A 118116-nucleotide genomic window follows, 5' to 3' on the forward strand; every position below is an offset into this window, starting at 1 on the left:
CACCAGATGTCACCAGAGAGGACTGTGTTGAAAAGCTTCGAGTAATGAACCGTTTTTCAATTCAAGCTTCAATGCTTCAGAAAGCTTCATTTGGCCATCACTAGCACGCGTTCTTCAGAATATCCACTCACACGATCACAGGCTCACACTCCGACACTGCCACACGGGAATCACACGGGGGAAAATCCAGGAAGCTCTGTAGACAGGGTTAAGAACGACGCACAAAGGAAAACACTCTTAACTAAAGTTGCTGTAGCTTGACTTCACTAACGCGTAGTCGACAACGATCCAGCGATGAACAGCAGTCACCTCCTGGCTTAAATGCTGCTCTATGGGCTCAAAATGTGGTCATAAATATTTTGTACTTGTAAAAAAGATTTGTGATTTATTTATTTATTTATTTATTAACTGTATATTTGATGATGTTGGTGTTTGGCTTGATTGTCAGCACAGAGAGGGAGAGAGAGAGAGAGAGAGAGAGAGGAACAGAGAGAGAGAGAGAGAGAGGAACAGAGAGAGAGAGAGAGAGAGGAACAGAGAGAGAGAGAGAGAGAGGAACAGAGAGAGAGAGAGAGAGAGAGAGAGAGAGAGAGAGGAACAGAGAGAGAGAGAGGAACAGAGGGAGAGAGAGAGAGGAACACACACAGAGAGAGAGAGAGAGAGAGAGAGGAACACAGAGAGAGAGAGAGAGAGAGAGAGAGAGAGAGAGAGAGGAACAGAGAGAGAGAGAGAGAGAGAGAGAGAGGAACAGAGAGAGAGAGAGAGAGAGAGAGGAACAGAGAGAGAGAGAGAGAGGGGGGGAACACACACACAGAGAGAGAGAGAGAGAGGAACAGAGAGAGAGAGAGAGAGAGAGAGAGGAACAGAGAGAGAGAGAGAGAGGGGGGAACACACACACAGAGAGAGAGAGAGAGAGGAACAGAGAGAGAGAGAGAGAGAGAGAGAGAGGAACAGAGAGAGAGAGAGAGAGGAACAGAGAGAGAGAGAGAGAGAGAGGAGAGAGAGAGAGAGAGAGAGAGAGAGAGAGAGAGAGAGAGAGAGAGAGAGAGAGAGGGAACAGAGAGAGAGAGAGAGAGAGAGAGAGAGAGAGAGGAACAGAGAGAGAGAGACAGAGAGAGAGAGAGAGAGAGAGAGAGAGAGAGAGAGAGAGAGAGAGAGGAACAGAGAGAGAGAGGAACAGAGAGAGAGAGGAACAGAGAGAGAGAGGAACAGAGAGAGAGAGAGAGAGAGAGAGAGAGAGAGAGAGAGAGGAACAGAGAGAGAGAGAGAGAGAGAGGAACAGAGAGAGAGGGGAACAGAGAGAGAGAGAGAGAGAAAGAGAGGGAGAGGAACAGAGAGAGAGAGAGAGAGAGGAGAGGAACAGAGAGAGAGAGAGAGGAACAGAGAGAGAGAGAGAAAGAGAGAGAGAGAGAGAGAGAGAGAGAGAGAGGAGAGAGAGAGAGAGAGAGAGAGAGAGAGAGGGAGAGGAACAGAGAGAGAGAGAGAGAGAGAGAGAGGGAGAGGAACAGAGAGAGAGAGAGAGAGAGAGAGGGAGAGGAACAGAGAGAGAGGGGAGAGGAGAGGAGAGAGAGAGAGAGAGAGAGAGAGAGAGAGGAACAGAGAGAGAGAGAGAGAGAGAGAGAGGAACAGAGAGAGAGAGGAACAGAGAGAGAGAGAGAGAGAGGAGAGAGGAACAGAGAGAGAGAGAGAGAGAGAGAGGAACAGAGAGAGAGAGAGGAACAGAGAGAGAGAGAGAGAGAGAGAGGACAGAGAGAGAGAGAGAGAGAGAGAGGGAGAGGAACAGAGAGAGAGAGAGAGAGAGGGAGAGGAACAGAGAGAGAGAGAGAGAGAGAGAGAGAGAGAGGGAGAGGAACAGAGAGAGAGAGAGAGAGAGAGAGAGAGGAACAGAGAGAGAGAGGAACAGAGAGAGAGAGAGAGAGAGAGAGAGAGGAACAGAGAGAGAGAGAGAGAGAGAGAGAGAGGAACAGAGAGAGAGAGGAACAGAGAGAGAGAGAGAGAGAGGGAGAGAGGAACAGAGAAGAGAGAGAGAGAGAGAGAGAGAGAGAGAGGACAGAGAGAGAGAGAGAGAGAGAGAGAGGAACAGAGAGAGAGAGGAACAGAGAGAGAGAGGAACAGAGAGAGAGAGAGAGAGAGAGAGAGAGAGGAACAGAGAGAGAGAGAGGAACAGAGAGAGAGAGAGGAACAGAGAGAGAGAGGAACAGAGAGAGAGAGGAACAGAGAGAGAGAGAGAGGAACAGAGAGAGAGAGAGGAACAGAGAGAGAGAGAGGAACAGAGAGAGAGAGGAACAGAGAGAGAGAGGAACAGAGAGAGGGAGAGAGGAACAGAGAGAGAGAGAGAGAGAGAGAGAGGAACAGAGAGAGAGAGGAACAGAGAGAGAGAGAGAGAGAGAGAGGAACAGAGAGAGGGAGAGAGGAACAGAGAGAGAGAGAGAGAGAGAGAGAGGAACAGAGAGAGAGAGGAGAGAGAGAGAGAGGACAGAGAGAGAGAGAGGAACAGAGAGAGAGAGAGAGAGAACAGAGAGAGAGAGGAACAGAGAGAGAGAGAGGAACAGAGAGAGAGAGAGGAACAGAGAGAGAGAGAGGAACAGAGAGAGAGAGAGAGAGAGAGAGAGAGAGAGAGAGAGGAACAGAGAGAGAGAGAGAGAGAGAGAGAGAGAGAGAGGAACAGAGAGAGAGAGAGAGAGAGAGAGAGAGAGAGAGAGGAACAGAGAGAGAGAGAGAGAGAGAGAGAGAGGAACAGAGAGAGAGAGGAACAGAGAGAGAGAGAGAGAGAGAGAGAGAGGAACAGAGAGAGAGAGAGAGAGAGAGAGAGAGGAACAGAGAGAGAGAGGAACAGAGAGAGAGAGAGAGAGAGAGAGAGGAACAGAGAGAGAGAGGAACAGAGAGAGAGAGGAACAGAGAGAGAGAGAGAGAGAGAGAGAGAGAGAGGAACAGAGAGAGAGAGAGAGAGAGAGAGGAACAGAGAGAGAGAGAGAGGAACAGAGAGAGAGAGAGAGAGAGAGAGAGGAACAGAGAGAGAGAGGAACAGAGAGAGAGAGAGAGGGAGAGAGGAACAGAGAGAGGGAGAGAGGAACAGAGAGAGAGAGAGAGAGAGAGAGAGGAACAGAGAGAGAGAGAGAGAGAGAGAGAGAGAGGAACAGAGAGAGAGAGAGAGAGAGAGGAACAGAGAGAGAGAGAGGAACAGAGAGAGAGAGAGAGAGAGAGGAACAGAGAGAGAGAGAGGAACAGAGAGAGAGAGAGGAACAGAGAGAGAGAGAGAGAGAGAGAGAGGAACAGAGAGAGAGAGAGAGAGAGAGAGAGGAACAGAGAGAGAGAGAGGAACAGAGAGAGAGAGAGAGGACAGAACAGAGATGAACAAGAGCAGGTGAGACACACATGTTAGTCAAATGGTTATTTACCAAAAGTATCACCGTATCATAGGTCCTCATGTATCTCGTAGTGTTTCTTTTTAGGTTTGTTATTTTTCAAATTCTATATTTATTAAGTTTTGCAGCTTGTTTGTACAACAAGGATAAATAATTATATAAACTTTTCTCAATCTAAATAGTGGACTTTGGTAGAATTAAAAATAAGTGTTGTGCAGGTCTATGATGATTTTAGTGCTACTATCATCTAGTTCTGATTCTGGTTCTGTTTTGGTTAAATCCTCAGTAGTCCTGATTTTGAACTGTTGTATCCTGTTTTAATTCCGGATCAGTTCTGGGTCTGGTTGAATTGGGGTTTAGTCCCTGTGTCTTGATGCAGCCCCGACTTTGTTCTGCCTTACTGCTTAATTAAAAAACTAGTTTAAGGTGTCCTGCACATGTGATATATATATTTTTCCCTATATGAAGTCTTTTTTTTAAACAAAACTCAAAACACAGCCTATTAATCTTTCAGTCATATCTGACCCCCCATGATGAACTGAAACTCAGTTCATCGTGTGCCATATGATTAATGCCTTTTCACTGCAGCGCTGTTTGGACTGTGCTTGTGACTCGCCTCCGAACAACCCAGTCAAATGTGCAACATAAAGCCCGCCACTGCCCACCATCCACTTCCTGTTCGCACAGTTTAAACTAGCTGACAAATGTGCATCACATCAGTAGAATAAATATATAATTAGAAATGATTTAGTCTTCAGTAGTGTTAACAACGCCTTTTTCTATTTCCCCCTTTGATGCTAAATTAATCCTAAAATCAATTCTAAACATTGAAACTTTTAAAGGAAAAAAGAAAACAAGAACACTGACAATCGTGTCGCATTGGACAGTTACACCTCCACTGTCTTGGACTACATCTGTTTCTGTGTGGACAATGTAACAACTTGGAAACGATTCCGTGTGTTCCCTAATAATCCACCCTGGATGACACACGGAGTTCAACAACTTATTCGAACAAGGAACAACGCTTTCAAATCCGGGGACCAGGAGGCATACAGTGCTGCCAGGGCCAACCTGAGAAGAGGCATCAAGACTGCCAAGCAGCAGCACAGGAGGCGTATCGAGGCCAGGTTTGAGAACAACACAAACCCAAGGCAGGTCTGGGAGGGCATCAGGGCTATCACGGACTACAAAAGAAGAACACCATCACCCTCAGCCGACAGTTCTACTCTGGCTGAGGATCTAAATCTCTTTTATGCCCGTTTTGATAGGGAGAACACCGACCCTGTCCTGTCCCCTCTCCCCTCAACCGACCCTGCTCCGGTCCTGAGCACTCATGAGCTGAGGCGTGTGTTCCGGAGCATTAACACCAGGAAGGCGGCCGGGCCGGATGGAGTGCTGGGCCGGGTGCTAAAAGACTGTGCTGCGGGACCTGGCGGACGTCTTCACCTCTATATATAACACCTCGTTGTCCTGTTCACTGGTACCATCCTGTTTCAAAGCAGCAACCATCGTTCCCATCCCAAAACAGTCAAATGTCACATGTCTGAACGATTTCAGACCTGTGGCACTCACCCCCATTCCCGCCAAATGCCTGGAGAGACTGGTCATTAAACACATCAGAGCTGCTTTTCCACCATCCCTGGACTCGCACCAGTTTGCATACAGGGAGAACCGGTCAACCGAGGATGCGATCGCCACAGTGCTGCACACATTACTGAAGCACTTGGAACACAGGAACACCTATGCACGGCTCCTCTTTGTAGACTACAGCTCGGCTTTTAATACCATCCGGCCATACAAACTCCGTCCCAAACTCCACCAACTGGGACTTAACTCCTCTCTGTGCAACTGGATTGTGGACTTCCTCACTAACCGTAGACAGAGTGTCAGAGTGGGTAAGAACACCTCTTCCACCCTTGTGGTCAACACCGGTGCCCCTCAGGGGTGTGTTCTGAGCCCTCTGCTATACACTCTCTTCACCCATGACTGTATTTCCTCCTGCGCGTCCAATCTCATTGTTAAGTTTGCAGATGACACTACAGTGCTCGGACTTATATCCAACAATGATGAGACAAACTACAGGACAGAGGTGCAACAACTAGAGTCATGGTGCCACGACAATAACTTGGTCTTAAACACCAAAAAGACCAAGGAGATCAGAATCAGAATCAGAATACTTTATTCATCCCGAGGGAAATTAGGGGTTACAGCAGGCAGCACGCTAATGGCGCATGCGCACTCACAAAGGAACCTTCTGACCAACTTTACACAAACATCACATTGGGGAGACATGTCAGAAAGGTAGGCTGATAGGAAAAACAACGAAAATACACTACATGAGGTAAGAGGAGGAGAAAAAAAACTCCACTCAGACTGAGCTCCTGGTGGGAGAACAGTTTGATAACAGAAAAAACACCTCAGCACAAAAGCACATGACTATCAACACACCATAGAAACACGAGACAAGCAACAGGGGCGGGTAAAGGGTAAGAGAGAGCCGGCGTAGACAGCGCATCCGGTCCTGCAGCATCTGCGCTGGTCCAGTTGACTGCTATCATCCCCGGTAGGGCACAAGCATCGAAGGCGTTGGAAAGGGAGGGGGATGAGTGAGTGCTTGTCAGTGTAAGTGTGTGTGTGTGTGTGTGTCCAGAGTTCAGCGGAGACAGTGTCCTTCGCACTATCAGGCTAAGTAAACAGTCTGCCAGCCAACCCAGGTGGCCTTCATGGGACGGGAAGAATAGTCATCACACAGTCGTTATCAGGGAGTTGTTTTGGTGGGCTCCAGATCATTGTAGATTTCCGGAAGAGGGGTCATAACAACCATCTGCCTCTCTTCATTGGCAGTGAGGCGGTGGAGAGGGTGAGCAGTTTTAAATTCTTGGGGGTAACTGTGACCGAGGACCTGTCCTGGGGCAACCATATCACCTCAGTTGTACGGAAGGCCCAACAGCGCCTCTACTACCTGAGGAGACTGCGGAGCGCACACATTCCCAGATCTCTGATGTTGAACTTCTACAACTGTGCCATCAGCAGCGTTCTGACGTATGGATTTCTAGTATGGTTCCCCAGCTGCACCAAGGCCGATCAGCAAGCACTCCAGCGGGTGGTGAAAGAAGCTGGCAGAATTATTGGAACAAGTCTGCCAGAGATCAGTAATATCTTCCCCACTCGCTGTCTGAGGAGGGTGCACAGTATCCTGCGGGACCAACATCACCCTGCGCGCCACCTTTTCCATCTGCTGCCCTCAGGGAGAAGGTACAGGTCTATACAGGCCAGAACATCCAGACTGGCCAACAGCCTGTATCCACAGGCTGTGAGGCTCCTGAACTCTCTGCCCCCCTCTCACGGACAATAACCATATCCAACTTCTTAATAGCAATGAACTGGTCTGCATTGGTGCATCATATCTTTATTCTCTTCCCCCCCCTGCCCCCCCCCCCCCCTTTCTTAAATAGATAACTATCATATCTGATATCATATCTCACAGTACAATAATATTGAATGGGTTGCATTGTTGTATTTTGTCATGTTTCTCAGGTCTTTGTCTGAATTTCTACGAACATTATTGCTAAAGATTGTCTTATTGCATTGGAGTCACACTGGGTTAAATATGTACACTTGGGTTTTAAGGGGTATTTATTATTTTCTTCTTTTTTTGGGGTTGTATGGAAGCCCCAAACGCAATTTCATTGTTCTTGACAATGACAATAAATAAATAAATACTAAAAAAAAATACTAAATAAATTAATCCTAAAATCAATTCTAAACATTGAAACTTTTAAAGGAAAAAAGAAAACAAGAAGTACAGATTCACATTATGATTTTATTTACACAGTAAAATTAACAGCGGTGCATTTCTATAAGCAGTGATGAGGCGATAGAACTTGTGTGAAAAACAAACAAGCATGTAATTCCCAATTCTACCACAGGAGGGCGACAGAAACACACGTGTCATGCAAAGAAAACTCTCAGGTAAAGTAATGTGTAATGTTTCGTCATATGTGACCCTCAAGTATTTCCAGTGAGCGGCTGATTATTTACAGATTCTAGATGTAAAGCCACGGTGAAACGAAACCTTTATTAATGAAACAACTATGTTACATCTCTATATTGCTGGGATAAATACAGTGTGATTATACTACTGCTAGTCTGAGTTTTAAGGCTATGTTGGGCTTTGCAGCAAGATTTCACAGTGGTTATCCTCCTCTCGCATCCGTCTCAAACGCAGTACTTCCAGAAGCAGGCTACAGGCAAAAAGACAGCATTTTGTACAATGGGCTCATATTAAGTATATTTATAGTGTAATGATTGTAAATGTTAGAGCTTACGTTCTCCGCGTTTCCTTGTTATGGATTTGCCTTCTACCATATTAGCTGTAATCTTCCTCTCCAGCTCCAGGTCCTCCCTCAGCACTCTCAGCTAGAAATACAGATCAAAGTGATTATAACACATCGAGAGAGGTTTTCCAATGTTTTTGTGAATTACTGTAACAACTTTTGAGAATGTGTAACAAAAAATGAGTGCGCCATTTATACACGAGCAGCTTGTTCACATTATAATAACATCGAAATCACATTTTATTAGTGCCAGTTAAAATAAGCCTTACCTCCTCGATCTCAGCTAATTTATTAGCCAGCTCAACACCTGCAGAAAGGAGACCCAGTTAACCAAAGCAGAAATGTACCTGTGCATGTTATCACAGGCATTTGTTTGTAGGTCTCACCCAGAGGATCATCCTTTTCCACTGGGACCAAGCTTTTGTGCAGTAATAGTGCCAGAATCTTGCTCTGGGAATCTGTGTCTTCTTTCTGACTGAAAGCAGGGTTTCCTGGATGTACCAAAGCAAACACACAGTGAGTTATATGCTTATTATCTCTCAATATGTTGAAATTTGATAAAACTGTAGTGATAGACAAAGCATTTAATTAGCAGTTGCATGCATTTGGCATTCTAATTCAAATAAAATGTGCTGTTTTGCACACTCACCTGGATTAAATAGGCTCCTCCCGTCTACATTGAGCAGTAGAAACAAACTCAGGAGTCCTAAACAGTAGCTCACAGCTGTAACCCTGTCCATGGCATTCAATGTAATGTTTCAAGCGGATTTCGCACTGTGAGCACTCCTTCGAGCAAGGCTAGATGTCCACTTGCTTAAAACCATCCCGTCAATATATTTATACTTCTCCGAGCTGGGAGGAGGGGCCTGTCGGCCCCTTGATTACTAAATTCACTTCTCGTCACTGTGGACTTCGTCACTGAGCCACCTTCTCACGGGGCCCGTGAATCGTCTGAATGAAATACAGCGATCTGACGCGGACGTGCGGCCCAGAAACCCTACATCACTCTGACACGGGTAAATCAAAAAGAGAGGATGCTATTAATCAACCTGTTGGTTGTGAACCAGGATCAGATGTTCTTGGCACTCGCAAGTCTTTTTCTTTTACTTTAATTGCTTCCTAAAATAGGTACGCAGGAGTGGGTTGGCCTAGGGAAAGAGTGGCAAGTAAATTGATTCGGTCCTTAAGTGCACCATAACCAGAGACGGGCTCTTCAATCTTGGCTTCAGGACTGCTTTGGAGGTGAAGAAGCATCCATCACTGAGGCAACGCCAAACATCCCACACCTCCCATTTTACCGTATCCTATTCTATGAATCAAGGAAATCACATTTCATACGTCAGCCAGAGGAGCGCACACAGCGTTTGTGCAGGCTAAGGGAAATGAACTGCTTGAACCTGCTAAATTTGGCTGTTATTATAAGAGTCCTTTGAAATGAGACTTGCATACAGGGGGTTTCCACAAGCTCGCTCCTTTAGCCACTCATCTTCTAAATACACAAATAAAGAGACTACAAACACGAAAGCTAAAGAATCAGGAAAGACTGTGCTGAGGGGATCTTCAGGGTCTGTAAATGAAAACCAAATGTACCGATAAAGAACTGAAACTAGGCTACTGAGTCTGCAGGAGGCAGTCACTGTTCACGCCAACTAAATATCATTTGGATGCACTTAAAGACCTTACGATGCATTCGTAACTCTGTAACAGCATAACCCAAGCAGTTTAAGCACTCCTCAGAGCCCCACAGCCTCCAGTCCAGCTTCTGTTCTATTTCATCTTTAACATCAGAGGTCAGGCCTTTGTTGACCTCATTGTATTTCACTGAAAAACTAAACAGTAAAACTGCTTTGCTTAAGCATCACTTAAGGAAGCCGTCTGTGCACGCGACCACAAACAATCCCATTGATTTATCTGCAAATGGACCGCTACCATCGACTTATTTTAGGGATGTTATCTCAATTGGAAGCGGTTGTGGTAGAGCTGAACACCAGAGGGAGCAATTAGATTATCATAATCAAAAGAGCAGCTGCAGTGAGCGTGTATTTTATAGAAGGCATGACGCGTGTAAATGCGGATCCATTCACTCAGTCTGCCTTGACGGTTCCCACACATGAATCGTTGCTCGCGTGCACCGTAGTGATGACCCACGGTTGCTTCGTGGTGAAGACTTTCCGAAGCTGCACATGCAGCACACGTCTACAGCAGCTGAACCTCGAGAAGAGGGCTGCGTCAATTCAAAGCCTCTCGTAAGTCAGCCGCAAGTAGTTAGAAACCAACCGGAAGTGTGTTCACTCACTTTTCAGCTTAAAGCAGACGTTAATAGCAGCAGTGCATTCTTATGTCCCTGAATTTATAAACGGAGCAGTTGTATCATATGCTGCTGACTTGTAATGATCACTATGAAAATATACACTTAAAACTGCAGCACTTTCGTGTACTAATCATGCCAAGTTTAGAAAATCCACAATTATTACTAGCTTATTTTGGTGATGTATTTCAGCTATTTATAATGTAAGGGTTTAAATTCAAATAGTCTCATTTTCCGAAACATAAGTGTATTCTTAGACAATTTTTTACCTCAATGGAGAGCTTCGTTAAACGTTTCTTTTAGTTTAATAATATATTCAATAAATGTTTGGGAAGCTGGCTGATAAAGGTACATTTCAAAAAACCTAAAGTATAAAGCTAAATCTAAATGTTGGCTTTTGCACAGTCAAAGGTTAAAGTTATACTGGCTGGGCTAAGTTCGTAAGCATGTAGGTCTGGTGTAGTCAGTAGCATGGTTCAGTTGTATTTCTTTATTTATTGTGTCACGAATATATAAATATTTTTAATTAATATTTATAAATAAATAAGGGAACTCTTGAACAATCTTCACTTTGATTTTCTTTTCTTTTTATTCGAGTGTGTGTGTGAGTCGCCTTGAGGCGACTGTTGTTGTGATTTGGCGCTATATAAATAAAATTGAATTGAATTAAATTGAATTGATTTATTTTTCCTGCACAAGTCTTGCGAACGCTGGTATTTTATTCTGAAAAATCTAGACAGGAAATATCCTCTTACTCCGTTGGCCGGGTGTAGGAGGGAGGGAGGGACGCTAGCAATCTGACAGGCAGCTAGCTACAGCAGAGTAACAGCCTGGCAATTACAGCGGCGACGTATCAGGAGAGGGTGGTTACCGAAACTAATCAAAGGGTCGTCCAGCACCTGAACCATCAATCGGGTTTATGAGTTAAGGCGATCAATCAGGCTGCCGTTAACCTTCGGAAAAAACGCTGAAGTGTAATTCACCGTCAACGGGTTTTTTTCTTTTCTTTTTCTTGTTTTTACTTATTATCCGTGACAACATGGCTGAATGTAACGTTAGCATCGACCAGAATAAACTACCTGGAGTGAAAGAGGGTAATGTCCACATAACATGTTTCCTGGAAAAATATAAAGCAAGCTAGCTCTTAAACAGCCAGCCTGTTAGGTTAGGATAACTCTAGCGAGGCTAATGTTAACCGAGTAAACGCAGGTGTTTATTTGTTTGTCTCATGCACTACGGCTAATGTGGCTCTTAGCACACGCTGCTAGTGGATGCTAGCACACTTACTGGTCTTTTCAGGCTGGAGTTAGATGGTCAGTCTGGGTGCAGGTGTCATCCAGGCAGGTTTACAGTGGGAAACACCGTTTTATGTGTTGTGTACATGTTGACACAGTGAGAGCCGCCTCATATTAAACACAGTGCTGGGCTGGTGAAATGTGCTGTGTTTACATGACTTGTAACTTTGTCACCTGAGTTGTTTTCCTGTTTTAAGGTATGTGGTCCAGCCAGAGTTTTGAACACAAGCTCTGTTTGAGTTTTGTTTGTTGTTTTGCCCCCGGTCTCATATTCTCTGGTGCCATTTCCTCCTGCTTCTTATGACTGTTCAGAATATGAATCCCACGAGCTCTTTGCCACATAGACACCCAGAACTAGGTCTGCTATTGTTTGTGGATTTGAAAAGCAGAATGGAAACGGGGGTGTTTATATGGAAAAGCATTATGGATGGGATGCTTTGCTGGTGGGAAGCACCTGTTAGTGTGAAGCAGCTGCTGGGCAGGATGTTTGTTATTCTGGTCAGAGAGAGAAGAATCCTGCACTGCTTGTCTAGTCTGCATTGGGAAGGGATGGACTCTACAAAACTGCTGGAAAAGTTAGAAAACAGTAAAAACAACGAGGTGCAGAAATGAACTTGAAATATTTACTTATATTTAGATGTTCTTGTGGTTTATTAAACGCAGAAGTGTCCATCTATTTGCATAGTGCACACATGTTAGACCTATTTTCTATTTCAGGTCCTGAAGTGAATGATGGTGTGAAAACCTAAACCGTGAGTGCAGCTGTAACCCGTCTTTCACTTGTGCTGAATTCTTCTGAAGTCTGTTTAAAAGCAACTGTTAAAGTACTGTTGACGTATAAAGCAGCAGCAGCCACGATACAGTCTCTTTGCTAAGAAGATTAAGCATATGGTTGAGAAAATGCTCGGTGGAGGTGTCATCCTCCTTCAAAGCATCTGTCATTAGCCATCGTGCACAACGAGGCAGTCTGGATGATTTATCAAGTGTGTTTGCCTAATGGTGGTCGATTCCCTCCCAGCGATCTCTACAGTCACACAGTCACAGGCAGTTACTGGTTATTAATATTTCATGTGGATGAAGTAATCTTTGGACTGTAAGCTTAACAGGGGTGAGGAGACAGTGTGAGCTCCACAAACTGATCGACACTGGTGAATATGTATGATGCCAGATTGCTTTTGCTTTGTTGAAGCGATCTGGTGCCAGCTCCACACTTCTGAAGGCTTTTTGTTTGATGAAGCCATGACAGAGTATTCTGTTTATATGATGCTATGGTAAGTTGCTAAGTAGGGGGAGTTAAGCTACGCTGACAGAACTTTTAAGTCCACATTCATGTTTAGCTGAGGTTGTGAGAAAGGCCTAAAACCGCCTCCTTAGTTCTTCTTAACAGGAAACCGTCTGCTGTTAAAGATCTGGAGCAAACGTGAAGAGACACTAGCTGTGTGCGTCGTTGAGAAGGATCAGGTGGATGTGTCGGGATGACGTTTGGTGCTGGGGGGTTTCGGAGGAAAAAATCCCCACCTACTCCATCAGCCGAAACTGTTGTTTTCAGGATGACTCTTTTGGCAGCACCAGTGATACCGAAACCAAGCCTGGAAAGTTTGCTCTCGGGTTATCTGTAGATATGGAAAATGAGCAGTTCATATTTTTTTCTTTAAGAAAACATTTTTATTCTCTTCCTACAGAGCTGAGATTGTGGCTGGTGGACTTTTAGTCTTTGGCCAGGCCTGAAAACGACAGGAAAAAAGTCCTGCGTCATAAAAACTCAGCTTAGATAGAAAATTCAGGTTAATCTTACTTTACTTACTGTAGCTTATTTGGCTATACACAAACACGTTTCGTTTTACTGCCTTTGGGATGTGTTTTCTGCTAGATGAGCAACTAAATGTTGCCTTTTGAATTGCACTTTAGGGCAGCAACAAAACGTTTTCTCACTTCTTCTCACCTTAAAATAACTTGTCAAGATAAAAAACCCTGAGCGCTTTTTTAGTCTGAGTGCAGAGCGCTTCCTCTTTCACTTTCAGTTCATCTCAGATCCAAAAACAAATTCCAGAAGGTCAGACAGGATCTAAAATCACTTTGTGTAGCTAAGAATGATGTGCTCATTGTGCAGCGAGGCACTCTGCTCAGCTTATCAGATTAAAAACAGTTTTAGGAGTAGTTTCTCAGTATCGTGACACATTTGATTCCCTGTTGGTGGAATCCTGACACTTTGCCTTCCGTCATGACTTTAAATTCATTTTTATTGATTAAGCACATGAGGGAAGACGTGCCAGATGTTAAACGGGGAAACCGTGAGAAGTCTGATTCAAATTGACGTCTCTTCTTCCTCAAGCTTGTGTTTAACTGGGAGCATAGCTCTGTGTTTGAATACATGGGGCTGTTTGAATGATTGTAACGTTTGCTACACTTTCCAGCACTCGTTTTTAAATGAAGCCTGTTTTTCTTCCTTTCTTTAGTGTGCCGAGACTTTGCCGTGCTGGAGGACCACTCCCTGGCCTATAACCTCCAGGAACAAGAAAGTAAGCATCTACACATTAGTCATGTTTGGGGTTTTTCTTCATCCTAAGGCAGTGGTTCTCATTCATTCTCACATTCAGCTTGACTCTTGATAAAATGAGTTTCTACTCCTGAGGAGTGTCACGGGTAAAACAAGCGTTTGACAAACAGTGCTGCCTTCTCCCTCCTTCAGACGTTTGCTTTCCCTGACTGTGTTCAGGCAGACGAAAGTGTGGCTGCGTTATTCACGTGACAGAAATCCAAGTTTATACAGAGAGGTCTGTATGTGGAGAGTCTGTTTAAACACTTGGTGCCATTTATTATTGCACTGTTTTCTGCATTGGGATTTTTCTGTAACTGCAGATTGTTTCTTTCCTAAATCATTTGGTATCACTTTGCTAAAAATCAAGCTTTGAATTATGTTTTATTTGTAGCAGTAAAAGCATGCATGCAGCCCACGATGCTCCACTTTGCTATTTGCAGGGCAGAGCGCGGCGTCAGTGGCTGCAGTCTGATTAAGCCCGTATAAACCCTGGTACACAATTAGTCGAGCCATGTTGCGGGACGCCACAAAGCTCTGCATCAGAGCAGTGAGGTGGCTTTTTTGTGTGCAGCAGCTGTAGCACAGAAAGCTCTGATTGTAGAGCTGAACACACTGCATCTGTGTCTCCTTTTACGCTAGCTGGTACTTTAATGTGAGCACATATGCAGGTAATTAGAGTCATTATAGAGGGCTCCGTTCCCTCGCATCAAGATAAGTTGTTGAAATCTCACATCAACATCTTTTTCAGGTTCTTTCCGTGCATCAGAGACGGGCTGCTGCTGTATTATTATCGAGTCTGGTGAACCTCTGCACTAAGTTTAGAGTGTGAACCGAGAGAACGCGCTGCTGTAGAGGACACTAGTTTGTCTTTCCGTTTCCTCCATTGTAAAACCATATAAAGGTAAATTATGCCACGAGCTCTGCTAAATAAGAGGAAGGCAGATGTCATCCAGCCACACTCTCAGTGCAGATTAGCTGTAATGAATGTGATTGTGCCCTTTTAAAGCTGTAGGGATCTACCACCAAGGCTCATTTCCATTTGCTCCTTTGTTGCCACAGTAACTGATCAGGTTTGTGTTGGCAGAGTGTTCTTTCAACTTTGACCCTGGAAGTCAAAAGGGAGGATGCCATTTAATATATTTCAGTAGTTCTCTAAATATGCAGTGCCCCCCCCCCCTGTTTTGTTTTTCTTCATGGATCACATCAGCAGATGGCGTCCAAAAGAAGATTTTAAGCACATTGAGTTTGTGTTCATGTGCAGATACAGCTGGCTTTTGTTCCCATTCAAAATGTTGAGCATGCAGAACAGCAAAGTGTCCAAATGTCACATGGAAACATTTCTGCAAGGCCGTGTCAGCACTTGGCATCTTCCGTTTCTGTGTTTGCTTCTTTTCACCGTGCAGATTTCCACTCGTGTCTGTTCTCACAGCTCAGCGTTGTTTCTTTTCCTGAATGGCCCGAGGCCTCTTCAGAGGATGTGTTTTATGAACAGATTTCACAATGTCCATTTTGTTTCCTTGAAAGATGAATCCAGATTGCTGTTGACACGGCAAACATGGCAGTGGATAAATGTCCTTCATTTTACGGTGTGACTTCAGTTATACCTTCAGACTTTTTTTTTTTTTCATGGGCTGTCAGCACATGAAAAATTAATCCCAGCGTCATTCAAGAGAACCCCCCAAAAATCGATGTCAGTCCCTCGACTCTTTATCATGATGGCACAGCTGTGACATGGTTTCCTGTTTCCATCCCACCGATCACAGACACAGACCTTATGGAGCTCCTCGCGTACAAATTGCCAAATGTAATTTTGTCCCGGATCAATAACAAAGTGAACAGAACTGAGCGAGTGAGTGATGCGCTGCTTACAAAGTGCTAGAAGTGCGTCAGCAAGCAGGATTTCTCATCTGTTATGGTCGACTGCATGCCGTCACACAACCTTGGAACGACGCCTCAGCCGCCAACATTCATTCCTCAGCGACTGAGAGCGCAGTCTGTTGAATAGCAGAGGCTGAAACGGCCGCGGCGTTTCTCTTGTCCTCAGACGCTGACGTGTAGACCTGCAAATAACCTCTGCTGCTGCTAACATTTATGTTATCTCACTGATAGTCAAGCCTGTGTGTGTGTGTGTGTCTCTGTGTGTGTGTCAACAGTTGAGAGCCACTTGGCCTCCAATGTCTATAAGAGCCGTCTGGTGCAGAACGACCTGCAGGTGGCCAAGAAGCTCCAAGAGGAGGAGGATGAGAGGGCCAAGATCAAGACTCAGAAAGAGAACGTTGCCATGTAGGTGTCCCTCACACGTCAGCCTCATACACACCTGTTAAATGTAAGAAGAGCAGGAATTCCTGGAGATGTGGCTGATGGCTCAGATAAAGTCCAAATCAATAATGCCATGGAGCACATTTATTCATTGAGCTTTGTGCTAATGAAAAGTCATACTAGAGTCAGCAGTTGCATAAAAGCATGCGCCTGGTTATAGTTGTGCATATGAGCAACATTTGTCCAAGTAGAAAAATAAGGATCTGCTGGTTGGATGTTTGGTTTTTGAAATGAAGCACTCGATGCACCTCGAGGACTTTTAAAGCCATCAGATTACTCAGCAGTACTCGCTGTGAGCGTTATTAGTTACTTTGATGATGGCATCTGTTTCCAATTAGTCTAATCTCATGTAATTACTCCCAAACCCCGTCCTCGGACAGATTTGTGCTTCAGCAGCGAGGTCAGCCAGCGCAGCGCTCTAGGTGACTCCTGCTGAGTGATTGTTCAGAGTAGGTTTAACACTGTTATTGTTATAAATAGAAGATCCTGTCATTCAGTATGCTTTCAATCTTGTTTTTGCCAAGGAGCAATCATGAGGTTTGGAGCTGGTTCTGCTGACCAGCTGGTTTTCAGATTATTTAAGAGCAGATGTTGCTGAGCCATGCGTCAATTAGGCGTAGGATGTAACAGACTTCCTAACAGGTCTGTGCTAAAGACATGTTATATCTGTGTTAGGAGACTCATAGACTCAAGCTAACCTACAAAATGCTTTCAGTCTTTATCCTGCTTTAGAAACATGCAGAAACAAACGGCATAAGCAGATCTTCTTCAGTTGTTATGGAGTCTGTGTGGTGTCTTTGTCACCGCTGATGTATAATTATATTCCCCGAGGGGTTTGGGTTGCTTCCAACTGCATGTCCAAAGCAATGCAGCGTGTACACTTACTAACCACAGTGGCCTGATGCAGAAACATAAATCTGGCTCCGCTGAACATAGCAGAGAGCTCTGTTGTCTCTGTTTCAGCCCAAAGCAGCAGTTGCATCCCAAGTGTGCAAAAAGGCACTTGGAGTCTTTCTGTGCTCTGCAGTTTTAATCAACATAAAAGCGCTGACTCGCCGAACCCACTTATTTTAAACACACATAAACATGCAGGGCTCGAGTAGAGGGATTGCACTCCCTGGGTGCCAGATGCCTCACCGACGCATGCAGGCCGGTGCTGCCGGTCTTGTTCCAAGCTCACCGTCTATCCCACACTCGCCACTTAGACACCGGACTAAACAGCATCACTTCTTTCTCAGCACGTACTGTTTCAAGACGCTCAGGTGCAGCAGTTTGTTTACATGTGCCACTTTAATTCATCCTAAGCCGTTAACCACTCGGGTCAAATCCAGGTACGGCGTGGGTTGTATAAGCTCCTCCTTCTGTTAGTAAGATTTCACACTCAGGTGCGTCTGCACACACTGTAAGGATTTTCACACACCAGCCCTGCAGGCAGATGGTGTTTTTAACTAAATCGTGCAGCTTCAAAGATGAGCGTGAGCCAAGGCGCTAGTGAGATCAACCCTGCAGTGAGCTAAGATCCTCCTGCTCCTGCCTGAGGCGCGCTGACCATCATTCACAACATGCTGGATGACTTCAAAGCTGAGGGTTCGGGTGTTGACTCCCCTTATGAAACAGAATTACTGAAAACTGTAAGTGACAAAAAAGTGCATCATTTTCACAGTGTTGAAGTCAGTGAGGCTTTTAAACCTTTATATACACAACAATCTAACGTGTGTAGTACCAGAGCCGGTTTCAGCACCACTGTGTGAGTTTGTCATCAGAATAATTGAGACTTGAAAAGTGTAATAAGGCTTATTTAACAAATGTGTCAGTGTAAATATGCATCTTTAAGCAAAGCTGTGAATTTAAAAATGTCCTTCCATTACATCCCTGCTGTAACATTTTCCCGCTTCTTCTCTTCGTACATGCTTGCAACACATGTGAACCCCAGCGAGCAGCAAGATAACGAGATCGCCCAGGAGATTCAGGAGGAACTGGTCCGACAGGCAGAGCGACAGCGACAGCAAGAAGAGAAAGATGCGGTAGGAAGTGGACCTGAGGCAGTGCTGCTTGTTTCTACCCCTCAGTTGTTTCTAGTCTTCCTGTTTTGGGCGGGTCATTCTTTTCCAATCATTGCGCCTTTGTTTCCACTTTTATTTAATTTTATTTTATTTTTAAGTAATTGGGACCTTTTTTTTTTTTCTTTTTTTTTTTAAACATTACAATGACATTGTTGATAAATGGGAAAGCTGAGAAATCCTAGATTCTGTTTCCCAATCAGCAACACTGTTTGTGTTAGATTAGTCAGAGTGAGCTAACTTGGGTCAGATCGCCTCCTACGTGCTCCATAAGGTGTACGAAGCATGTGCTAATTGGCCTGAGAAGCGAGCTACTGTACGTGCACCCAAAGAAATATGACCTTTGTCTAAGTGGGACATTTCTATATTGATGCGGGACGACGTGCTTACTGTTGCGTTGTTTTGTTGCAGGCCATCGCTCGTAAGCTGCAGGAGAAGGAGATGAAAGAGGACAGGAGGAGACATAAGCAGCTGGAAACGCGCTTTGATGAAGATCATGGAGGTGAGGAGAGCACCGCTGACTTATGTAAATGCCTCATTTATGTTGACTTATGGCTGTCGGAGCAAAGCTAGTTTTCTATCTGTAAAACGGCTGACCGTTGTATGAGCGGCCCTTTGGCGACAGTGGGAAGGAAAAACTCCCTTTGAACAGGAAGAAACCTCCAACAGAACCAGGCTCAGGGAGGGGCGGGGCCATCTGCTGTGATTGGTTGGGGTGAGAGAAGGAAGACAGGATAAAGACATGCTGTGGAAGAGAGACAGAGATTAATAGCAGATATGATTCAATGCATCATGGGAATCCCCGGCAGCCTACGTCTATTGCAGCATAACTAAGGGAGGATTCAGGGTCACCTGGTCCAGCCCTAACTATATGCTTTAGCAAAAAGGAAAGTTTGAAGCCTAATCTTGAAAGTAGAGATAGTGTCTGTCTCCTGAATCCAAACTGGAAGCTGGTTCCACAGAAGAGGGGCCTGAAAACTGAAGGCTCTGCCTCCCATTCTACTTTTAAATACTCTAGGAACAACAAGTAGGCCTGCAGAGCGAGAGCGAAGTGCTCTAATAGGGTGATATGGTACTACAAGGTCATTAAGATAAGATGGGGCCTGATTATTTAAGACCTTGTATGTGAGGAGCAGGATTTTGAATTCTGGATTTAACAGGAAGCCAAAACAGGAGAAATCTGCTCTCTCTTTCTAGTCCCTGTCAGGACTCTTGCTGCAGCATTTTGGATTAGCTGAAGGCTTTTCAGGGAGTTTTTAGGACTTCCTGATAATAATGAATTACAGTCGTCCAGCCTGGAAGTAATAAATGCATGAACTAGTTTTTCAGCGTCACTCTGAGACAGGATATTTCTAACTTTAGAGATGTTGCACAAATGGAAGAAAGCAGTCTTACATATTTGTTTAATATGTGCGTTGAAGGACATGTCCTGGTCAAAAATGACTCCAAGGTTCCTCACAGCGTTACTGGAGGCCAAGGTAATGCCATCCAGAGTAAGAATCTGGTTAGATACCATATTTCTAAGCTTTTCAGGGCCGAGTACAATAACCTCAGTTTGATCTGAATTAAGAAGCAGAAAGTTAGCGGCCATCCAGGTCTTTATGTCTTTAAGACATTCCTGCAGTTTAACTCATTGGTGTGTGTTATCTGGCTTCATGGACAGATAGAGCTGGGTGTCATCTGCATAGCAGTGTAAATGTATGCTATGTCTTCTAATGATGCTGCCTAAGGGAAGCATGTATAATGTAAACAGAATTGGTCCTAGCACTGAACCCTGTGGAACTCCATAATTAACCTCAGTGTGTGAAGAGGACTCTCCATTTACATGCACAAACTGGAGTCTATGAGATAGATATGATACAAACCACTGCAGTGCAGTACCTGTAATACCTACAGCATGTTCTAATCGCTCTAATAGGATATTATGGTCGACAGTATCGAACGTTGCACTGAGGTCTAGCAGGACAAGCACAGAGATGAGTCCACTGTCAGAGGCCATAAGAAGATCATTTGTAACCTTCACTAAAGCTGTTTCTGTGCTGTGATGAGCTCTGAAACCTGACTGAAACTCTTCAAATAAGCCTCTGCAGATGATCTGTTAGCTGTTTGACAACTACTCTTTCAAGGATTAAAGAATAATTCTCACAGCTTTTCACAGAAGAATATAAAGTCATGAGTAAGGCCACGGGAGGTGATCGGTCTCTGTTTCTGTGCCGGATTTGGTTTTGTCTCCAGCTTTGAGTGCGGTGGGCGTGTCTCTAACACTCATGGCGATTGTTGCTGACTTGAAGATTGTGGAATGCATTTATAAGCACATAATTAACCCTGAAGGAAGGCTTGCGTGTTCCTGCAGAGAAATAACTCGTCCTTTTACTCCCAGTGCAGAGCGCTGATTGAGCCTTTTGTACCAGAGTTGGCATTTAGTGAATTAGGAGCAATTTTAGATTTACTTCTGATGTATTTAAAAAAACAACAACATGTTTTTAGTGTTTTTTGGGGCTTCTAAAACGTGTTAGCAGCTCAGTGTCACAATTTTATGTTTCATGTTGAAAAATTGAAGCTTTGCTGCAAGTCCTAATCCAAAATGTCATCACGATTGCTTCTGTACCTGAAGCGCTGCGGCCGTTTCTTATTGCGTCTTGTTGAGGCATGAGTGCGGTCGCAGGTCTTGAACCACAGTTGTGAGTGTGAGTGTGGGAGGAAGTAAATTTCCTGTTCCTAATAAAAGCTCAGCTTTTCTCTCTGCAGCTGCTAAATCTAATGTGACATGCTGACTACCAGCTTTGCCATTTCAACCCTTTTGGGTGTTTTGTTTCTGAGATTGACTCAGAACACTAAACCTCTACAGTGGTGTCGCTCCCACACAGGAAGCACAGAGGAAAATCTCTTTTTTTCCTTTTAGTCAACAGAAGAAAAATCAGTCTGGTTTTCTAGCAATTTGGTGCTCTGCAAAAATTCAACACACACACAGTTTCTACTTAAAGTGCTCGTGAGTGATTTTTATCTTGTGCTTGTTTGTTCATTTAAACTGTCACGGAAGCTGATTTGAATAGTTTCCGTGTTGGTGTTTGTCGGCGCAGACGGGGACGGGCGAGCCTCTCGCTGTCAGTCCACCTGCTTGTTCTCTGTATCGACTGCAGACTGTGAGAACTTATGTAACTGCTCACCTGTAACGTCACCACTGGGCGTTTGCACCTGTGACTGTGATGATGTCACAGTCTCTCTCTCTGACGTACAAAAACATGTCGCTTCCCGTCACTGAACAGCTGTCAGGGTAGAATAAAAGGTTAAAAATAGGAGAATATTTTATTTTTTTAAAGTGAGACGAGGTGAGCAAACAGCGAATGCCCGTGGGCGTCTGAGCAGGTGTCAGGCTCTGCTCGTACCTCCCTGCTGCTGGTTGGATAACTGGAATGCCATTGCACTGACTGGCAGTGCGGCGAGGACTGGCCTGAGCTTTGTTCCTCGCTGTGCGTTTCCTTTCATTTGTATTCATTCAAACATTTCTCAGCCACATGTCGACTCCCAACAAACAGGTTTCCTTAAAGGTGAAGTGCTCAGATCAACAGTTTGCTCTGTTGGTGTGTCTGCAGCGTCTGTATTTACAAAAGCAGTGGCATGTGGAGTGCAATGGAGGAGCAGACCATTTGTAACCATTTAAAAACATCATATACTGGTTGATGTCCCATCATGAGTCCTGAGTGCCTTTATATCCAGTCAGACTGTCTGATAGCGGCTAACACTCGCTGTTGCTGTCTTTGCAACATTTTAATTTTCCAACCGTAACAACTGCCGGGACGTTTTGGGTCATTTAATGTCATCTTCTGCATTTCCTCTTTCTTCTAACCACTGCTCTCCTCACAGGTGCTGTATCTAACCCGGTGCTCACTGTCTTGACTTATATTACACCTGTCTGTTGTTGTTAACTTTCCCTGTTTTCATCAACCACCACCATCATCATCATCGTGCCTTCTCACTCTGCTTTGCTCAGCTGCAAGAAGACCTCTAGACTTGGACAAACCCAGACATCACACACCGACGTCCCCCAGGCGATACGATGCTCCGGTGAGCTCACGTCGAGATTACTCTCCAGATTATAGTTCAACAGAACCTAAAAGGAGCAGACACCCAAAACTGGATGCTGCAGCACCCCGTGGTCGCTCCAGATACCCAGAAGGCTATCTGCTGGGAGAAGGAGGCCGTAGCAGGCACGCAGATCCTTTTCCTGAGCACCTGATGCACAACAGAGGCAAACACGGGGACAGGTATCCAGAGCACGAGCCCTCACAGACTGGCAGAGCCAGGGATTTAGGATACGAGGACACAGAGAGAGTGGTGAGGAGGAAAGAGAGGCCAGCTAGACCACCTCCAGTACAAATTCCTAAAGAGAGGGACAAAACGTGGGTCAGAGAGCAGAACAGGCAGTACGACCGAGACGGAGGCAGAGAACCGGAATATGAGAGGTATACTGCAAGAGACCAGAGGAGGGACAGAGATCGGAGGAGGGACAGAGACCAGGACCTCAGGTGGGGAAGAGCAGAGGGGCGGGACGGAGAAAGATCCAGAGACAGAGGACGAAGTTTGGACAGAGAGCTAGAGGGACACGGACATCGAGATAAAGGAAGACAAAGAGCGAGAACCCGGAGCAGGGAGAGAGGACTCGAAGAGGCCTTTGTGGAGCCAGCACACAGCCGGGACCGGCTGAGGGAAGGGAGGGCTTCCTGGGAGGGGGAAGAGGAGGATTTTGAGAGGACCAGGGGACGGCACCGTGTCCAGTCCAGCCCCAATGAGCTGTTTGGAGATCATAGGGGCGATGAAGGCAGAGGAGACAGCAGGGAGTTCTGGGACCTCCAGCAGGGGGAGGGTCGTGGCAGGGAACGCAGTCATAGTCAACCCAGCGGAGAGACAGGTATCACCCCGAGCTCCCTCTGGGCTCTGCGGGGGGGCTGTGTGGTGTGCTAAACCTTTCTGTGGCAGTCTGAGGTGGTGGGTCAGTCTAACAGCGATCGCTAACACACACGTTAGATTCACTGTTTTCAGGATCAGCGATCTTGTGATTTCAGGTTTGAGGCCAATGATTTATTTCGCCTAGTGTGGAGTTTTCTTGTCTCTGTGCTTGGAGTGAGGCGTGTGCTGTGTGCTTTCTTATGGCTTGATGAGCTTTGTAAGCTCAAATGTTTCCTTGATAAAGGGCTTCAGAGCTGGTTGTGTGTTCTTGTCAATTGAACAAGCTAAACTTTACCATTTCATGGTTTTAACTGATCTGAGATCTGCCACAGGTTTAAATGACCCAAACACAGCGAACAACACCAGTGGAGATGCACTGCAGCCCTTTAAAGGTGCATTGGCTTTGATCAAACTGCTGCTGAATGTATTTTTGTGTGAATGTGGCATCAAATTATTGATCATTCAACAGACAAATGATTTTGATCCATAAATCATTTTAATTTATCAAGAAAAATGATACAAACTTTACTTTATTCTGTAATTGTGTAAATTGCACCTTTAAGATGAGATTTCCTTTTGCTGAAGCGAATCCTAATAAATAATCATCGCAGCCCTGCTCTGTTAGTCATGATTTGCCTTTTGCAGGTCGTATTGCGCACCGTGGCGGCGGGTCAGTAATGCCAGAGACTGAGTACGGACTGAGTGAGGCCACCAAGGGTTTGACCAAGCTCGATCTGCGCGAGCAAGAGCTGAAGGACCTGGAGGTGGCCAGGAAACTGCAAGAGGAGGAAATTAAGGTCAGGAAGGAAACCAGAAGAGAAGTACGTGTTGTCCATATGTGCACGCACACCGTGACGTACAGGGAACAATCACATTAGCTTATAGTTAGCAAACAGTGTGCGCAAAGAGCAAAGTTAAAGGTCTGTCGGTCTGTGTGTGGTTGAGTTTCTTCTTCTTTGTTTAGAAATCAGTTTTGTAAAGAAATGAAAATGTTTTAATAGCTCTGCCCATAAATGTATTTTTGTTGTGCATTATTTGATTTGACATGATGAAACGTGATTGGCTCCAGAGCAGCCAATGACAGTAAAGCATTTGACTCTGTTATCAAAGCTGTAAAGAACTTGAAGCCTTGATGTCAAAAACCAAACTGAAAGTGTTTTTCTTGTGTGTTTCCAACATCACGTAACATCTGTGTGAGAACGTAACCTTTTCTCTGGTTTCAGGCGAGCCAGATGCACGTGCGTGCAGCCCAAGTGGCACAAGACGAGGTGAGTGTGTGGAAACTCCTCCTCCAACATGGATAAATGTTACGTGCAAAGATGCTCTGCAGCACTGGAGGTGTCGCTTTGGCTGCTTCGTGTGAACCAGGTGTTCTCTGATGACATCTGGGACGCTTGTGTAGAGTTATGTCATGTGACATGTAGGACGTATTCTGGGGTAAATGACCTAGTCGCCTCGCTTTGCCAGGAAATCGCCCGACTGCTGATGGAGCAGGAGAAAAAGGAGTACAGGAAGAATCGCGAATGGGAGAAAGAGAAGGAGCGGGAGAGGCTGGCCATGGAAAGGATGGCAGTGGAGAGGAGGCGGCAAGAGGGAGACTACAGGGTAATTTTCCATGACCGTGCATATTTTTAACATGCGTGCTTTTTCCATATAAGACTGTATTTCCTCTGTGGGACGAGAACCATAATTTCTGTTGGTTTCCAGCCAAACTCCGAGGACGTTGTCCGGCCCAGGACACGAGAGGAGTACGAGTACCAAAGGCAGAAGAACTACAAGCCTCCGAGGTACACGGCTCTCACCAGAAGAAATGTCCAGTCTGTAAAGAAGCAGAAATGTATTAATGTTTTGCACGTGTTTCAGGCCTCCACAGCCGCGCACACATGACTATGAGAATGTCAGTCCTGGCTACGTCTACCCAGATCACCCTGCTGCCCCTCGCGCTCCAGCCAGACCTGATCCAACTTACAGAGGTAAATGAAAACCTAAACAAGGCAGCTGCTGCCCTTTTTCAACACTGTGGTGTTTTTGCACTTTAGTCTGCTTGATGCTAATAGCCGTGTCTCTCCCAGCGTTCCTGGCTGCGTGTGTTCTGCAAAGAAAGAGTTAACTTTGAATCTGCAGATAGAAATACATCAGGCTGTCAGACTCAACACTGGCTCAGAAGTTTAATTAACTAAATATACTAGTAATACTACAGTATTTAACTAAGAAGTTTTTGTTTTTTTATTTGTTTTATTTATATAGCACATTTCAAAACCAGGGGTGTGCCAAAGTGCTTCACAGAATCGATTAAGTGCAGTTACAGATACAAATATACTGACAGGTGGGAGACATAACTATGCAATATACAGTAGGCACAAGCCAAAGGCTGAAGGTTAAACACGATAAGCTTTAATCAGAGCAAAACGATAAAACACAGTGCCATTACGAACACGCAGATATAGGTTGAGATTATTCCAGAGGTAGGGTGCAAGAGAGGCGAATGCTCGGTCACCTCTGGTGTTGAGCCGAGATGTAGGTCACACCAGGAGCATTTGGCCTGCTGATCTAAGCGCTCCCCCGGGGGTGTAAAAGCTGAGGAGATCAGTAAGATAGCTGGGTGTGGTATTATTTATGATTTTAAACGTGAACAATAAGATTTTAAAATCAATGTGATTTTAATGGGAAGCCAGTGCAGGTCAGAAAGAACCGGAGTAATAGACTCAAACCTACCAGTCCCATTTTGAACGACGGCAGAATGGAGACCAGCATAAAGGGAATTACAGTAAACTAATCTGGATGTAACAAAGGCATGGATACGTTTTTCAAGGTGCTTACGTGGTATGTAGGGCTTGGCCTTGGAGATTAGACGTGATTGATAGAAACTGGATTCAACTACCGAGGACACGTGTTTGTCCAGCTTAGAGGAACTGTCCAAGACAACACCCGGGTATCAGAAAGAGTCAGCAAAGGGCCCAAATACATCACTGAGTTCAGCCTGACTATCGACGATTATGATTTCCATCTTCTTATCATTGAGAATGAGGGAATTGCTCAGCAGCCAATTTTTAACTTCATTCATACAATTGAAGAAGTGTTGCAACGATGACGTGACATCCTCAGCCAGTTCAAAATGGATTTGAATGTCATCCACATAAAAGTGGAAAGAAATATTGTATTTTTCAAGGATTCGGCCCAAGGATAACAAGTATTAAGAGAACAGCATAGGACCCAGTACAGACCCCAGGGGGACACCAGAGGTGACCGGGGCAATGGAGGAGGAGCAGGTACCCATGGTGACAGAAAAGGACCTTTCTGATAGGATTTAAACCAGCTAAGGGCACTGCCCGTGATGCCCACCTTAAGCCTCATTAAAAGGACATTATGGTCCACCAAATCAAAAGCAGAGGACAAATCGAGCAAAGCTAAGACCACAGGGCGCCCCGAGTCAGCGATTGAGAGAAGATCATTAAAGACTAGCAGTAATGCAGTTTCCGTGCTAAAGCTTAGACCCGACTGTATTTTCCCCGATGTTGTTTGCATCCAAATAAGCTTGAAGTTGGGAATGAACAAACAAAAAGTTTACTTGATTACTTTGGTCATTTATCAGTAGGAAAAAAACCAGTTAAAAGTCTAAAGTTTACATTTTTCATTGCTGTCCAGATGTCCAGTCTTCTGGTCCCCAGGCCTCATCTTTGACATCATCAATGTTAAAATGAACATCTTCATTTCTTTCAAGTGGTTTGTTTTGGCCAAATGTCTAAATAGGAACGTCTCCCTTTATTTTCTTAGCACTGCCTACATGAACACGTGAGAGTGCTGAAGGCGTTTAGTTCGACCAGAGCTGGTTTCTCGTCACTCAGATTAATAAACTCCTGAACGCTACCTTGGAAAACTTGAGTTCATAAACACTGCAGCATAAATTGCACTGCAGCAGGGCCACGATTAGTCAACTAGTCACGATTACGTCGACTATCAATCGTTTGTGGCAGCGCTACACTGCAGTATATGGAGCTCATTTTCTGTCTCTTCCATCTTTTTCAGGTGCCCATCACAAGCGGTGACTCAGGCTCTCGCCCGTGCGCACACATGCTGTCAGTCCTCCTGTGTGTGTGTGTTTATCTTTTATTTTCACCCATTCACACTCTGTTGGCCAGAATCCTTCGGACAGTCATGAGTTGGCAGTGGGATTTTTTTTTTTTTTTTTTTAATATCCTCCAAAGTTGAGGAAGTGGATGTGTGAGTGCTAGAAATACTCATCTTTTTTTTAATGATCTGTAAAATGTGATTGCATATTTCTTTGAACTGATGTGACATTAAGCCTAGCCAAAAGAAATCTCCCATGATTCTTTGCTGTGTAAATGAAGGAACTGCCCCCCTGCTGTGGTCATTGTGTGCCATCAAAGGGCTTAAAGCCTCTGCTGGATGTAACAGTTCCTCGAGACTCTTCATGGGACATGCCTGTCTGGTCCACTGTGGCTGTTACAGTGTCTTAGATACCAACGTGGCAGCTTCTTTGTTACAGCGTGCTGCGCCTCTGTTCTCGCCGTGCTGTGCAGCGAGGCCCTGTGAGGGCTGCCCATGTGCCACACAGCCTTTGACTCTGAAGGGGATGCATTATATTTTGTTTTATTTGCTGTAATTATAAAACAAAGCCTTGATTTCGGTGCTGGTAGCTCTGGCTTTCATATGTTTCCCACCTTGTTCCAGCGCAGAAGAGGTGGAGCTTAGCGGCGATCCGTGGACATCGATCAGCTCGATGTGTTTGCGGTTTTTTTGCTTGTGAGGGGAACTTTTTTTTTTTTCCACTTAACCCTGTCTTTCTTAAACTGTAGTGGTATGACTGTATATGACTCACTGTTTCTATGTGCATGCTTACTGAGAGTGTACAGATGTGTACATGCATCTCAGCTCTGTATCAATATTAACTGGCTCCCTCTTTATTATCAGAAAGGGCTAAAGCTGCAAACAGCCAATAATAATCTCTCTGTAGAAACTAAATATGTGCTCACATATACTGCTGTACAGTATTTCAGTCTTCTGCCAATATTTCATATGAGCTTGTCATTTCCAGCTGGCCCATAAAAGAACCAGTACCAAATGAAATGCATGTGTTGCCTGTGTCAAACCTGAGTTCATGCTCAGACGCTGTGTGTAAATCTGCGTTCTTGTTTTTTACATTCGACCAAATCATGTGGAAACTGTTCGGTTCTCCCTCCATGAAACTTGTATCCTGCTCGTTGTCTTTATTGAGAAAGGGAGCTTTATATTTATTTTTGTAAATTTCTTTTTTCCTCACATTGTTTCCTCAGTTTTCATTGGCCAAGCTTCCCCGCTGTCACTTCCAGGACTGTCCGGTCTCATACTTCCTGCTTGCAGAAAGGAGAAATTCTAGTGTTTTGTTTTATATTTCTTCAGGTCCTGATATTTTTGGCTATGAGAGGAAAAAACGGATAATGAAGAGCACATTGCTGAAATGTTTGTGATTGCCACACAATGACTCACTCATTGAGCATTTGGTGCTGCGTAGTTTTTGCTTTGTAATAAATGTTGCTGAAATTATAAATCTGCGTGGAGAACAAGCCCCTGTGCTGTACGCAGAAACTCTTCTCTCGTAGTGCGTTGAACAAACATGCAACTGTCATTGAACTACAGTGTGTGCTACTTGCTGTTGACAGAATGAGATGTGCCATATACGTGTTGTTTTTCAGGGACTTTACAAATTGGAGCGATTAAAAGTTGTGGTTGTAGCGGAGCTAGCGCACCCACTGTGGTGGGTCTCCCTAATTTATTCTTTGATGAGAACGCCACCTAGTGGACGTGCTTCCAGTTGGTGAGGGTACAGATCACAGTGATGTGTATTTGTGTATGTTGTGCTTCAGATATGACTTTACTTTCATGTGTTGTCTGTTTTCTTTGATTTAGGGCTTTATGCAATCTACCAATCATGAATCAACATGTTGGACTTTTAAAGTAAAATGAATTTAAGTTGCTTTTACTTGTAGCATCTCAAAATGTAATAAATTGCATCAGCATTTACACCATGAATACAACGTGTTTGTGAAGCTGTAGGCCACTCAGCACATCTCACCTGACATGCCCGCTTCATCCCACAGCTTTAGTTGATAAGAATACAGGGGGGGGGGGGGGGTTAGTGTTAAAGGTCACATTAGTTTATTGGTCAAGATATTCAGTGACCTTAGTTTCACTCCTCTGCTCATGACGACCTGCAGTCACCCCCTCTGGGGCCCGCTTGATGTGGGAGAACCCGTAATGCAGAACGTTTGAAGCCTTCAGTGACCTCTGACCCTGGCACATGTAACCACAGAGTTACCTGTAGTACAGGTTTTGAGTTTCCAAAGGCAGAAACTGCTCAAAGCCTCTGGGTTTGAGTCCTCTTGAAAACCTTAGACTTCAAGAAACTACACCTACTACTTAAAAGTCAGTTTGAACTGAGACTGTTCGTATCACTCCTCCTCTTCAGTTTTTAGTGTCACTTAGGTGATTTCAGCCATGCTAAATGAAAGGAAGACACAGTATAGCAGGAAGTGCTGCTTTATTTGTATTGCTGCATAGGGAAACAAGCAATCATTTTTCCTTTCATTATGCTAAAGTCATGTACTCAGTGTGCGATAACATCCTTATGTGAAGTGTTTAGTGCCAGCAGCAGGTAGCCTTTTATTGTCAGTTTTAATTCAATTCTGCCACTCTAAAGTACAGTCACACCCTTCCTCTGAGAACAGAGCTGGTTCACCAACATACCTGAAATACTGAAGGTTTGTCTGCAAGTGGTAACACCACTGCCATGCCCTCCATGGGATATGTCACAACTGAACTACTGGAAGTACACCTGAACAGCCAGAAAAGCAGCTGCTGCTGTGAACCTGTGATCGGCTTCAGTTTGGGCAGTCTTAAAGGAAACGCTACAATCCTCTGGAGATCAGACTCTGCTGGGACAGCAGATGCATGAGGAGGTCAGGCCCACCAGCATGCAGCTGTTGGGTTGTAGTGCTGCTAAATCAAATGATACAGTGGCGACACTGATGTTGACTCTGCTCGTGTAACAGTCAGTGACGCTGGAATAGTTCAATTATGCAGCCCAGATTTAAAACATGATTTACAGAAATCCCTCCAAACCATGTGGCAGGCAGCCCTGCGCTAAAGGCCGGGATGGGAAGTTACACACACGACCAGAAACAATGACTGAAATTTGAGCACAGAAATTCCCAGGCAAAGTTTCCAGCTGTGCGGATAACACAAGTTCTGCAGGCGGGAATCTCTCTGCGGACAGAGGCAGGCGTTTGGTGCTCTTCCTGTACCTGCCGGAGCTCACAACTGCGGGCCTACCGAGGTGTTGGTACCCGGTTAATGATACTGAGCACTGCGGGTCGCGCTGATAATCGCAGGTCAGCCGGACGCAACAGGTGTTTTTGATTGTCTGGGGTTTTTTTACCTGGAAACTGGGGAGGGGAAAAACACGATTACATACATCCTGATCAGCAAGGCAGTTGGTTAAATGGTTAGCATAACTGCGCAAACAAAACAGCAGCACGGTGTGTGTCTACAGGTAAATGAGCTCACCTGTCCGGCGTGCAGGGTCAGCGGACCACTCGCGTTCAGCTCCTCTCAGAATGGTGAAGAAGCGGGTTTACTGCGAGGACTTGACTGTCTTTTCCGTGTCTCACCTGGCAGGTAGAAAGGTGAATGCAGCTGTCTATCTACTGGAGCACGCCGTGTTCAGACACGAAGACACACCCACTCATGAGAGAGAGCGAGAGTCACCGCCTTCTTACATTTCTGTCAATCCAGATTAGAGACGTTATTAAAGAGTAAATCATCTCGGGAGAGAGAGAACAAACATCGTTTCCTCTCGTTGATGTGAGTCTGCAAAGAAAAAAAAGTGTCCGTCATCTTTAATCTAATTCACTGCATGTTTTAGTTTGTGTGCTCGTCCCCGTGAAGCCTGGGGCGCATCTGCAGGAAAAACCGGTAGAGGTTGTCAGAGAACTATTCTGTTAAGCCTTCCCGAGCCAACCCTCAGAGAGACAAAGAAAACCCCAGCTCTGCTTTTATGAGAGTTCAGGCCAGAAGTTACAAAATGTGAAGTGAAAAAAAAGAAAGAAAGGTTGTCATTATTATTATCGTTACTTCTACACCCTTTGGCTTGGTGTATATAAGCATGTTGGAGATTGTAGGCCGGCTGGATAAGGGCTACATTTAATGTGAACACTTTAAACAGTAATAATATTTTTCATGCCAACAATCACTCCTACGGCAGCCTTGCATCAGCTGAGTTGCTTCTAGGGCCCCACCCTCAGCTAGAAACGAAGAAAAATCATTAACCATTTACGATCAGGATCATCAAATCTGCCACTTGAAGAACAAAGCTCATCATCTATCGCGACTTTTTCCAGAAACGCAGTTCTTAATCTGTAACGGGAGCGACATGTTTAGCCTAGATTTGGACTGATGGATAATGTTTATCTTTTTCAAACAACCCTGACTCAGAATTATCACAGTCCCACTGGCGGTTATGTCAAAGCTGTAGAAAGTGCTCAGCGCCTAAATGCTGACAAAAGTAAACCTTCTCATCTCATCTAAAATAAAAAAAATTAGCAGGCCGTTTGGCCCGAGGCGCTCTGTGCTGTGCCTGATGCAGGAATGACACCCGACTGGTTTGAAGCAGCAGCTAGGCCCATCTACGGAGGGAGTCTCTGCTGAATGCATGCCAAGGCAGTCCTCCAAGTGTTGTTAAAGCAGGCACTGAAGAACATAAACGTACTGAATTTGTTTTGCCACACTGACCAGCCAGTGCAGTTACAGGACGCTGAATAATTGGATATGCGCAGAAAAACAAAAAGCGTGTCATATTTATGGAAGTCATGCTAAAAACCGAGTGAACCAATATAGCAACTGCACATGTAAGAAGAAGTCACCTACGAATCTGCAGCCTGAGCGGATATCAGCAACATGGTGTGTGTGTGTGTGTGTGTGTGTGTGTGTGTGTGTGTGTGTGTGTGTGTGTGTGTGTAGGGGGGGGGGATTTCTGGCAGGTTGTTCCACGTTGTCCGTGTGTGAAACAGTCACTGCGTAAAAGAGGCCTTCTCTTCGTTTCTAAACATTTCCTACTAGCTGGGGGATCTGCTCTGTTCAAATAAAAGCTATTGTCTGCATGGTATGAGAGGACCCCGAGGAATTAAACTAACAATGGAAATGAATGGCACATTTATAAGGGGGGAAGCCTGGACCATCTTTAAGGGAAACCATGTGTCCCTCTGAATTACATCGGTGCTACAGCTGGTGGACATGAGAAGATTCACTGTCGCCATTCGTTTGTTGAACGGTTTTATGAAGCTTTCTAAAATAACCAATAAGCACTGAGAGCATGTGCGCACATAACGTTAATGTTTCAAGCCAGAGACAAGTTAGGAGCAATGAATTATTTGTGGGCCAAATAAAGTTTTGATCAATTCATTTTTGTCGTTTGGCTTTATTGCGCAAATATTCTTTTGATTGAACAAAGAAAAACTTGGTTCATGGACTGGAGCCAGCGTGTGCCACGCCAAACTTTAGCACTGAATCAGCCAGTGGAATGTGCGCATAATGAACGTGGTTAGCTCCGGTGTGTGGGGGTATACATAAATACGTACGGACATGTCCGGTGATTTTGCCGGGTCCCCCTGTAAACCTCAGTCTCACTGTGTTCTCGGTGCCTCCTGCACCTCGTCTTGCTCAGTGATGCCACTAGATGGCGTCTCACTCACATACTGTGGCCTGATTTTGAGCGTGGCACTGATCTTCATGTGTCTGACTGTGGCTGTGGAAAAAAGGCTGGTTTAGTCACCCATCTTCTTGGAACAGGTGTTGGCTTCTTTAAGAATTCCCCTGTAGTGCACTGCTACTTCACATTCTTAATGAATCAGGGAACGAGTTCAACTTTCTCCCACAGTTCCTGCTCCTCTCTCCCAGCAGCTCACGTTGAAAACATTTGGCTGTCATGTTGTTGGTGGCTCACTGCTTTTCTCAGAAACGAGTTTACAGCGTAGCTCCTCCCAGATGCCCGCTTCCTCCCTTTGTGTGATAAAGGCCTGCATTATTCAGTATTTGCAAGGAAATCCTTGAATCTTTCCATTAAATCAAAAGTTATAACCTATGTTTACTGATATTTGGCAGGTGCTTTGCGTTTTCACGGGAAGCGAAGCCTGCAGTATTTCTGATCAGCTGCGCTAATTACCGACTGAACTCTTTAATCTGGCAGTTTAGTCCACTCAGGGTTCAGGGACTTTTCTGTTCACTGCACCAGTTTACTTTGAAGCATGCTCCTGTCAGCTTTTCACGTTTTGGGCTCACACATCTCACCGTGTGCTTGATACAGAATAGAAAACTCAAGAGTGAAAACTGGTTTGGCCAGCTCGGGCACAAACGGCAAATCAGATTATAAAGAATCGCATTAAAGACACAATGGTGCTTAAAAGAAGTATAGATATATATTTAAATTAAAGAAAGATATAGCAGCTTTAAAAACTTACTATCATGTTACACAGAGCACTAATGCCCCAACACTGCTCAACAACAAGGTGCTGGAAATGAGGTCATTAACAGAAAACTGATCTCAGAGGATTTTGTTATCCCAAGAAAAACAGCCTAAAGTGTGCCGGTGAAACACAGCATTTCTGCTTCTGAGACTTTTCCCATCCAAACAAACACTTTTACTTGTTAGAGGAAACAATCACAGCCTGCTGGAATTCGATAACAATCAAAATAAGTGCTGCTTTCTTTGTTTGGGAAGTAATTCCAGGGAATGTCGCTGTGTGATAAAATCGAGCTTTTTTCCCTCAGTGACAGTGAATTTTTATTTGCCTTTTATGTAAGCTCGACCTTTTGTAAAGGTTACTGTTTATCACTGTTCAAGTTGAAAAGCTCGCCTGTAAGAGTGAGAAAAGACCATGTTTAGATTTCATTCCAGAAGCTTAAGTTTGCCGCTTTATCCAAAAACTGGTGTTATGACCCAAGATCACGTAGGCCATGTGTGTGTGACTCCTCCCACCAGAGGATGGCTGTGGGCTTTTTCTCTCCTCTCTCTCAGGTGTGGACACCTGGATGTGTCTTACTGGAGTCCAGTGCCGGCTGAGTGGAATTATTCCTGCTCTGCGATTGGATAATTGGCTGATCACGCAGTATTTAACAACAGCCATGCGCCAAGCCACCACCCAATAAACCACTTGTGGGTCTGATTACTTAGACGGTCTTTGCCTAAAACCTTTTATCAGTTGGTATCAAATTGGTATCTGTGTGTGTGTGTGTGTGTGTGTGTGTGTGTGTGTGTGTGTGTGTGTGTGTGTGTGTGTGTGTGTGTGTGTGTGTGTGTGTGTGTGTGTGTGTGTTCATTGCTGTTGTAAATAGATTTGTAAAGTAGCGTTTGTGTCCCTCTGTCACTGTGTCTATATTGCAGCAGCCTGGTACGGGTCAGTTTTCTCCTGTTTGGGTAAAGTTGTCTTTTGGTTGTTGTTTTCACAGGGAAGCTTCGGGCCCTTCAGGGATCTTTTGTTTGTTATTCTTTTTGTTTGCTCGCTGCCAATGTAAATGGCTGCATAGCACTTTGGAAGGTAGTCTGTTTTTGCTCTTGGGTGGTGTGTGTGAGTAGGAGGTCACTTTTCTTGTTGCGTTCACTCCAAGAACATAACACTAGTTTGGATGTGTGTTTGGGACCATTGTCCTATTGGGACACCCAGTTGTCCCCAAGTTTCTGCCGTCTAGCTGTTGATTAGAGGTGAAGTTGAATTTGGAGTTGGTCCTCCTCCATCATCCACTTTGTGCAACACCAGCGTTACTGGCAGCAAAACAGCCCCAGAGCACGATGCTGCTCTGGGGCTGCACCACTGTTTGTACGGTGTTCTCAGGCTTGAAAGCCTCACTTTTACTCCTCCAAACATACTTTTTAAGCCTGGAGCCAAATAACTCAGTCTTTGTCTCATCTGAGCATAAAACATGTCTCCACATGGCAGCCTCTCAGTTATTAGCATCCCCTCATTGTTTCCTGAGGTCAGTTTCTTGATCATTAATAAGCAGTCAGTCATTTCAGTCGTTATGCAAATGCACTGTTTAAAGGGTTGGGAAACCTGCAGTCAGCTGAGACTGAAGAAGTTAGTTTTGAATTAGTTTCTTTGTAGTTTTGATACGTATTTGTATAGTCCTACTTTCCTGCTTTCTGCAACCCTGCACTGTCCTCACAGAGCCTGTTTTTGAATCAGCTAAACCAGGCTTGTTAACCAGTCGGATGCAGGAGTCAATAAAAAAAAAAAAAATACAATTCTCCAAATAGTTGCAGCCCCATCTGTGTGGGTGTCGGCAGACATTTACATAACCAACAGAGGCTGAAGGCAGCATGTTAGTCTTGAAAGTCTGTGCTGGTACGAAAGCTGAAAAACTGAGTGGAGTAAAGATGAGCGACTGCAGGGTCCAGATGTCTGAATCCAGCCGCTGGATCTGGTGGGCTGATTGAAACAGATGCTTACTCTATTTTCACAAACACAAAAATAAACGATGATCTGCAACGTTCTGCAGAGAAACATTAGTTACTGACAATCACGTGGAAAAAGGTTATGATACCCAAACAAAGTCACAGACCACTGTTCCCATGGCAACAGCGGAGGACAGTGAGTCACATCCCAGCACAAACTTCTCAGGAAGGGTCCAAACAACATTACAGAAGCTCAAAGCTCTTTGGGATTCAAATGTTCCCCTAATTGTCTGTTTTTAGTGCTACTTACTTTTCCAGCCTTTGATGCTCCTGTTTGAACTTTTTCAAGACATTTTGCACCACCTTAGTTAGAATTGGGCAAATATTTAAACTGTACAAATGATGGAGGAGGATCCAGACAAACCAGAGGATGGGGGCATGGCTCTGACATAGCCAGGATTTCTTTGTGTTCGCTGGATCAATAAAACCTAAATCCCAAAAATTGTTTATCTTGTGACTTTATAAGTTCATAAATCTTTTTTTTCATTCAGTACACTCTCAGTGCTGGCCTTTAATTTCCAGTGTGACAGATGCATATTAGACCTCTGAAACACAGAAGCTGCTACATTTGAGCATTGAGATCTGGCCACAAACACTTATTTTCAGACTCAGTGAATCTATGCAAAGTCCTGTGACCATGCAGGGATTTCGCATTGATGTCAAGATGTTTTAAACTTTAACCAGCTGGACTCAAAGGGTCTGCTGCCAACTGCACAGGCACCACAGGACACTCCTGAAGGCCTTCTGACAGTGCGCCAAACAGTCAGAGCTTTTCTGACAAGTAAGCATGGACCTGTACGTTTCTTACTTTTAGGGACACTTGTTGCACACACAGCACACACTGGAACCTGCTACTGTTGCTGAATGGCACATATTTAACTGCACAGTTACAAACCATCAGCTTTAGACTGCATTCCTTATTAAACCCTGCTCGTATGGAGTAAGGCTGACAAACACAGTATTATTATAGTGGGAATAACGTGTGCTTAGATGAAAGATGACATATTATTCTTCAGGCTGGCATATGCTTTCAACTTGCTGTGAGAATAGAAGGAAGCCGGCTTCTCATCAGACAGTTTCACTTCAGGCTTCTGTGTTGTGCTGAAGCCAATTCAGATACTTGACGGGTACAAAAAAGCGGGTTTCCTGATATTGTCACCAACCATCTGCTCCCTGCAGGCTCATAACGCGACCCCCAGTGACCTTTATTTCCTTGTAAATAAACAATGACCTAAGCAGACTTTAAATAAGTTAATTAATAAATAACCCAAGTGCTAAAGGAAGGACAGACGTGATGTAATTAAGGCAAAGTCAGATGAAATCTGGGACTTGAATTGCAGCAAAATGTTTTGATGAAGCCATATTTCAGGAAAGGGCGGAGCCTGAGCTAATCTAGCAGGCGATGCAGGCGACGTGTTTACAAACACGTATCCTGTGAACCAAATATGCTCGAATAATTTAGTAACTGTCAAAGGAAAAATAAAGAGTTTGTTCACGTAAGCACGAGCCTGCTGCTGTGCATCACAAAGGAAGAGTCACAATGAGGATGCTGACCGTCAGCGTTTGCTTCAAAGACCTTTAACGGATGTTTGGGACTCAAGAACAGCGCTGTGCAAAGACCTTGAGACATCCTTCATTCCTGTATATTTGGCTGCCAAAGACGCATTCTTGCAATTTCTTAAAGTGATCTGGAGCAAAGTTTCTCCCGACTTAGCAAACAAGCAATTTTCAATTGTGCCTCTAAGTTAGTATCGTCTCTTTAAAGAAAACAAATCATTTGTCTGTTTTTAGTTAAATCCATAAAAAAATGTCAAAGGAAACAGTTTGACATCCCCAAAGAGCTTTTAGGGGAACACCGGCCAAAATGTCAGCTTGGTGAGGTGTGCCCTTAAAAAACAAGTAGAGGACAAATCACAAGCCTCAACAGAGATCAGCAGCATCTGAAAGTCACATCCTTACAAAACATGGAAAAGTCCAGTGATCCAGTGATTACAGGCTAGCAGGCTTTCAATGCAAATACATGTTACAAACCCAAAAAGAGAAACAACACTATTGTGACTCTCTGAGCGGCTGCAATGAGAATTAGCCAAAGCTTTTCCTGTCAACATGACTAATCGGCCAATTCATCCGTGACAGCTCAGAAACTGCGTCCAGCAACCTGACCTGCAGACTGTTCGGCTCAGGGCTGATCATACGGCGCTAACTGTGTCTGCGTAGATTAAACTGGATCAGAGAGTCAGTGCCCTGATGTCCAGAGTAGTGGCACATGCAGGGTACATATTAGGTGATCGTCATCACAACAAATTAGGGGATCATGTAGGCTAATATTACATTTCTGCAGATTTGTAGGCTCAAAAGTTAAGACAGACATCAGGAGGTGTCTTCCAAAGACCGTTTTTATTGTTTGTTTGAAAAAGAAACAACTGAACTATTAAAAAGGGACTTTCTGAATTATTTGAAAGAAGATAATAAAGAAATCGTGAACTGATTTCCCATTTGGCTTATTTTGATAGGAGCCTAAGCAAAGAACTGCAAAGGCCACGTGATGTTGAAGCGACTCTTCTTTAGAATAGTCGGTGTGATCCAGTCATCACTTAATTAGCCCGATACCACTTCCAGGAAAACGTTCTTCCCATCAGAGGCTGCGGAAGGAAAAAGGGGGCCTCACCCTTACACTTTAAAAACAGGAGGCAGCAGCGCGCTCGCACAAAGGTCTGAGCAACTACGAGGGAGGGACTCCTTTAAATCAGCAACTACTGACTTCAGCGGCTGCTCATCACTGTTCTCCATCTCACAACAAGTCTCAGGACTTATTAATCTGCTGGATAACATGGCCGCGTCCGGACTGCAGCTCCTCGGCTTTTTTCTCTCTCTGGTCGGAGTCGCTGCCACTGTTGCCGCCACTGTTATGGTGGACTGGAAGAAGCTGGTCCAGGGCAAGCACCGCTCCTATGAGGGCTTATGGATGTCCTGCGCTGGTGTTCAAGACAGAATGACCTGTGAAATTTATCAGTCCATCCTGAAAATGCCGAGTAAGTTTGCATCGCACCTACAATCATCTCAAAGCAAGACGCTGCTTTTTGGGTAAAGTAAATGTAGTTACAGTTACTTCTTTGGATTTTAGCCACCGAGCCATCAGAGAACAAACCAAATCTCTTTCTCTCACCGGTGTAATAAAGCTACGATTTCTTACCGATATTTGTGCTTCTGTTCGCCGCAGCTGAGATTCAGGTTACCAGGGCAGTGCTGCCGGTCAGCCTCCTCCTCTCTGCTCTGGCTGTACTCATCTCCACAGTGGGGATGAAGTGCACCCACTTCATGGACGGTGTGCCAAAGAGCAAATCCATGATAGCGATGATCGGAGGAATCACGTTCATACTTTCAGGTGTGTCCAAAGCCTGTGCTCAGACTGAAGACAGAAGTCATAATGAAGTTAGCAGCTGAGAGCGGCTGTTATTGTAGTGAACAGGTGGGTCAGGATCCATGAGTGCTGCAATGATCAAAGATGTTTTCTTTCATTAGGCGTGTTGACCATCATCATCACCTCCTGGTTTGTCAACATGGTTCTTTCTTACAGTGGACACAAGCTGTTTAGGTACTGTCATCAAGACACACACACACACACGTATGCATACACATTGTAAATAAACACGCAGTGTGCTACATTAATGTTGCTCTGCTCTTTTTGGCAGACCTGAGTTTGGTAATGCCGTGTTTGTGAGCTGGGTTGGTGGACTCCTCACTGCGGCCGGTGGTGCTTTCCTGAGCTGTCGGAGATGCTGGAGGACCAACCCTCCAGTGTCCATGAGCTCCAGCCACTTTCTTTCTACCAATCACTCCAAGTCCAACTACGTCTAGTTGAAAAGGCCACAAGAACCTGAAGAAGGAGCCGGGTTCCCTTTGTGGATTATTTAAAGAATACGTCCATTCACTGAGAGGTCTTTGAGATCGGAGTGAGGATCGCTCAGAAGAAACTCCTTTGAATCTCCTTTGTCCTGGGTTTAAATGCCACCACAGCTCTGGTTTCTCCTGCTGTAAAGATGTCAGGGTTCAAAGTTTAAAGTCTGAAAAAGTCCACAATTCGATAAATATACAAGTGAGCATGTCAGGTGGAGTTTCTTCATAGTAGCACTGAAGACAAACAGTTTTTAATAGTTTGAAGTGTGGCCGCATGTAAAGTGGAGACAGCGTCATTTCTGATACTTTTCCGATATACGGATTTGTTTGTGTGTGTTTTATGTGTTTATTTGTATCTGTGATGCTTCCCCTGATCAGATAACATTTTGTATATTTTGAGAAGAAAAATAAAATAATGTTGTTTTTTATAATCTGTGTTTTCCTGTTTTTAATTAGCCGCACAGGCTAAGTTTCTGCAGAGTACCTGACAGGTTACATGAAATCAACAAATCAGAAGCAAGTGGGCAGAACTGAAAGACAGAAACACGTGCAACAAAACATCTACACATATGAAACATTAATGCAGTTAAATCATCTATAGAAACTCACAAAGACAAAAAGACATCATCGATTTGATAGATAATAACCACCAACCAAGATTCTTCTTATTATTATTATTAACTGATAAGGCTCAGATCATTGAAATACATTTTTAAACATCATCCTAATGTGAAGCTATGTTACTGTGGCGAGGTGATGTGGCTGGAGAAGCGAGCTCAGACCTGACCAGCAGTCCCGTTCCCACAGCACCAAAGGATCGTTCACTGTGGATATCAGCTGCTGTCAGTCAGATGTGACGCCATAATGTCAGCACAAAACTGCATAAACATTCATAAGACTTGTTTACTGTAACCAGGCAGTACTTATCTTAAGCGCCGCCGTGTACGAGTAATGATGTCATACTTTCCTTCCTTTCACAGATACTGTCATTAAGCCCATTACTCCAGACCATTAGGACCATATAAGAGTTGCCAAGGTCGCTCTCAGAGAAACCTACTTGCTGCATTCAGTCAGCATTTAGTGGGTTTAAGATAAGCACTGCCATTGTTTAGGAAGTAAGTGATAACTGATGAGATTTGACTATAAGCTGCATTTTCAGGAGGCAAATACACAAAAACAGAAGCTGTTTACCGACTTTGGTTCATGTTCATGTCATGAGACTGGGCTGCGTCCCGAGTGTGAGGGATACGCGAATGCCTCGTTCGATTAAATAATTAGCAAGAGTGAGAAGATTAACACAGGTGAGAGTTCGTTTGCTTCCGAGTTTCTGAGTCACAGTGGGGAGAAATTCGCTCACTCTTCACTCGAAACATAACAAAGAGCGGATGTGGACGTGAGTGGATGCAGGCCGTGTCTGGGAGCGACTGTGTGCCGCTGCGATGCTGATTGTGACAAAGCAAAATGGGATAAAATAAAGCAGTTAATGGATATTTGATGTTACTGTGCTCGTTTGTTCATGTCTAACTCGACTGCTGAGAACAACAATTTGAATCAGATAAATAGTTTTATTCTATAGAGGATCCAGCACTGGACAGCTTGCTGTTACTTGTCGTTGCTCCAATAAATAAATAAATGTCCTCCACCCAAATTTCTCTACAGGAACACCGATAAGTAATGCTTAACTGCCCCTTGTTCAACACTAGCAGAGCTGACGGATCATATGACTAATTCTGTGGCCACTTTGGAGGTGCCACCTTGTTGGATTTGTATTGTGTAGCATTCCTGTTTCACAACTGCACTGTGGCGAGGTGTGGTTTGTGGCTCAGCTGCAGGGGAGGGGTGGAGCAGCGGGTTTGGGTGTGGCCCCCACAGATGACCCTCCATCATTCCTTTCCTATTTGAGTAGCTGCTGGGGCCCAGAGGAGGGTGGAGAGCAGGGCGGAGCTGTGAGCTGGGAACCGTAAATAAACACTCACCAATCCTGCAGAGCTGCGTGTCCCTGTTTGTGATTAACGAGGCTACCAACCTCTTTCAGTGAGTCATCTGTAGATAATTACATCTGATCTAACTGATGAATCATTACGTGAACGCGTTCTCTGCATATACTATTATATATTGTATTATATATTATATATTGTACATATATTTATTAGTTTCAGATGTAGCCATTCTTGTATTTTGCTTGTTTACATTATTGTATTTTGCACAACTCTGTTGCTTGTGAAGCTCGCACACAAGAATTTCACTCACATGTGCTGTACCAATGTACCTGCACATGTGATGTGACAATAAAAGTGATTTGATTTGATTTGATCCAGGAACACTTTAGTAATTATGTATCGAGATTCTTCATTTGTAGGAACCCAGAGATTCTTAAATAAGGGACATATATGCATGTGTGTGTGTAGGTCAGACATATAAGCAGAAGCTGCAGTGGTGAAGGACCTTCATGTACATCTGCTATATACAGTTTCACTTAGCTTCAGAAGTTTTATTGTAATTATTTGTTTTCAAACAAGTATTTAATAGTGGGTAAAGTGGATCTTTGAGCCAGTTGTGTCCCTGCCCAGAGTGGGACCCCCACACTTGTAAACCCATGAAAAAGTGAATTTTCAGTTTCTTAATGAGTCGTTGAAACCCAGCAAACCCTTTCAGATATTCAGAAACCTCAAGCTGCTCCTACAGGTCACTGCCCAGGTGTGCTGTGTCTGTTTCTGTGCAGAGGGGTCATTAGGGTAACATGTGGATGCTAATGGTGTGATAAAAGGTTTCAGGGTGTGCTCTGATGATCACTGATGTTTACATGCTCACACCAACATTTGTTTTTCCAGCTGTGTCATGTACATATCACACATATGCACAACCAGTGTATGGCAGCTTATATGACTGGTGCCCCTCAACACTTACTGGCATGTCTACAGCTGGTTATTTAAATTCATTGGACTGAATGTCAGAAAGACAAACATCTGTCTATATGAAGTGAAAACGAAACTGTGGAACTGAGAACATCATCTGATCAGACAGGAGAGATGGAGCTCCTCAATATTTCCTCCTGAGGATCCGGGAACAAAGAGTTTAACTTTTGTGTGATTTTCTTCCTGTTTACCACCCAAACACACCAGATGTCAGTGGTAAGCCCAGGATGTCGTCTGCTAAGTGCATCGGACTTGGATATAGACCAAAAACAAATTTCCATTACAGAGGACAGAAATGTCCTTGTTCTCAGGAGGATATTCTCTTCAGCTGCAGGTGAGTGAGCTCTGTGGTTTTAGCGCCATCTACTGATGCAATCCAAACATAAATTCATCCACACATAAGGACGAACTTTCCTTCCGGCTGCTTAAAGGCAATTGAAACATTTTCCAATAAGGTATAAATATCAACCAAACAGACACATAGAAAGTGTCCACACACACACACACACACACACACACAGACACACACACACACACACACACACACACACACACAGACACACACACACACACAGAGACACACAGACACACACAGACACAGACACACACACACACAGACACACACACACACACAGACACACACACACACACACACAGACACACACAGACACAGACACACACAGACACACACACACACACACAGACACACACACACAGACACAGACACACACAGACACACACAGACACAGACACACACACACACAGACACACACACACAGACACACACACACACACAGACACACACACACACACACACACACAGACACACACAGACACAGACACACACAGACACACACAGACACAGACACACACAGACACACACAGACACACACACACAGACACACACACACACACACACACACACACACACACACACAGACACACACAGACACAGACACACACACACACACACACACACACACACACAGACACACACACACACAGACACACACAGACACACACACACACACACACACACACACACACACACACACACACACACACACACAACAAAGCTCATCTGCACCTGTGAAATACAGAACTGTTCCCTTTAAAAAGTTATTGTTTTCAAAAGCTTTTGGTGCCACATCCTGCCAAAACGTCACTGAGGTCAGCCTCCCAGCAGCTTCCTGCTTCACACTGGGAACGTTTTGTTGAAGCTCTTTTTTTTCTACTTTTGCTTATTTATCAGACTCATTTGTTAATCCTTGTTTTTGCTGTTTTATTCATTCATAAAACTTTCTCATTATTGAAATGTTTTGCTTTTCATTTCCATCATGTTAACGTGTCTCTTTGTTTCCCTTCTTTTTTGAGACCTGCATGACTTTTATTCATAATAAGCAGGCTTATTATAAGCAATCTGAATATCCACACACAGTGAATTCTTTGCCTGAGAGGTGCATCACAGTCAGGGCAGACGTGGGCCAGACGTCCCAGCTCTCCGTGGAGGGAGGGACTGAATCGAGCCTGGAATGAAATCTTTGTTTCACTTTGTCATTTTTTTATTTTATAAATGTCATAACCTACTCAACCAAGGTGATGTCATTTTAGTGTTACAGTTTGATCAACACAAATACCGTAGTTTTCGGGTCATAAGCCGCTACTTTCCCCCCACACTGTGAACACTGCAGCTTGTACTTGTACTTGTTACCATGTTTATGTTACCTTACGGATTAAATTAAACGTTAAAAATCCTCACGTGTAATATTTCTGTGTAGATATCTCATATTACAGGTGAAACGCATACGGTGCGGCCTGTACAAGTACAAAATTGATTTTCTTCCTACAATTAGAGCATGCAGCTTTTAATCAGGTGCGCTCTGTAGTCCAGGATTTACGGTAAGTTCATACACTCTGTTACCAGGATTATTAGTGTAGCCTGGTCTCAAATATCTATTTTAGACCCTACAGGTTAAAAGGATATAAACATTGTCATGTAAAGACTTTATTGTAAATATTTCACATGTGTTTAAAAAACAAAAAAAGAATTCAAATGCATTAAAAACGTGTTTAAAATCACAATAAATAGAAGTCAATCATAATTTAAGTGTTCACGGAGTTAAAAGTTACAAGAAAACCAAAGGTTTGTTTTCTAATGTGAAACAAGGAAAACTTTGTATTTGCTGCAAGTTGTTTTACGAGTTCATTTTGGCTTGTCAATCTTGTATTTTCGTCTATCCCATTGGGTGATGTAAACCTATTGTCCAATCAGACGTAAGGAAGGCGGGATCTAAGCGAGGCGAAAGAAAAATAAGCACTAACTAAACTGGTGAGAGTCGGCAGCTGCACGTTACCGGAGGAGGATGGCGAGCTAACGGGAGAATAGTCAAAAACAATAGCCGTGGATGCAGAGTCTACCGGCGATCGTGGCTCAAGAGTTGGGAGTTCGCCTTGTAATCGGACGGTTGCCGGTTCGAGCCTCGGCTCGGACAGTCTCGGTCGTTGTGTCCTTGGGCGAGACACTTCACCCGTTGCTGCCTACTGGTGGCGCCAGTGTCCGGCAGCCTCGCCTCTGTCAGTGCGCCCCACGGTGGCTGTGGCTGCAATGTAGCTGCCATCACCAGTGTGTGAATGTGTAAAGCGCTCACAGGCTATTTACCTTCCTGCTATGCGCTGTTTACCCTGTGATGAGTGAGTACTGAATGTAGTATTGAGCTTAAACAGAATGTAGAAGAACTTAAAATGTATCATGTTAGCATTTTAGAGCCAGCAATAGCTATGTATGCCGAGTAGTAGGCTACAGATTACTCTATGAAACTAAATAGTAATCTCTAACGCACAGTGGAGGAATCCTCTGGACCCTTCTGCTGTGGATAGGATTTCCGTGGGTTTGTCCCAGTGTACTCAGCAGCGTTGCCGGTTGCCTGCCCCTCAGCTCGCCCTCGCATTTAGCCCAACGGATTTGGGAGTAGACCTGAGCACGTGCGTTTTGTTTTTCTGCTTGTTTAACAAGTGAAGCGGCCGTTTGTGTGTTTTCTGGCCCATCGAGCCCGAGCAACGACCAGGCCTGCAACGGTTTCAGTACATGAGCTCGCAAAGGTTACAAATCTGGACTGAACTTAAAAGGATTGTGGGATAAATGTGTTTTCTAAAACATTGACTGTGAGCGTGAAGAGAAAACATCCAATTGAATTGTAAGGAAACGCTTCAGAACTTGGAATATTGTATGTTTTTTTAAATCATACTTTATTTTGACTAAATACATTTTGAATTTAAAGTTTTGTGTCATAATTATTATTTACAGAGTTTGTAAGTGGTAACGGTTACTACAAAGTAACAACGGGTTAACATGTTAGATAAATTCATGATTCTTAGTGAAGATTAAACAGAACTCATTATTTTCACTGAGTGGAGGCACCGCCAATATCAAGACTTCTAAGTACAAAGGTTAAAACTGGTTAATTGTTTCTGCTGTTTACCAGTAAAATTAAGTAACGTACCAGGGCCCCGCTCATAGTACTATCATCACCTTAACCGAGAGTTAATCCTGAGCTATAAAATAATATATAAAAAAATAAAATATAAAAATTAAAGTTAAAAATGAAATAACTTCATTCTAATTTGTGTTGTACAGTTATTTCATTTTTAACTTAAATTTTCATATTTTGTTTTATTCCTTCCTAGTTAAATTTACCCTTTTTAATTTTCATATTTATTTCCTATCTTATTCATAGCCTTTTCTTCTTTTCTTTTTTTTAGGTCACGAGCAGTTGTCTAAGCATTTCACTGCATATCGTACTGTGTATGACTGTGTACGTGACAAATAAAATTTGAATTTGAGCTACGTGAGTTGGGTGCTACATTAGTGATGATGCAGCGCCCCGATGATGGTTTGACCTCTGAGGCACCAAAAAATAGAAAACAGTATGAGGCTATAAACAGGTTAAAAAGCTAATACCAGTCCTGTGTACTTTATCATAGTGGAGGGTCTGTCTGCGTACAGGATCGTTAGCACGAAGACAGATTTTGAAAGATGGTAAAAACAATGAAATCTCCAGCTTGATGCTCCAAGCAAAACTCGACTGACTACAGTGTGGAGTTAAAGAAAGGTTAAAAAGTGTCAAACTGTGCGGACCGTTGTGTCGACTTCTTGGTGCAATCATTTGTTAAAAATAAGTAATTTAAAAAGTCATGTGGCACAAAAACATCCTTCCTGCTGCTGTCACCAACATCTTCTGCCTGCAGGCAACAACAAAAGAAACTTCCTTGGAAATAAGATTTGACTCAAGCAGACCTTGCAAGTCAAACTTAACAATGCTGGAAAGAAAAAAAGAATAATAAATAAGTTAAGTGGCACATTCAGATGGGATCTGTAACTTTAATTGCTGCAAAATGTTTGTGCTTATTTCAGGAAAGGCTGGACCCTGATCCAATCTAACAGGCAATGCAAATGTTAACAAACAGGCATCTTGTGAACCAAATATGGTCAGATAATTTGGTAACTGCTGAAGTAAATGAAGAGTTTGTTCACGTAAGCGCGAGCTTGCTACGTTAAATGGAGGAAAGGAATGACAATGAGGACGCTGACGTTCAAATGTTTGGTTCAAAGATCATCTTTAATGGATCTCGTGGGACTCAGAATGTACAGTACTGTGCATTGTAAATTGTGCTTGTGCAATAGTTTATCAGTTGAAGCATGCAACACAGAAGTTACAGAATAAATTCAACAAATGTTTGCATGTGTAAGATGTGCTGCCTTAAAGTAACTCTGCTTATTTTCTTCATTCACTGTAAAATTATACTTAAAAATGTAGATCTCAGCACAGTTTGAATCATGCAAAGCTTAAAGTTTAAAGTATGTTTTGTATCGTACATCAACCCAAAGATGCATCCAATAAATACATATTGAAACCCGTTAGATAATCAGGCCATTGTTGTGTGATGGGCTCACAGTTTAGTTCCCTGCACGTAGCCTGTTGCAGTCTCATATAGGTGCAGGTTAAATGCACTAGGCATGCGCCACACCTGAAGCACATGTTTGATGCAAAGTGAAACTGCAGAAAAATCAGATTTGCACCGATCTTGAAATCCATTCTTGTGTCTGTGCACTTTGAGACCCAGTTTGATCATCAGGCCAGATTTGCAGAAACGTATTAAATGCTAAATATTAAACTTCTACTCATGGAGGTCATCAGGAGGACTCATCCAAAGAAGAGGAATCTTTTTCGTATTTGTTCAAACATGTTATGGCGGTCTTTCCTTAGGATGTCAGTGTAATCTATGTTATCATCATTAGTTAATTAGCAAGATAAGACTTCCTGGAACATTTTCTTCCCATCAACGGCTGCAGGAGGAAAAAGGGATCTAGAGCGTGACGCATCTTGGACTTTAAAAACAGGAGGCAGCAGCGCTCACGCATAACTGTGAGCAACTACGAGCGACTACTGACTTCAGCGGCACTCATCAGCATTTCAGATCATTTGGACATTCCCAAAGACGTTTCAGGACTCGTCGATTAAGTTAACTCCTCTGCTGAATAAGATGGCCGCATCTGGATTACAGCTGCTTGGATTTTTTCTCTCCCTGGTCGGAGTCGGTGCCACTGCTGCCGCCACTGTTATGGTGGACTGGAAGAAGCTGGTCCAGGGCAAGCACCGCTCCTATGAGGGCTTATGGATGTCCTGTGGTGGAGTCCAAGACAGAGCCACCTGTGAAATTTACCATTCCTTTATCAAACTGCCAGGTAGGTTTGGATTGCACCCCAGCTTACAACAGGGGCTGTAATTAGTCAGAAATGTCTCTTTTTGACAAAGTAAAAATGTTTGTGTGGAATTACTTCCAGCTTTTTGTTGAGCTTTTGCAAGCAAAAATGTTCTAAATCTGATATTTAATGTATAATCTACATTTACAGTTTAGCAAACGTTCCCATATTTGTGCTTCTGTTTCCTTTAGATGAGATTCAAGCAACCAGGATAGCGTTGCCACTCAGCCTCTTCCTCTCTGCTCTGGCAATGCTCGTCTCCACAGTGGGGATGAAGTGCACCCACTTCATGGACGGTGCCTCGCAGAGCAAATCTGTGACAGCGATGATCGGGGGAATCATGTTCATGCTCTCAGGTGCGTTCAGATCTAAACTAACACATGAAACCAAAATTAAATGAGTGGAGAGACGACTAATGTATTCACAACAATGGGCTGCAGTGATGGACAATATCATGTGCTGTCTGTGATTAGGTTTATTGACCATCATCATCACCTCCTGGTTTGTCAAAGTTGTTCTTCAGAACTTTTATCATTCGCCTCCTCTAATCAGGTACAGCTGACACATATCGTCACACATGAACCCTGTGAGCAAACATGCAGCACGCTAAGTTAGTGTTTATTTGCTCTCTCCGGCAGATCTGAGTTTGGTAATGCCGTGTTTGTGAGCTGGGCCGGTGGACTGCTCACTCTGACTGGTGGTGCTTTCCTGAGCTGTCGGAGATGCACGACCATGTCCTCGGTGTCCATAAGCTCCAGCCGTCTGCTTCCCACCAGTGATCCAAAGTCCAACTACGTCTAGTTGAAAGCAAAGAAGAAGAAAAAACTTTCTACATTCACTGAATAATGAGGTCACATCAGGATCGGTCGTCGTGTGTTGTTTCCCACAGTAAAGATGTGAAGGTTCAACATTGAAATTTCTTCTGTAATTACAGATTTATGTTAGTGAAGGACCCTGTCGTCCTCCTGCACTCTTATAAAATCATCACGTTTATAATAAGCTTTAAATAAGATTTGCTTTCATAATTTAAAGTGTGGCCATAAAGTGCAGTACTTTCTGTTGTACTTTGATCTGTTTGTGTCTAAAGTGTGTGATTCATTTCGTAACTTGTCAGTTTTTTTATTGTTTGCATAATTAAATAAAATTGTTTTGTTTTTGTTTTTTTTCTCGTCTGGGTTTTCCTGTGTTTGATCAATGATATTTAAAGCTTGAACATTTTAAAAAGGTGCCTTTGTGAAGACAAACTTTATATGAAGTTATTTAAGTTTGTTATTTATTATTAGATGCTGACAAAAACAAAAACCCACAACCATGAAGCCACTGCACTTTTTAATGGAGGGAGAATTTGGAGGTTGTGCCATACGTGCAACAATACAAAAGCATCATGTATCAGCTGCATACTCTTCAGTAGTCTAGCCAGCGTCATCCTCTACGCTGTTGCATGCTGGGGCAGCAGGTTAAGTGTCGCAGGTGGCAACAAACTCAATAAACTGATTTGCACGGCCAGGAATGCTGAGTGGACGGAGCTAAGGTGGTGTCAGAGAGGCGGATGTTGTCCAAGATAAGGACAACGCTCCATGATGTGCTGGCCAATCACAGGAGCACGCTCAGCGAGAGACTGAGATTACCCAAATGCGCCACTGAGCCACACAGGAAATGATTCCTGACCGTGGCCGTCTGGCTGTACAGCTCCTCCATCTAATGAACAGTCACACGGCAGTAGTCGTACACATCCTTCATCGTGCACATCCTTCATCGTGCACATCCTTCATCGTGCACACCCTTCATCGTGCACAAGCTTCATCGTGCACGTCCTCTGCAGAGAAAATAACAAGCTTTACAGTTTGGTAAGAGGGCGCCTCAGTTTCCACCATATAAATTGAACTTGTGTTATCTGCAGGGATATTTATAACTGTTTTGTTACATTTTGTAACTTTGTAATATTTGTCGTTATTGATTCAGTTTTGTCAGTCGCTGTTCTTACTGTCTGGGAGCAACTGTGGTCGCATAATTTAAAATATTATTCAGATTCCAGTTTTCAGTAATACTCTGCTTGCTAACCACCACAGCTGTAAAATAAACACAGTGCCATAAGTTTAACATGTGTTCAGACTTTGCTTTAACACACAAACTGCATTTGGTTGAATATAAAAAGTCCATAAGAGTTTGTTGTTTGCTGTATCCAGGCAGCAGTTATCTTAAACGCCACAGTGTACAAGTAATGAGTGTGTTTTCTCCAGTGTATTCGTTTCCTTCCTTTCATACACTGTCATTAAATCCATTACTGTACACCAGAAGCGTTGACAGGGTTGCTCTCAGACTAGACAAACTATGGAACGACAGTAAGAAACCTACTTTTGTTCAGTCTGCATTTCATAGTCATCAGTGTGTAAAACCAACCATTTAAGATAAGCACCATGTGAACATTTGTGTGGGCAAATATACAAGAGGAAGATCGAAGGATAAATACATGCTTTGATTTGATCATTTGCTCGGAGAGAACAGTGAAATTAATTATTGGCAAATACACATTTGCTCCATTAGTGCGTTTCTAATTTGTGGAAACAAATGATCTCGCTCCTCACTCGAAACATAACAAGACGTGGGTGTGGATTTAAGTGGATGCAGACTCTGGAGGGAGTGGCCGTGTGCCGCACAGATTCCTTCCTGAACTGCCAGCAAAAGACTAACAGAAAGAAAGCAGTCGTCATATCTAATCACGGCCCTAATTCTCTCTGGCTAAAATTTAACGAGGTGCTGAAAACATTTTGGTTCGTAGTAGCACGATGCCATCGCACAGCTGCCGTACAGCCATGATGCAAATGGCTGCATCCTGGAAGATGATCAGGAAGAGGAGTACAGAAGTCTGGTGAGGAACTTCCTCACATGGAGTCACACAAACCACCTGCAACTCAACACCTCAAAGACCAAGGAACTGGTTGTGGGAGGTCCAGAGAAGGTCCACTGCCGGTTCAGATAGAGGAGGTGGAGGTGGTCAACAAGTACAAGTACAAGTACCTCGGGCTGTGGGTGGACAACAAACTGGACTGGTCATGCAACACAGAGCACCTGTATAAAAAAGGCCAAAGCCGACTGTACGTCCTCAGGAGGCTGAGGTCTTTTAACATCTGCAGGAAGCTCCTGAGGATGTTTTTCTGGTCGGTGGTTGCTGGAGTACTTTTCTATGCTGTGGTGTGCTGGGGGAGCAGCACAGCAAAGAAGGACTCATGCAGGCTGGAGAAACTGATCAGGAAGGCTGGCTCTGTGGTCGGCATGAAGCTGGACACTCTGGTGACAGTGGCAGAGAAAAGGACACTAAAGAAACTGATGGACATTATGGACAATGCTGGGCATCCTCTGCACACGGCCATAAACAACCAGAAGAGTCTGTTCAGTGACAGGTTGCTTCTCCCCAAGACAAGAACTAACAGACTTAAAAACTCCTTTGTCCCACACGCCATCAGACTGTTTAACTCCTCTCTGGAGGGGAGAGGGAGGGGAGACAGGAGGACAAAGGAGGGGGGAACAACTAAGCTGTAGTGCCTCTTCACTGTGCAATGCTTTTTGTTAATAGTCAACGGTGCAAAACACTTCAATACTTGAAATGTGCAATTCCCTTGTATTCTTATTCCTATTTATTCTATTTATCCCTTTCATATATTTTATTCATATATGTCTCTGTATTTATATATGTGTGTATATATAAAATATTCTGCTCACGTTCTGTAACTTCTGTCGGTGCTGTGCTTTTGGAAACCAAATTTCCCAGAGGAACCCACCCGAGGGATTAATAAAGGAAACAGGAAACTGCAGGATCTAGGACTGAGCAGCTCCCTCTGCAGCTGGATCCTTAGCTTCCTGTCTGACAGACGCCAAGTGGTCAGACTGGGCAGCATCACCTCATCCCCCGTCACACTGAACACTGGTGCTCCACAGGGGTGTGTACTGAGCCCTCTCCTGTACTCACTCTACACCTACAACTGCACAGCCACTAACAACTCCAACATCATTGTGAAGTTTGCGGACGACACTACAGTGGTGGGTCTTATCACCAACGGTGATGAGACTGCTTACAGGGAGGAGGTCAGCGCCCTGACCCACTGGTGTCAAGACAACCATCTCACCCTCAACGTCGCAAAGACAAAGGAGTTGATAGTGGACTTCCGGAGGTGCAGAGAAGTACACACCCCCATCACCATCAACGGCGCTGCTGTGGAGAGAGTGAGCAGCTTCCGGTTCCTTGGCGTACATCTGGCTGAGGATCTTACGTGGTCAGTACACACAAACAAAACAGTGAAGAAGGCGCAGCAGCGCCTCTTCTTTCTCAGGAGACTGAAAAGATTCGGCATGAGCCCCGCATCCTCAGGACCTTCTATCACTGTGCCATTGAGAGCATCCTCACTGGATGCATCACCACCTGGTATGGCAACAGCACCGCCTACAACTGCAAAGCTCTCCAGCGAGTAGTGCGGTGCTCTGAACGGATAATTGGAGGTGAGCTTCCCTCCCTCCAAGACATCTACAGGAAGCGCTGCCTGAGGAAAGCGGGGAGGATCATCAAGGACTCCAGTCACCCCAGCCATAAACTGTTCAGACTGCTTCCATCAGGAAGGAGGTTCTGCAGCATCCGGTCCCGTACCAGCAGACTGAGAGACAGCTTCTTCCACCAGGCCATCAGACTGCTGAACACGTCATAGACACCTCAGCTTCACTACTGGAACTTCAACATTATGCACTCCATACTGTACAGTAATGCCACTGTTTTGCACATGTCTCACTCTGTATATTTTATTTTATATATTTTATATATTCTATTCATTGTTTACTCTATTTAATTTGTAAAATATGTGTACACACACACACACACACACACGTAGAAAAATATTTAGTATACACATCCAGAAATGCATATACTATTATATATTGTACATATATTTATTAGTTTCAGATGTAGCCATTCTTGTATTTTGCTTGTTTACATTATTGTATTTTGCACAACTCTGTTGCTTGTGAAGCTCGCACACAAGAATTTCACTCACATGTGCTGTACCAATGTACCTGCACATGTGATGTGACAATAAAAGTGATTTGATTTGATTTAAAGTTTAATCTTATCTTATCTTATCTTATTGTTGGTTTGAGCCCCGCTGATAGGAGAGGCCATTACAGTACAGTGAACTCACAGGCAGCATAGATACATGCTTTATGGTTGTTTACACCAAAAAGTCTCATTAGAACAGGCAACATTTTTACAGTCTTCTCTTGTCCAGTTTATAAAGTCCACGTCAAGTCTAACCTCAGTTTCCTGTTCTTAGCTGACAGGAGTGACACCTGCTGTAGCTCATGTGCTTCAAGGTTCAACTTGTGTGCATTCAGAGATGCATGGCTTCGCTGTTAGAAGTGGTTATTAGAACTACTGTTTCCTTCTTATTGACTCACAGCAGACCAGCCTTTGACCTCAAATGGCATCAACAAGGCATTTCCACCCAGAGAACTGTTCACACTGACAACCCTAGAGATCGTTGTGTTGGAAAATCCCCCATCAGCAGTTTCTGAAATACTCAGAGCAGCATGTTGGGCACCAACAACCACCTTTCTTCCCCATTCTGATGCTCGGTTTGACCTTCAGCAGCCCATCTTAGCTATGCCTGTATGCCTTAATGCATTGAGTGCATTGCTGCCATGTGATCAGTTGATTAGATTTGATTCAATCTGATCTGACGTCCTTTGAACAAGCACTTGGCAACAACGGGAAGAAAAAACTCCTTTTTATCAGGAAGGAAGCTGAACCAGGCTCAGGGAGGGCGGAGCTTTAAATGCTCTGCCACCGCCAGCATAGACTGTCATCTACATTTCTTCCATTGAAATAAGATAAGATAAGACTTTATTGATCCCACAACGGGGAAATTTTTGCGTCACCTCAGCTCAGGTACAGATATATGAAGGAAATACAAAAATACAAATAAGTACAATCAATGAAAAAAGTAAGATTATACACTATATACAATGGTAGCATACACACAAATAATTGACTTACTTTCAAAGATCATCTCAATATTAGAATATTGTATTCACAGCATATAGTAAACATGTATACAGCTCTATTTTAGCTCATTGGTGTGTCTAAAACGTGTTGCACTGCGGTGTATTACATTCATTGGGCTCTTGCTTGTGGTTCTTCATATTATGAGTGATCGGTGTAAATCTCCTTGGTTTGACTGCCACCTAGTGGTGCAATCCACATACAGTGGCTTAATTAAATTAAGTAATCACATATTTCAGTTTGGCTTAATTGGTAATTAGATCAATAACAGATGAAATAACATTTAAAAAACAGACTCACAAAAAACTGTCCAACTAAAGACAGTTGGACAGTTTTCTTACAGCTCTTTTATTTCGACTCTTCTTTCTGAAATTATATGTTTTATTTATATTCACCTTACTTCTCCATTTATTATTTATTAGACTTTCCCCCCTATTTTATCGATTCATCACATTTTTATTATCACTGAAATATCTGCTTTGTGTGCTTTTTATTTCTGTCACGTTTGGTTTCTTGCTTCTTTATAATTTACTTGTTTGGAGACCAGGAATAAAAGCTATGTAAATAAGTGACTTGACTTATCAAAGAAGTCTATGCAAGTGCTTTGACCTGGACTCTACTTTCATGTCGTTTTGTGGTGTTTTTAAAAAAGTGTTTGTACATCGAAAACCTGAAGAGGGAGACAGTGTCCACTGATGTGGGAAAAGCTGTGGGTCTGCGTCTGGCGGGGACTCGGAGCGAGCGCGTTTTTCTTTTGTTGACAAAGAATTTTCTAGTTGTTTCCTGCGCTCGCAGTATAACTGAATTTATTCTTAAACAGCGTAGCTGAGTTAACATGAGAGTTATTGAAGTTGCCCAAACAGCGTGGAAACGAAGTTTCGTTGATGTGCATGAGCTGAAGAGTTTGTTGTTTAGGACTCCCAGAAAGTTGATTCTGTTCATTTGGAAGGAGTGAGCGACGAAAACGTTTCTCCCTGTGAAGGCGACACATCCAGTGAACAGAACCAGCTTTGGGGGATTTGCTTACCTGTTTGAATGTCTCTCGGTTACTTTTGGAAACTCTTTAGGTCTGAGAAGTCAAATGTCTCCTTTTCAGTGTTTCTTTATGACTGAAAACATCTTCAGGTTTGTCTCAGTGAGCTCAAATTGTCTAAAACTGGAGATTTTGTTTTTTATCTCAATGAACCCAAACAGTTTAAACGGTGCATTCCTCCTTTAAACGCAGCGTTTCGTGTTTTCAACGTTGAATAAACGGGACCCACGGGACTGCCCGTGCTTCCCCGTGGGGGCTGTTTCCCTGTTACGAAAACGAGCTTTGAGTGTACCCTGGCCATTCATCTCGGAGGGGAGGAGTTAAAGGAGCGAGAGGGGGTCGTAACAAGTGCGTCCTCGATAAGTAATTATTCCATTTCCGCCTCGCTCGGCTGATCCCTCTGAGAGGAGCGCTTGGATGAACTGGAAAAGGAGGCTGAGCTGATTTTTGTGTGCTCTCCGCCTGCAGCTCCTCGCAGCCTGAAGAGAAGAGGATGGATGGAAACTTGTTTCCGACTCTTATCTTCCTCCCGGTCCTGCTCTCAGCCGTGTTGCCATCTTCCGCCGGTGTGCTGGAGCCGTACGACCTTTTATATGATAACGCGGTGGAAGCGTTTTACAGTGCCGATTATGAGAGCGTGGTGCGCTACATGGAGGGAGCGCTCAGCAGCCACAGACAGGTCCGGGCCACCAGAGTCCGATGCCGGCTGAGGTGCCAGGACCAGCATCCGTTAGATGAAAGCTTCTCGGATCTGCGCTTTTTCGACTCGGTCCTGCGGAGAGCAGCGTGTATGAACAAATGCATCGAGGAGAAAGTTGGCACGCAGTCTCTGCACAAAGTCAGCGAGGATGTGGTGCAGGACTTCAACAGGAGGATCCCGTACAACTACCTCCAGCAGGCGTATCAGAAGGTAAGGAGGGGGAGAAGGAGTGAACTGCTGGAGCTGAATGAGCACTATTGTTGTGGACTCGGCGGGGGAAGGTTTGTCTGGCTGGTCTGCTCAGCGCTACCTGCTGCATTCCTCATCAAAAAGGAAAAAGTTTCTGCTGCCTGACAACAAGAAGCAGAGAGACGAGAGAACAGCAGAGTTTTGCTTGTGCCAGTGTTGCGCAATGTACCCCACGTACACGGTGCGTGCAGTAGGTGTGTTATTGTTGCAAGACACGTTAATACACATCAAAGGGAAATGAAAGTATTTAGAAAAACACTTGCCAGTTTTCTTTTACTGAAAACTTGGCAACCATCACTTTAAGAGTCAAGATACGCTTTATGATCCCCGAGGGGCAATTTGATACCCCACGAAACACACCCACCCAGAAGACTCTACACGGAGCGCTGCTGCTTTGCGACAGTTTCACAAAGTGCTTCAATCCATCGTTGTTCTTCAGGCTGAGAGACCCAGACCAGCAAATATTAGAAGACTTGGTAAAACACAAATACAGCATTTTCATAAATACATTATACAGTAGATACACTGCTGAGCCAAAGTGACACTTTGTAATCAAGTACAAATACTTGGATTTTTCCACCAGCTCAGTTACCTGTAGATCAATCATGCTTGTCACGATAATGCAGCTCTATACATCTGTAGGCTGACAGCGATGCTCTCAGTCTCCATCCACAACAATGTGCTGTAACATAAAACTGTGTTGCTGTGAATGCTGTCGTGCTGATCTGTGCACTTTGTTTTACAGCAGTGCTTTGCTTTGTTTGGCTTTGTGGCTTCTTAGCGTGCACTGTTGGTTTTTCAACACGTTTGTGGGTTTTCGATCTCTCTCTTCCCACATCCACAGTGTTACAAAGCTGCTTGTTTGTATGAAGCGGATACATCAAGGTCCACTTGAAGTGCGCTGAACTAACAAATTCAGCCTGTCCTTTGACTTTTTTTCTTTGGACAGCTTCAGGTCTATAAGAGGCACAAATTAAGATGACGTCTGCATTATCACAGACTTTCTAAATGGAACTTCCCATGAGGCTCATCATTTGGTGAGTGCAAAGCAAAGCGTGGGAACAATCTGAGAGAGAGATAAAGCAGGAGAGTTGGGAACAAAGTGTAATGGCTTATTCAGGCTCCGTGTGCTGCTTTTTGTCCCCCAAGGAGGAGTAGGTTTGTGTCCCTGGCAGTCTGTGAATATTTGTGGGTTGTCTGTGCACGGTTTCACCAAACTGTAAACACTGCTGGTCATTCTCATTAAAGGATGTTTAGAGAAAAGTTGGAAAGCCCCGTGTTGGTTTAGTCAGCCCAGTCACTGTTCTTCTTAGTTTGTGTGGGAGGGGGGAGAAAAGGTGAGGGAAGCGTCTCCTGGAGTTTTGGATGGATCGTGAGGACCAGAACTCTTCAACATGGCTACAGCTGTGACACGACTTCTTCATGTGTCCCTCAGCAGTAAACGCGTTAGCTTGGACGCTTTAATTCTTAGTGCAACTATCACGCGGCATGTGATTGTGCCAATCAAGCTAGGGCTGCCACGATTAGTCGACTAGTCACGATTACGTCGACTATCAAAATCGTCGACGACTGATTTAATAGTCGACGCGTCGTTTGAAGCTTTGTAAGATCACAAAAGACGCAGGAATAAGTAGCAGGATTTAAGAGTGTAATAACGGACTGAAACAGGAGATGGCAGCACTGCATGTACAAGGATGCCAGCTGCCGTTAAACCCCGAAGAAGAAGAAGAAGCTGTGTCCCAGAATTCATAGCGCCCAGCTTAGTTTCCAACAATGGCGGCAGCTAGTTAGTTTGAATATTACTCTTATTATTCTTTCTGAGTCACAAAATAAACGTTTAACATATTTTCAGGCGAGAATGTAGCTGTGTAAACCTCAAATATCTGCTCAGTTTATCAGGACACCACATATTTTCAAAAGCGCTCCGACGTTTTCGGAGACATCTGTTACCCACTAGCTCGATAGCTAGCCGGGAGCTAGGCTAACTAGAGCCGTGAGAACACCGGACTCCCGGCCGTCACTTAGATAACTTAAAAATGTTATTGTTTGGCTTTTTTTAGTATTTTATTTGTTCCTGAGTAAATCGGTTTGGCTGAGATTAAAGTTATAGTTTTTACACAGCTGAATAAACTTCAAGCAGACAGCTGATCATCAGAAGTGTGAGATGCTCCAGAATTTACTCCGGTGTCCTGTTATATTTTAGATAGCAAGGAGTTTATTAAACTTCACCGAAACAATCTGCAAGTTTAATTAAAATTTAATAAACTATCATCTTGTCTTTATTTTTAGTTAGCACAGACCTTAAACACTTAAAGCTGTAAGCTAATGATAGTTATATAAGAGCAGATACTGCTGGTGCAACCTACAGCTTGTAGGTTTTACGTCCAGTGGGTGATGATCTGATTAGTCGACTAATCGCAAAAATAATCGGTGACTAGTCGACTATCAGAATAATCGTTTGTGGCAGCCTTAAATCAAGCTATAAAATGTAAGAAAGGAAAAACTGGAATAAGATTGTTTCACTGAAGTCAGATGAGGGCAGTTTGACCCAGCTGGCTGACAGCTGGCACCGTCCTCCCACATGTGGACTGCTGCTGACTGTAGACCAGCCCCACATGCCCAGGTGATGACACACAGCTGCTACTGTGGTAGGAAGTTGATCGTGTTAGGGCTGCTGCTTCGCTGTGAGGTGGTTTTTGTTCTTTCTCCTGAATCAGCAGCGAAAGATTCAGAGCTGAGCGCTCTCTCCTGTCTAGACGTGACTATAGACTCGACTTTACAGACAGATGCTCGTCCAGATATGACAACGTTTCTCTACGTCTGCAAAGAATCATGTTTTCTCTGTTTTGAGAACAAAATGGCACATAATGGTTCGTTTTTATTTCCCCACAAAAGGACGCGCACGCACACACACACAGCCCTGCCTTTGCTGTTTTGACATCTTTGTGAGCCCTTTGGAAACAGCGAGCTCACCACAGGTAAGGAGGGGCAGAGCGGGGCTGCTCTGTTTGGCCACATTGACCATTAAGTGCACGCTGTTATAAAAAGGCGTGTTCCTGTAGTCTCTGACGCTCCGCTGTGCCACACCCTCCTCCTGACGCTGTACGGCATAATGTTGCTGTTGGGTGAAAGTCTCCGGCTCGCCCGTCGTTCAGCGGGGCAAATATTTTATTTTCCTTTTGTGGTTTGTGTACCTTTCTAAAAAAAGATGCACATCACCTTTTTTTGTAAGTATTAAGGGAAACTTGTGTAGCGGTCTTTGTGCGCTCGCTGAACTCTCCCAGCAACAGTTTGTTTTTAATCCACTGTTATTCCAAGAGCTGCTTTGAAAAACTTAAAACTTCTTTTTAACTTCTCAAAAAAGTTTCATGAAAGATTTTTCTTTGTTATGACAGTCGGTGGGGCAGCCATCATTCAGTCCCACACCACACATTTTAAATCTTCAAAGTTCACACCAAATACTGTGTGTGCTCAGGAAGTTTTCTCGTCCACTGTTTACGTCACCATATTCTCCCTGTGCATCTCTGCGGCGAGTCCAGCACTTCTACTACAATCAGCTTTTCTGGCATTTCACACTAGACCTATATCAGGGTTTCCAGCAGTTCACCAAAAACTTGGATGAGTCCGCAGTGTGCTCCAAGCCTGAAGGCAGCACGCTGGGAGTGAGGGCCTCAACCACAGCTCAGAGAAAATGCCCACAAAGGGCGCTGACGTGGCACTTTTGGATTTGTGTCACACCAAAACAATTGTTACACTCTAACTTGGCTTCATTGCTTTTGTCAATGAAATTCAAGCTGAAGGATGGCCTTTTTGATAAAATGGAGAAAATCCAGCACACGTGCAAACTTTAAAACAGGACACCAACTGGAAAGAAGGAGACCACGCTGAAGGGTGCAGAGAAAACCATCGATAATGAAACGACCTCCTATCAGCAAGCGCTGGGTGACAGTGGGATGGAAAAACTCCCTTTCAACAGGAACAAACTTCCTGTGGACCCAGGCTCAGGCAAGGGCGGCCGTCTGCTGTGAGCGGTTCAGGGTGAAGAGAGAAAAACACGACAAAAACACGTTGTGCAGGAGATTATTAATAACTAATGGTTAAGTTCAGAGTGATGCATAAACACACAGTGACGAAGAAAACACTCACCAGGTCACCAGGTCACCTGATCCAGCCCTGCAAGCTTTAAAAGCAGAGATAGTGTCTGTCTCCTGAACCCAAACTGGGAGCTGGTTCCACAGAAGAGGGCCCTGAAAACTGAAGGCTCTGCCTCCCAGTCTACTTTTCTGTAGTCTGAAAGGGAAGTGCTGTGATTAGTTAAGCAGGTAAAAACATGTTGCATTAAAGTCAGCATAGTGGATGTTCTGGTCCAAAGTGAGCTGCGTCTCCCTTTCTCCATCGTGTACAGGTAATGGTCCATTATTACTGCTGTGGAGACATTTTCTCCTGCTTCACGTAATTTTCATCTTACTGTAGATTAAGCCGAGACTTTTCAGACCCAGCAGGGCTCGTCTCAGACTGCCCACTGTCATTAGAGTCGTCACGTACAGATTTGGGACAGTGGGATGGTCTAATGACCCTGTTGATGGGCTTTGTTCTAATAATGAACGGGACTGAATGCATCAGCAGTGATGGGAAAAATGCAAAGACTTGGCAGGAATCATGTAAATCTGTTCATTCGAGTTTACGTTTCTCTGAGAGATGAGAACAGAGGGAAAGCAGCTTTCTCACGATTTGTCCGACTGTCCCATTGATCTTTTCTGCTTTGAGGACTTTCCCGTGTCTCCCAGCATGGTGCTAGAACGTGGCAGCAGGTCAGGACACTCAAGTCTGCTGCTGTTCCTTGGGATAGTTTAAAACTCGAACTCATTCACGAGTACGATGATTTGATTACAGCACAGCTGGAAGGTCGTGATTGCGATACTACTCCATACATCCTGTATGCTTATATAAAACCTCGGGTGTGTACGTGAATCAGAGAAAAGCTAAATGAAAAGAAACTGACGAACCTGTGAGACTCAAGCGCCCTGGGAGGCTGGGCCGGGGTCTGCTCCTTGTTTTGAGACGTCCACATTAGTTTGGACTCGAGATCCTGGACAAAGTGATTGTTTGTTAAGAAAGAATGAAAAGATTTTGTATTAAAAGCAGTGAGCCTGAGTCTGAGATGATGGTGTCGTCATCTGCACATAATAAGGGGACACGAGGGTTGAAGCACACAGAGAGTGAGCTCTGCATCTGGCACAGTTACAGCAAACAAAAACAGTCCAGCTGCTGCTGAGTCTGAGTCGTGCGTTTGTGTCGGCAGCACTCGTTCTGTGGTTGACCTGAGAAGTGAAGGAAGGAAGATGAGAAGATCATTGAATTTAAAGGTCTCATCAAACGTCTGGGTGCAGCAGCGCCTTGATTTGTTTGTCACTGACACCCAGACTGTTTTTAATCGTGATGTTTAAGAACTGGTTTGACGTGTTGGAGAATTGAAAAGAGGAAACTATGAATGGCGTGTGTGTGTCTGCTCTTGGTCTCGAGCGTGTTCTGCTTTAGTCTGAGCACAAACTAAAACCAGCAAGTTCTAGTTTTAGGTATACAAGACTTGGCTTGCCACTTGGTAACCATCTGTTAAATGGCGAGCCAAGAAAAGGTTGCCTCTGGGCGGTTATTTGGGGTTAACAAGACCAAGCTGCTGTCCAAATGAATGAGAGCTGCAAATTTAGTTTCAAGGGCTACCAGGACACGTGCACGCATAGGATCACCAGCAGGTTATGCTTCCACTGCACGTGCTCAAAGTTGCAAGACATTAAGCCCTCAAAGATCGCGGCTTATCTCACCAGAGCCAAAAACTTTCATCATCTACGCACGAAGCCAAGAAAAACGACTACATCTTCTTGCATCTTCACCGTCGTGATGCGTTGAGTTTAAACTTTAGTCAGCCTGTGTGTGTGCGTGAGTCCAACAGGCCAACTGGCTTGATGCTTCAGGTCCACCTTAAAAGGTTTTAGCTGTGCTGCTGCTTGTGATGGATTCACTGGTGTTTCTTTAACTGTCACACAATGAAGATTAAATGGAAATGTTCCAAAAAACAAATGCGCTGCTGTGTTGTTCCAGTAACGGGGAAACAGGAGTGGTAAAACTGAACACCTCATTCAGAGTCAGAATGCTCCACACCTGCACCATCATAATGCCCTCCTGGGTGAAGCATGCTGCGATTTGCCCAGATGATCAGACATTGTGGCACTTAGCAGTGCCAAAGGTCTTCTGCATGACTGGATTTCAGCAGAGAACCCATGACAGGAATGTGGGGGCGTGGCACCTATATTGTTCTTGCCCTGATTAACAAACTGCTGCCGCAGAGCAGAAGGCTGGTTCAGGATCAGCTGAAAACACTGCGTCGGTTTGCAGTCATGAAAAAGACAGATGAATGGAGCAGAGTTGGCCTCTGTGGAAATGAGTCCAAGTAGAAGAACAGACGTAGTTGGATCTGACAGGAATCAGGACGCCTTCAGTTTGGATTCACTGACGGATTAGTCACACTGACCACATGGTGACTGCACTGTTTTCCTTTTTCATGAAAGTTCACAATATCCTCTTTATCCGATAAGCAGGATTTGGGCAAAAGCGGAAGAACAGTATTTAGACGTGTTCATGTGGATTTTGTCCCCCTTTTCTCACATTGAAGGGTTCGCATGCCTCTGATGGGGGCTGTCGATCTTTGTTTGGTGGCTTTGAAACGTTTCTGTGGTGTCTGAGCACAGAAACCTGAGTTAGCGTGGAAAAAGTCGGTTTGCATTTACACACTTTTCACTGATTTTGGTAAATCGTGAGGTGTGTTTTGGTAGATGGGTGGGAGCCACATTTATTTCAGTCAAGTGTGTCAAAGCACACAGGGAGGAGACGTGTGTTTGCACAAAGTGTGCCTGAGTAACGTGTGTTGACTTTCCCAGAAAAATACTAAAGTCAGCTTTGGATGGTCTGGAGGATGCTGCAGACAGAGCTGCCTGCTGACACCACGAGGAGGGACTCACAGATAATGAATTACAGCCTACATTGATCAGTTGCATACCCACTGGCATGCCCGCTGCTAAACTCCATCTCCCCTGCTGCTGTTTTCTTTTAATCAAAATGTTTGCTTGCGCGTAGCCAGCGGTCACTTCAAGAGCTTTACTCGTTTGCTTATTCAGACTAAACATTTTGAACAATTGAACTGTTGGCACTGGTTTAAGCCACGTTAGCCAACCTCTCAAAGGAGGTAGAATACTCATCGGGTTGTGATGTGTCTCATATCCAGCCCACAGCTTGTTCTGATAAATTGTGCGGTCGCATTAAGTTGGTTTTGTGCTCGACCGCAATAAGTTGTGCGCCGTTAAGAGTGGAAACCGCAAAAGAAGGGCGAGTGCACAGGAACCTGAATCTTCCTCACTAAAGTGGGTAAAATGACTCTTGATGGCAGGAGGTTTGTGGTGCTTTGTGTGAGGTCCCAGCTGCACAGAGCTGCAGGCCTCAGAGCAGAGTAAGGTCACATGCCTGTTATCCCCTTTGTCTGTTTGGTTAAGCACACACGACAATGGCAAGATGTGAGTGTATACATTTCCACTGAACTAGCAAAGCAGAAGGTAACTGATACTGTTCTGCTGTTGTGGTTCTGCTTGGGCCGAGCTGTGATCGTCTCCACCCTCTCGACCTCGCTGTGTTGACAATAATGGGTTTAGCTCGAGGCTTGTGCAAGTGTAGTTTGGCTGTAGCGCTCCAAAAGGAGTGCAGGGATAAAGCAACACAGCTGTGCTGGGCCCAGTGTGGCTTGTGTCTTAATGCATAGTGAAGCTGTGTGGTAACCTGGCTGATGTTAAGAGCTGAGGATCTAATATGGGTCCAATAGTCCTTACTGACTCTGGAAACTGGAGACCTCGTCACCAGGAGATGGGGTTTGCCCAAAACTGAAGCATGCAAGTTAATTCTGAGGTCTTTATCTTAAATTCCAATGCAACGTGGAAAACACATCCCCTAAATGCTTGGGGAAATGTTTGTCCTCTGTTCTGCCTAAAAAGCTGACGTGACTGTTGTCTTTGGTTCAGTTGTGTGGTCCACACCAAAGCTCTCACACCAGTGTGAGCAGGAAGTAGCTGAAAGTGAAGTGTGTCTAATGTCCTTTCCTTTTGGAGCTTTCACCAGGCTTCTCAATTCAATTCAATTCAATTCAATTTTATTTATATAGCGCCAAATCACAACAAAAGTCGCCTCAAGGCGCTTCATAGATACAGAGAAAAACCCAACAATCATATGACCCCCTATGAGCAAGCACTTTGGCGACAGTGGGAAGGAAAAACTCCCTTTTAACAGGAAGAAACCTCCGGCAGAACCAGGCTCAGGGAGGGGCGGCCATCTGCTGCGACCGGTTGGGGTGAGAGAAGGAAGACAGGATAAAGACATGCTGTGGAAGAGAGACAGAGGTTAATAACAGATATGATTCAATGCAGAGAGGTCTATTAATACATAGTGAGTGAGAAAGGTGACTGGAAAGGAAAAACTCAATGCATCATGGGAATCCCCCGGCAGCCTACATCTATTGCAGCATAACAAAGGGAGGATTCAGGGTCACCTGGTCCAGCCCTAACTATATGCTTTAGAAAAAAGGAAAGTTTTAAGCCTAATCTTAAAAGTAGAGATAGTGTCTGTCTCCCGAATCCAAACTGGAAGCTGGTTCCACAGAAGAGGGGCCTGAAAACTGAAGGCTCTGCCTCCCATTCTACTTTTAAATACTCTAGGAACAACAAGTAGGCCTGCAGAGCGAGAGCGAAGTGCTCTAATAGGGTGATATGGTACTACAAGGTCATTAAGATAAGATGGGGCCTGATTATTTAAGAGCTTGTATGTGAGGAGCAGGATTTTGAATTCAATTCTGGATTTAACAGGAAGCCAATGAAGGGAAGCCAAAACAGGAGAAATATGCTCTCTCTTTCTAGTCCCTGTCAGGACTCTTGCTGCAGCATTTTGGATTAGCTGAAGGCTTTTCAGTGAGTTTTTTGGACATCCTGATAATAATGAATTACAGTAGTCCAGCCTGGAAGTAATAAATGCATGAACTAGTTTTTCAGCGTCACTCTGAGACAGGATATTTCTAATTTTAGAGATGTTGCGCAAATGGAAGAAAGCAGTCTTACATATTTGTTTAATATGTGCGTTGAAGGACATGTCCTGGTCAAAAATGACTCCAAGGTTCCTCACCGCGTTACTGGAGGCCAAGGTAATGCCATCCAGAGTAAGAATCTGATTAGATATCATATTTCTAAGATTTTCAGGGCCGAGTACAATAACCTCAGTTTTATCTGAATTAAGAAGCAGAAAGTTAGCGGCCATCCAGGTCTTTATGTCTTTAAGACATTCCTGCAGTTTAACTAATTGGTGTGTGTTATCTGGCTTCATGGACAGATAGAGCTGGGTGTCATCTGCATAGCAGTGAAAATGTATGCTATGTCTTCTAATGATGCTGCCTAAGGGAAGCATGTATAATGTAAACAGAATTGGTCCTAGCACTGAACCCTGTGGAACTCCATAATTAACCTCAGTGTGTGAAGAGGACTCTCCATTTACATGCACAAACTGGAGTCTATTAGATAGATATGATACAAACCACTGCAGTGCAGTACCTGTAATACCTACAGCATGTTCTAATCGCTCTAATAGGATATTATGGTCGACAGTATCGAACGCTGCACTGAGGTCTAGCAGGACAAGCACAGAGATGAGTCCACTGTCAGAGGCCATAAGAAGATCATTTGTAACCTTCACTAAAGCTGTTTCTGTGCTGTGATGAGCTCTGAAACCTGACTGAAACTCTTCAAATAAACCTCTGCAGATGATCTGTTAGCTGTTTGACAACTACTCTTTCAAGGATTTTTGATATGAAAGGAAGGTTGGAGATTGGCCTATAATTAGCTAAGACTGCTGGGTCTAGAGATGGCTTTTTGAGTAAAGGTTTAACTACAGCCAGCTTGAAGGCCTGTGGTACATAGCCGATTATTAGAGATAAGTTGATCATATTTAAGATCGAAGAATTAATTAATGGCAGGACTTCTTTGAGCAGTTTTGTAGGAATGGGGTCTAAAAGACACGTTGATGGTTTGGAGGAAGTAATTATTGAAGTTAACTCAGAAAGATCAATTGGAGAAAAAGAGTCTAACTTAATATCAATGGTACTAAGAGTAGCTGTAGATAATATTACATCTGTGGGATGATTATTGGTAATTTTTTCTCTAATGATAAAAATTTTATTTGTGAAGAAGTTCATGAAGTCATTACTAGTTAACGTTAAAGGGATGGTTGGCTCAAAAGAGCTCTGACTTTTTGTCAGCCTGGCTACAGTGCTGAAGAGAAACCTAGGGTTGTTCTTATTTTCTTCAATCAGTGATGAATAGTAAGATGTTCTGGCTTTGCGGAGGGCTTTCTTATAAAGCAGCAAACTATTTCTCCAGGCTAAATGATGATCCTCTAGATTTGTGACACGCCATTTCCTCTCCAGATTACGAGTCATCTGCTTTAGGGTACGTGTTTCAGAATTATACCACGGAGTCAGGTACTTCTGATTTGAGGCCTTAGTTTTCACAGGAGCTACAGTATCCAGAGTCATACGTAGTGAGGAGGTGAAATTATTAACAAGATAATCGACCTCTGTTGGGGTAGCGTTCAGATAGCTGCTTTGCTCTGTGTTGGTACAGGGCAGTGAAGATGATAACAGTGGGTGGATTATATTCTTAAACTTAGTTACAGTGCTTTCAGAAAGACATCTACTTTGATAAAGTCTACTCTTCACCGCTGTGTAATCAATTATTGTAAAAGTAAATGTTATCAGGAAATGATCAGACAGGAGAGGGTTTTCAGGAAACACTGTTAAATGTTCAGGTTCGATGCCATATGTTAAAACAAGATCTAGAGTGTGATTAAAGTGGTGGGTGGGTTCTTTTACATTTTGAGAGAAACCAATTGAGTCTAATAACAGATTAAATGCCATGTTGAGGCTGTCATTTTTAGCATCTACATGGATGTTAAAATCACCCACAATAATTATTTTATCTGAGCTCAGAACTAAATCAGATAAAAACTCTGAGAAATCAGACAGAAACTCTGTGTAAGGCCCAGGTGGACGATAGATGATAACAAGTAAGACTGGTTTCTGAGTTTCACAGCTGGGGTGGACAATGTTAAGCATCAGGCTTTCAAATGAATTAAAAGTCTGTCTTGGTCTTTCATTAATTAATAGGCTGGTGTGAGAAATTGCTGCCACACCGCCCCCTCGGCCTGCGCTTCGAGGTTTCTGGTAGTTAGAATGACTCGGGGGTGTTGATTCATTTAAACTAACATAATCATCCTGCTGCAACCAGGTTTCTGTAAGGCAGAGTAAATCGATTTGTTGATCAATTATTAAGTCATGTACTAACAGAGACTTGGAGGAGAGAGACCTAATATTTAATAATCCACATTTCACTGTTTTACTCTTTGGTTCAGATGTGGATACTGTATTGTTCTTTCTTTGTGATTGTTTATGTTTAAGTTGTTTGTTGCTGGTTTTTAGTTTGTTTTTTGTCTTTTTGGAAGCTGACACAGTCTCTATGGAGATGGGTTTTTGGGGGGGTAGCAGGAGGAGAGAAGCTGCAGAGAAGCGTGTAAGACTGCAACTCTGCTTCCTGGTCCCAACTCTGGATAGTCATATTTTGGGGGGTTTAATAAATTTGTCCATATTTCTAGAAATGAGAGCTGCTCCATCCAAAGTGGGATGGATGCCGTCTCTCCTAACAAGACCAGGTTTCCTCCAGAAGGTTTGCCAATTATCTATGAAGCCCACATCGTTTCTGGGACACCACTCAGACAGCCAGCAATTTAAGGAGAACATGCGGCTAAACATGTCACTCCTGGTCTGATTGGGGAGGGGACCAGAGAAAACTACAGAGTCCGACATTGTTTTGGCAAAGTTGCACACCGATTCAATATTGATTTTAGTGACCTCCGATTGGCGTAACCGGGTGTCATTACTGCCGACGTGAATTATGATTTTACTGAATTTACGTTTACCCTTAGCCAGCAGTTTTAAATTTCCTTCAATGTCGCCTGCTCTGGCCCCTGGAAGACAATTGACTATGGTTGCCGGTGTCTCTAGCTTCACATGTCTGAGAACAGAATCGCCAATTACCAGAGTTTGACCCCCGGCGGGTGTGTCGCCGAGTGGGGAAAAACGGTTAGACACATGAACGGGTTGGTGGTGTACCTGGGGCTTCTGTTTAGGACTATGCTTCCTCCTCACCGTGACCCAGCCGCCCTGATTCCCCAGCTGCTTGGGACCTGCCGGGGAACAGCTAGCGGGGCCTACGCTATTTTCGGCTGCACCAGCTACAGGGGCCTGGCTAGCTGCGGGTGAATGAAGGGTGCGAAGCCGAGTCTCCAATTCAGTAATCCTGGCCTCCAGAGCTGCAAATATGCTACATTTGTTACAGATATCATTACTGCTAAAGGAGGCCGAGGAGTAACTAAACATCTGACACAATGAGCAAGAAAGTGCAGGAGGGACAGGTGAAGTAGCCATGGTGCTAACGAGTCGGCTACGAGCTAAGCTAGGCTAGCGAGACAGTACAGAGACAGTGAGTGAATACTTTGGCTATGAATTAGGTAGTGAGTACACAGAAAGTGTGCTTCGGAGGAAGCACGTGAAGATTATACTATGAAAGAAGAATGTATTTAAAAGTTGTTAATTAAATCGCTAAGCAAATAAGCTACTCAGAAACACCACTGTGTTTGAGCAGGAACAGGAAGTGATACTCTACCACAGAGCGAGCGAACACCAAGTGACAGCGCCACCTCATTCTCATTAATATTAAGAGGACAGTTTATTTTCTTTGACCCACAGCTGTTTCCAGGAACATCCAATTTAAAGTGTTGATCATTTATCAGCCCAGTCTGCTGTCATCAGGCTGCACACAGGGTCCCGACATGTGCACACATTTACGTAGCATTCGTTTTACCACAGGAACAGCGGGCAGTGTTGGGAGATTGTCCGGAGTTGTCTGGTTTTTATCACAGTGGGCACACGCTGGGAGGTGGTCTGCTTCAGCGAGGTTTTGGTTTAATCGAGGGTGTTGAGCAGAGCACGTGCTTCTCACATGCTTCCTCTGAGATGACCGATCATGTAGGAAGCTTGAAGACTAGAAATAGGTTTAACGTCCTGCAGAGCTGCAGTGCATTTGCTGAGTTTAGCACAGAAGAGACTGGCATACTGTAGACGGTTATCAGACTGTGCTGTAAATGTCCCACTGCAGATGTTTTTCCTGAGCATACAAACACAGCCATGCAGCTGCATCCACCCTATGCTACACATCACCAAGATGAACAGCTGGCAGGGCCACGCCTTCCTATTTCCAGTTTGACTCTTCACTACCAAAGAACCAGCGGGACATCCTGATGCTCAGCATTGCTCAGACCTGCTCCTTTGTCTTTAGAGAACGTTTTTTCTCCCCGTGTTTTCACGATCCCATGTTGACCTGACCCTGGGTGTTACTGACCTCGGGGCCTTCACATCTGCTGTAGATCTCTGAATTGTAACGAATAACAGAGTTCAACAGGCAGCCAACGACAGGCCTGTCTGCTTCATCACAGTGATGTGACAGCAGTGGGAGAAAGGAGGAGAAAGTGTGCAACCAAAGGAACGTTTGTCCTTTTTGGCTGCACATTATGTCATCTGTAGCCAAGCAGAGATCCTTCTCTGAGGTCATGGACCAATGACATCATGGGTAAGCTGCTGGTCTGAATATTTTGGGTAAACTTCATGTCATTTGTAAGAATAAGCCGTCTAAAAGCACTGGCTGTCATATCACAGAGATGCTTTATAACATCACATTTCCCCGTCTTGTTTACACCATTATACATGGTGCTTACACTAAAACAACACTGTTGATTACAAAAATAATGCATTAGTTTCTAAATGAGAAAATAGCACAAGAAAGTTGCGAGCAGTTATTTTAAACCCCAACATATGTGGAGTTATGTCTCGAGCCAAATGAACCTTTGCTATAAATGAAGGATTTCCACCCAAGCAGCCGCATCGCATCATCTGTGAAACCCAAATCAGTTTTTACATCAGCTCCCGCTCGCACCTTTTTATTTTCTTAGACTGATTAACGGCTGAAAGTGTGAGACAAACAAACGCATGCAGGACTTAAAACCTGGACTGGGCAAAAGTAAAAAGTTCAAAACAAATGAATTTATGCGTCTAATGGAAAGAGTCTGTTCAAAACGGCCAAGAGAAGAAGGCTGTGTGTATGAAGACGCCCGCTGGTCTGGAAAGCTGTGAGCTGCCTTTCATCGTGTGGACGTGAGCGAGGGACTAAGGGACATTGCGTGTTAGTCAAAAAACAAACGTTTTATGTCATGAAATGCAACAAATCCATTTCACTGCGATGTGTCAATCAACCCAAACATACTTTCGATGGAGAGGTCGGTCAGACACAAGCAAATCCACTCGTACGCCTCAGAATTCGATCAGTCTGCCGCGCGCTCGAGCCAGTGAGACGCAAAAACCGGTGCACGCACAACGTTGTCCTCAGTGCCACCACGGCGTGTCTGTCCACGTTAAAGGAAGCCCGCTCTGACTGCAGAGGTCTGTCAGGTCTGTTGTAGCAGCAGGACTGTGCACACTGACAGTAGGACGGGCCTCCTGTAGGTCTCCTTTGAACGGGCCTGCTGGGTTGGCACCACAAGCATTTCGCAGCATCATGTTAATTAATAGCATTATATTAATAATGCTTTCTCATTCTTTATTCTCACGGGACGGTGATGCATTCAGTGAAACTCTCCTGAGACCTTAAAGGAAAGCATTTACTGCGGTGACAGTGAGCAGGCGAGCTTTTTCTTTTACACTTTTATAGTTAGACTTCTGTTTGCAACAACAGATATCCTCTCATGGCTAACAAAAGCGAGTTTAGGCACATCCTCATCGGCTTCATCTTTCAGGACTAGACGCTGTCTGTTATTTTTTTATTTTTAATAATACAGTGTACAGGTCTGTGAATTCTAGTTAGCAGAACTGAATGTGTATCTATGTGTTTGTGATGATATAATGGCAAATGAATTAAAACCAGAACCTGCAAAGAGATAATGATAAGTAAGATATATAATGTAATATGAAGTAATAGTTACATTTTTGTAGGTAACATGATGATGATCCAGTTTTAACCTCGCTGAGTCACATCCAGAGATCCAGTCTGGCTGATACACACGATGTAATGTTTGTGTACTGCGGCGTGTTCGGCCTGTTTGAAACACTGCACCACTCTGATGCTGTCTTTTGGTTCGCTTTGGATGTGTTTGCATTCAGTTTGACAGTTTAGCAGTGGATGGTTTGGACGAGCGGCTGATATGAAGCGCTCTCTGCGATGTGACGTCACATGAACGTAAACGTTTTTTCTCCCATTGGGATTTTGAGAGCTGCCACTTGAAGACGATGCATTACATCCTGACACTCAGTGAAAGAGAAGACACGAGTGTCGACATGCAGATGGCATTGTTAGACGGAGCGATACGGGAACAAACGCTTCCTCCATGCTGTCTTTATTTGTCACATGCATAGTTATACAAGTATAACACACAGTGAAATGTAGCCTGACACGCTCCTCGACATGTGCAAAAATTTGGGGGGGGTGTAGAGGAGCGATACGGGAACAAACGCTTCCTCCTGCTGTAATCGTAAACATTATGCTGAAAGCAGAGTCGCATTCGTTTAGTCTGACGTCCATCCCGAGCGTCTCCAGTGTAACCATAGCTACGCCTGCTCCGTATAGCGAGGTGGCGTGTTTACAGTCGTTTATTGTCTTGTGCCTGGAGCTGCTTTGTTGTGCCGTCTCTGCTTCCTGTTTGCTTAATCTCTGAGTTGTGTGGTTTTAGTTATGGAGGATATTACTGATCCTTACGAGTCCTGAGAAAGACGCGAGGATCCGAAGGTTCGCGGCTCGATTGCACAGAGGACAAAGGAAAGCCTCTTCTTGTTTCGCTCAGTCATTTTCATAATTAAAACTGAATTTGAGAATTGAAACTGAATCTGCTTTTGATGAATATGTTGCCATTTTCTTCTGTCCATGCAGAGGTCGTAATTATCGACAGGTCTTTGCATTTCCACCCGGTAACTAACGATAATGAGGGTTCAGCCAGTGGAACGATGTCCTTCTTATTTTCTTCTCCTGAACAGCAGCCAACTATTTTTATAGATTAGAAGGCTCCAGTGTCTCTTCTCATGCAGCAAAATGTCTGTTTTGTAGGAATGTAATAGTTGCACGATTATCTTTGTTGCCTGGTGTGGAAACATGGCCCATCCAATGGATTCGACAGGCCTCTTAATTTAGCAGACACAAATACTTGGAGTGCTTTAGGTCTGGCACAGAGTTACTGCTCGGGCGGGAAAGGTCGAGGTCCCGACCAGCCCTTAGTTTGTCTGCAGCGTACGTTTCTATTCACAGCCACGGTCAGACTCAACAAGAAGCAGCCCACAATGCATTGCAGTATTGCACATGAACATGTATGTCGCATTACCTCAAGCCTGATGTTGTTTTGTGCTCATTGTCTTAGAAAAGCTGCCCTACAGCGTCGTGTTACTGCTGTCGTACTTGTTATGGTGTTACAGGACATTTTCCTTCAAGAGATGATAAAGAACATTTTTAAGTTTTAGATTTGAATCTTCAATATTTACTTTGCTTCAAGCTAAGTCCTAGAAGCATGCTGATAATAAACACATCAGCTTAGGCTGAATGTTTCTAAGCAAGGGTGTTACGTTCCCCTAGAAGGGTCCAGGCGGTGAGGGGGAAGTAACAAAAAGTGTCCGGGTCAGAAAAAGGAGTCAAGGAGGCAAAAGGGTTAAATTAAATAGTTTTATTAAAGTAGCTCAACTAAAAGAGACGGACAAGCCGCTATCACCATTTAAGAAAACAAACAAAACTCAGGCGTTGGTCAATAAAGTAAAACGTAAGCCAAAAAGAAAGAGAGCAGCTCACTAGCTGCAAACACAACAAACACTCAGCTCACAAGCTGTAACCACACTAACGGCACTCTGGCCCAGAGCTCACCTTTCCCTGGGCTTAAATACTTTTAATTACTGATGTGAGTCAGCTGTGTAACAGGGAAAGGTAGCACCTCAGGCAGAAGAGGTGGTGGGACACGCCCACACAGGCACCTTCAGGAGGAGGCCCTGCTAGGGCCGTAACAAAGGGTCCGAACTCTGTTTACAGCCACAGCAAACTGCAAGTAAACGGCTGATGTATTGAAGCAGGCCAAGCTCACTGACTCAGAGAAATATATTCTGTGTTTGGGGGTTTGAGTAGTGTCGTGTGGCGCTAACTCGCAACAGTAAGTGTACTGTGCCATTCCAACATAATGGTTACTTAATGATTTTCACTACATATTAGAATATGCTGTGATTTACAGCCTGTGCTGTTGTGTAACTGTGCTATTAAGTGGTGTAAATGTGGAAACTATGCGCTGCAGAGTGGGGCCGTGGGCTGAGAACAATGCATCGTTTGTATACACTTCATGGCTGCATCAGAAACAACATCTGTAGAGCAACCATGCCGCTTATTCTGGATGAGGTCCTGCTGTTTTCACACCCGAGCAGATTAGAAACATAAATCCAAAGAAGCCTTTTAAGCATATACTGAGCAGACGTGCACTTGGTTTACAGCGAGCTTTCTGTACATTTTTCCATGGAGCCACAACGTGCTGACATAGCAGGAGATTTCCTTTCATGTCGCTTTCCTGGATGACCAGAAACTTGTAAAATAAAACAGATTTTTTAAAGGCCATACAGTGTAGTTAGTGTTTTTGTTAATTATAGGTGTCAAGCCCTAAGATTATCTCACTGGTTCATGGTGAATGTTTGTGAGAGTGTAGTGTTCCTTGGCACAGCTGAAATCAATCATAAGCTGTGTCTGTAATTAACTGACTTTCTTACTTTAACCGTGACTCACGTGCAATGGAGCCCATCAACATTTTGGATGTTGGTCAACAGTGTGGAACTACGCACGACCGTCTTTTACTACTTTGCTACTTCTTCTCATTTGGACCAGATCAATATATTAGCTAAAAGATGGACATAGCCTGTCTGTAAGCCACTCTTCATGTTGAAGCACTTTAGCATCATAACTCTCACAGCTTGTTTTTCTCCAGACAGAAGTGACAAAATGTAAAGAATTACAGTTATCAGCTGCTCGCCAGTGTTGTGGCGATACAATCTCAACGATCTTCACTCGCTGTGTTTATGCGCCACATTGCCTTCAATACTTAATTATTAAACTCTGTCTTCCACAGTGTGTAATTTGTCCCGTGTCCCTCCCGTCACCACAGATTTCTGGATGTACTGTACTGTCAGCTGGTTCTGCCGGAGGTTTCTTCCTGTTAAAAGGGAGTTTTTCCTTCCCACTGTCGCCAAATGCTTGCTTATGGGGGGATCATCTGTATTATCACATAGTGTGTACCTTACAATATAAAGCACCTTGAGGCAACCATTGTTGAGATTTGGTGCTATATACTGTATATATATTTAAAAAACTGAATTAAGATGCATTAAGATGTTTTTTGAGCTGTTTTTTTATAGGATATAATATAATAAAAATACTTGGAATCATTTAGTAATGGTGTAATATCGCATGAAGTAGGGGAAAAAATAAATTCTTCCTAAAATTAGCGTCCGCCTCAAAAAGGCTGGCATACGTCTGGTGATATTAACGAAACCCACACAGAAACTCACCTTGTGGGTTGGTTACTAAGCAGCAGTGGGGATACAAACAGACCCAATGACAGGGCTACTTCTCTTTGGGTCAGTGGTTTATAGCATCTCTTCATCCAAGAGGAATTTTTACATGGTTTGGGCAGAAAGCTGAACCTTTGAAACTGTGTCACTCTGACGAAATGAGTGGTTAGTTCCCCCAGAGAGTCTGTACCATGGACTCGTATTAGGCCCAGCGACTTTCTATACAGTGCAGCCATTGTGCAGAAATGTCTTCATGACATCATGTGGATGTTGGACAGTAAACAACTCTCCTTTTGTTTGCTATAGTCTGTGGGGAAAACGCTGCTCTGGGCTAAAAACGTGAATTTAAGTTTTGCAGCAATGACGACTTCATTTGTTCATCACGATGGAGCTGGCACTAGATTCAGACAGCAGGCCGGCTTTATCCTTAAATAAGAGCACATTAATACCTTCTTAGAAGATGCTCCATGTATAAAGCAGCCTCTTCATCCTGTCTGCCTCCTCACTCAAACTCCAGTGTGGGCCTCCACTCGGTGGCTCTGTCACAGCCAACAATCACAACCCCTCTTGTCCTCTTACTTGCCGTTGGCGGTGTGGTTTTCAGCAGCATGCAGACGTGTCATACATACAGTGCAGTCTGGGTCATTCATGTTTCCATGGCTTTACAGTACAGCCTGGCTGTGGTTGATGGCACAGGCGGTGAGGTTTCGGTGCACCGACAGCGAGTGGGAGGCTTCCACCCGGGCTGCACGTGTGGCATGAAGGGCAAGCTCTGTAATGGCCTCAGACGCTGCACTGCTGCCAGGTCAGAGTGAGCTCATCTGAATCCGTGGTTCCAAATGTTTGGATGGGATTGTTCCCAGTTCCCACCAAACACATGAAGGAAATTATACAAACTTTTTTTCCGCTTTTGTTCAGTATGTGTCAGCAGGTATGACAACAAAACAAATGAAGCTGTTTATAGCTGGCTATAAAAGCCATGACATCATGAGGAGTACTCCCCATTGGATGTAGGAATGAATGAACTGGATCGTCCAGCAGCCAGTAGACAGTTTTCCTCACACGATAACAACTTCAGGGTCTCGTTAAGGAACTGTGGCTTAGATCTATAAATATTTCACTGAGTGAACACCATAACAACAAATTTACTGAAGTATACGTGATATTGATGACATCAGCCTGCATTCTTGCTCATTAACACACCAGACACACCTCCTGACTGGCTCTGGTGTCTCCTGTAAAGGTGATCTGGTAGTAGATCAGTTCAACTCCTCTGTTATTTGGGTATCACCAGTTCAAGCACACATTTGGCCTCAATGCAGTTTATACTGTATAAAGTTTATAAGGTATAAACCTTACAGTTTATACTGTAAGGTGATGACCCTACAATATTAGAGGGAAAACCTCAACAATCTAATGATCACGATGAACAAGGACTGGGTGACAGTGGGAAGGAAAAGCTTCATTTTAACAGGAGAACCAGGATAAGTGCGGGGCAGCCACCTGCCTGTTGGAGGATGAGGATGGTGTATAAACAAAGAGCCTGTAGGAGAATAACAGGGAAAGTTCTGGATCAGCTGATCCAGACGGTGAGCTTTATCTAAAAAAGCAGAGAGTGTCTGTGTCCTGAATCCAAACTGGGAGCTGGTTTTACAGGACACGGGCCTGGAAGCCTCTGCCTCCCATTCTACTTTTGCAAAGTGCTCTACTGGGATATTGGGAATATGATGGGATGAATTTCTTAAGGTAGGCTGATGGAGCCTGGTTATTCAAGGCCTTTGTATGTGAGGATTTTTAAGTGAAGCTAAATTTGTCCTGTGTTTAAGTGTTAAGTAGACCTTCACTGACTTTTGTCATGTCAGAGCAGGGCAGGGGGATGTTTCTTGTCTTAGGTGTGCTTTATCAGTCCCACCTCTTACAGCTGTCATGGCTTGCTTTCAAACATCTGTGGTTATCCTGCAGGCCTAGGAAACACGTCGGGGGGGTTATTACCTACGGCACCAAAGGGTTTTTCCAGCACTCGGAGCATGTGGGTGGATTCCTCAGTGAAAGTTGAGACACATACTCGTCACCCCCGCTTTGTAATTTAGGCATTGTGCTTTGGGACAAACACACATGTTGTAAGTGTGTTACTATGTTTTCAGCTGCTAACACAAGCATTCCTGTGCAGCGCCTCCTCGGGCTACATCACCCAGTGTGCGTTTCCACTGACGGTGAAGAATGTGAGCCTTTTATGATGGATTACTTTTTTCCTTCTTCTTGCCTGTTTCCATCTATTAGTCTTCCTCACAATACTGCACATGATGAAGATCACAGCGTTGACACTGAAGCCAATGAAACCCAAACAAACGTCTCTGGAATATCGTGTCTGTGGATCGCAGCTAATGAAGTTAATGGAAAGAGCAGTCGTGGCCGGAGGCTGTGTCACATCTCTGTCCTGGGTGGATGCAGACAAGAAAATGGGAGAAAAAAAGGCAACATTGGAGCTGATTTCTTTCTCAGGAGCTCAACAAGAGCCAGCTGTGAATGGAGAGGAAATGAGATCAGCCTCTTCTTAGGAAGTCATATTTCTGGATCTGCCCCCACATACATCAGCAGTAATGATGATGCATTTCTTTCCCGTGTTTGTGTAGAAGGTAGCGTAGGAAAAGCACCTCATGTTGGCGACACTCAAACTTTTCCACACAGCTAGCTTTGAGAGGTCTGGTGGTATGTTTCCTCTCCAGATTGTGGGGGATTTCCTCTCGCCCCCCCCGGGGACATCCTGTTATCTGAGCTGTGACTCATTGGAAAGGCCTCATTTCAGTGACTGGACTTTTTCTTCCCCCTAGATTAGTGTAGTTGATTGATTCGAGGGCAGTTTTTCTTATCTTAAACTTCACGTTACGCGGCCTCGCTCTAGGTGTGAATGCCGGTTCATGCAAGGGTAAGACAAGGCAACCGATCCATCATTGCCTCGTATCGCTCGAGCAGCTGTGTGTGGGATGACTTTGGTCTGGCCAAGAGTAAACACATTCTTGTGCAGAAGGGAAATTCAAATAACAGCTCCAAAATTTACTTTTTGGTTGTGGAAAATCCGATTTTAAGGAATTTGGACGAAGTCGCTGTTCACCTACTTGGACAACAAAAATAGTTTTCAGTCTCGTTTTGAGGTTATTGACTGATTGGTGTGAACGTCAGCGCAGCTCTGACACTGTCGTCACATCTTTAAGTCCTGCAATACGTCCAGCATTGTGGCTTTAAAATTCCTGAATGGACTGAGATGGGACGAGGATTTGTCCTTCAGATGCTACTTCTTTGTGTCCTTTAGTTTATATTTCAGTCGTCCAAATGGGATTGACGGTTTAATGGGGCCTCGGCAGATCCCGCTCCGCTATAAAAGTCTGACCTCAGAAGTCTTTTTGCCCTCGGCTCCTATAATTAAGCACCATGAAAACAGATTGATGCTTAATGTGTCACATAAGTTTTCTCTTTGTGCTGTTAGAGAAAGTAGAGCAATGTAGGCCAGCGGTGCCCAGCTGTGTCTCTTTTTGTTGCTCCCCCCCTCCCCGTGGACTCTTATTTATGTTACTCTTGTAAAGTCAGACCCCAAATATGCTTTTTTAGCGCTGACACTAACAACAAAAAGATCCTGACGAGTTTTTAAGACTCACTGTTTTTATTTTCTAAGCCATCATCCAAAGGCTGAGACCGATAATATGTTTGAGCCAGACACAAACATGTGGATGCTTCAGCTGTCTGCACACAACATCCACATGTTTGCCTCTTTCTTGTCTGAAAAACCAAATCTCAGGTTCATGATTAATCTGGAGTTCCTGGAAGTCTTGGCTCAGACTCTGAGTCTTGTCCAAGTTTAGCCTCAGACATTTTCCACTCTTCATTTCCTCCTTTGCAAGAACTTGGAGCAGCGATCGCATGTAGTGTGTCTGCGTCTGAAGAATGATCTTCAGGATCAATATACAAAACAGTCTTATGTCATGTTATGTCTTATGTCGCACATGTGCGTGCGCCCCAGGGTGGCTGTGGCTACAATGTAGCTGCCATCACCAGTGTGTGAATGTGTGTGTGGATGGGTGGATGACTGGATGTGTAAAGCGCGTTGGGACTAGTAAAGCGCTATACAAATACAGGCCATTTACCATTTACCATGTTTGACCTTTGACCTTTTATCTGTAGGTACTGCATTCTCAGAGGTCTTCACAGCTACAAATCTTTGGCTACGATCTGAAACAGACCAATGAAACGTAAGACGTCTCAGCTCCAGCCAGGCCCCAGAAAGCTGGACAGTACATCTTAGTTTTCTCTGAGATGTTAACTTTGACAGTGCTTTTATCAATTATGTAATTTCAGCCTAAAAACTTTCCCCAAACCAAACTCCTCCAACAGGAGGATATTCAGTTTAGTTATTTTGGTGTTCAGCAGCAAAGCCCTCCTGCACTTTGGCTCCTCCAATCCTGCGTGCTGCACACGACCAGTTTATTTAATGTTGTTTTGAAAGTTTCGCTGGCACAAACACCCGCTGGACAATCTGTTTATTGTCCCAAAAGTCTGTCAGCTTTGGTCGCCAAATGTTTTGTCGGGAATTTCCCTTCGTCCTGGATTTCTCTGGCTCGTTTGTGAATGGTATTATGAGTTACGAGTATTTCTGGGCCTTTTGAAAAGTTTTCAGATGTTGAACACATTACTTGATAATTCTGTGAACTGGAGCGACGTGTATGTGAAACAAAGGGAGTCGTGAAGGGTTCTGCTGCCCGCTCTGCCATTGATGACCTAGATTTTTCAGAGAACAGAAGCAGAGCTCTTGTAATGAACAGATGTGTAATTCAAGTCCTCCCGTGTGTTTATCTTTGCCAAACCACTTCCTCACAGTTTATTAATAGGGCAGAGTCCCAGACCTGGAGCTGAGACGTCACCTCTGCATTTGCAGCTCACGCCCGACAAACATCTCAAAATATTCTCCGGGGTTTTATTGTAGCTGAGGACCAGAAGCTGCTCTTTGAAATGTTTATGACAGCTGGCAGAGTCGTCGCCCTGAAAATAAGTTTGAAGTCGAGCAGTGTCAGAGCTGCCAGACTAACAGAGTACACACACGAGGCCACCTGTGCCCCTCCCACCCAAGGGTCAGCGCTTATGGTAATTTAACCTCCTCGCTCTGTTACTGAGCAGCCTGTAAGCTCTCAGTCCCTGTCGGGAAGCTGGAGCACTCACGGGTGTAGTGCAGATGCACAGGATCATCCACGAGCAGAGGATGCTCAAATAAACCTCTGCTGAGGTGTAGACATGCAAGGCTGCACACAAACACATGCGGGACATGCTCTGTGGCACTAAATCAACACTTTTATCTCACTCTGCCTACACACATCTCCTGACCCGATACTCTAGATTAACCTCTGCAGATGTTTCGGTTGCATTGCCTGATACTGCAGCACTGCAGCAGGACCAGCGCAGACTCGGGGGTGCTGATGGAAATCTCGATGTGCTTCATGACGGCTGATACTGAGGCTTCAGCTGCCGTCAGTCACTATCACGAGCGACACTTAGAGACACATACAGAAACATTTACCAAAAGGACGGGCCTGTGGTCGATCCTGGATGTATTTAAAGAGCAAAGCAGCAACAGTTCAAAGGCTGCAGCTCTGGGTTCATAATGTTGCTGCAGAGGCTCTGTGGCTGTGGGCTTTATGGGGCCCAGAGGCCACAAACACCAGAGTTTTAGCCACTTTGTCCTTGTTTGATTTGTGTTGTCATCGGAGGGCGGGGCATTCCTGGTGGTTTCCTGGTAACGTCCACGAGCTCCACCCTTCAAACGCGGTTGTCGTGGTGTCATTTATCTTTGCTGTGGTGACAGTCATGAAATATGAACACGAGTCGGATGGATTTGAATGTTTGTGCTTAATAACTCTGTTGGCCTTTTTCTCTTTTGGTTGCTTTTTTCCTTTTCAGTGTTTCGTGCAGTCCTGCAGGTGTTTAATCAGGAAGCAGAGTTTGAGGCGCTGTGAGGCTTTCAGTGTTTGTGGCCACGTAGGATTTGTTACAACCAGTGGCAAACAGTTGAGGACCATCGGCAGACTGCTCCGTGGGGGGTCTCTGACCCACTCGCTGTCCACCGTCACCTACCTCGCTGTGGAGACGTATTATTCTGAGGGTTACAGGGGCTCAGCTTTTTTTCAGTACTCATGGAGACACAGACACACTTCATATTTCTTTAATTTTGCTGTGGAATAAATACCAAACGTGCTCTCACTCAAACTTGGGGGGCAGGTTAATGGAAACGCAGAGCGGAGGCATGCGAGCGCTGCCCTTCTAACAACGAACAGAGGACCTGAAGTCGAAACAGGTTTCTGTAGTGAGGCAGGGAAATCCTGTAATCATATTTAAGGCCTGAAGGAGGAAATGCACGCCGCAGGTCTGGATTCATGATTGTAAGATAGGAGCAGTAAAGTTTTCTAGATCATTTCATCTCTGTAACTGTGACATAAATATTCAGCCGCCTCACGGTTAACTTGTCTTTCTTTGTCCTTCACGCTTCCCAAAAACCACAAACAAGATTCCACTGTGCAGTTTAGGAGCACTGACCTTTTAAAAACATCCTTTCTCCACGGCAGCACTATCACATCTCACCCTTTGTAACACTTTTTGAGCCTGTCAACACTTTTGATGACGTTTTACATCAAGATTTGCTTTAGAAATGCAAAAGGAAATAAATAGTCCTTATCTAGGTTTCAACAGTGGAGATCAAAGTTAGCCGACTACCTGTTGATTTGATGACAGAGAGCATCACAAATACTACAGTAAAAGATGCTACGATTGGTCCACAGTAAGATGAGGAATTAGGTGCACAGACTAGAGTCGAGTACTTGACAGTTTGTGCTGCGGTAACTTTACAGCCGGGCCTCAGCTGTAAATTGCATTTGGCCGAGCAGAGAACCTGTAAAGATGTTCTGCTTCCAGCTGATTTTAAACTGAAACTCTGAACATGAGCAGCTTCAGGTTATGTATTCAGCATAAGGTGATTCAGCCAAGCAAAGGCTCACTAACCCATTAGTCTTGCCTCATAAAACAACTGGTGGTGAATGAAGACATGTTGTCCTATTGTTTCTGTTACCCATCATCTGTTCCTCCTGACTGTTGGACACGGACTTTGAGTCAATAAAATCCAGAGATTTCATATTAAATTGACTCTTAAGCTAAAGATAATTCAATAAATATGGATTTTTAGGTTATGTTGTATTTATGTTGTAATTATAAATGTCACTAACCAGTGAAGCTGGTTTGGATCTGAATCGACACCTGATATTCTCTTTATTGGACAGTTTCCCCCCACTATGCTCCATGCTTCCTCCATGACTACCTGAGAATGCAAAGCATGCAAAGCATGCAACGTGTCACCTCTGGGTCATCAGCCCGACACCTCCGCGACCCCTGACCTCAGACCTGTCCAGCTCCTCGCAGCCAGGCCCATCAAATAACAGGGCCGGTAGGGGGCGAATGCCTCTGCAGAGGATGTGACCACAAACAGGAAGAGGGAGACAGGCACAGACCTGCTTGGTTAGACTTTTTTCCTTCTTTTTACGGTGACTGCAGCACAAACCTCTGAATTCCACTGCTGTGGAAAGATGCACGGACACAAACAAAGCCTCAGGTCTGACAGGTTCCCATTAAAATGTCTCATAACCATTATCATGTGATTTTACGTGTGTGTGTGTCTGTGTGCATGCACTGGCAGGCTTGAGCTGGATTCCAGTCCCCATGCTGGGTGTCAGGAATGTTACATTTGTGTAATGTGACAGCATCAGCAGTCGTGCTGTGTGTGAGTGCAGAGCAGCATTGCTCTGTATCTGCCTCATAACTGCTTCCACTAAAAAATGTTCATTTCCAGAAATCACAGTAAAATATTTTGGTTTCACCGTGGACGGACTGGATTCCTTCTCTTCATTTTCTTTTCTAGGCAAGGATAAATTTAGAAAACACGTGTGAAGGTATCCGACCAATGAAATCACAGCCCTTTGAACTGACTTGTTAATGCAGCGCAGAGGTCTGCTCAGCTGTACCCTCAGTTTGACATCACATGTTTTCACCCTTTTCATGGGAGCGGGAGTTCCTCTCCACATGTCCCAACACATCCTGAACGTGCGTTTGTGTCCACACTCCGCTGCAGTCCCCAGCAAATGTGTGTGTGGGGGGGGGGGGGCATTCAAAACAGCCCCCAAGAGGGAAGTGGCGACATGCGGAGAAAACGTCTCGTCCCAGTGCTTCCACTGAGGATTCATGTGCTTTTCTTTGCATCATCCCATTATGTGCAGAATGTATTTGGGCTGTTAAAAACGTGCTCATGAATCAGAGTTATTGTCGCTGTCATGTGCAAGCAGGCTGTGCTGAAATCTCGCAGCGGGAGGACATAAAAGCGCGTCTGGTTTGGTTTCAGCTACATCGAGAATTTCTTCTACGTCTAATAATTGTTCCAGTCTGAGTGGATGATGCAGCTAATTTATCCTGAGCTTTTCATTCCTGAACAGCTGCTAATCGAAATTCACTCCTATGTTCATATTAGCTGACACAGATGTGGCTTGATTTATTTATTTGTTCACTTCTGTAGTTCCCCAGAGTGTCTCCGTAGTGTGGCAGTTTGCACACTTGGCTAACACGCCAAAGATTCCTGGTTGGATTCCCCGGAGACGACACACGTCTTCCTGCTGTGACGAGCCCTTTGTAAATAAGGGAGCAGCAAATAGTTTGTAGCTCACAAAACAGAGTCCGCTGCCTTTGTGGCAGATTTATAACAGAGTTATAATAAAAAGCACTTTTAAACTAACCTGGAAAAACATCCTTAATGTGATTGGTTTAAAGGAGAACAAGCGAACGCCACATCAGAAGAAACGCCAAGTGTTTCTCTCTGCATCCAAAAGTTTGTAGTAAATATTTTATGAACTCGGCGTTTTGCCTCTTACTGCGAGCTGAACTCCCGTCTGCGTTTTCTCCCCATTCCCACCTCCTCGCTGCATCGCTCTCCAGTGATGGTGGTTTCTGCAGGAGATGCGAAACTCAGCGGGACGGTCGTGAAAGGGAAGAATTAGACACAGAGCGGTCATAGCTGGTTTGAGACGTTTTTCTTTTTGGTTTCTTGGAGCACGTCAGCTTAGAGAGACGAGGCTCCGTCTTTGACTCACGCAGGTTTTATTGTTTCTGCTTCTTTGGACATTTCTTCACCTTTCCCATGCAGTAAAAGGGTTTTTCTTTCCCCCCTGATTGAGGCTCAGAGGGTTGTGGTGTGATTTATGGGCTGTAGTCTTTTTATGACACTTTGAACAGAACCACTCCATCATTCTTTGTTTTTCTAATCCCGAGGGAAAAGGTGGGTCCATTACTCCAATCAGAGTGAAGCTGAACCAAGTCTGAACCGGCTCCTGACTCTCGGCAGCTGAGTGCATTTTTGGATGTTCCTTCTGCCGTGGTAGCTGATGCGCTCAGTTTTACAGAGACGTGGGGAAATGAGCTTAATTGCACATTCAATGGAGATTTCTATCAAACTAAAAGGACACAAGTTTGAAGGCTTCAAGTGTTTCCAAATTCCTGAATCTTCTGTTGAAATCTTCTGGTCCAGCTGTGGCTCTTGGATGCATTTCAGCCTCTCAGCAAAGGCCCCACAGAAGAAGTAGGTGGGTGTCACTGAAAGGCAGCTGGTAATCAGCAGGTTTCCATGAACTAACATATTTTCTGTTCCTCTGGGGAGTGCAGGCTGAGGGGGCAGCTGGATGCTGTCTGCAGAGGCAGTCTCTCCCACACTGACAGTTTCGCTCATTTGTTGCGCTTCTCTCGTGTAAACTCAACATTTGTCTTTATTTTAGCTTTGACACACAAACGCCACATCTGGAAATGACCTTTGACCCCTGAGCCTGATTGGCATGCAGTGTGTTTAAATGTGCCGTTTCTCAAAACATCCTCCAAAATGGAGGATTCCTCGCTCTGTGGTTATTCAGAGAGAGATAAGATGAGAGCAAACAGCTTTCAGAGGTTATTGTGACATCTCGTCTCTTTCTCACCAACTCCAAGGACGAGTTTGATCCTCGGCTGCGTCAGCCTGTTTCATTTGCAGCGCTGCATGCTGGGATTAGTCAGCTCATGTTACCCATAACCTCTGTGAGTAGGTTTCCACCTGTGTGAATGTAAAGCTTTTTTTAAACTCTTACATACCGAACGTTTCCCCTTTAATCTTGTGGGAGAGTAAAAGCTGAAGTAAGTTCCTTGAATCCCGTGCAACATGGTAGAAGCTGCTGAGAAAGCTGGGCCGGTGGCACTTCGTTCACGGGCTCCTGTTTCTGTCAGGGTCTAAAAAAAGATCTACACAAAGCAACAGACAAGACTGTTTTCACACTTCTTGGACTGGTCAACACTTTTCCAGTTTGGGAAAGAGGCACCTATTTTTATGTGGATGAAAACCGATGGAGTGTGAGATTGCGGGATAATAACCAAATAAAGACGTTGGCTAAGCTGGCCTGTTTCTCCCTGGAAGAAGAGAGCGTGTTATTGTGTTTCAGGCAGGAGGGAATGTGAGGAAGGTGTTGGGAGGAGGGGGAAGGAGAAAGACATCATGGGTGATTTTCCACCCCGTCTGCACTGCTTCAAACATTTGCACCTAATGTTTTCTTTAACGTTTCCACACAAAGTCGGTCCTGTGTTCCCTGACGCTGCCCGGGAAGCACGATCTGACGTGGGAAAGAGTGTGATGGTTGTCCAAGGATACAGTAGCTCATGTGGTGGCGTCAGCATAGCTTACAGGGAAAGTCAGGTTGTCTTGGCGTTCCTGCAAGTCTTTCCTTGGATGTCGCTGAAGTTGGAGGGAGTGATGCTCCCCCTGCAGCCCGGTGTCGTCAGTCGCAGCCCAGACATGCCTGCAGATTCCAGCCGCCTCAGGTCAGGTTGTCTGATCCACTTGAGCTCATACATGGACTCGTTATGTTTGGATAGCTAATGAGATTCTGGATCATGAGCACCTGTTGTACATTATGAGTTCAGACCACTGTGGTCGCTTACGCTCACCCTCCCCTCGCTCTCTAAGGACAGCCAGCAGTTTCACAACACGTGTCTGAAGCTCGCTGCTGAACAGTGGCGTTATTATCTACTGCTGTTTTGTCTTCAGTGTACAGTCTGAGGCACTTTCAGGAAGAAACACGGGACTCCTATCTTGATGGGTGGAATGAAAGAGGCTTTTTAGCAGCGGTGAGGGTTTATTTAGGAATTCCTTTGGCGTGACCTTATTAGATCAGCACATGCTGGGCCGAGGACGGGGAGGGTCAAGGACGGGCAGAAAGAGGCCACTGTGCAGATCTGTCAGCAGGAATGGACAAATGAGAGAGGAGGAGGATGGAGCAGATCAAAGCGGACCACTTTAACCATGACATCACTCAGAGGAAAAGTTCCACTGGCCCACTTTTCTTTTTTGTCTTCTCCCACAGCGTGTGCTTCATGCGTTAGCCGTGTTTCATGTGCACCTTGAGCGTCTGGCTGCTTTCCTCGCCAGCATGGAAAAACTGAGCTGGAGTCCAAATAATGTGTTGGGCTTTTTGATTATATCAGTAGAGCAAAAAAAGTCAAGCCTTGGTGTAGCTGAGATGAAGGTGCGGCTCGGTCACTCCTCCTCACACAGTAAAGACATTATGTGGCCGTGTGTCCAGCTAGCTCCTACTGAAGCAATGTTTTGTCCATCAAAGCTCCAGAGATTCAAAGACTTAAGTGTGCGAGATGGAAAGGCTAATGTGTAGGTGTAACAACATTTTCCTTGCCAATTAGAGTCGCGTGAATCAAAAGCAAGCTTTGTAATATGTTTCTGTTAAAGTTTGTGTTTTTTAAAAATGGGCTTCATTCCTGTTAATGTTGGCACGTGGTCTCAAAACGGGCACTGAAAGCGTCAAACACGAGGTCTTTTCCAGACTTCCTTCCACGCTTGAATTATCAATCAAAGCGCTCGCTGGTGACCTCTGAAGCAAAGCAGAAGGAAGCATGCGCTCGCCTCATCGGAGGCGATCATCCATTTGGACACATTTTCCCACGGTGGGTTTCTCTTGCAGGCACCGGTGTCAAGTTTTCACTCAGTATAGCTGCAGCAGCTTTCACTGGCAGTAAAAAGCCTTAAGAGTCAGCAGGTGTGTGCAGGTTTCTTCACCAGGTGAGACCAATCCCAGTCCTGTCCTCGTTTATTATTGATCTGCTAGAGCCAGCCATTGCTGAGCCATTACAACCCTGGTAAGGAGACGTATTTTGAACCATGACTGACTCGTCTCCTGCCAACTATGACGGCGTTTCATATCTGCATCTGGCAGATAAACCGAGGTACTGACATTTTCATATCCTAAAGATCTGTATAGCTCTGTGTAAATAATCATTTTGTACAATACGATAATTTTTAATCCTACAACTGTTTACAACTTGCATAGTTCCCATTTCTGTATAGCTGTATATCTCAGATTCTGTAAAGTTATTTATTTCATATTCTGTATAGTTTTTCATATTTATATCCTGTTCATATCCTGTACATAGCTTGTACTCACTACAGCCTGTACATACTTATAGTTATAGAATATTCACAACATACTTCATACCGTGTACATTATAACATAATAGACCCATTTCTGTAATATACTCACATATCTATACTATTGCTAATATATATTGTAATATATCTATATCACTAAAGCACTTCTGGATGGATGCAAACTGCATTTCGTTGCCCTGTACCTGTGCATGTGCAATGACAATAAAGTTGAATTCTATTCTATTCTAATTCTATCAGGACAGATGCACACAGACTGCAGTTTCACTGAGTGGCTGAAGCATACAGCAGCGACGCCTTTCAGCCTATGGCGTTATTTTTGTGCCACTATTCTGAGCGCACGTGAACAAACTTTGCAGGTGCAAGTATCTAGAAGCTTATAAAGACTGCTCATCTCTCAGCTGTTCAGAACTGTGTGCAGAGGAACTTGTAGCGCTGCCATGTGTGCACTGTGTCACATCATCACTGCGTCTTCAGCGCCAGCCCACACCTATCTGCATACTTTTGACTGGAAGGTGCAGCCCCAGAGGAGAAAAGCATGCAAATGCACATTTAACTTGGCACTAACACGTTCCCACATCAAGAGCACGTCTCTGAGTGGCAGGGCGGTCCAGCAGCTCGTACACAGGTCGCTCTTTTCAAGGCTGGACACACTGACTGGTGCTTATTCATCTCTACAGGTGCGGCTTTGAAATTCACGAGGGAGGAGAAAGTCAGCACAGTTTACATCTTGTACATCATAAGATTTGCTTTCTGTGGCAGAAACTGAGTTTTAAATGCACAGGAAAAATATTCCTGCTGTGTTGTTTTGGAGAGAGTGAAAGCTGAACTCTGTTCACTGTGACTGACAGTGCAGTTTTCTAACAATCAAATGAATACGTGTAATATGGCTAACTCATTTAAAATCCGTCAGTTTTCACAGTTGCAATCGTTTGTTTGACAGGAAAAGAAACTACCATCAGAAAGTCTGCCTGTAACATTTGCCTGTAATGTCTCTGGTTTAAGATAAGATAACCTTTATTAGTCCCACGTGTGGGAAATGTGTTGTTTCATGCACGAGTGAGGACGACACTGCAATTCAATTCAGCTTTATTTATACAGCCCCAAATCACAACAGTCACCTCAATGTGCTTTATACTGTAAGGTCGACCCTACAATAATACATACAGGGAAAATCCCAACAATCATATGACCCCCTGTGAGCAAGCACTGTGGCGACAGTGGGAAGGAAAAACTGCCTTTTAACAGGAAGAAACCTCCGTCAGAACCAGGCTCCGGGAGGGGCGGGGCCATCTGCTGCAGTCAGGTGCTTGATTTGCACGGTCAGCAAAAAATGAATTGTTTCAGCATTTAGTCTGAGTGTAGTCAGAAGTGATACCAACGATGCAATATTTGCACCACATGCAGAAATATTGCTGCTAATAAAACATCAGTTGGCTTTACCTACACATGACTGTCTTTATGCCGAACGTTCGGCTGAATAGCGTGATGGAAATCCCACAGCCGTGATTGATTCGGGCTCCGTCATGCTGAGGGAGTGTTTGATATATGAACATGTGTTTTCAATGCAGAAGCTTCCAGCTTGGACTCACTTGGGGGTTTCGCAGTTTGAGTCAGTACACCGACTCTCAGAAATACTTTGTTTTATCTCTCCATAAAATGGTAGCGAGCATCTCAGACTGATGACCTCCGGCACTATTAAACTTTGCTATTTGCTAATGAACAGTATATTTAGTCCTGAGTGTGCAGGGGTCCTCGCACTGTGTGCTGTGTCTGATTGGCTGGAATGATTCCTGCCTTGGTAAAGCAGGCCCTGAGCCCTGAGCCATGTCGTCCCTGTGAATGTATGTTAGCAGCTGGGGAGAGAATAGGTGGCTGTACTGTGTACCAAGCTGCTGTGACCTGCTGGTACTGTGCACAAAGCAGATGATCAGAGCTGACAACAGTGTCTTAAAGGAGAATGTTGTATCTCGAACGCAGCAGCGTGTGCTGTGCCATCAGCTCCTCCCTCTGGTCCACTTCAGACCGTGCACTCCAGCGAAGGTTGCATTACTCGTCATCGTGCATGTATGTGCACGTCGTGGTTGTGTAAATTTGATGTTTCCGTTTCTTCCTGTGTGGTTTTCAAAAGCTTTCAAACGTTTTATGTTACGCTGAGTTAAAATGTGGAGTTCCCAGTGTTTGCAGCAGGAGTGGGCTGGTAGCCAAACTCGTGCCACAAAGATCATCCATGCTTTTTTAAAATAAGAAGCTGATCTTGATCTTCAGAACACACGTTCTCATCTACTTATCAACCATCTGATCTTATTCCTTATCTTAAACCTCTGAACTTCATCAGGAACGTGTCGAAGACACCTCGGTCTTATCGTAGTTGTGTTCGTGTCTTCAGTCCAGGAATGCTGCTTCACTCTCAGGACTAACCCAGCATGTCCAGCTGGCCGTCAGACAGACGGGGAGGGATTCTTCAAAAAGAAATTCATTATTTGTGGCTCTGCTTCTTCCATCAGAGCAGGCCACTGCAGCTTTCATGATGTACACTTCTTGGAAGATTTTATCCCCCACAGAAAACACAAAGACGTCTCTGTTTGTCTATCTTCAGCATGTGAGTTTGTGCATTAAGGTCCCTGCAGGAAAGGATATCCGTGCATACATGTGGACTTTCCCGAACTTTATCTAATAAAGAACAAAGGAGCACAAAGCGAGACCTTTACTGTAACAAATGCCTTTTTACTGGCAAACATGAATCGGTGCCTGGTGGCCAAATGAGGGGTTGGCGTGTGTGGAGTTCTGTTTTTGTCAGTCCGACATACTCGACTGGAGAGAGGTTAGCTTGTGAAATGCTGGGGTCTGCTTTAAATTTGCACCTGTTGGCGACATGATGGATTGAGACAATTAGCGTCAGATGGCTCTGCTGCTGAGCAGCCTTCCAGGGGATACGCAGCCGACATCGTCTCCAACCTTGTCAACTTTCACCTTTCTGTGTTTTGTTCTCTTGTAATCGTTCTGCTCTCTACTCGGCTGCTTCTGCCTACAGTTCGGTCACTGTCGAGCACTTCATTTGAATTTCGAAGCTCTTTATCGCTCAGTTTTGGCTTTGTTGGTAGCGTGTTTATAGCCATCCAACAGAACGGCAGATTAAAACCTGCAGGCACTTATCATGTTTGAGTTCAAACAGAGTGACATCCAGTGAACCAGATCCAATGCAGGCTGGTGTTTAGAGCCCTTTTGTTTGTTGACTGTATACAGAGTTGGCTGCAGAGAGAAATGTGTCCGTGTTGAGGCTTGAACGCGATGACTATCTAATCTGAAAGGCACCAGGCGCGTCCTGATAGCCGACTTTTACAAACCGTGTGGGTCGTTTTAGAGATGAAAAGGGCAAACGTTGGAATTCAAATTGCTCAAGATGCCCTTAATCTTCCCCCTGATCCGTTTGTTTGGTTTGTTGCTGTTCGGTTGAGGCCGGAGCCAGCAGCGGTGTTTTGTAAAGGTTACATCTAAAAAAAGCAGCTTAATATATGCTGAGCCCAGCGTGGCTTCAACCAGCCCCACCGTCGCAGAGGGATGGACTTGGTTTGTAACAGTAACCAAGTGCTGCCTTAGTACTGAGCGGCCCAAAGTGTTCAATCCCCCACATCATTACACCAGCAGGAGTTATTGATACAGGGATCCAGGTTTTCACATCGTTTACATCAAATCCTCAGCCCACCGAGAGCCAGCAGACCGGCAGCGAGTTTCCTCTCTTCTTCAATCTGGTACCGAGTTTCCTGTTGTTGGCTCAGCACTCGGTGGGCTCTGTGGCTGCTTCAGGATTCAGTGTGGTGTGTGTTCACAGATGCTCTTCTATATTCGTTGGTTGATTCCTTCCTATCAGCTTGATTGTTGTTTGGTCAGCAGCTTCTGAAATACTCTTATTAGCCTGTCGGGCAATAAAGTCTCTCTCTTTCCTATTTTGTGCTTGCTTTGAACTTCAGCGGGCGATGGAGAACTAGAGGTAAAAAGCATCAGTGGTCACGCCCAAATGTTCGTCTCGTTGAATGTCTAAACCTCTCGTTGTTTGGCTTTATGGGCAGCAGTTGTTCAGGTGCAGCGTTGCTGCTTCAGCTCCTGCACATGCTGAGCGTGTGCTTGCCCCCCCGTGTTGCTGCTTTATGGCAGACGAGCACCTTGGATGCATTTGAGTTTGAGTGAGGAAGAAACACTGTACAAATGATTATTTTATGAGTTCAAAAATCGATGCCAAACATTTTAGGAAAGTAATCTGTTTCTTCGGGCAGATGCTTCAGAAGAACGGCTGCAGATTCTTTCCAGGTATAGCACGTCAGCTTATGGATAACAGAGAGCTGTCCATCTGTTTAATGCTGCAAACATGAAGATAAATTTATTGTCTGAATTCTACTGTAGTTTGCTCCAAAAATGCCCGTCACAAACTTGAAGTTCTTAATTCTGCTGACACGACTATTTCAATAACCCCTTTTTCTTTCTGTCTATGCTCTTTTTATTTCCAGTTGCAGCGGCCCGACAAGGCTGCAGAGGCGGCTCACACCTACTTCCAGGCCAATCCAGAGCATGTGGAGATGGGCCGGGACCTGGAGCAGTACAAAAACCTGCAGGGCGTCGAGGAAACTCACTTTGTGGACCGAGAAGCCCGGCCTCACCAGGCAAGACACAAAACCTTAATCTGTCAGACATTTCAGTTTATTTGGGTTTCATGTCCTGATGCATCTTCATAAACCACGTGTACTGAATTTAATACAAAAAGCATTTCTGCCCGAGGTTTCACTTTTCCTACTTTGCTTCTTTCCAAAAGTTGGAAACCATGGGAAGCGGCGCTTCCTGTTTGAAGGGGCTTTGTGTTAATGGTGCTTGCAGTTTAATGACTGGAAACATCTCAGTGGCAGCTGTGGTGAAGCTGCCTCTGAGTGTCTCACTGAGTGAAACTTGTGCTTCAGTTCAAAGTTTTAACTGTGGATGAGTCCCAAGTGTTTCTGCTGAAGCATGTGCTGCCCCGCCCTTCCTCAGCGGCAGAACGTGACGTTCACCAGCTGTCATCATTATGGGAATCATATTGCTCTGCGACTATATGGCTGAAATCGTTTTTGTCTTGGTTATCGCCTCCTGTCGCAGCGCTCCTTCACAGCGGCAGTGCAGTTGTACGATAAAGGCGACTACGAAGGAGCGACTGCTCTCTTTGAGGAGGCGTTGGTGGAATACTACAAGGCAGACGTGGACTGTCGGGCGCTGTGCCAAGGCCCGCAGAAGTTTGAGGGCCAAGATCACCTCCGATACCGCTACAGCCTCCATGAAGTCGTATCAGGTAAGAAATCAGGCGCTCTGTCGAGGAGGCGTCTGGGTTCCAGTCTGCCCTTTGACCTTTGCTTTGCTCTCCCGCTTTTCACTGCAGTAAGCAAACAAAAGAAAGCAGTTGAGATCCAGAACCGAGGTCACGTCTTCTCTCACGTGTCCCGCGCAAAGTCAAAAGCTATGGCACGTCTGTCTGCACCAGTCAGAGTCGAGTTTGAGCTGCATGTTTAAGAGTCCCAATAAATCCCAGTTTAGTTGAGTCTGTTCAGAATTATTAGCAGAGCTGTGCGGTTAGCTCTGGGAGGCAGTCGACATGCTTCATAACCATGTTTGGCAGAAACGGCCTGAACCCAGGCCAGCTCTCTCTCCCGTCACCTCATTCCACTGCTGCGATCGTTGTTCTTGGCGTCTTTGCTTAAAGGAGCATTAGTTACTACATGCCTGGGCTCATTAACTAAAATTGTAGTGACATCCATGCAATTATTGGATGTGTTTTGGTTTTTATTCATTCAGAATATGAAGGTTTCTGTAGCTGAGACTCGAGGTGTGACAGATAAAAGGAAACGTGTTGTGAAGCTGACTTTTAGGAGCTTTTATTCTTGTACCTGAACACACCACGAGATAAGCTTTTTTAAACGGTTCAGTGTTTTTCCCGTCGACAGTTTTGGGGGATTTTAACCACAAAAATGAAAGTTAGTGTAATTTACACAACTTTATCTCCCTAATGGCGTCTCTCAGTTCAACTCCAAAGGTCACTGGCAGCCTGGCGTCCATCACACTGACAGCTGGCGAAAGGTTAACCGCATAGCTTCATCACAAAATATTGTTCAAACGTTTTTAATGAGCTGGATAAATAACAGGCATTTATCTCATGCTTCACATACTGCTGTCAGTTTGTGTTGTTTCTGTAGACCTTAATGATCTTGTTGAACCAGATCACAGTTATAATTTTAGTATTATTATATTACACTGTGACTGGGCAGGGTGTTATTATCATTATTATTATTGTAAGAGTTTTTGAGTTTGAGCAGTAGCTGCAGGTTAGTCGTATCCAGGATGCATAAACGCTGAGAGGCTTTGTTTTACTTACAGTTGGAGGCTCATTTTCCACAGCGCTGCCACGGCACAGGCTGCGATCGTCATAATGCGCAACATGACTCGCATATACGGGAGTTTTAAAGGATTACTTTCTCCTTCACTGACCCAGAAAATCAAATCCCTTTGCATGATTCAGATCCGACCTTTGCTCCTGCGAGAGAGTAAGGAAAGCGCTGCTGCAGCTGCTCAGACATCGCCTCAGTATACTTGCACATAAACGATGAGCACACGTCCTCATAAAGCACGCTCATCGAGCTCTGCTGGCTCTCCTCTCAGGGATCAACATGAGGAAATCATGTGCTGAGCCTTGTTTTTGAATTTCCATTAATGTTTCATTCTACAAAGATCTGCCAAGACTGGAAACTGCGAGAACCTTTTTCATTTATTCATCAACGTTTTTATCCAGTTATTTTCCAAATTTGGACTCGGAAAGTTCTCAGATGTTCTGTGTTTTAGATTAGACTTTACTGGGACTCGTCAGTGTTTTGATGAAGTATCTGCCCTGAGATGAGCTCGGGCTCTTTTCCATTAGACCAGCTGAAAGTCGGCCTTTAATGTGCGTAAATCCCAGATCTGGTCTCATACCATCTGTATGAGTTGCAGTAACTATAACATGAAGTTTGTTATGTGTGTATGTTGGAGTGCATTTATGGCGTGTCTGTGCACTTTGAACACAGGACATCCTGTAACAGGATCCCTCCTGCGGCTTCTTTCAGGCCTATTGTCAAACATCTTTTCAGTTTCTGGAACTATGAACATATAAAGCAACAACATGAGAGTTCGTTCTCTGCACGACCCCGTGGTTACCTGCCTGGAAGAGTCACGTCCTCGTCTCACAGCAGAAGGAATTTATGCTAAACTCAAATCAAAGACCAGCTCTGAGATCTTTCGTTGTTTGCAGATCACTTCACTCAGGTGCTGCACTGCGAGCACGAGTGTGTCAGAGACCTCGCCACTCGACCCGGCCGCCTCTCACCTATGGAGAACTACCTGCCTCTGCACTACGATTACCTTCAGTTTGCCTACTTCAAAGGTAGGTTGTTCTTTAGTGTAAAAAATGGTGACTGCACAATACTTTCAGACACTGTCTGTGTGAAGCTCAGTCTGACTGCACAATTATGAAGATGGATCCACCCATGAGTCCAACGCCCACACAAACACAGACATGTGTGTACACGAAGGCCCCACGACCACAAAGAGCTGCAGACGAGTGGATCGGCACGCCGGTCGAGTCTCACCTTGTATCACGAGCATCAACGGCGTGGCTGAACCTGATGCTGGCGCTCTGTGGTGCGCGCGAGTGTGAAAACATCTAAACGAGGGAGTGAAGAGTTCAGCACAGAAGTGTTGGCACGGCAACAACGCGTAGACGGGAAAAGATGGCGCTGAGGAGTTGTGACATCACTGATTATCGTGATGACCTGTAAACATGTGGCTCCAATAAGGAATCGTGGATCAGTGGGTCTGAGTGTGGGTGTGATAATAATGGGAATGACTCAAAAATCAGACTTAAAAAGTTTGAACTTTTGTCCGACATTGTTTTCTCGATAAAAAGTTCATGCGCGGAGCGCTCGCGCTAACATCCTGTTAAAGGTTGGAAGTTTAAGGCAGGTGCTTGTTGCCTGCGAGGCAGGAACGTCGCTGCCTGTGACCTCCTGCTGTTTCACTCCTCAGCACCAGCAGGACTCATACCGTTGCAGCTTTTTCCTAAACACGTCAGTGGCATTTTCTCAAAGCTCCACACTCTGACGCCTGGGAGGAGATAATAAACTGCAGCAGAGGTAGGAGAGCTTTGGTTAACCTTCAGCCTCTCGTCAGGAGTGCGTTTGTGCTCGCAGACGTCTCAGGAAGCGCTCGGTGACGGGCGCTGGTCTCCTTCTGTTGTAGCAACCTGAGCCTGTGTGTGCGCCGTCTCCACTACGTCAACCTTTGGCTTTGTTTGTAATGAGAGTTTTGGAACGTCAGCTGTGACACATGGGTCTCATATACTCACATACTCCAGTCCTTTCACAAAACACTCGGTACACACTTTGCACATGTGTGACATGCATGATACAGTCTACTCCTGTGGAAACTCCAAGATAAAACTCCTTCATTTGCTTTGTGTGTCTCTCTGCAGCGGGCAGGCTGGAGGAGGCGCTGCAGTGCGCCCTCACCTACCTTTTGTTCCACGAGGGAGAGGAGTTCATGAAGGAAAACGCCGATTACTACAGAGAGGAGCTGGGACATGATGCTGAGCCACGAGAGGTAAGGAGCTGATGTGTTTGGACGTGAAGACACCAGATGAATTTAGTGAATGGGCCTCTAAATTAAACTTCATAAGAAGAGCAACGTGTCGAGTGTGTTTAGTGTCTGTGCCCGGCTACGTTACTGCTCGAATATGCAGGATGTTGCATGAGAGAGCTGCGATCATTTGTTTTGGCCTCTGTTTGTTTGAGTTCGTATGTAAAGATGGAAGTTTTACCGATGAAAGTAAAAATGCAAATAAAACACCAACAAGTCATTTGAGAAGATTTCACTGAAGCGACTGGAAGGCAGGTGGCGTGGACACAAAGTTCGAGTCTCAGTGACCTCTGACCTCAAGGTCAGAGGTGATGTTTCCTGAAAATCTTGTGAATGCGATAACTGGGGAACAAGGTGACGTAGGATTTTGAAATTCATCCCATATGTGCATCACTAGGAGGCTGAGGGGTAGCACTGATCGCCGCCGGTACTTCTTAATTATCTGCAGACGTGATTCTGCTTGTTCTTTTCCCTCTTTTCAAAGACTCAAAGCTGGACGGTGTAATCAGGTTAATCGAGGCGCTCCGGGCTTTATGCGGTTTCTTTTAAGTTATGAGAACAAACTCTTTCAAACACCTTTCTGCGCTGAGAGGAATGAGGCTGAGGTAACTGGCAAGTGCGTCAAAGAAACAGTAAAGATTAAATAAAGGCTAAAGATTCCACTTGAGATGGATGTGCAGTAATGTAACAGGAGTGTTGGCGTGAGACGTCCGGGACTGGAGAGGAAAAGTGTGGATTTAAGGAAACCCGAGGAGACGAGAGGCAGCGGCCCTCCTGCTGTATGTCTTGGATGAAGCAGCTACTTGCCACTTGGCAGCTGCTGCCTCTTCAAGTTTGCTTTTCACTCGTGTACGTTTTCCATCCAGCTGGCAGCACTCGGCACATTTCACTCTATCGACATGCAATGTTTACGGCAACATAGTTTCCCCTGCCATCTTTTTTATTGTTATTCTGAGTAACTAAAGGCTAAATGTCTGCAAGCTAGTGAAAATGAAATCTGCAGAGGCTGACTACTGCTCATCAGCTACTTGTGCGCTGAGCGTTTGTTCTTCCTAAACTCTGATCAGCTGCTTTAAGAGGGAAACGCTGCCTCAGTCCAGCTCCAAGTAAACAGCTTTTCTCCTAAAGCCTGTTATTCATTAGAGACACTGAGTGTGTGTGTGTGTGTGTGTGTGTGTGTGTGTGTGTGTGTGTGTGTGTGTGTGTGTGTGTGTGTGTGTGTGTGTGTGTGTGTATTGTCTTTCCATCCCCATCCGTTTACAGAAGAGTCACTGGGCCGCAGACTCTCTTCTTCTGCGTCCTCTCCCTCTTTTGGGGAGAGTTCGTTTACAGAGTCCGGGGTCCCGTGCCACGTCCGACCGCCTCCCCGCTGATGAGTCTGGCTTCTTAGGCACTCGGGAGGAGGAAAAAATCACAGAAGTGTGTGAGACACTGTGGGAGCTTTAGATCTTATACAATCCACCTCAATGCAGAGCAGCTCTCTGTGTTACTGCAATATTATTCTTTTCTTACCCTGAGGAGGGAAAGTTTCCCTCTGAGAAAATGAGCAGAGTTCATCACAACCATTAGCCCTGGCACTGAAGCGCAGAGAGCCAAAGGAAACACGGTCTCATTCTCATTTCCTTCATACGGACAAGAGGAATACCCTGTGACTTTTAGAGCTTGGAGAAATTATGGACAGACCTCTGAGTTATCTAGGACTCGTATTAAAATATGAATAATTTTGTCTGAAGGTGTTTTATGCACGAGAGATCAAAATAAAACCGTTATTTATTATTTATAACATAGAAATAAATCAAATGTTTAAAGTGAGACATGTTTACTGTTTGCTGCCATCTGATGCCGTTGTTGTGTCTCTGCAGTCGAGGGTTGGAAAAGTAAGTGGAACTAAAACAGAAACAATTTGCAACTAATTAGTTTGGTTGTTATCAGGTGAGTCGACAGCAGGGTTTTAACCTCAGAGAGGTTAAAACAATGCAGATGACATTTTCCTTTACTCTGTTCACCATAAATCCTTTTTTGTTCAACAGAAAGCTGCATGGTACCTGAGGAGGCACAAACAGGAACTAAAGCTCCTTCTGATTGGCAGCAAAATCATGGGTGCAGAATTCACAGAAGGGGTAAGTTATGCTATTAAACCCTGGAGCAGCCTTTGAGTGCTTAATAACAAACCGACGTTCTTTAATTTTGTTTTCCCCCAAAAATGAAGGAGATTTAGTTTGTAATTTAACGAGCAGTTGTTGGTAAGTGAGTCCGTATGTTTGTGATGCAGAGCAGATCTCCTGCAGAGTGTGTAGCAGCCTTAATGCGCCCCTGCTGCTGCTGGCTCATTCAAAGCAGGGGTAACAGGTGTCTGGCATGGCTGCTGCACGTCTATCTGCTCAGCTAACAGCGCCACCTGCTGGCCATGCCGCCACACGTAACAATACATGCACATTTACAGTTTCTCTTTTTCTTTCAGAACTACTGGAGGAGCACAGGTGGAAGAGATGACTCAAACAGGTGAAACACTGTAAACAACGTGATGTGTATTCATCCTTTTGTTTATATTATATTTGTCTGGTAATGAAAAGACTGCCTTCAGTTCACAAATCCAAAGTTTCTAGATTAAAGGCATGTGCTGGTTCGCCCTCGCCACGCTCGCTCAGCTTTATAGACGGACGTTTTTAAATCTGTGTGTCAAACCTTCAAAGGGCACGCTGGTTTGTTCCAGCTCCAGGCAGGTGGAGATGTCTACGAAGCTAAACACAGTTCCAGTATTTGTGTTGTGAGCTTTAAATTCAGAAAATGTTCGTACTGCTGTTCCTGAGTGGATATCTTCACACCAGGTTCTCTCCACATTCAGCGTTCCCTCAGGCACCGATGGCTGGATGGAGTATGTTCCCATCTCGCATAAGAAAAATGTCACCGTCACGTCTCCGCAGAGTCTCAAGGAAGGTAAAGTTTGGTGCTAACACAGCAGAATGAGGAGCTAAAAGGATGAAGACCACCACTGGCTGAGATAACAGTCTGCATTCTTCCCATGCTGTGATCTGGGCAGGGGGCCCCTTGTTGTACGAGGGCGTGCAGCTGGTGCAGAACTCGGCGGCTTTGAACGGGACCCAGCGGGTGCTGCTGGATCATGTTTTATCTGAGGAAGAGTGTGCAGAGCTCAGACAGCTGGCACATGTAAGGACAGTTTTACAGATCGTGCATTTGTTTCTGTCTCAGTGTGTGAAACTGTATTTAAAGTGGTTTTTGTATTCTTGTCCTAAAGACTGTCACGATGGCAGGAGACGGTTACAAAGGCAGGATGTCCCCTCACACTCCCAATGAGAAGTTCGAAGGAGCCAGTGTGCTTAAAACCCTGCAGGTAAACACTGGTCACTAAACAAACAAGTCTCTAATTTCCAGTCTGGTTATGAATGTTAGGACAAGCTTCATAAACTGTAAACAGGACTGTTAGGTTACCTCCACTCTGATGGCGTTTACAATTTCCCTCTCTCCTCCCAGCACGGCTTTGAGGGCAGAGTGCCAATGAGAAGTGCTCGCCTCTTCTACGAAACCAGCGAGCGGGCGAGACGAATCATCGAGTCGTATTTCGTGCTAAACTCCACGTTGCACTTCTCCTACACACACCTGGTGTGCCGGACAGCCATCAAAGGTCTTCAGCTGATGCCAAAACCAGTGTTTAGTAAAGGAAATAAAATGCTGCCTTTCACACCAATGATTTCAAATCTGGTCGTTAAGTGATGACGCGACGAATCCTACTTCCGGGCCTAAAGTAGTCTGCGTTTAATATGGCTTTTGTGTTGTTAACATGTTTAATGTTTTGTATTTTCTTCTATTTAATCTCAAAAAGCTCCTAAAACAGTCAGTGATCACTGTTGACCTCCCTCGGCTTTTATTACCGCTAATCATTTATTTAAGCTCAGTTTTTAAAACCTTAGGATGTAACTACAGCCCAACCCATGCAGCAGTATATGAATGACTAACCTCGTATTGTGGATGGATTATCTCAGTTGTTCTCCTGGCTGAAGTTTGGTCCTTTTACAGCATCCTGCCATGCGATTACATTTGTTCCTGACCACCGAGAACACTCACGTTAACTTTTATCGGGTGGAAAAAAAGTTAGCTTGTTTATATTATGCTAACATAGCTGTGTCGCTAGCTGTCACGTAGCACATCATTATATACCAGCTAGCCCAACTTCAGTAACCCTACAAACGTCACTGCTGTTTAGTTTTCTGTCTTCATTTATGCTGGAAGTGATAACAGAGCTGTACGTTTGAATTTGTTTCCAAAACCCCGCAGTCAGGACATGCTATATTGTATTTAGATAGAAGCTAGCGAGCTAACTCCCTGCTAACTTCTAACTCTGTTAAATGTCATAAATTCCGTTTTCATGGATGCCTGGATGTTAAACTCGATTGTTACACCTGGTAGAGCAGAACGCTGATCATTTTATTAAAGATGAAAGACTTTAGACAGTTTTTCAACTCTCAGTAATGCCACAGTGATCGTTTGATATATGGACCTGCAGCGGAGTTTAGACCCAGACACGGCTAGTGACGTCAGACTGAACAACCGGATATCCAGGAAGATGGATGGTTGTTGCGTTTACCGTCACATGAAAAGCAGTGTTGTCATTTTTCCCTTAGGTCAGCAAGATCACAGGAATGACCTGAGCCATCCCATCCATGCTGACAACTGCTTGTTGGACCCTGATGCCAATGAGTGCTGGAAGGAACCTCCAGCTTACACAAACAGAGACTACAGGTACGAGGTTTATCCAGACTAAAGTGTTTGTGAGGTTTGTTTTATACTGTGAGACGTTCCTGTTTCAATGTCCTTCTTTGTTTCAGTGCACTGTTATATCTAAATGCCGACTTTGAAGGAGGGGAGTTCGTATTTACAGAAATGGATGCCAAAACCGTCACGGTGAGAAGTTTGCCCAGCAAAGATGATTTCATAGCTTTTATTTGTTTTGCTTCCAAACACGTTTACTTGTAAGTTCGTGTTAAATGTTCTTGAGCAGTAGTTCTTCAGGCTGCTTTGTCACTAGTTTTCAGAGGAATGTTTTTTTGTTTAAGCCATTTAACACATTAATCATTCAAAGACAACCTGGCAAGGAACTCATTTTAAATTGAAACCAGCCAAAGGACACATTGTTGCCCTTTTTTTTTCAGCTGAGTCTAAAATGCTAACATAGTCTGACAAGCATGAGTATTTTTGCACCAACAAGGTGTTTCACAGAGTTGATGGCTGGAAAGCTGGAATATCCCAGCATGGTGTGCAGGATCTGGACCGTTGGAAACCCAAAAACTCATGAACATAATATTTACTTTAAAATCCTAATAATGTGTGAAGTTGATGATTTTTAAGTGTCACTGTTTATCTTCAGCTTTGTGCTCACATCACAAGATCATCGTAGCCTCACATCTGTCCTTCTGTCGTCCCCTTCAGGCATCAGTGAAACCAAAGTGTGGCAGAATGGTAGGTTTCTCATCAGGAGGGGAAAATCCACACGGCGTGAAGGCCGTTACGAGTGGACAGAGGTGTGCTGTGGCTCTCTGGTTCACCCTGAACCCACTCTACAGAGAACTGGTAAAACGTAGCTTCTTTGTCTACATCTGCTGGTGGAGTGTCTAGTTACCGTCTTTGCAGAATAAACTGAGAGAAGTAACTGGTTACACTGTAACAGTGTCACATTGTTACTCAGTTGGTAGAATAAAAACTACCTTAGTTTCTAATGGAGGACGCTGTCAGAGGATTCAGTGCTGGACACTTTGTTTCGTGCACTTTGTTGTCGTTCTATCAAGAAAAGGTTCAGGTGTTCTGTCGATATGTCAGGACCTCTTAAGAGGCAGGAGTCATGTGCCAGTGATCACTGTGTACTTAATTACATGCTGCTGTATTAAAGTCTCAACAGTAGAACAACATTTTATGAAAAGTAATCCTGTGTGATACTGGTTATACGGGTAGAAATCACTGGGACCGTTTGGAAAGGAAGAATGTTTTAACCAAAAATGTACAAACACAAAAAAATCTCACTGAATTTGTGCTGTTTAATAAATGTGTTGGACAAACTGTTTCCTGCTACAGGAGCGACTGCAGGCGGACGAGGTGGTCCAGGCCCTGGACACGCAGCATGTGTTCGGTCAAGGTCTCAACATCAACCCCAAAGATGAGTTGTAGAAACGTCAGAATGGCGCCACCTTCTTTAGTCAAACACTTGTATATGTTATTTATTGAATGACCTCTGGATCAGAACATTTCTATTTTTCTACTGTTTTGGAAGTGCAAGGTCAATGTCGTTTTGTGTTATTTTGATTTTTCCTCCTGCTTCTCGTTCAACCTTGAGTTTACATTTTGGTTCTTGGGCGTTCGATCCAATCACAGCCTCCGTGTGTTTGGAGCGACACGATGTCGTCAGCTTGTATCTGTAATCTCACTCAACTGTGAAGTTTCACTGCTTTGGTCAACAGACTTAAACACCAACATTTTCACTGTATGTTCATATATTAACTTGTGTCTTCACAAATGGTACAGGCAAGTATGATATTAAGCACATTATCCCTTTTTATTAGTTTGTATTTCTATGACTGTAATATATTTTTAAATATGCGGTGCACTGTTGTTTTCTCAGTCTAAAATGAGACTCATCTGAATAATTAGTGTCTTGTTGAATATTTAAGTGAAACGGGAAACATCTTTAGTCAGTTTAGTTCATTAGTTGTAATAAATCACTGCACAACACTGCCTAAGATGCTCACTGACACGAGGACAGAGTGTGTTTGGTTTTTCATTGTGTTTGTCTTGTAATGACAGCTGCTGGCTACATTTAATATAAGAAACTTTTTTTCATAAAAGATGCCAATTATTCCTGTTTCAAGGAATACGTGTTGAATAACGGTCTTTTATTACTTTGTGTGGTTGGTCCAGAACGGTCGAGTCGTGCACTGGAGATCAGGTGGAGAAGAAAAATAAATAAGAGTAACTTGGCTTTTCTACGTGGGTTCAAAATGTTTTACTGTTTAATTCTGAAATGCTGAAGAACACATGTATGTGTACATGCCTATAAAGTAAAAATATTTCACGTGTTTTGTGTCCCTATTGTTTTGTGTGTAATTACGTATAGCAACTAACAATACTATTTATCAGAAAACGTATTTATGTAACCAAACTCTCAGAGAAAAGACAGACGATAGGAAAAAGGTCATTTTTATTCAGGATTACATCGCAGCACTTTGTCAGGAGCTCCGCCCATACTCACAACTTGTGCAAGCATTTACTCAAACCATGCCACACCTGTATTTCCTGTTATTCAGTTATTTACAGAGGAGAGGTCACTGTGGTACTTTTACAAATGTACTCGAGCTCAAAAATGACGAACAAGAAACTCCACCAGGGCCCTGCTACAGAAACCAGGGTCAGTAAACTCTGAGCTTGTGCTTCCCGCTGATCAGAACTGATCATGATTCACCATAGCAGGGAATCCACCCATCCATCCAGCCACCCACCCATCTACCCATCCATCCATCCAAACAGCCATCCACCCACCCACCCATCCATTCATCCACCCATCCCCCCACCCACCCATCCATCCATCCACCCACTCATCCATCCAGCCACCCACCCATCTACCCATCCAGCCATCCATCCATCCATCTTCCCAGCCATCCACCCACCCATCCATCCACCCACCCATCCATCCATCCACCCACCCATCCATCCAGCCACCCACCCATCTACCCATCCATCCATCCACCCACCCATCCATCCATCCACTCATCCATCCAGCCACCCACCCATCTACCCATCCATCCATCCACCCACCCATCCATCCATCCACCTACCCATCCAGTGGACTGAGTCATATTTATCGTAAAAAAGAAAAGAGGTGGACAGAAAAGTGTCATTGAGATATTTAGCAGACAGCTGCCTTACTGACCACAGAGTCAGCATGTTACAAACATGTAGCCAACAGATTTTGAGTTGTTAATAAATCTACAGTGTGTGCTGATCACATCCATGATCCAAGGCTGGTTGATTCTGAAAGCACTCGTGTTAAATGCACCACTAAACTAAACCTGGGGTTTCATGTGCATGTTAATGCATTCTGCTACACACTTTGATATTAACCCTATCAATGAGGAAATGAAACAGTGTGTCGGGGGGAGTCAGAGTTTCAGTTAACCCTCTTTCTGGAACAAATAACCTGGATTTCGCTCATCTCGTGTTTAACAAACTTGGGAGTTTATACCTGCTTTCTGTAACGAGCCCGAGTCCTTAGTTTGAGTTTGTGGGGACCCTGATTAGAGGTAACATGTGGCTTTGGTCGGCGTGCCGGGTTGGTTCGGCTCAGAAGCGGTAGGCCAGCTGTTCAGTGACTCTGAACGGTTTGCTTTCACTGGCGGTGCACATCAAGTCCCTCATGCGCCGCGCACGCCGCTCCTCTAACACCAGCCTGCGGGAGTGCTCTCGGGCCGCCTGCTGCTCCGCTCGCTTCTCCGTCCGCTTTCGCTTCAGCCACCTGAGGGAGGAAAAAGGTATCTGTCAGTCAGCTGATACTTCCAGCACGCTTTCAGAATATTTGCCCTTTGTAGCCAGATGAGGGCTGCATCATTAGCCTGCTTTTTATTATTAATATTGTCTAAATGTAACTTTACTCCTGACAGGATATAAATCAACGAACCAAAATTCAACCTGTAAATCTTTAACTTCACCTTAGAGCAGAAACAAGCGGTGACAGACGTGATTGTCTCTACTCTTACGTGTGCCAGGAAGTCATCATATGAAACTTTCTGCAGGTTACGAAGTTTAAAAGCAGACGTACAGTTTGAAAGCCTCGTCGCACTCCTCACGGCTGTGTAACAGGTACCCACTGTCCTCCTCCAGCCTCTTGAACTCCACCAGCTGCCTCTCCTTGTGCTGCTGCTCCTGCTTCCTCTGAAGCCATGACCTGAAGGCCTCCTCCGGGTCCGGGTTGGAGTCTCTCTAATGGGGGACGCAGAAGCAGCGTATTACCATCCTCAGTCGGGTCACTTTTACCGGACACTTTCTTTGTATTGCATCAAAGTTTAAGACACGGAAAGTGTTGGGGGGAAAAGTGGTCCTCGTGTAGCGACTGTGTTATGAGCTTACTGTGCCCCCGTGTGGCCATACTTGACAATTCATTCTCTCGATTTCCTGGGCTCTGTGGATCCTTCTCTCCTCCTGAAGCTGCTCTTTCTTCCTAATCAGCCAGGCTTTGAAGGCCAGCTCGTTCTCCTGCCTCTTCAGCTCTTCTTCCTCACGCCTCCTCTGTTCTGCCTGAGAAACATAATAACTGTGAAGAAATGTAGCAACCATAGCCAGACCTTTTTTTGAAATGACCTAATTCGCTGCATTTCCTACCTCTCTGGCCAGCCTCTGCTTCCTCTCCTGGATCTTCTGCAGCTGCTCTTTCTGCTGTGGGGTCAGGGTGTACGTGGCCTGGCTGGGTGTCTCCGTGGCAGACTGCACCCGCCTCTTGCTGCTTTTCCTCTGACTGCCTCTCTGACTCTGGCTGGCTGAGCTAGGCCTGCTCTTTGGTTGTGCTGGAGGTCTGGGGGCCCGAAGGTGATCTATTGCCTGTGGAAACAAGAAGGAGGCAGCCCGAAGGCGAGGAGAAGAGGAGGAACTGTGGATCTTAACAGAGTTTACATTTTGCTCCTGAACACGAGGCGAGGAGCGTGAACTGTCACTGAAGTTGTTCGCTAAAGGAGGGAAAAGGGCTTGACTCTCCACCTCTTTTAGGCTGACCAGGTCAAACTTCCCGTCCTTCTCCACAAGGACTCTGCCCTCCTTCATCCCCTGGCCTCCCTCGCTGCTCTCCCCAGCCCTGCCAGAACCTCCTTCAGAACTCCTGCTTTCATTGCGAGGTGAAATCTTTAGCTCGGACAGCTTTCCCGACACTTCAGTATCTGCCGGTGCATCCTCAGCTCTTTCCTTGCTCCCATTTTTCCCCTTTACTTCATCGCTGCTGCCATCTCTCTCAAACTGCAGCGGAGGCACCACCAGGTCCACCAATGTCTCTTTAAAATGCAACCGCCTCCGTCGTGTCATATCTGGCACTTCCTGATCCTGCAGCTCCCGGTTAGCCTGCTGGATCTTCTCGAGGATGTACTTCTTCTCCTCGTCTGTTTGGTCATCCATCCCTGGAGGAGGTGGGGCTGTAGGTGATGACTTACTGGGACTGTCCCTGTCTGAGTCATACTCCAATGGTTCCATGGGAGATGGCCACCTCTCTTCATCTTCTTCCAGTTGCTCTGTTTTGTTGTCTCGCTTTGTTTCCTTGTAGTTATTCTCCTTTCCTTTCATTCCCTGTCGTTTCTCACCCTCCTCCAGTTCTTTGTCAATGTCTGCCTCTATGTCCTCATAGTCAGAGCCCTGTGGGGGATAAGACAGACGTACTTTGCATGCATTAATTAAGTCTGCATATAAATGAAGGTGCAACATCAATACTGAGCAACAGATAACAGGTATGTTTTATTTTGCTCATCAATATTACATCCAGCAGTGGAACAGTGAAAGTATGCCGCTGCATTTCAGCAGCATAGGTTTCACATCCAAACTCGGTGTGCCAGGTCTGGTAACTCAACACTGCTCGCTGTCACACTTTCACAGAGCAGGCTCAGGTATACACACCTCATTCAGCCTGCAGCAAGTAGAGCAGCATTCAGATATATACTGCATGCTAAAAAGGAAAGAAAGATTAGAAAGACGAGATGCAGGAGATGTAATGTCAGACCTACCTGGTCCCCGCTCCGGCCTTCCTCACTGATCAGCCAGTCCAGATCTTTCTCAAAGTCGTCCTCGTACTCCTCCTGAGTCTTTGTGCAAACTGTTTCGCTCATCATCTACCACCGAACTGAAAGAGGGGACGGAAGGATGTGACGTAATGCTTATAAAAGTTTTTCTCCCTGCACACACTCACACTGTAGCACCCAAAGAAAGTGAAGTCAAGCCTGAGACAGCACAGTGACGATGCGATCATGGCTGTAGACCGTGGAGATCACCTGTGCAGCCCAACCACACCTCAGGTTTAAAATCACTGATGATTATTTTCTGCTCACTGTTTTCTGTGAGAGGGTGACTTGGCTTCAAGAGAAAAGTAGCTGTTTTATATTATTCACTGAAGTCTAATAAGTACAGATCACAGTGCAGAAAACACCCTGCAGGATACATCTGGGATTACACGGTGAGCATCTTTCCTGTAGAGTAAAACGTGCATTGTTCTCAAACTTGAGGCTTAAATTTCCCTTGATTTAAATCTTAGTATCTGACCTGCTGTTTATGATGCTGCATTTGTGTGGATTGTGTTGTTATATTGTTTTTATCTGCTGGTTGTGTTCTCGGGTTTCTCTTGTAGTGTTTAATCACAGAGAGGCTGCCACCAACAGGTTGGATGATTTCTTGACTGGTGCTTAATACATGAGACAAAAAGTGCATAATCATAGTCTTCCTCATTAAATACATTATTTGTGGTGATCACACAGAAACCTGAATAAATCCAGTGTCCCTCTATAATATGTGCTGTTTATTTTATGCCGAAATATAACAGTAAAGGTCAGAAAACAAAGGAGGTACATATCAGCACAGATAACCTTATGTAACCAAGTGTAGGAACATGACATCCAGCCAATGATGGCTGATGTCCAACGACCTGGGCACCACTAACAGCTCGTTAACATTAAGTATAAAGAATAATGCAAAGATCAGCACATAGAGGCAGACCGGCGTTATTCACAGCGGGCCTGTGCTTTAAGAAAACTAACAACAGACAATCCAAAAGAAATATATTTCTGTGTTGCAGCGTTTGTGAGCACCTGTATTTGCCATGTTATGGTAAAAACTCCATCACAGCCACTTTTAAGTGGGTTCATTTATATGTTAGGTATAAATCTGTAGCAGGGCTTTGTGCCCATCTCATGTATTAGATCAAAGTTGAATAGCTGTCAAAATCTACAATTCTTTTTGGCTTTAATACCTATATAATATCCCTCACTTGCTAACATCTATAGATTTATACGCGCTTTTGATTCAGTGCATGTGTGTTTGGGTCACAGCCGCTTCCACCAGGCAGCTTAAAACACAGAAACAGAGTCGAGTCGTCTTTAGCTTTTACTTTATTTGTTTCAATCGCTTTATAGCGTATAGAGGGCAGGCTGAGAGCAGACTGGACCCAGTCGGATTACATCGATCGGTTTTAAAGCAGCAGTGTAAAATGTGACAACAGTGATGTTAAACTCACCAGCAGCAGCTCTTCCTGTTTCAGTAAAACAACAAATCGACCGTCTAACTGGCCTGCGTAGTCCCCGCCGGCCTGTGGAGCAACACCTGTGCACATAATCTGCTTCAAGCCTCTCCACGGCCCCTAAAAGGTTTAATAGACACGTCGTCATAGAGACCAGCAACACGCTTTACACATGCGCATGCGCACGCCACCTGCTAAACGCATTCACAAAAAAGAAAATCTCCATGAACACAGCGTAAACATGAGGGAAAAGCCAGGGGGTGTTAAAAGACCGTAAATATTGAATAAAGTAAAGTTATTAAATGAGTTATCTGTTCCTCCAGGCTGAGGTCGATTAAATTTAAAGCACTATAGATAAACTGGGTCCTTTTGTGCGAGTCTTTCCATTATTGCACATTTTTATGACTAAACAAAACTAAAGCGCACATTTGAGCCCGGATAGGCTGCACTTAGAAGATTGCCTCTTTATCTACGGTGAGAATAAAAAACAAACCAATTCCAAAAATGTCAGGACGACGTGTAAAATGTAAACAAACCAGAATACGAAGAGTTTAAACACTGATATGTTTTCTGTGTTATGTTCTGAATAAAACTTGGGTTTGTGAGATTCGCGAGTCTTTGCATTACGTTTTTATTTGCATTTTATACGTCGTGACATTTTTTTTATTTAAGTTTGGGTTTTATTAAAGAATAAAAAAGGCAGGCAAGTAAAACAAAATCAGGCAACAGATGAAAGATTAAAAAGTGTCAAGAAGGCAGAGAAAGAGAAAATTTACAAGGAAGTCATTTATCTCCAACCACCTCTCTGATAAGAAGTATGTGTACAACACATCAGTGTAAATGGTTAGCACAGGTTAAAGTAAGTAACTCTAGACTTTCACCCCAAAGTAGTTTAAAAAACTTGGAAGTTATACTTTTGCATGCTCTCATTTGTTTATAACAAGCCTTGTGATTAAAGGGTGAACCTTTGCAAAGATGTTTCTCAAAAATGAAACAACTGAAAGGAGCCTTCAGCAGGAAGTGTTGTGGCAGCAATGCTGCAGATGCTGGTGAATGATTCAGGACTTTATAAAAACGAACACATTATATGATGTGTTTACTTTTCAAAAGTAAATTTCGTATTTCTTTATGTATGAGTCAATAAAAAAACACTCGTGGATGATTAGAATCAGCAACAGTGCACACTACGTGGGTACAAGTTTCTGCCTCTTTGCAGCAAGAGAGCTCGATTTTATCAAGCTAGCAACTGGATATATATACTTAATAATAATGTCACAGTATTAAGCATTAGTAAGGTATTAGTAAGTGTTTAATTCATCATTTATACATCATTACCCAGTATGTCATTTATAAATACAGATATGTTTATCTCTCTGTTACTGTTACACCCTGTATGACTATATTTTAATCATAATCGTCGTCATCACCGTATTCCCACTTTGAATATGTATTTTATTTTATTTATTACCTTCCTTTATCTTCCCCATGCCTCTGCCTTGTCTCCACCCTTCCCCTAACATTTTTCCATCTACCCCAGCCTTCATCCATCCCATCTCTTTACCTCTTATCTGTCCACCTCCTCATAACCCCTGTTTTTTCTTTATTGCCCCCACCCTCTTTATTACCTTTCTACCTTTCCTGTGTCACTGTCAGACCCTTTCTTTTCCCGTTTACTCCCAACTGCCTCTTCTTTAAGTGCGGAGAAACACTGAAGCTCCACAGAACTGACCACCTCCAACAGTGCAGCTCAGTGTGTCAAAACCCTGAACACAAACTTTACACTAATCCGAAACTCTTTCGTTGTTACAGATAATGATAAAAATGTATAAGAAGGGAAGCCATAGAGCCTGGGGATTTTACATCCAGAAATGTTGTGTAAAACCAGACACGTTATAATTAAAAAATACTGAAGAAGAAGATATGATAGGGAGTCTGTACGCACAATGCCAGGACGATCAAACCAGTTTAGATGGATGAAAAAAATTTAATCATTACTTGTTATACTTTTTTCTTTTTCTTGATAAGAAAAGCGGGGATCCAGAGCAGAGATTTAAATCAGTTTGATCTTATGTTTGTAGGAGCAGTGAAACTTCTGTCAGTGTGAAAATGTTAACAACACATTTATTCCTGCATTTATCCTAATATAAGAAAAAGAAGTGCTATTTGAACAATATGTCTTTTTTGCACACGATAAACAAATGATGCTATCAGCATGGCTCTCTGGGCTTAAATTGTAAGAAATTACTCAATTACAGAAAGTTCTGGTAGCTCATTGGCCAGGTGGCGCTGTAATTATTAAACACAAAGTTTTTGCTAATTTTCAGAAGCATCCACTTTTAAAATAAAGAAATAATTATAAATATATATAAATATTTCTATAGTAGATGGTCCAAAAAATGTTTTTTCCCCATCTTTTTCTTAATTACTTTGGTGTAGTTTGAATGGCCATGGTGGTGTTTGTCAGTAGAAAAAGCTGTTAAACTTATGAAAGTACAGTTAGAAGTCCAAACTGCCTCCCATCACATTTTCCAAAGACATCCAGTGGGCCATACTGGAGTTTGTGGTGGGCCTATTCTGGCCCTTGGGCCCTATGTTTGACACCCCAAGCTAGGGAATCAGCTTGTTTTATATTTCGACTCACTGATAAAGAGTAATGCCTGATTTACACTTCTGCTGCAATTCTAAGTCATAACTTATGAAGTAAGCACAAACTCCTTTTAACGCTCCCCGATAAACTTCCATGTAACCGGATGTGCACCTCCCAGGATATGTAACATGTAGCCCGCAATGACCTGAAAGCTGTAGGAGGTTGCAGCGTTAGGGTTAAATGGGGTTTCCGGTTACGTCGTCGAAGTTAAGACGAAGATTTCCCGCAGAAGTCTAAAAAATCAATCAATGTTATGAACAATCGTATGAGAAACAGAGGTCCTTAAATGCCTCCCCAAACAGAGAAGTCTTTGAAGTCTTTGAATGCAACGTTTGTGTGGCGCACTGAACTCTGGGTCTTGGAGTTTTGTGTAGGCATGCATCATTCTGAGCCCCGCACCGCGATAATGGAGAACGACATTTCCCATGTTGCGTTTATCTCCTTTGACAAACCACGCCCCTTCATCTAAGACATGCCTGATATCACGTAGGTGAAACTTCTGACACAGTTTTAAGTTGGTGGTGAGAACACAGTGACAGGCCGGACACACGGACAGAGAATCGTGTCTTGTCCACAGATGGCCACCATCGTCTTTTACTCGGTGAACAAAACGGCTCACAGCGCCGCGAGACGATGTTTAACTTCTCCGTTAAAGAGGCTCGCTAGTGCCGGAGAGTCCGTTTCGCGGCTAGCCTCCACTCACAGTCGGTCAGTGCCTTTGCTTCCGGGAACGAGATGGTTTTCGAGGGGTACCGGCGTGAGGTTCATGTCCCATGGGACCGCAGGCTGGTCCGGGAATACCAGGAGGGGAGCCCTGGCGCTCAGCGGAGCCGCAGCAGTAACAGCGGCGGCGGCCGTAGCGGGGTTTCTAGCTAACACTGACCACTTCCAGCGCGCAGAGATGGCAACGAGGGTCCCCCGAGCCGCAAAGGAGACGGGGGAAGAAGCGGACATTCCTCAGAGGTGCCGGGGCTTCATGTCTCCGCCGGTGACTGACATTAGTGTGCTGCAGGGGAACAAGGACGAGATGCGTACGAAGATGGAGATGCTGATCATGGAGACTCAGGCCGACTTCTGCAAAGCCCTGGAGAAAGTGGACGGTGGGACGTTCAGGGTTGACCGGTGGAAGAGGAAGGAAGGTGAGGCGCTTCTGCCTGACATAAAATATCCACGTACAGCGTAACAGAGTGTAACATGATTATATTTGCTTAAAGAAGAACCAAAAGTAAACAGACTGTGTCTGTGTCAGGTGGTGGAGGCATCAGCTGTGTGATGCAGGACGGAAAGGTGTTTGAGAAGGCGGGTGTTAATGTGTCGGTGGTGTTTGGGAACCTGACAGAGGAGGCGGCGAAGCAGATGAGGAGCAGAGGAAAGGTCCTCAAAGGGAAAGATGGTGAGTTTTGACTACTGCGATTTGTGTTCTTGAACACAGCGGTTTAAACTTTAATATTGGTATCTTTATTTTTCCCAGGTAAACTGCCATTTGTTGCCATGGGAGTAAGCTCCGTTATTCACCCCAAAAACCCCCATATTCCCACTGTGCACTTCAACTACAGATACTTTGAGATTGAGGAGGAAGATGGTAAGCATTAGGCCCTTCATCACATCAGCAGTTGGCTCTCAGTGTCAGTGACACAGCTGAGTGTGGAGTGAATGATAACCCTTGTTTCCTTCTTCCTTGTTCTAGGCACTAAGCAGTGGTGGTTCGGTGGAGGCACAGACCTGACCCCGGTGTATATAGATAAGGAGGATGCCTTTCATTTCCACAAAACCCTGAAGGAGGCCTGTGACAAGCACCACCCACAGCACTACCCCGACTTTAAGAAATGGTACGGTTTGGTTAGCCCCACGCTCGTCCCCTGCACTTGCACGTGCGTCCTTCAGCACGTACGCTGTGTGTGGATTTGCACTGGGTGTATCCCCACTGTGGAGTTATGATAAGAGGAAGTCTTTGCCTAAAATCTGCAGTTGCAGAAAAACCGTTGAAGCAAGACGTTAGTCAGGGATTGACTTCAGTGGGAAATGATGGGTGTGGTTTATCTGATGTTTGCTGTATGAGGTAAAGTTTTACATTTAAGGAATAATGTGATGTTTTCATAAATATGCCTTTCCTGTTACAGAGACGATTGGCACCCCTCTCATCCACTAAATGTAGCACAGTTTACTGTCTCTACAGACATGCTTTCAGTCGACTTGCTGTTAATTCATTTAGAGCCCATTTGGAGCTTTGATACCTATACTGACGTTTGATGATTTAAAAGTCTGATATATTGGCCGATATTTTTCTTTTTCTCTCAGGAAAAATGGAAACATAAACACAATTCATATTTATTTTTAATCCTCACTAAGATATTACTGCTGTTTTGTTGAATCTGCTGAGTTGGTGTGTTTGTGGTGGTCCAAGCAACAGAGAAGTTGCAGAGCTCCCTCTGGTGGACAAACTGGAACATCACTGCTCATAACGTGGTTGAGAGGACATTTTCTCTTTTTTTTTAAACGTTTTATTTTACTTTCTAAATTTTCATTACTCGGTCATTATAAATACTGATATCAACATACAGGCAAATCTGTCTTTCAGACTTCATTTGTCGTATGTCATATATTTGGATATTTATTTGGCCCTGCTTCTGTCTCAGTATATGTTACTGCATGTTGCCCAGGTGTGACAGGTACTTCTACGTCCGCCACAGAGGAGAGACCCGCGGTATAGGAGGAATCTTCTTTGACGACCTGGACTCCCCGAATCAGGAGGAAGTGTTCAGCTTCGTCAAGAGCTGCGCCCGCACGGTGGTGCCCTGCTATCTGCCCATCGTGTACAAACATCTCAATGACTCTTTTTCTGATGAGGAGAAGGACTGGCAGCAGGTTCGACGAGGCCGGTGAGTAGCACCAAACGGTAAATAAGAGAGAACCCATCTGATCAGTTTTGATTTTCAGATCTTTGTGGAAGTCTACAAACAAGACTTCTGAGGTCTTCAACAAAGAGCTGTTCGTGCTCGTCTTGGATTTGCACAAATAATAAAATTCACACATCAACACAGTGGCCTTAAACACACAAGTCTTTGTATCATAGAGGAGTCGAAGAAGACTAAAGGGACCGTTTTGAAGTCAGAGTGAGCGTCCTGACACGCAGAAATGTTGCAGAAGAACCTGCAGTGAGCACGTCATGCAAGGAAACGCAGACGTCCCAGAGGTGATGCTGTGCTTTGCAGAGGAAGAAGCTACAGGTCGGATCGACACAAAGCTTTAGTTACAGTTACTGCTGCAGGAGGGATCCACACTAGACACCGAACAAAGCTTCACTTATTTTTGCACCTTTGCTCATTTTCTACAACAAGTAAACATCAAAGTTTGATATTATTTTTATTCAGATTTTCCTTTAAGAATATTTGAGCTCAAATAAACACAAAATTATAAAGGGTTCACAGACCAGCTGATCCAAGTCAGTCCGTCCTGTTTTTCAGGCCACACACTTGCAGTGACTGCCAGTCTCAGGTTTAGTCTTCCTTCACTTGTGTGATTGAGCTACTTAATGACTGCAGTGTGGTCTGAAGCTGGAGTGGATCCTGGCAGGGAGTCGCTAACAACACAGAGACTGACTTAAAGGGCGAGTTTGAGAGGGAAGTACATAGCAAGCTGGAAACCAGTAGAGTGATTAGACTGTTCAGATTAGCTCAGTGTGGTATGTGTTGGCACATACAGAAAGCACCTCACAAAACTTGTGACATGACGTAATTCAGCTCATAACTTTCGCACGTCGGGGCAGTATGCGTCACGTGACAGAGCGGCTGTGGCGTGCGAGGCCTGTCGGCAGTCTGGTTCAGCAATTTGCTGGCCTCGCTACCAACCCGGCATTTCATCTCCGAGGAAGTTATCCCAGAGAAGTAAAGCAAAGGGGCGGATCTAGCAAAGTTTAGCCAGGGGGGCCGATAGGGCATGAACAGGGAAAAGGGGGCACAAAGACATACTTTTCTTTCTTATTCTCATTTAAAATGTCGAGCTTTTAATAAAAAAATTATCTGAATCTTACACCCAAAGTTTTAATCTGATGTATAGAAGTCCATTACTGTATATACACTCAACAAAAATATAAACGCAACACCTTTGTTACTGCTCCCATTCCCCATGGGATGGACGTAGAGACCTAAAATTCATTCCAGATACACAATATAACCATCCCTCCCAAACAGTGGTCACAAATCAGTCCAAATGTGTGGTAGTGGGCACATCTGCTATATTGAGATAATCCATCCCACCTCACAGGTGTGCCACATCAGGATGCTGATCTGACATCATGAGTAGTGCACAGGTGTACCTCAGACTGCCCACAACAAAAGGCCACCCTGGAATGTGCAGTTTTGTCTCACAGCAAAATGCCACAGATGCCACAAGCAATGAGGACGCATGCAATTGGCGTGCTGACAGCAGGAATGTCAACCTGATCTGTCGCCCGTGCATTGAATGTTTCATTTCTCAACCATAAGCCGTCTCCACAGGCGTTTCAGAGAATATGGCAGCACATCCAACCGGCCTCACAACCGCAGACCTCGTGTAACCACACCAGCCCAGGACCTCCACATCCAGCAGGTTCACCTCCAAGATCGTCTGAGACCAGCCACCCAGACAGCTGCTGGAACAATTGGTTTGCCACAACCAAACAATTTCTGCACAAACTGTCAGAAACCGTTCTCAGGGACGCTCAACTGCATGCCCGTCGTCCTCATCGGGGTCTTGACCTGACTCCAGCTCGTCGCCATAACAGACTTGTGTGGGCAAATGCTCACATTCGATGGCGTCTGGGCACGTTGGAGAGGTGTGCGCTTCACGGATGAATCATGGTTCACATTGTTCAGGGCAGATGGCAGCTGAGAATGTCCCAGTTCTTGCATGGCCGGCATACTCACCGGACATGTCACCCATTGAGCATGTTCGGGATGTGCTTGACCGGCGTATACGACAGCGTGTACCAGTTCCCACGAATATCCAACAACCTCGCACAGCCATTGAAGTGGAGTGGACCAACATTCCACAGGCCACAATTGACAATCTGATAGACTCCATGCGACGATGTGTTGCACTGCATGAGGCAAATGGTGGTCACACCAGATACTGACCGGTTCTGGGTCCCCAGACCCCCAATAGCGCAAAAAACTGCACATTCCAGGGTGGCCTTTTGTTGTGGGCAGTCTGAGGTACACCTGTGCACTACTCATGATGTCAGATCAGCATCCTGATGTGGCACACCTGTGAGGTGGGATGGATTATCTCAATATAGCAGATGTGCCCACTACCACACATTTGGACTGATTTGTGACCACTGTTTGGGAGGGATGGTTATATTGTGTATCTGGAATGAATTTTAGGTCTCTACGTCCATCCCATGGGGAATGGGAGCAGTAACAAAGGTGTTGCGTTATATTTTTGTTGAGTGTAGTAACTGTTAAGTCTAATATACCCTAGTAAGCTATAGTACTTTTTCCTTTGGGAAGGTACCATCTGTGCAGTCTGCAAATCTGTTTGAAGGAAGATGTTGAATCTGTTTAATATTTCTTGAAAAATAATTGATTTCTGTGAATTTTCTTTTACACACATGAAAATGAAAGTTGATTACGTCGATTAAGCATCACGAAGCGGAGGGTGGGGGTGGTTCCCTAGTTATTTATTTTTTGTGGGGCGTTTTCAACCCTATTAGTTAGGTTGCTTAATATTTCTGCTAAGTACTCTTTTAAAATACCAGAAATAGGGAGGATGGAGCAGGTTTACGTTTATTAGATTGATCAGTGTTGCTGAAACTATGAAATAGTTTTTACACACAGGTTCAACAGAACAGCTTTAGTGTTTGTTTTTTTAAACTTGAGTATGAACTTGTACAAAATGCAGCAAGATATTAATAAAACAGTCCGTACTGATTAAAACACTATCGGATTCATATCGGTATCAGCAGATATCCAAATTTATGATATCGGTATCGGACATTAAAAAGTGGTATCGTGCCATCTCTACCACAAACCTGTCACAGTAACAAAGAAAACAAAATGAATAAATACGCATTACAATATTATTCCTGTGAAAGTAAACCCAGAGCATGGGCTGCCTTGGTTTGTTCTATGTGTTTTCATACAGCACCTGATCACCTTAAACAATGAACAGGAAGTTTTGAGCCTACAGTGAGGATGTGTTGCTCTGCAGGTATGTGGAGTTTAACCTGGTGTACGACAGGGGAGTGAAGTTTGGCCTGGCCACGCCCGGCTCAAGAATCGAGAGCATCCTCATGTCCCTCCCACTCACCGCAAGGTAAGCTGCTGCCTCTTCAAAGCACTGTTTTGCACCTCGCTTGTGTCAACAGCAGGCTGCCCGCGTCGCGTGGGTAACAGAATCACTCGTCATCCTCAGGTGGGAGTACATGCACGAGCCTGCCAAAGGCACCCGGGAGGCTGAGATGCTGGATGCGTTACGAAACCCCAAAGACTGGGTGTGACCGGAGCGCCCCCGGGTTTGGACGTCAGTATGGACAAAAACATCTATTTTATAAAGCTGGCTGATCGACCAGCTGGGCAACATTTAACCCTGCTTTTATAATATGGAGCTGCGCTGTAGATGTCTGAAGAGCTTTTTCATTTTGTCAAACGAGCCGTGGTAAACGGACCCTGAATAATGTCAAACTCAGTTCATGAGCTTGGTGCCATTGCTTACTGCAAGACCAAATAATGTGACTTAATGGGCGACCTCCTTTTCAGGTCAGCTGCACTTCCGTTGTGCTCCTTTAAACGTGTGTGTTTTGTTCTATGACCAGCTAAATGTGGCTCGCTCTGCTCAAAGCTGTTAAAGCCGTCCTCTGCTCGCTTTCAACAAACACCTGAAAAGGACAAACTGAGCCACTGTGTCAGCTCTGCCATCTAACGTTAATAGAAGCTGGTTTCAATGTCCACAATGACTGTTTCTGCCACA

General features: G+C 44.4%; 7 protein-coding genes and 1 long non-coding RNA gene across 15 annotated transcripts; 6 read left to right on the top strand and 2 right to left on the bottom strand.

Annotated features, from left to right (window-relative positions):
* Nucleotides 1-919: 919 nt before the first annotated feature.
* On the top strand, nt 920-2138 carry LOC113016668 (octapeptide-repeat protein T2-like; the record flags this gene model as incomplete). The annotated part of the gene is made up of 3 exons (XM_026159664.1): nt 920-1171; nt 1255-1690; nt 1726-2138. Coding segments are annotated over 3 exons (1101 nt in total), but the record flags the coding sequence as incomplete, so codon positions are not given.
* Nucleotides 2139-10786: 8648 nt separating this feature from the next.
* ccdc50a (coiled-coil domain containing 50a) lies at nt 10787-29200 on the top strand. Of its 3 annotated transcripts, none has more exons than XM_026158610.1 (12): nt 10787-11104; nt 13762-13824; nt 15998-16127; nt 18097-18187; nt 18635-18725; nt 22215-23132; nt 23816-23967; nt 24394-24438; nt 24638-24775; nt 24878-24957; nt 25034-25143; nt 27197-29200. In XM_026158610.1, the coding sequence occupies exons 1-12, from the start codon at nt 11050-11052 to the stop codon at nt 27214-27216; spliced, it is 1893 nt and encodes a 630-aa protein (XP_026014395.1). In that variant the 5' UTR covers nt 10787-11049; the 3' UTR covers nt 27217-29200. The 3 variants fall into 3 exon arrangements, with proteins under 3 accessions (XP_026014395.1, XP_026014396.1, XP_026014397.1); XM_026158611.1 differs by lacking the exon at nt 22215-23132 and adding an exon at nt 23503-23562 and having other exon boundaries at nt 10798-11104; XM_026158612.1 differs by lacking the exon at nt 22215-23132 and having other exon boundaries at nt 10799-11104.
* Nucleotides 29201-29691: 491 nt separating this feature from the next.
* Nucleotides 29692-30851, bottom strand: LOC113016959 (uncharacterized). Its single transcript, XR_003271338.1, has 2 exons — nt 30734-30851; nt 29692-30612 (listed from the first exon to the last, which is right to left on the bottom strand). It is a non-coding gene; the product is annotated as an uncharacterized LOC113016959 (long non-coding RNA).
* Nucleotides 30852-30969: 118 nt separating this feature from the next.
* LOC113016958 (claudin-7-like) lies at nt 30970-39964 on the top strand. Its single transcript, XM_026160192.1, has 5 exons — nt 30970-31030; nt 38186-38704; nt 38893-39057; nt 39195-39267; nt 39365-39964. The coding sequence occupies exons 2-5, from the start codon at nt 38503-38505 to the stop codon at nt 39528-39530; spliced, it is 606 nt and encodes a 201-aa protein (XP_026015977.1). The 5' UTR covers nt 30970-31030; nt 38186-38502; the 3' UTR covers nt 39531-39964.
* Nucleotides 39965-47761: 7797 nt separating this feature from the next.
* LOC113016696 (claudin-7-like) lies at nt 47762-49400 on the top strand. Its single transcript, XM_026159731.1, has 4 exons — nt 47762-48227; nt 48437-48601; nt 48719-48797; nt 48884-49400. Exons 1-4 carry the CDS (start codon nt 48026-48028, stop codon nt 49044-49046), a joined length of 609 nt encoding a protein of 202 aa, XP_026015516.1. The 5' UTR covers nt 47762-48025; the 3' UTR covers nt 49047-49400.
* A 5517-nt stretch (nt 49401-54917) lies between these two features.
* p3h2 (prolyl 3-hydroxylase 2) lies at nt 54918-103344 on the top strand. 4 transcript variants are annotated; one of them, XM_026158504.1, is made up of 15 exons: nt 54919-56231; nt 92086-92238; nt 92705-92894; nt 94881-95012; nt 96099-96226; nt 98293-98382; nt 98724-98764; nt 99108-99199; nt 99303-99430; nt 99519-99614; nt 99755-99905; nt 100903-101020; nt 101107-101182; nt 101708-101848; nt 102347-103344. In XM_026158504.1, the coding sequence occupies exons 1-15, from the start codon at nt 55815-55817 to the stop codon at nt 102437-102439; spliced, it is 2046 nt and encodes a 681-aa protein (XP_026014289.1). In that variant the 5' UTR covers nt 54919-55814; the 3' UTR covers nt 102440-103344. The 4 variants fall into 4 exon arrangements, with proteins under 4 accessions (XP_026014290.1, XP_026014289.1, XP_026014292.1 ...); XM_026158507.1 differs by lacking the exon at nt 54919-56231 and adding an exon at nt 62481-62805; XM_026158506.1 differs by lacking the exon at nt 54919-56231 and adding an exon at nt 69775-70033.
* A 727-nt stretch (nt 103345-104071) lies between these two features.
* ccdc181 (coiled-coil domain containing 181) lies at nt 104072-108664 on the bottom strand. Of its 3 annotated transcripts, none has more exons than XM_026160272.1 (6): nt 108519-108664; nt 107020-107135; nt 105641-106654; nt 105410-105556; nt 105081-105241; nt 104072-104777 (listed from the first exon to the last, which is right to left on the bottom strand). In XM_026160272.1, exons 2-6 carry the CDS (start codon nt 107122-107124, stop codon nt 104606-104608), a joined length of 1599 nt encoding a protein of 532 aa, XP_026016057.1. In that variant the 5' UTR covers nt 107125-107135; nt 108519-108664; the 3' UTR covers nt 104072-104605. The 3 variants fall into 3 exon arrangements, with proteins under 3 accessions (XP_026016057.1, XP_026016056.1, XP_026016058.1); XM_026160271.1 differs by having other exon boundaries at nt 105389-105556; nt 108519-108663; XM_026160273.1 differs by lacking the exons at nt 107020-107135; nt 108519-108664 and adding an exon at nt 106913-107008 and having other exon boundaries at nt 105389-105556.
* A 2908-nt stretch (nt 108665-111572) lies between these two features.
* cpox (coproporphyrinogen oxidase) lies at nt 111573-117803 on the top strand. The gene is made up of 7 exons (XM_026158981.1): nt 111573-112307; nt 112418-112561; nt 112640-112750; nt 112856-112997; nt 113829-114047; nt 117358-117462; nt 117562-117803. The coding sequence occupies exons 1-7, from the start codon at nt 111746-111748 to the stop codon at nt 117644-117646; spliced, it is 1368 nt and encodes a 455-aa protein (XP_026014766.1). The 5' UTR covers nt 111573-111745; the 3' UTR covers nt 117647-117803.
* Nucleotides 117804-118116: the final 313 nt, after the last annotated feature.

This window comes from Astatotilapia calliptera, chromosome 23 (assembly GCF_900246225.1).
Source record: "Astatotilapia calliptera chromosome 23, fAstCal1.2, whole genome shotgun sequence".
Taxonomy (NCBI): Eukaryota; Metazoa; Chordata; class Actinopteri; order Cichliformes; family Cichlidae; genus Astatotilapia; species Astatotilapia calliptera.

Bases quoted from the DNA above. Each gene is read 5' to 3' on its own strand.
- ccdc50a (XM_026158610.1), top strand. From the start codon at position 11,050: ATGGCTGAATGTAACGTTAGCATCGACCAGAATAAACTACCTGGAGTG. The intron at 18,726-22,214 runs GTGAGGAGAGCA...TGCTTTGCTCAG, and splicing joins CTTTGATGAAGATCATGGAG to CTGCAAGAAGACCTCTAGAC. The intron at 24,776-24,877 runs GTAATTTTCCAT...GTTGGTTTCCAG, and splicing joins GGCAAGAGGGAGACTACAGG to CCAAACTCCGAGGACGTTGT.
- LOC113016958 (XM_026160192.1), top strand. From the start codon at position 38,503: ATGGCCGCGTCCGGACTGCAGCTCCTCGGCTTTTTTCTCTCTCTGGTC. The intron at 39,058-39,194 runs GTGTGTCCAAAG...TTCTTTCATTAG, and splicing joins AATCACGTTCATACTTTCAG to GCGTGTTGACCATCATCATC. The intron at 39,268-39,364 runs GTACTGTCATCA...TCTTTTTGGCAG, and splicing joins AGTGGACACAAGCTGTTTAG to ACCTGAGTTTGGTAATGCCG.
- LOC113016696 (XM_026159731.1), top strand. From the start codon at position 48,026: ATGGCCGCATCTGGATTACAGCTGCTTGGATTTTTTCTCTCCCTGGTC. The intron at 48,602-48,718 runs GTGCGTTCAGAT...GTCTGTGATTAG, and splicing joins AATCATGTTCATGCTCTCAG to GTTTATTGACCATCATCATC. The intron at 48,798-48,883 runs GTACAGCTGACA...TCTCTCCGGCAG, and splicing joins CATTCGCCTCCTCTAATCAG to ATCTGAGTTTGGTAATGCCG.
- p3h2 (XM_026158504.1), top strand. From the start codon at position 55,815: ATGGATGGAAACTTGTTTCCGACTCTTATCTTCCTCCCGGTCCTGCTC. The intron at 92,895-94,880 runs GTAAGAAATCAG...CGTTGTTTGCAG, and splicing joins CCTCCATGAAGTCGTATCAG to ATCACTTCACTCAGGTGCTG. The intron at 99,431-99,518 runs GTAAGGACAGTT...CTTGTCCTAAAG, and splicing joins AGCTCAGACAGCTGGCACAT to ACTGTCACGATGGCAGGAGA.
- ccdc181 (XM_026160271.1), bottom strand. From the start codon at position 107,124: ATGATGAGCGAAACAGTTTGCACAAAGACTCAGGAGGAGTACGAGGAC. The intron at 106,655-107,019 runs GTAGGTCTGACA...TATCCCCCACAG, and splicing joins AAGGCCGGAGCGGGGACCAG to GGCTCTGACTATGAGGACAT. The intron at 104,778-105,080 runs GTACGTCTGCTT...TTCCTCCCTCAG, and splicing joins TGCGACGAGGCTTTCAAACT to GTGGCTGAAGCGAAAGCGGA.
- cpox (XM_026158981.1), top strand. From the start codon at position 111,746: ATGGCCACCATCGTCTTTTACTCGGTGAACAAAACGGCTCACAGCGCC. The intron at 112,562-112,639 runs GTGAGTTTTGAC...TATTTTTCCCAG, and splicing joins GGTCCTCAAAGGGAAAGATG to GTAAACTGCCATTTGTTGCC. The intron at 112,998-113,828 runs GTACGGTTTGGT...CATGTTGCCCAG, and splicing joins TACCCCGACTTTAAGAAATG to GTGTGACAGGTACTTCTACG.